We start from the raw sequence: 144,179 nt of genomic DNA on the forward strand, positions 1-144,179 counted from the left end.
AGTAGCTTGTAACCCACTGCTGTCCCCCATGGTGAGATTTATTCAAATGTACAGCTATAGAACTGTCTTCTTTCTTTTCAGTAATGTCTCACATGTTATAACAGCCTAGTTTTGAAAAATGTGTTACTCTTCCCCACATAAATTATGTTACAAGTGCAGCTAAAAGCATTCTCTATATGCCAACCTCTTGAATGTACAGACTTCAACATGTTTTCCAGACATTCCCCTCAGCAAGAATGACAGCACTAAATTAGCATTTACAGATTGCAATCACCAGCGTATGCTACTGATTTGCCACTGACAGCACCTGTCTGGTGAAAAGACCAAACATAACAGGCTAACCTGTGGCCATTATGAGGATAGCCCTACAGTTGAGAGCTATGCAGAGACAGAACTTTGTCAGTCTGAAACCCATGCAGAAGTAGTATGTGCAGACAAACCCTGTTAAACTAGCATTATTCCAAACATATAACAGCAATACTTACATTCTGCCCCTAAGTCTTGAACCTTCTCCACCATTTAGTTGGCTTGTCTCCACATGTCTTTGTTAGAGTTAGTAACTCACTCAACTCCAGGATGTCTTCCTCACAAATAAGGGAAAGGGCCAACGCCCACTTGGAGTAGTCAATTATAGGAGTGTGTTACCATGACATTGGCTATTGGAAGAACTACACAGCTGCTCTGCATGCAATTAGCAAGAGGGGAACACTAATAGGTTCACAGGCCATCACCTGGTCATGAGCATCACCTACAAAAGCCAGTCACCTATTCAAACCAGCTCTATCCATGTAGTGCAGAGAGAGAGAGAGAGAGAGAGAGAGAGAGAGAGAGAGAGAGAGAGAAACAAATAAAACATAAACTGGAAAAGAGAAGAAAAAAAAGGTAAGTGGAACATGTAAGCATGTAATTGAATGCAGTACTTGTTCTGTAATAATGGGAAATATGCTTTGAAAGAATATATGTCCCAACAAGACCTGCTGTACTAATGTCCTGCTGAATAGCTGCTATGGCCATAGCATCTGGCCTTCTCTGCAGAGAGATCACAGCCATACCTCTCAACAGACTGTCCAGATTTTCCCTTCATAGTTTTTGTCTGTTCCTCCTGAAATCTGTACTTATAGCTGAGGATTGAAGTCATCAAGTAATGACAAACACTTGAGTTTAAGACTCCACATCCTTAAGAATATTTACGGTAATGCAAAAGGTATCGTGCTACACACTTCGTAAGTTTGTAACAGGAATATTTAAAGTCTGGCCCTATTAATCCCACTATCATTGTAGGCTTTGTCCAGATGTGATGCTCTAAGAGGTTGCGAGGTAGGATCACAGCTCAGGAGCCTGACTCACCCCGGGAAAGGACAGCTTACATATGACAACCACTGGGGTGTCTGTCAAACAGTTGTGACTGTGCCACTGCTAGGCCAGTTAATGGGATGTTGTCCAAATCCATGTTACCTGTGAACATGAGTATGACACCTGTTTGTCTTGTAAAGCTAAGAGACCTATACAGGGCATGTGCATAGTAAAGTACTGTTGCAGACATGTGTTGAACGGCATGTGATATATTGAATTAATAACATTCAACTGTATAGTGTTCTGCTGGACAATAAGCACATTTGTGACTGATATTTGTAGTCACATACACATATACCTGTGTTATGTCAGCCAAACCATTGGCAAATCTGTGAGCAATGATAATTTAACATAATAGCCTACTTGTGACTGTTGGACATCTTCCAGGTTATCACAGTGATGTCAAAGCCTACTGTGCAATCAACTTACTAATATATGGTGCAGCTATATTAATGCAGTATCAGTACTGATGTCCCTTTTGTCACCCATGTATGTGTGCCATTGTACAGATGTACTGTTATAACAGGTTGAGAAGTACGATTGAGCAGCAAGACTGTAAATACAGTGTGCCATACTAACATAGAACAGAAATGTATACCAAGTATCCCCTGAGCACATGTATTTATGCGTATGTTCAGCTGGAAGGCACAAAACTAATCACATGGTTTCAAGCAATCAGGTACATAGGTTGTGCATGTTGCACATATGTGTAATATCAGTGTCGGTGCACACAACAGACATAAATGTGTACAGCTACCGGTTGTTGCATTGCCCTGACACTGATATGGGAACTAGAGTAGGCATGATTTTCAGGTAGTAATCAGAGAAGTGTCCAACTGTGTTATGACCCACTGTCCATGCCTACCACTACCAGCTATATTAACACCTATATACAGTGGATATCGCACATGTATACACCCCTGTTGAAATGCCAGGCTTGTGTGCTGTATGTGCTGTATGATAATCAGACCACAGAAAATCATTTTGTAATGTTTATCAGCTTGAATGTGACCCCTAACCTGTACACTTCCATTGAAAAAAATTCAAAGGTGTTTCTAGGAAGGTGAGCAACTATTGCCAAGTGAAGATGTGCCATGATGTTAGAGTCCAAACCAAGTTGTATGAAGGCTGTAACCATCTCAAGAGGTGCATACACAACATATCAGTTTAAGGGTGTGCACACTCATTCTACTGGCTTATTGTACTGATTAGTATTTTCATATGTTTTCACAGACCAGATTATTATGTTTACAATTGAATAGTACAGACTATAGATCACATTAAAGGTGAGAATTGTTTTGAAATGAGTTATTGTGGTGTCATGTTTCAATTGCACAAATACCAGGCAATATAGCAGGAGTGTGTAGCCTTTATATCCACTGTAGTTATACGGACTCAGCAGTACCTGACCTGTAAAACCAGCCTCCACCAAGGTAAAGTAATCTGCTTTGGTGGACAGCAGCAATGCACAAACTATATATTGGCTGTACAGGGACACATAGGTGCAGGCAACAAATTGGAAACAAGTCCACCTCTATCAGAGCAAGCATGTAATTTCACAGGTGATTTCCTGTAAGCCTGACTATGACTACAAATCAGACATATCCACACCACCAAGGAGAATTGCAACAGTGTCTCCATATATGTTGTCAGTCTTAGAGGAAACAACACAATTCACCCTGTACTGGGGATAAAGCACACATCATACACGCATGCCATGGATATAAGCAACCTGCATCAGACAGGTTACGTGGGCACATCACCACCCTGTCCACCCCAGTTGTATAGGGGGATATGCACATGAACCACACTCCTCCCCTCAGCTATGATGAGCATGTACATACTGCCTACTGATAGCAGCAACAGCAAATCTCCATGGGTCATAATAACATCACTGTCTGCCTCCTAATTGAACTCAGGCATGTGCTCACTGCTCCATCACACACTAAAGTCAAACACAGACCTGCCACCATCTACACACCATCCACATTGAAGATGGCCACTCTCAATCTTCTGCACAAAAATGAATGCAGAATAGAGGATTATGTAATCAAGTGTCCAACATTGGGGGGAATAAGATAGCTCAGGGCCAGGAGTGTTAATGTAAGCTTCTATAACCATGATACATTAGAAGGTTATGGTGTAATTTGGATTATTTGCAAGTAATATCCACTGTTGATGTGCAATCTGACAACTGTATGAGGTCCTGTGACCTTTTTTCTGTTTGTGTCTTCCAGGTAACATGCAGGGGGCTCACCTACCAGCATTCTCTGTTGGAGAAACTGACATCATTACTCAATATGTGATTGAACATTATGCCCTGATATCTGGATGGGGAGCAGAAGATGTGCAGGAGAGGACCAACCTGTGGAACCCTCTGGCCCACAGGGTAAATGATGCCAGCCTGCACAGCAGAACGTATGAGCAAGTGCAGCATCAGGCCACTGACCTCATCCACCATGCCCGTCAATGGGTTGCTGCTGTAGCGAGGGACCGGCTAGCCACAGATGTGGGCCCAGCCATCCAGCCCCCACTGACACCCAATGAGGAGCTCTTCACAAACCTTGGGCCACCCACCCAATGCACAAGCCATGAAGCTGAGGAAAGCATTGCAGAGGTGGGTTGCACACACACACACACACACACACACACACACACACACACACTGGACAAGGAGCGTGCTGGTAAGGGCTCAGTGGGGATTAGCACACTAATGTATCAGACATACATGTATCTGTATTGTATCCACATCCATGTGTTAGGTCCAATTGCAGTTGTGGATGGGGTTTTCTAATGCACAGAGGTGCACATCTATGATGAGGACAGAACATCATGTAGTTTTGGGGTTAGTACTGTAAATGTGCAGACATGCTGCACCCATCCTTTACCAAGGCCATATGTGAGTCTGCTGACAATACTTTCCTCTCACAACTACCTAGGACCCTCTGGTCTGCATATAGGACAGTAGCCTGAAGATGGTGAGTATGACATTTTTCTGTTGTTGCCTGGTAATACCCCAGACATGTGAAGTGTATGCAATTTACTATGCAGACAACTATCAGTTATACCTTAACTACTTTATGTAATAGATATATTGCTTTATGTGCATGTTCACTTGTGGTGAGGTTAACTGCATTGCATCACAGTGGTCACCACTGGGGCCTATCTGACATGAGTCTAACATTCCTGTAGCATACCTCACAACTTGTCAGTGCCAAGACATCTGGACAAAGGCCAGCAAAATGGGCTAGACAAACAGCCTAAGGTGTGTGACACATTGGTGGTATACAGTGGATATCAATTGTGTGCACACCCCTCTTAAGATGGAAGGTGTTCCTGTTACATACAAATTAGGACCATAGTATGTCAGTCCACACCTCTTCCAACCTTTAATGTGACCCATAACATGAACAGTTCACTTGTAAAACCAAGTATTTGGACTCATTTATTGCACCTACAAGGCTGGCCACCTGTTAGGGTTGCAGATGTTGTATCAGCATGATGTTTCAGTCAAATATGATACCTCACGCTGCCATATGTGTCAATACACTCACTGTGGCCTATTTGGTGATAATATCACATACATGGGCATTGTTAAGGAAAACACAGACCACTTCCAACCACATATAGGTTGCAAACATCTGTATATTCTAAACACATCTGTACAGAGGACTGTACAATGGTTTAAACTGCTGCATGTGAGGCACATGCTGTTACCACACTATATAAAGTTTTGGCAGTGGGAGGTGGTCAGCAGCCATGTATGGTACACACATCAAAGTGGTATAAGCCACACAATATATGAGCCTCAAACACACACACACACACACAGTTACCAGCATTGGGATTAGAACTCCTGCTTATCCAGGCATTTTTACTATAGTGCTACACAGTTATCAGATGTGTCACATAGCTTATACATTTCCCCCTAGATCAAAGGTGCTTCTAAGGTGGATGACATCAACAGGACTACTAGATTTGAGTGAGGGGAAGTGTAGAGGTTAGTACACAAGTCAAAAATGGTATATCCACACACTACATGATTCTCACACAAACACACACACACACATATCCAAACAGTTGCCAGTAGGGAGATTAGAACTCCTGCCGATGTCGTTATTTCTACTATAGTGCTATACAGTTATCAAACATGCTGCAGAGCTTAAACTTTTCCATCTAATCCAAAGGTACTTCTAAGGTGGATAACAACAACAGGACTATTAGACTGGAGTAAGGGGAAGTATAAAGGGTAGTACACAAGTCAAAAATGGTGTAACCCACACACTACATGATTTTCACACAAAAACATCCAAACAGTTGCCAGTAGGGAAGCTAGAACTCTTGTCTATCTAGTTATTTCTACTTTAGTGCTACACAGTTATCAGATGCACCACAGAGTTTAGACATTTCTATTTACTCCAAAGGTACTTTAAGGTGGATGACATCAACAGGACTACTAGATTGGAGTGAGGGGAAGTGTAAAGTGTAGTACACAGGTCAGAAATTATGTAACCCACATACTACATGATTCTCACACAAAAACATCCAAACAGTTGCCAGTAGGGAGGTAAGAATTCTTGTCTATCTAGTCATTTCAATTTTAGTGCTACAAAGTTATTAGATGTGCTACAGAGCTTACACATATCCACCTACTCCAAAGGTACTTTTCAGGTGAATGGCATCAACAGGACTACTAGATTGGTGTAAGGGGAAGTGTAAAGGGTAGTACACAGGTCAAAAATGGTGTAACCCACATACTACACGATTCTCATACAAACACATCCAAACAATTGCTAGTATGGAGATTATAACTCCTGCCTATCTAGTTATTTCTACTATAGTGCTACACAGTTATCAGATGCACCACAAAGCTTATACATTTTCACTTTGTCCAAGTGTACATCTAAGGTGGATGACATAAACAGGACTACTAGCTTGGGGTGAGGGGAAGTGTGAAGGGTAGTACACAACTCGAAAATGATATAAGCCAAGCAGTACATGATTCTCACACACACTTTCCAGTATTGGGATTAGAACTCCTGCCTATTTACTTATGTCTACTACAGTGTTGCACAGTTGCTGCACATGCTACAGAGCTTAGTAAACATTCACATGGCCAAAGCTGCTAACTGCACAGATGAGGTAAAGAATTGTAGGTGGCAGAAAGTCTGCCTTCAGTTCCACCCTTACATCATGCTAGTTCTTTCTGTCTTGCACTTCAAATAGCATTATGGCCTGGAACTTCATCAGGTTACCATGTCAAGAAGTGTAGCAAACCTGGGAGCCGTCAGCAGTACTCATTCATCACAGAAGTAGCCCCAGTACTTACTAGTTATGTCCACCCCTCCTGGCATGATTGAAGGGCAATTCTTTGTGCTTTCACCCATTATGCTGGTGCGCTTGTCCATTCTGAGGCATTGTTGCAACTTGCCTCATGCACACAGACAACCCTCCCCCTCTAAACTCCAAACACTCAGACCTGTGAGAGTTACCTGCATATCACCAGATGTAGACATATGCACTCTCCAGCAAAGACTGGACTAGCAGGCCAAGAGGACAAGATCAACACCCGCACCACACCATGTGGAACACCTAGCTCACCATGACACCCACTTTGACAGCTATGACATACAGTGAAAAGACATGCACCCACCTTCACAGAGGCACTCAATGAACATTTACCCAAACAGTAGACATCTATCTGGATGCAGTCACTCAAAGCACTTGCTGGAGTGGAGGACATTAACATGTCTGCTGTAATGGAAATGTGTCTCACAGCAGCAGACATCAGCCCTGCAGTATCAAGCTATAATGCATTCCACAGATGTCAGCCCCCAAACATGGACCACACCACACCTCCACAGGTGGTGTTATCTCCATATTAATTATGGATGGGAATGCCTCCAGACTACTATTGAAGCATAATGCATTGGAGATACTTCCAGTACAACTGCCTGTGGTAATAGTGCAATCCTGCTATGGGTCCATATCTATGTCCCTAGACTGTCAATGCACATTTCTCAACACCCTGCCACCTATGATGGTCCAACGCAACAATGACATAGTATGAGACTTCAGCTACCACTACACCACGTGGGGAAATTAGCAAAGTGCCAGTACAGTGGCCCAACACTTCCTGGGATTTATAATTTCCAATGTGCTGGACCGGCTCATATTGACCCACAGTAGAGGATGCAACAACCTTGATCTGCGTAGACAACTTAAATATGGGACTGTTGCTCATCCACAGAGTTCAACCCCTGCATGGTGACATCCACACATGCTGTAATCAACATGGAACTCAACATGTCAGCCACACCCTCCACAAAGATAACCACCTTGTAAAACCTGTCCAAAGCTGACTTTGCAGAAAAACAGGGGTGGATGACTTCACTTCACCCATGGCAATGGGAAATAGTTGCATGACTGTGGAATCATACACATATGCAATGCACAAACAGGAACATGAATGCATGGTACTAGCCAGATCCAACAGAACCCAGACACTGTCCTCTAAACACTGGGAGATAATGTGATGGTCCCCTGCCATTACTGAAGTGTACAACAGAAGGAGGACACTGTTGCAGAAAAAGGTGGTGTCCCATGAGTGTTGAAGTCCCTTATTAGCCTCAAACACAATATGGGATCCCCCATGGAATCCCCTACAGGCATCTATGAAGGCAGACATGCAGCAGACATAGACAACAATCACAACAGCCTTCGATAGGTACATCAACAACCTCCACAGCATTAAACACAAGTGCTGTGAGTTACTACACAATGCTAATACCTATCCTCAGACAATAGATACTGGCCACAGTCTTGGCAACACATTCATTGACAGCTTTACCCCTCTCTCCCCCCACAAATGGAGTGTGAATGTGTTCTTACATGCTGTGTACTGTTCCTGTTCTAGGCATCTGTGTGTCACCAGGATGTGGCCCTGCAGCAAGACCAAGGGGTAAGGCAGTGTGGTAAAACACCCACCATGTCATAGGCAGGGTACAGCTGTATCTGCATGGATTTCCCAGGTCTGTAACACAGTGATTGCATATGCCTCACAGATTATAGGGCTGAGGGTTGTACATAGATATATGTTGATTTACAACATCTGTTGTAAAATGGAGAATGATACATGTTGTGGTTTGGGCACACCTCTGATTGCTAATAACCACAGCCACAGGGGATATTCATCAATCCAACACACTGAGATTACTATTCACACACACACACACACACACACACACACACACACACACACACACACACACACACACACACACACACACACCAGTACTGAGATCCATAGGTTCATTGCTTCATAAGTGTATAGTAGGTTAATGGGCCTGAAGGTTCTACAAGGCTAACCCAAGGGAATACCCTGGCATCAGGCCACATGGCAATAGTCCCCATTGTGGCTCAGGAGTATAGTCACTGTAGTGGCCCCCAGGGGTGGGTATCGTATTCCCCATCCACTCATCCAGATATCTATTTTGGCTGACCAGTGATGTGCACTGCTGCACATGTATGTGATTTATATTCCATAACATGGATAGTGTCTGGGTTGTGCACCTGTCCCGCATGCATGTACTTTGAAGTGTGGAAGTGTGCTTGAGGTCTCTGGAGCATGTTGTGTGGACAGGTTGCTATCTTCAGATGTAGCATTCCTGACTTGTTTGGTGAGACATGGCTGGGTAACTGAGGTAGTGATTGCACCTATATAGACAGTATGATGGGGGGATTCATTGGAGTTATTGGTGTCTGTCCATACAGGGTATGTGTATAAGGCATGGCATTCCCTTTGTGGGATATGTTTGCAGACTCTACAGTTGTTGCAGGTGTCCAGTGGGGAACATGGTAAAAGGGCCACTGTACACATTGATTGTGCTACCAATATGATGGTACAGGGTGACCATGTCCTTTTACTTGCTGGATAACACACACTTAGTCAGGAGCTGTTACACATCAAAGTACTTTCTCATGTCAGTGGCACTGTTGTGATCAACAGGCAGCTGACTGTCAACCTGTGTTCCCCATTCAGTTATAACAATATTACTGTTCAGTGGACTACCACCAATGTATTACTTCATGTGAGCCATGGTGTTCCCAAAGGTAATGGCGGAACATCTCTTGGCACTGAGGTTATGTCCAGGGTTCTGACAACAGTCATAGGTGTCAAGTGGCCTTTGTGCATGATGTCAAGATCACATGGATTGGGAATAATACCACCCACCTTACTGTTGCATGCAAACATTTTCAGCCAGGGTGCCTTTGTGTTCTCTTGCACCTCAGAAGGGTAGATTCCAATCATGAGAGGGCATGGGTCTATACCCTGTGTGACACCAGTCATGTCTGGTCATTGGATTGACATGGAGTCCACTGCAATCACACCATGGGTACTATCTGTGAGGCATTTTGCAGGAGAACTACTGATATAGTGGTTCCTGCCTAGCCAAGTGTTTTGTGTAGGATTCATGGGTGGAGTATGATCTCTGAGTATTATAAGGGTTACCTATATTGTTAACTATTCCATACTATTACATAGTCATTGCACATGGCACTGCACATTTAGGGTGTGGATTGTCTAAATCAACCTCTATGGTGTTTGACAACTGTTGGCCCTGTAATGTCGACATTGGGACATATACTAGGTTATCAATATAATAAGTTAGCAAAATCCACCCTGTAATGAATCCTGTTATTACACAATCATACTCCCACCTCCACATGATACTGATGACAGACAGAGTCACACATGCTTGCCAATACTGAGTTTCGGCCCCCTACCTATCTGTAGTATTGCTACTACAGTGTTACACATTTATCACGTGAAACAGAGCTTATAGGATGGATGATGTCCCAAGGTACTTCTAAGGTGAGGAACCTCAACAGCCCTTGTAAATACTGGCTTTAGTTGATGTAGTGATTGAGAGATTTCATACATTTTTTTTACCCTACATACACACTTACATTTGCCAGGTGTGTGGCTCAAACCTCTATCTAAATATAAGAAAAAGAAAAATAATCTGGTTCCACACAGCAGTGAAAATCAATATGTCCTTTATTGTAGTAGGTAAGTGCTTTCTCGGAATAACATCCACTTCATCAGACCAACAAAGATAGAATAGCAGTTACATTTTTAAACACTAAAATCAGATAAATGTGCATCATAACTAAAAGCCATGTGATAAAATACATCTGTAGAATATATAGATTAAAAAAAATTTATAAAACAAACTAAATGAACAATATGTACTTAAAACTGGTAACAAATACAATAGTAAAAAATAATAAAAGATGGACTATTGAAACATATATGATAAAATATTAAAAGAGAGATCAATGCTTTAATGGCCGTGCTTTAAGGAAATGTTTCAGGGAAACTCTGTTGTTTAAACCAGGAGTTTTATCAGTTTGAAAGTGCAAAATCCATTTCTGTTCACTAGATTCTGTTCTATTATTTATGTCACCTCCTATCTTGGTACTATGCAGAATCTCTAGTACCATACAGCTAAATTTATGTTCTTTACCCTCTTTAGCTACATGTAGTGATAGTGCGCTGGTTTCTTTAACATTCCTGATATCCCTAAGGTGTTCAAGTATTCTATCCTTAAACACCCTGTTTGTTTTCCCTATGTAAAATGAGAAGCAGGTAGTACAATAGCAAAAATAGACAACATTTTTTGTTTGACAATCTGCATAAAAAGTAGTATCTGCACCTTATTTTTTGGAGAATTGTCCAAAGGTATTTTTGACGGTGGGTGACATCAGCAGAAGTGTTAAGGAGGGGAACAGGAAGTTTAGTGAGTGTGAATGGCCTCAAAATCATGTCTTTACAAAGCACACACAATCTCTCACACAAACATTTGCATAGTTGCCAGGACCAGGATTAAAACTCCTACCTACCTAGCTTGCGACACTGTAAGATTACACAGCTAATGCAAGTGCCATGGATCTTACTTTTTGGAGAGGTGTCCAAAGGTATCTTTGAAGGTGAATGACATCAGCAGCAGTACTAAAGGAGGAGTAAGGGAAGTGTAGTGAGTGTGAATGGCCTCAAAATCATGTTTCTACAAAGGCACACATACTCTCTCTCACACAAACACAAACATTTTCACAGTTGCTAGGACTGGGATTAGAACTCCTACCTAACTAGTTGTTACACTATAATCTTATGCAGTAATTGCAAGCACCACAGAGCCTATAGGACTGCAAACTGCCCAAAGGGTTATTTCAAGGTGACTGACATCAGCAGGCATACTAAAATAGGATAATGGATAGTGTAATGAGTATGAATGGCCTCAAACTCATTCATCTAGAAACACACACAGATACACACTCACACACAACTTTACATTTGACAGGACTGAGATTACAAATGCTACATGAATAAACAGTTATCACAAGCACCACTGGGACTATAGGGCTGAGGGCTAACCAAAGGAATTTCTACAGTGAATGATATCAGCACATCATGTGATATAGGCCAATGGGATGTGTACTTTGTGGGAAAAGCCTCATAATGTGATTCTCTCTGTTGCTGTCTGTCTCTCTCGTCCCCACATCTCTGTGTACAATTTGATTTGCATGCACAGACATCTGTCAATGACAGATAACTATAGTCCACTGTGTTGTCAGACATGGGCTTCATTTCTCTAAATGTAGGAGCATGCCCAGTATGACCTTTTATATTGAGCATGTGCATCCATTCCAGGGAGAGTTGGACTCCAGTTCAGGGTTTTGTGCGCTACAGTTACACCTAGCAACCTGTTTCTGCAGGATATCCGTAGATAGGTTGCCAATATGGAGACACAATGGGCGTAACATACGGGGGATACTGTCACTATTGTCTGCGTTTGTGTAACATGGTTGGCTGTAGCATAGATTTTCTGACATATGCACTGTTTTACAATGTGATGTATCATGTCATCAACTACTAACATATATCATTCGTTGTTCACAGTTATTTATCAGGGAAATACAAGATGAATGATGCTGAAACCAATAGTCTGAGGCATATAGACTACACATTCTGGCACACTCCTGCCATTGTGGAGGGGTAGCTACAGATAATAGACTGCTAGTTCTGTGTTAATGGTCCAGCACCTTGGTAGTATGCTGGCTGGAGATCCCCTTGTTGTGCTTTTCTCCACTTAACAGAATGACCTTATATTGCTGTGGCCATACCTCTCAGCTGTACAGATGCACTCAAGTTATCCAGAGGCAGGACTCATATATCTGGTCAGTTTACCTTCACATTGTGGTTTACAAACAGTTTTGTGGCTATTCATTGATGGGTTTCAGTTAGGGGGTAGTGTGAGCAGACATTAGAGTTTTAGACTTTACACAGTTTATGACATCCATGCTTCTACACACCCCTCTGTTATTCTGTCCTCTTCCTAACATTATGAATGCAATATCTCCGAGGTATCCCTATAGTTGGGCCTTTATCCTAGTAGTAGCTATAGCGTGATCCACAGGTCTTGCAGTAGGACATGGGGAGGCATGCTACTGACATTTGTCAGCATGGCCTTGCATTTGTTTTCTGTTTACTGTGGTAGGTTGCTAGTAAGGACCCACTGACATTCCATACATTGGCACTATGGGTGAGGCATGGGCGTTTGCCAGAGGACTGTAGGCTATTTGAGAGTGCTGCAGACCATCTGTAGCAGGCCAGTGCATTCTGTTAGTTATACATTCCCAGGCTGCAAGCCAGTGGATTACCCTGGGGTGACAGTCGTAAGTGGTTGAGGTGTTCCTGTTCATACTGATCCACGAATCTGGATGTGGTCAGGTTGCTGCTTACAGCTAGGGACACACCTGCACTGGACACCTATTCAGCATGCAGAATCATGTATGTATTCCCATACAAAAATGGGTTCATGCTGTACTCATTCCCTATAGCAAGGATATGACCTGTGATAAACTTGTGGCTGATGGTGTGGTGAGCTGGATGCATGTGCGATATGGAAGCGACTGGCACCTACTCACAGATATACGTGGGACATTCCCCTTATGTTGCCTTGTGTGTGAACATGGGCAGCCTGTCATTACTTAATAACTGTGGCTTTTGTGGTCTGCCATTGATTGGCCAGACTACCAGTATTCTATACTAGAGGGACGACTAATGTGGTGCTAATCTCTATGTATAATTCCAAAGTTATATGCAGTTAACAGTTATTTTATATGCACTCTGTAGGTTACTTCCACCTGTGTACTGTTTCTATGTGTGGGCCACCATTCATGGCATGTCCAGCTTTCCAACAGTGACAGATATTTACATCTGGACAGTGAGTATGTACAACTGCTGACATGGGTGTAGCTGAGAAGCAGTGTCGTTGGCACTGCAGTTGATGGAACTTGGCCCTGTTGATCACTGTACTGTACCTAGGCCACTGAGACACAACCATCCAGGCCCACATGCTGACCACTTCCAGGCAATATTAAACACACAATAAACGTACCACATTGACCCCTGCATATTGTACACATGCAACCATGTAGCTTGGGACAGCTCTGGCAATCTGTGTTCCAGTGATATTACACCTCAAACTTACATGTTATTGCATTTCTACATGGGATTGTTGGGAGGGGGGGTTTGCCCAACTGAGGACTTTAAACATGCGTGTGAGACCCACATGATATCTCCAGTTGGTCTTTGGAAGGTAGCTGTGGCTAGCAATCTTAAGCCTGCACATACCTTGGTATCCAATGGGATGGGTTCCCCCTCTGTTAGTTCTGTGTATGAGGCATGGCTGGCACAGCTCAATTATTTGCTGTAGAATGTCCCTGTTCACCCTATAGAGCTCTACTATCTCCAGCTCATGTAGGCCCTGGTAGGTTACCCTGGGTCTGTACACTCTTCTCCTCCTCCTCATTGTGGGTCAGTTGTCAGCATTTTCCTCCTCACCACCCTCAGTCTCTGGCACATATTGATGGATTAAAGCAGCAGCAGCCTCTAACATTTCTAGTTAGTTTTTCCAGTTAAAAATCCCCTGTCTGTGCACACCGGTGGTGTAGAGTTTGTGGGAAAAAACAGTCTGAAAGGTGTTTGCATAGTTTATAGTAGTGTGCTGGGCTGCTGCATGTGTAATTGGATGATTCTAATACATTCCACCTGCCAGCTATGCTAGTTCTCCTTGATTGCCTTCCTACTTGTGTTTCCCCTTCCCAGTTCCTCCCTATTCAAGTCCCGAGGCATGCCACGCATACCCAGTTCTGAGATGTAAACAGTGTTGTCATTTCCTCTTTTTTTTCTTTTTTGTTTTGTTTAAGACCCAGTGCGTGTCGCTCACACCCGTTTAGGCTATGTGCACACTGCTCAGGCACATCTAAGACACCCCCTTCCTTAGCTGTGCTTAGCTAAGGGCAAACACAGGCCAGAAAGCTCCAATGAGCTTACAGCAAGCATGGCACACTCCCTTATGAAGTCATTCAGCTCTTACATTTGCACTGTTGTATTGCTGCACCTACACAGTTAGGTGCAAGCTGACACTTTGAAGAAATATGTGATTCAGTACAACTCCCTTCATTTGCATACCTCAGTGTGTAGGTTATTACTTACTGCACTAAAAAGGACCATTTCCCCTTGACAACCAGTGCTCCCTGGTATTGTTTACATTCTGCATGTCATTGACTATAATGGCAAAATGCAGAATTAACTTAAAATTGAGTTTTCACATTTTTTTTCATTTTTGGCACAATCATGTTTGCGCGCCCTATGCTTAAACAGCCGAGATCAGCAAAACAAATAATAATCACTTTTTAATGTCAATGGCCTTATATTTGGCCATTGGCATGTCTAGTGTACATAATACATGCTTTTTCACGAGCTGCCATGCCTCTGTTTTGTCAGTTGCAGAAATGCAGAAGTTATTTTCTGAGTACATTTCTGCATTGACACTGTTCTAGCATGGAGACCTGGCAGCTTGGTGAGTCACTAAATCACCTCATTTGCATGGTTTTCACAAGCAAATGAAGTAATTTGCATATTTGCCATTTTTCCTTGCTAGAACAGTGTAGGACGGCTCGTGTATGTGAAAACGGCACTATCCTGAATCGCTTGGCAGCCATTTTCCATGCAGGAGCTCCTACACTGTTTCTGCATGGAAAATACAGCTTCCTGAATCCCGGGGTTTATGTGTTCAAATGTAGATGCTTAAGAAATATCTCCCAAGTGAAACATCCCAAAAAGTCAACTCCCACAATGTTTTGAGATACTTTCATCTCTGATGTGAGTCTATATTTGGGTGACCTGTGTTCCACTCTTACTGGGTTCTTTCTCTTTTCCTTGATGTGCATTCACGGAGTGATTACTTACACACACACACACACACACACACACACACACACACACACACACACACAAAAAACGAACACACACAAACACAGTGACAGACAGGCCAAGAGGGCCAGCACTGCAAACTGCCGACCCATTTCATCATGTAAATGTAAAGGAAAGAGTAATTCCTTCCAAATTGCCCTGATCCTTCCCTTGGAACACAAGTAGTAGTCTCTCAGGTTTCCACTAGAGATATCATATCACTAAATGTGACCCCCTCAATGCACACAAACTCCTCCTACTTCCTGGGAGGGTGAATGGGGCATGTCTCAGACTTTTCCTCCTCCCTGCCAGGTTCTCCAGTGCAAGGAACACTAATAGTGCCCAGGTCATATGGACTGCAGTAAAGACTCCATCCCTCTGTACCATGAAGACAGACTAACTCATTATTGCAATTCACATAGTGCCAGTGCTCAAATTAGCAGACTTTCTATCAGTAGAAAACTTTTGTTACTATTTTAAACTCTTATGCCATAACTATATCGCAATCCAATATCTAGTTTTTAATTCCTAATTTTAAGTGGAAGATTTCTAAAGAAAACACAGTGCAGTACTATCTTATATTTTTAAACAGAGCTATCTGATTTAAGAATCAGTAGTTTTTATTGTGCAAGAAATAATGTCGGTAAAATTATAATAAACAATTGCATAAGCTACATTCAGAGATTTTTGTTCATTCACCTTAGTGGGTAAGCTGAAGCATTTTCAACACTGACAATATTTCTGGGCCCAACTATCAATGGCAAGACTTAATTATAATATCATTTAGTCCAGAATGCAAAACAAAAACATACAAATTCTTGCATGGTGGAATAAATAATGTACTATAATCTTCATGCCACTCGCTAAATTCATAGGAAACCTTCTGCCTCCAGAAGGGCAAACAATGTCAGGCTCTAGATGCGTTTATGGGTGCTGATCTACTTGTCAAGATTTAACTTAAATGAAGCAATAGTATCACTCTGTTTCATATATAATGGAATATTGTTTCAAAATAGGGGAAAACTGAGAAATGCATTTGTCCCTCCAATGTATCTTATTTATCTGTTGATGGAAATTCAAGTTTTTTAATTTCAGTATTTGGGTCCTTAGTAGTCAAATGAATTTCCAGTCAAAGAGGTTTGACCATTTGGGATTCAATCAAATGACATAGACCCAGTTTACTAAATAGCTGTAATATTCTGGCAAATCTAGGAGGACTAGAACACTAATTGAAGTCAGAGTTTTCAGTATTAGACTGCATATCCTTTAGACATGTGTATACCTTTGTGTCCTTTCTTGTAATAGTAGCTTGCTTTCCTTTAGTGTAATAGGTCATGGGTTTCACACCAACTGGTTACTGTATGTTGTGCTTTTTTTTTCTTCTTTATAGTTATATATTGTATTATATAACCTGAGGTCATGGGAGCTTTCAAAGTGGATACGAATATTATTTAAACAAAGAATACATTTGTGGGTACCTTGCCCCATCCCCTTTATTATTTGCATTATACTAGAATTTGAGAAGCATATATGATATCCTTGTCCAAAATCAAGTACTTAAGAGGATTATATAGTTTTAGCAAGCATACTGCTTCAGTTACTATGATGTATCACACAGTATCTGATGTCCTTGAGCAAGCAGGTCTTGGGTTTGATTCTCAAGATTAGAGCCAATTTTCTTCTTTTCCCCTCCTTCCTCTGTTCTCTGGTTGTTGTGGTTGAGGCTTTAACTTTAAAGAATATATGTTTTTTTTCTTAAATTAATATAATATGAATAAAGTCAGCATAAAAATAGTTGACAAAAAGGGTCTTACCCATACAACATCAACAAAATAAATTTTAAAGCAGTGAAGGGTATATGCCCTTTCTCAACTGTAGTGTGACTTTGAAATTGCTATATTTAATTAGCTGTGGGTGTGGTAATGACTAGCTGGGGATGCAGGAGGGCTTGCCCCACCCCCTGCAAAAACATTGGCTTTAGAGCTTGTTTTAATTGTTCCATGATGGAACAATCAGAGGATTCCAACACTGCACTTGTATGGCTGCTTTATAATCTTTTTGGTAAATACTCAGAAAGAAGTGATTCAATGATTAAATGAAATGTATATAACCAACTCCCAACATTGCAGAAAACATTTCACCTTTGGTACACTTGTAGACCAATATTAACTCAGCCCTCTACAAACTATATGCTATTGAATAAAGTGATAAATATTCAAGGTCACATTGCACAAGGTAAGGATTCACATCCATCTGAGTGTTTAGTAAATGTTCTTTGAATGTGCTCAAGCTTATCTAGCTGTGAAATACCCAGCACATAAAAATGAACCATATTAATTTTATCATACAGAAAATACTAGCAGCAAATAACTTTATGATAACAACTATGTCCCTAGATGCAAATGTCCTGAAAACAATTTTTAGCAAATCATATAATTTCTTAACAACGCAGTTAAGATAGCAATAAATTAACAATTATTCCTAAATCACTAACTTGTTTAACTAAACAGAGTTAACCAAAGCATAAGGATAACTGTTATTTGTGATGACAAAATGAATAGGTGAACATATGCTATTATCGAATTCCAACTCTTCTGTTGTACCCATGTAGTTAACTTATCCAAATAGCTTTGCAAACACTGATGGTCTACTACATTGTTATTATACCTAGAGCCTTAAAATTTTCAACAAATTTACTTAAACAGATGGGTTTAGATATCAGTCACTCATAACTAATCTAAACAGAAAGGGTCCAAAAATTGACCCCTGAGGAACACCATGTTTGATGGGCTCATAGTCTGAGAATTTGTTCTTAATCTTAACTCTGCTTTTCTGACCTACCAACCAGTTTATAAACAATCCCTTTACAAAAACATTTATGTCTGTCCTATCCAATATGTCAATGAAAACTAAATATGGGACAGAATAAAATGCCTTAGCCAGATCCAAATAGAGCATATTGATAACTAAGCCTTAGTTCAAAATGTTTACTATATAATCATAGAAGTTAAACAAATTAGATCAAATAGCTCATCAAGGTATATGTCTACATATATATATATATATATATATATAAATATATATATAAATATATATATACATATATATATATATATATATATATATATATATATCACTAGAAAACTCAAAATATTCTTAAAGGATAAAGTTAGTGTGCACACTAACACATGTCAAACTAATTGGTCTATAATCACCAATAGTATAACCAAGGCGATTTTTATGTATTGGAACAACAATGATCTCCTAACAAATTTTCTGATCAAATCCTTCAGTTAAAGTTCCTTTTAAAAGCAATAGATCAGACAAAGGTATAAACAATTACCTATACCTACAAAAAAGAGCAATTCAATCTAGCTGGCCCAGCCATGATATTCTTTCCTTACAATATAAGGGTAGTTTTATATGTTCTTCCATTAATGGTGCACAGCTACTTGCTAAATTTGGTACAAAATGAAAATGAATGGCAGTTGAGGGAGATCTAGCAAAGATACCATCAACAAATTAGTCAAAACTCGCAGGGTCAGTTATATGCTTAAAACCATCTTGTAAGTGTTTAAACAAGATCTTTTTATTATCCAATACACTAGATACCAACTACTCATGGCAGCTTTCAAAGTGGATAAGAATATTATTTAAACAAAGTATACATTTGTGGGTACCTTGCCCCATCCCCTTTATTATTTGCATTATACTAGAATTTGATAGGCATATATGATATCCTTGTCCAAAATCAAGTACTTAAGAGGATTACATAGTTTTAGCAAGCATACTGCTTCAGTTACTATGGTGTATCACACAGTATCTGATGTCCTTGAGCAAGCAGGTCTTGGGTTTGATTCTCAAGATTGGAGCCAGTTTTCTTCTTTCCCCCTCCTTCCTCTGTTCTCTGGTTGTTGTGGTTGAGGCTTTAACTTTAAAGAATATATGTTTTTTTTCTTAAATTAATATAATATGAATAAGGTCAGCATAAAAATAGTTGACAAAAAGGGTCTTACGCATACAATATCAACAAAATCAATTTTAAAGCAGTGAAGGGTATATGCCCTTTCTCAGCTCTAGTGTGACTTTGAAATTGCTATATTTAATTAGCTGTGGGTGTGGTAATGACTAGCTGGGTATGCAGGAGGGCTTGCCCCACCCCCTGCAAAAACATTGGCTTTAGAGCTTGTTTTAATTGTTCCATGATGGAACAATCAGAGGATTCCAACACTGCACTTGTATGGCTGCTTTATAATCTTTTTGTAAATACTCAGAAAGAAGTGATTCAATGATTAAATGAAATGTATACAACCAACTCCCAACATTGCAGAAAACATTTCACCTTTGGTACACTTGTAGACCAGTATTAACTCAGCCCTCTATAAACTATATGCTATTGAATAAAGTGATGAATATTCAAGTCACATCCATCTGAGTGTTTAGTAAATGTTCTTTGAATGTGCTCAAGCTTATCTAGCTGTGAAATACCGAGCACATAAAAATGAACCATATTAATTTTATCATACAGAAAATACTAGTAGCAAATAACTTTATCATAACAACTCTGTCCCTAGATGCAAATGTCCTGAAAACAATTTTTAGCAAATCATATAATTTCTTAACAACACAGTTAAGATAGCAATAAATTAACAATTACTCCTAAATCACTAACTTGTTTAACTAAACAGAGTTAACCAAAGCATAAGGATGACTGTTATTTGTGAGGACAAAATGAATAGGTGAACATATGCTATTATTGAATTCCAACTCTTCTGTTGTATCCATGTAGTTAACTTATCCAAATAGCTTTGCAAACACTGATGGTCTACTACAATTTTATTATACCTACAGCCTTAAAATTTTCAACAAATTTACTTAATCAGATGGGTTTAGATATCAGTCACTCATAATTAATCCAAACAGCAAGGGTCCACAAATTGACCCCTGAGGAACACCATGTTTGATGGGCTCATAGTCTGAGAATTTGTTCTTAATCTTAACTCTGCTTTTCTGACCTACCAACCAGTTTATAAACAATCCCTTTACAAAAACATTTATGTCTGTCCTATCCAATATGTCAATGAAAACTAAATATGGGACAGAATAAAATGCCTTAGCCAGAGCCTTAGTTCAACATGCTTACTATATATTCATAGAAGTTAAACAAATTAGATCGAATAGCTCTTCAAGGTATATGCCTTCATATATATATATATATATATATATATATATATATATATATATATATATCACTAGAAAACTCAACATATTCTTAAAGGATAAAGTTAGTGTGCACACTAACACATGTCAAACTAATTGGTCTATAATCACCAATAGTATAACCAAGGCGATTTTTATGTATTGGAACAACAATGATCTCCTAACAAATTTTCTGATCAAATCCTTCAGTTAAAGTTCCTTTTAAAAGCAATAGATCAGACAAAGGTATAAACAATTACCTATACCTACAAAAAAGAGCAATTCAATCTAGCTGGCCCAGCCATGATATTCTTTTTATTACAATATAAGGGTAGTTTTATATGTTCTTCCATTAATGGTGCACAGCTACTTGCTAAATTTGGTACAAAATGAAAATGAATGGCAGTTGAGGGAGATCTAGCAAAGATACCATCAACAAATTAGTCAAAACTCACAGGGTCAGTTATATGCTTAAAACCATCTTGTAAGTGTTTAAACAAGATCTTTTTATTATCCAATACACTAGATACCAACTACTCATGGCAGCTTTCAAAGTGGATAAGAATATTATTTAAACAAAGTATACATTTGTGGGTATCTTGCCCCATCCCCTTTATTATTTGCATTATACTAGAATTTGATAGGCATATATGATATCCTTGTCCAAAATCAAGTACTTAAGAGGATTACATAGTTTTAGCAAGCATACTGCTTCAGTTACTATGGTGTATCACACAGTATCTGATGTCCTTGAGCAAGCAGGTCTTGGGTTTGATTCTCAAGATTGGAGCCAGTTTTCTTCTTTCCCCCTCCTTCCTCTGTTCTCTGGTTGTTGTGGTTGAGGCTTTAACTTTAAAGAATATATGTTTTTTTTCTTAAATTAATATAATATGAATAAGGTCAGCATAAAAATAGTTGACAAAAAGGGTCTTACGCATACAATATCAACAAAATCAATTTTAAAGCAGTGAAGGGTATATGCCCTTTCTCAGCTCTAGTGTGACTTTGAAATTGCTATATTTAATTAGCTGTGGGTGTGGTAATGACTAGCTGGGTATGCAGGAGGGCTTGCCCCACCCCCTGCAAAAACATTGGCTTTAGAGCTTGTTTTAATTGTTCCATGATGGAACAATCAGAGGATTCCAACACTGCACTTGTATGGCTGCTTTATAATCTTTTTGTAAATACTCAGAAAGAAGTGATTCAATGATTAAATGAAATGTATACAACCAACTCCCAACATTGCAGAAAACATTTCACCTTTGGTACACTTGTAGACCAGTATTAACTCAGCCCTCTATAAACTATATGCTATTGAATAAAGTGATGAATATTCAAGTCACATCCATCTGAGTGTTTAGTAAATGTTCTTTGAATGTGCTCAAGCTTATCTAGCTGTGAAATACCGAGCACATAAAATGAACCATATTAATTTTATCATACAGAAAATACTAGTAGCAAATAACTTTATCATAACAACTCTGTCCCTAGATGCAAATGTCCTGAAAACAATTTTTAGCAAATCATATAATTTCTTAACAACACAGTTAAGATAGCAATAAATTAACAATTACTCCTAAATCACTAACTTGTTTAACTAAACAGAGTTAACCAAAGCATAAGGATGACTGTTATTTGTGAGGACAAAATGAATAGGTGAACATATGCTATTATTGAATTCCAACTCTTCTGTTGTATCCATGTAGTTAACTTATCCAAATAGCTTTGCAAACACTGATGGTCTACTACAATTTTATTATACCTACAGCCTTAAAATTTTCAACAAATTTACTTAAACAGATGGGTTTAGATATCAGTCACTCATAATTAATCCAAACAGCAAGGGTCCACAAATTGACCCCTGAGGAACACCATGTTTGATGGGCTCATAGTCTGAGAATTTGTTCTTAATCTTAACTCTGCTTTTCTGACCTACCAACCAGTTTATAAACAATCCCTTTACAAAAACATTTATGTCTGTCCTATCCAATATGTCAATGAAAACTAAATATGGGACAGAATAAAATGCCTTAGCCAGAGCCTTAGTTCAACATGCTTACTATATATTCATAGAAGTTAAACAAATTAGATCGAATAGCTCTTCAAGGTATATGTCTTCATATATATATATATATATATATATATATATATATATATATATATATATATCACTAGAAAACTCAACATATTCTTAAAGGATAAAGTTAGTGTGCACACTAACACATGTCAAACTAATTGGTCTATAATCACCAATAGTATAACCAAGGCGATTTTTATGTATTGGAACAACAATGATCTCCTAACAAATTTTCTGATCAAATCCTTCAGTTAAAGTTCCTTTTAAAAGCAATAGATCAGACAAAGGTATAAACAATTACCTATACCTACAGAAAAGAGCAATTCAATCTAGCTGGCCCAGCCATGAAGTTCTTTGTATTACAATATAAGGATAGTTTTATATGTTCTTCCATTAATGGTGCACAGCTACTTGCTAAATTTGGTACAAAATGAAAATGAATGGCAGTTGAGGGAGATCTAGCAAAGATACCATCAACAAATTAGTCAAAACTCGCAGGGTCAGTTATATGCTTAAAACCATCTTGTAAGTGTTTAAACAAGATCTTTTTATTATCCAATACACTAGATACCAACTTTATTTTATAGCCAATCCTATGTTCATCCTATGTTCATTAACTAGTCTTATGAAATATTTCTTAAAGTGATTATAAACATACCTATTTGTCACAAATGGCTGAGTCCTAGAGTGCATAAATATATTTTTTTTCTTTTTAATTCTAAATGATTAATGTTTTCTGTTCCACAATTCAGATCTTAAATGTTTCCTTTCTACAGAAATACTTTCTGGAAAAAAAAGTCAATTATGTCTGTGTAACTATAAAAACAGTTTTACCTTTCACCTCAGAATTCCAATCCCATTGCAATATTTTAGTTTTAATAGCTGCCAAATCTGATATATCAAATTTTTAACCTGCACCCTTTCATTGACTATTGGTAAATTAAAATGGAAAATTTCAAAAATGACACTGAAATGGTCTGAATTCCCCAATTGCAGAGGTGTACTACAATAATGAGATTTTACTTTGTGAGGGAACCAGACTACATCCAGTACTTTACTTGCCCTAATATTCTCAATTGCAATCTATTAAAATCCCAGTGAGAAACTCTCAGGAATATCTTATTTTGTACTTTACTAGATGGTAGAAGTATTGACCAGCCACAATGAAAAGTTTAAATATATTTAATAATAAATAAGAAAAAAAAATGTGAAAATACTAAATATCTATTTACAATAAACACCAGAGTTTCAACCATAGGAAATATTATAATAAAACCAGTGAACAGATTCACACAGATACAGAAAAACAGTACTTAACTAATCTTACTATATTTTCCTGACTAATCTAAAGAGTTGCTATTTCCTGGTCAGTTGCTAGAGCAAGGCAAGATGAAGTAGGTGAGTGATCCTTTGATGTCAGGTTCCAAAGACAGACTGCCATGGGACTTCAGTCTCAGCTAGTATTAAACATTAATTTAGTGATGGATTCCAGAATGACATCACATACTTCTGGTCATCTGACTTCTGGGTCCCATGTAACCCCCTATTGCTAGAATCTGGCAGGATGTAGCACCTATGTGTCAATAATGCACACACAGGGCCTTGCTAAGCTCTGCTGCAGCTTCTGGAAGTCATAAAATGATAAAACACTTCCACTCTTCCTAAAGGAGCTAATAAACCATATTTCTTACAGACATTTCATCTCTGACTTCATTAAAAACTGTGAGATAACATATTTATGACCTAAGCTAAGTAATTTAATTTCTTCCTACTTTCCAAAGTTAGCTGGAGCTGAGCTTAATCTCTTCTCTTCCAGTATCCTCTGTTAACATATATATTTAATTCAGTCACAATACATTCAGGACCCACCATTGGTACATTTTTAATGCAAGCAGCTTTACAAATAAATTTTTCAACACAAGCATCTCTACAAATCAGTTTGATATATGAATGGCATATAATTCTTTACAAAACTCTAGCTAGCTGTGCTGGCATATGTTACACATCCACTGCCCTACTTCTGGCATAGCTGGAAACACCTCACGTCATCACAATTGTCATTATTTATTAAGTGTATTTCACCATCTTTCCTACAAAATTCACCAGTTTTAGGAAGGATTAAGTGGAGGTATGGTAATGTATGGTAATGGATCTGAGATGGAGCTTCTTCCTGCAGTTAAGAGTGGATTCCTGAGGATCACAACACAATTGAATAGTGTGTTGTACGATTTAAATGTAATGAATATATGGCAAGTATACCTCCTGGAGGAAGAAGATTATACATTGCATGCCTCTAAAAGAAAAATAGCCAGTAGACTGGATATGTGGTTTATATGCAGTGCAATGACTTCCACAGGTCAAAGAAGCTAATAGAGTGTAAGGCTGTTTATCTGATCACAGGCTAGTAAAAATCAAATACATATTCATCCCCAGAAACACAACAGATGCACTGTGCAGATTTGGTCCTTTGCTTTAAAAGATGTAAGGGTTTGTAGTGTACCTAAGTGAATTGATAGGGATATGGTGACTGTCTTCCAATGTTAGAAATCAGGATCCATTCCTAGCATGGCCATATTTCAAGATAGTCATTAGGCAGGAAATAGGTCAGTACAGGAACAACTACAATGAAGTAAGCGGAACTACCAAAAAACTAGAAAAGACCCAAGAAGAACAGGAAAAACTGTAGTCAATGCCACCAGTCACTCAGAGTTTTGGCTGTCGAAAATGAATAATGCGTTCAAAGTCCATACGTCTTAGTGTACTTAGTAGTAATCCTCAGTGTCAAGACCAAACAGCAAAAAAACAAAGTAAGGAAGTCGAAATTGCTTTAGTTTAATAGACCACAACAAATAAAAACGAGCTTGTTTTTATTTGTTGTGGTCTATTAAACTAAAGCAATTTCAATTACAATGAACTAAGAATGGAAAAGTTTGTAAGTTAATGGTAGTTATTAAATATAGGGAAAAGGAGCAGAGTGCAAGAATGAATGGTAAGGAAAGTTAGTCAATAGAATTAAAACACTAAAAGTGAATACATAAAAACCTGCACCAAGAAATAACAGAAAGGTGGGACACATGAAATTACTATGCTGGGCAAAAAGATGCACCTCCCAGAAATTACAGGACAAAATGTGAGGAACAAGTCAATTAAGGAGTCACACAGCAGATAGATACATAGGTTAATTATCTGTAAAGTAAGGGTAGAGCTATGAACTCATTTTCTATTTAAGGGGTAAAATAAAACATTTCAAAGCTTTACTAGAAATGCTCACCCTGACTCTGCCACAACTTGCTGTGAGGGAAAGGTTAGTTTGTTTTTGCTTTCTTGTACTTTGTATTACTTTATTGCCTTCTTCTACTTTGTATATTGTGATTTGTTTCTTTATACTGTGTTTTACTTGATTTTGCTTTTAATTGTATTTTAAAACTAGGAAAGAGACCACAGCTGTGCCTCTTGTGAGTCACACAGGATTTTGTCCCACACTCCCACCATATTTACCAGAGACCACTCTGTCTCTGGAACAGGCTCCCCATCCATGTGAAACAGAGTTCCTACCTAACCAAATTGAAGTGTAACTTGGACAATTGAATGGGGAACAGGAAATTCATCCCTGGCTTAGCACCTATGTCTCTAATGGGTGCTGGCAACCTATAAATGATTCATATTCCAGGTCCCTGCTTGTAAATATTTTATTTCCCAAGCTCCTGCTTACACATATCAAGGGTACAAGAACTTGTCAAAGATTTGTGATGCATGACTAGGATTAAAATGGCCCTTGTGATTGTTAGCTTAGTAAACACCCATGAATTTATAACCTATGAATCTATAGAAGGGGATTAAGTATTTATGCAATGAGAAGTGTATCAAATGAAGTAATCACAGACACCCAGGGAATTAAAAGGATCTTACAAAACTGCTTCTAAGAAGTGACAACATAGACAGCTTCTCACATGTAGACAATGTTACAAACTTCCTAGAAGCCCATGATATTTCCTCTTTAACTCATTACATCCAAGTGACGCCTTCAGGTTCATATGCAGTTACCTCCTACTGATGCCTTTAGGTGCCATATATTGTTTGTTCATGTTTGTATCAATAATTCCAAAGCCAAGCTATGTACAAGTTTTTTAAAAGATTTTATCTTAAAGCTTACACAATGGCAGACTAAATTGCATTAAATATTTGACTTCTGTCTAGTGCAGATAATTTGATATTAACTGTTGTTTTATGACATTAATTTATACAGATAAGGTTTTCACATTTTTCTAAATATCTCAACAACCAAGTAACAAACAGAACTCCTTAGTCTCATATGACAGCTCTCAACTAGATGAATAAAAGGGTCTATAGTATGTTGCCGAAAGGTGTTTACAGCAAATACGACAACATCAACCCTGAAACAGCGAAAACCCACTAACACAAATGGTCAGGTCACTGATTTTTTTTCCGCAAGGAAAAAAATCGGCAGAGCAGCCAAACACAACACACCACCTAAATCACTACAAAGTGGGAGGTTTCACCCCCAACACCCTCCAATGTAGGGGGGTTGTGCTCCCCACACACCCCTAAAATATATTCCAACTCCGAGATTGCACTACAGTGGGGTAAAGGGCAATTTCATGGTGACGGCCAAGTGATTCTTTCCCTGGGAAAAAAATTGCTGACCTGACCATGCGTTTTCACTGTTTAAGGGTCGATGTTGCCATATTCACTGTAAACAGCTTTGGCAACATAATATAGACCCTCCTACAATGCTGCTGACGGTATGTATGTAACTTGAGAGGTTGCTGAGATATTTTCTTTACAAAATATTACAAACATAACAGTTATTGTGTTTACTGTGACTTATAAAATTCAGTTTAAGACATAGAACCTAAAGAATACTGTCACTATAAAAATTATTTGTGATGAAAAGTTTGCCATTTATACTTCTTTCATAACCCCTATGGTTCCAGAGATATGAACATTTACATTTGTTTGAAATGTTGTGGATATAATTTGATTCTGTCAAAAAGCTTAGGATCTGCCCATTGGAAGTTAAAGTGCAAACTTCCAGAGCTAAATTGGAGTGAATGAGTTAAGGCAGGAAGGGATGAAGGTTTTTGCAAACTTTTAAATGTACCTGAAATAGAAGCTGCCATTCAGGATTTGCCAAGAGGGAAAGCCCCAGGGTTAGATGGGTACACATTTGGGTTTTTCAAACAATTGAAACATCACGTAAGTGGTCCCCTCATCTACTTTAATAATCAGTATGCAACCTGGAGCAGTTTCCTGAAGAGTTGACCAGTGGAGAAGTGATTATGCTACCTAAATCAGCTGGAGATTCCCCTCAAATCCAAATAACTATAGACTGATTTGCTTACTCCAGGTAGACCACAAAATTGGAGCTTAGGTCCTAGCTAATCAGTCACACAGGATTATCCCAGAACTGGTAAGTACAAATCACCTGGGGTTTATAAAAGATGGGAATGGGGAACTTGACCTGGTTCTGTTGTGGATCCACACACAAAGATTTCGAAAGGACTCAACATCCTTGGTGGCAGCCTTCCTGTTAGATTTCCAGAAAGCTTCCAGTTCAGTTTAATGAAACTTTTTATGGGTCGGTATGCAACTTATGGACTTTCCTAGGGATTTCATTAGCAAATGTAAATAACTATATGCAAACATGTCAGCACAGACATATACTAATCAGACTCTTTTGCACAGAGCTGACATTAAATGCAGGACAAGACAAGGCTGCCATTGTTGCCAGACTTGCTTGCATTGCCAGTTGTTACCACTGACTGTACATCACAGCACTGCCACAAAAGTGGGGCATTATTTTCTCCCACTTAAAACTTGGAACTGTAAACATCTAGATATGAAAGATTGGTCCACTGCCTGGTGTATTCTATTTTATGTATTGAATCAAAATTAATATGTTTAAATATGCTATTATCATCTATCAAGTGTCAGGGAAGCACATAGTATAGTATTTTGGATGGTAGAACTGTCAGTCATAACTGCCAAATAATTATCAAATAAGAACACCTTCAATAGTACCTATTATGTTTTCATATGTTAATCAGTAGAATATAATATACCTCTGCATTTTGTCTATATTCCTTTTTCTGTTTTCTGTTTCTAGTTTGTTTAATGAGTATTTGAATTATTTGGAAACTAATAGCAAATGCTATATGTTAAAACAATGGCTTTAGAAGTATTTCATTTTTGTCAACCATTTTTGGTTTAGAAGATTTTTATCAACTATTTTCATGTCAGTTTTATTCATATTAGATTATCGTAAGTGTGTGTGTGTGTGTGTGTGTGTGTGTGTGTGTGTGTGTGTGTGTGTGTGTGTGTGTGTGTGTGTGTGTGTGTATGCGTGTGTGTGTGGGTGTGTGTATCTCTCTCTCTCTTTATATATATATATATATATATATATATATATATATATATATATATATATATATACATGTATAGGTATATAAGTCGAGTATCTAGTGTTATAGCAATGAGTTGGTGTGTTACTGGCATGGGGTATGTCATAAACTTGCTTTCAAGGTATCCATATCTATATGTCTACATACATACACACACACACACACACACACACACATATATATATATATATATATATATATATATATATATATATATATATGCATTGGTATTTGCAAGAAAATCTAGTGATCTGGTAACCTATTAGAATAAGTCATTCATTGTTCAGGTGCTTGGTTAACCAAGCTTTTGGCATTTCCCTTACTCTGTGTATGGCTGGCTTTCTTTTTAGTAAGATGTCTCTGGAGACCATGTAAAACAGGTGACCCTGTCCAAAGAATTTTCAGTTGAAAGACCTTAACAACATGAAGACATCTCCCAGAGTCACGCTCAGAAAAGCAGAAAATTCTATAGTTAATAGAGAAAGAACCAGCTATCAAGGAGGCAAGTTGTAAATCATAATTGGACCAGTAGAACAGCATAAAATATTACAGCCCTCTGCCACTTCTTCAGGTAATGACTCTCAGCTGAACAATCAAAGTCTAGAGTCAAGTGGAAGATGAACATCTGAAAGGACTTACAGAGGATTTCAATTAGGGCAGGTCCTGGCTTTTGGAATTTGTCATGGAGAAAGGTTTTTCGGTGAACCTGATGTCCCGCCTGGAAAATGGAGAAGGAAGCTCTGGAGTCATTTGCCTCAGGGGCTTAACATTCTCCCAGTTACTTATTACCAGCACACAGGCAGTTAATGTTGACATAGGTCATGTACATTCTTCAGCTGTACCTGACAATCATGGCTCACACCCCCTCTTTGTTTGCTGGTGTTGTGTATTTCATAGCCTTAATCCTAGAAAGAGATTCTCCAAGTGTTATCATCATTAAATTGTTGGTTAATACCATTTCAAGTCTATAGGTTAATAGGAGGTTTGGCCTTTGATATGACCAGAAATTTGGTAAATTCAAGACAATCAATGTTGTTGTTGTCTTTCGTCTTTTCCCGGTTAGGGGTCGCCACAGCGGAACTCCGGTCTGCTAATGATTGGCAGTAGATTTTCACGAACGCCAAGGTACCAGCTTGAAGTTCAACCTTCAATGAAGGCACGCCCATCAATAAGCCCTTAAAATAGAAGTAACATCATGTGGAGTCATGGCTAGGGGTCATGACTGACATACCAAAGGTGCCTTCCTAGAGTGGAGAGGAGAGGAGCAACCAGGACAGAAGCCCAAGTTTTGTTGGGCTTTTAATAGTGGTAAATACATATGACCTTCATGCCAATGTGTTCATACTTATTCGCAATGTGGTGGTGGGTATTCACTTGCTAAATGTTGGTGCTAAGATGGGTTCAATATTTGTAGGCCCAATAATCCTCCTGATGTGAAGCTATGGGACTCTTCAGCAAACCATTCAACAAGATGAAGGTCTTTGATTTGAGGCTTCTGAGGTTAAACACCTTTTGTGGATTCAAGTAAGTATCCACGTAACTACTCAGCTGTCAAGTTTCATATTTTAGCTCACTTATTAAAAGACTATCCCAACCAACAAGTTACCTAAGAGTTGCCATAGGGATTTAACTCAGGATTTTTTTTTAAATCCGAAGCATCCACAAGAGGAGTCATTACTAAAATGTATGTCAAACTTCAACATGTGGAAGGAGTGGTTGTATTAGTATGGACATCTTCACTGAATCTGCTGCCTAAGAAGAGAGATAGGGAAGATAATTTAATTCAGTTCCTTCCATTTCCTGAAGAGTCGTGCATGACTGACTGCATCAGTCAAAGTGTGGCCAAGGTACAGTACTCTTCCTTAGGTGATGTGATACAGATAATCTGGCAGTTTAATGGCATATAGTTTGCAGAGCTGAATATGGAGTCAGTCTTTTTCTTGCTCCCAGTTTGGGAACAAGATTAACCAAAGCTTGGAATATATCTGGTGATTGTTTTTTTTTATTTGGATGTGTTCTGTGGGCTGTGTAATGGCATGTGCTACCTTAAAAAAGTTCAGGATAGTATTTCAGGGGAGGTCTCCCAGAAGTTGGCAGTGCACTAACAGAACAACTTTCTTGTTGTGGGCTAAAGGTAGCAAGAGATGCAGGAAGGCTTGGATAGGTTCATGAAGCTTTGTCAGCAACGGATCATTCCAATATACATAAAAAATGGATGGTCCGGAGTGATAGCCTCCTCATTTTGACTGCTACCTGCCAAACGGGACAGCTTGAGGATAATACTGAAGGACTATTAACATCAGGGTTAGAGCAGTGATGCCATTTTTGGACAGCCTAAGTTTTACATACTGAGCTGTGGCTCTTGGGACAGCTTTTATTAGATCACTAGCTAATATCCTATATGGTGGTTGCCAAAAACATTATAATGTTAGGGCATCAAGATTTGAGGAAGCAGATATCTGCCTGTACTATATTTTTCTAATGATTTTAATGGGTTGTCTTTCTGGCAAGATGACTGGATAACTATGGATGCTTTGAATTTATTTATGGATGAAACAATAGGGCATAGAATGGGGACCTATTTTAAGGGCAATGGGTTTCCATGTCTTGGCCATCTTTTTGGTCCCAGAGGGAAAAAAAAGGACATTGCACTTCTGGACCTCATGCATATTTGGATGTCAACAGTGGTCTGTCATGATGAGTTGTTCTACAAGAAAGTTTTTTTTTCAGTAAACCAGGCCATGGTAAAAGTTCTGACTAAAAAATGCTCTAGCTCTATTTGGTTTAAGCTCTTCTTAAGGTTACTGGTCCCCAACAGCATACTTATTAATTTAATTTTTTTTCTGATGAATACATCTACAATGCTTATAATGTACTTGCTGAGAGCCTCTCATTTGCAGGTCTGCAGATTTTTTTTCAGTTGACCCCAGAAACACAAGACACACACAGATATATTAAAGAGTGACTGTGGATGATTGGTGAGGAGTAGTCAACTTCCTCTGGTGCAATTCCAGGGCCCCAGTATGAAAATGACATATTGGTTAGCTCTTTGTACCTTTTGGTCTTTCTGGATGAGCCTCCCCCTCCACAAGAATGGAAAAACTTTGGCTGATGCAGCTGATAGAGTGTTATTTAACTTCCATTGGGCTAAGAAAGAGTCACTCAGAATAGTCAGGGTGCATTTAGCAGCTCTATTTTTACTGGTTAGAGTTGCTAGCTTATGGGGTGTTACTAAACAGTGGCTGATTGGCAGTTTGCTGAAAAGCTTGGAGAGGTTCCAGGGAGTGTTAACTGATGTGAAGCAACCCACTGGGAAAAATCTGTTGCAATCTAATTTGGTTGGCATTCATTTGGTTGCAAGTGACTATATTATCTACATTATGCGGGTTGCATCATTCATTTGGCTATATGAGGAAGCATTCCTCATATGCAAAGTTCTGATATCCTTGAAGCTTTGTCATGTGTTCCCATAATGGATTACTTTGTCTTGTTTTGGGTTGCTAGGTCCAAAACTGACCAAACCAGATTGGGCCATCAAGTAATTTTGAGCAGAATCTCAACCCCTTTAAGCCACCCTACTCTTAGGTGGCTTTCCTTTTTCAGTGCATCTGACAGTTTAGTCTTTGCCGTTCTGAGTAGGCCACATATGAGACCCAAAGACTTAGATACTTTCTTGCACAAAGCTTTACATGACCTAATCCAACCCAGCTCTGGCTTCTTATCCCATCCCTTTCACATGGGTCGAGCCGCAGACTTAGCCAGGGAGGCTAATCTATAGATATAGTAAAAAGGATGGGAAGGTGATAAATAAGAGCTTTTCTGAGTTATATTAGATAGGTCTACACTTTAATTTGAGGGTGGGAGGTTTGTCTGATATACCATCTGGTTATTACTTTTTTAATTCCAAGTCATTGACAGGTTTTGATTTTGTGGCATTAATTTGTTTGGCATGCAAGCAACAAAGCAAATGTTCAAGTGGAGATTTGCAGCTGGGATTACAACACTGCATCAGGGATGTTACCTGGAAAGGGTTTGGTGATATGATTTGGGATTAGATGTCATCATTGGTGAAGAACTATTGTCTGAGTTAAGTTAGCCACGGGTTGTTATAACCAAACTTATGGAGTAATGATGTAAGTAAGGTTTTGAAGCATAAGCTCTTGTCTAGGATAATGAAAGACTCAGTGATGTTTCAACATTTGCATAGTGGTGCTCTAGCAGCTTGGGCATTGGTGATACATAGGCTGTCTTGGGGTTTGTGTGGCACACTTTTAGTCTGGTTGTTAGGGACTGCAAGGCCAGGAAAGGTGGTGACATGCTGATCATATCTCTAGCCTGGTAATAGGTCATGGCACTGATGAGATACCACTTGGCTGGAATGGAACAGGCCAGTTCAGAGTGGGCTGTCTTTCATGTGGCCTTGTCTTGAGGTCTATTTAGCTGACTGAGGCCTATGAGTGGTGGTGTTTATACTGATTTATGAATTATGTTGTAAAATGTATGCTTAACATTTAGATTCAGTCATCATAAGTGCTACATTTGTTAAAATAAACTGGTTGTATTGCCTTTGAGACATCAAATATTACTGGTGCATGTATTTCAGAATGTTGTCAGTAAATGAAAGAGTGCAATAAAGTAACTTGCATGTCTGTTATATTTAAATTTTGCAGAATTAGGTATAATTACATAAATAATTAAATGTATAAATCAAATAAAAATTTATTAAGCCTCTATAATATAACAAAAAGAACAAGACTTAGCTAATGTCAAGTGCACATCTGCATCTACGCTGCATCTTGTAAAACAGGAACACCAACATGCCTCACTCGTAGAAGTTTGGAGAAATGTTAGTAAATCTACAAATATTAAACAGTAAGCACTCTCGTTATTGTAATAAGGGATGCACACTTTTACTATAACGTAATTCCGCATGCTCAGGTTGCAAGCACTGAGTAAGATAATGAATCCCTGTCGGTAGCAACTATACGTTGGAAACTATTACAAGAATGCAAGCATGCACCAAATAGATTGTTTATAGCTCAAGTATCATTGCACAAGACTTCATGCATCTGATGACAAATGCACACTGTGCCACCTAAGGAGGTATTTTCATTAATATCAGTGATATATAGAAGAGAGATCAATGCAAGCACTTGATGGACTCACTTCACTGTGCTGTTAAGCATGTTCAATGCAGGATGAACAAAAATAGCAGACAATAAGAGAGCGAATAGGGAATGAATCTAACAATTTTTAAATTTATGTTCTTAAAGCCAATTGAGATTCATTTAATTAAGGTATTTTTAGTGTATTCCACTTTATTTCATGCAGCAATTGCAATTAAAAATATGTTTTTAATCTAGGAAAGAAAGAGTTTAGATTGTTTCACTGTTGCCTGATTTATATAGCGATCTGAAGATTTATAGATGGTGCATCATTTGCCTTTGCTGTTTGTCTTGTAAATACAAATAACTGAAACTGGAGCTTGCAGTTAGAATGAGTATTGAATATTATTTATAATATGTCATATTACATTGTGTCCCACATGCTGTTTTCAGATAAGATCATAACTGTTGTGTTAAAGAAAGGTCTGACACATGAATTGCTCTTTGCACAAGGCAGTGTGACTGTCATCCTACATCATCTTAAAGTAATATCCCAAGATTGCATAAATTTTATCTTTGAGATTGTCTTTGTTCTATTTATCCAGTTATATAAATGGACAGAAACTTGTATGGAAATGTAGGGTCTTTATCTCTGTTTACAGTACTGGATATGGCCAGGTGTTTCTGGATATCTCAATTACATCAAAGTACGTGTATGGACTGGGGATTCCAGAACCCCATTTCTTTTCAAGAAGAACTAATTTATACTTACATAAACAAAGTTGCTTGCTTGTATATATGCATGTGTACACACCTGTGCACCCCCCCACACACACATACACACGCACACAAAATAATAAAAAAAACATTTTTGCAGGGAGTAAGTCAGACCATTATAACACTGCACCTCATCAATTCATTATATATTAACTCCACTCAAGCACCAACATATGAGAGGAAAATCTGTTCCACGAACACATCTGCAGCACTTTGATACAACAAAAAGTAAACTTAGTTGCATTTGCAGCTCATGTCAATACACGCTAACAAGAAACAAGTACACATGCTCAAAATCAAAATCTTAATACTCATAGCTATAAAAAAGCTGTCCATTTCAGAGAACAAAAATCATAATGAACATATTAAAATTGGCAAAATGCGTCTTGATATTGATTTTCTGTAGAAGTTGTTCCAGCTAAAGTGAACTAGAGAAAGCTGCATTCTGTGCACCATGTGGAACTTTGTTTGTAAAGACTGGTACAGACAGTGAAGCATTGTTTTCTTTGTGAATCATTTCAGTTAAAATTCTAAGAAGCTTCAATTAGATGAAAGAGTCTGATGAATGATTCAATTAGACAAATCCCAGAAAAAAATATTTTAAGGGCCAAGTGCCCACATCATCTTAATTCTCCATACTAATGGCACTTTTATTATCTGCTAAGAAAAGAGAAAAGTAAATGCAAATGGAGTTACTGTTGGTACACAAACAGAAACTACAGACTTAGTGACTTCCGATGAGAAGAAGCAATCGGGGTGATCAACATTAGGAATATGAACTCAAAAAGTTTAAAACTCATCCATTTTACACTTGTAAAAGTTTAGGATTATGAAAATATTCTGAGAGCCTGCTTTGAACTCCTTAATCATGCACATATGACTAGAGCTATTTTGCTTTCAGAGCTGTAGTCATGTCTGTACAGAATACCTCATCAAGTTATTATTTATTCTTAAACTGCATAAGTGAACTGATCCAATGCAGAGACATTTCAGCCATGACCTCTGCTGAAGTTACAAATTAAATATCCATGGACTGTTTACCATAGGGAGATGTGGAAGAAAATAGTAGTACTCTCAGAATGTACACACAGATTTGTAAGAACATGAAATTTCATACAGGTATGTAATGGAATGTGATTTGAGTCCCAGATCCTGGAGCTGTGAGCTTGAAACCTTAAGTACTTGGGCACACTATATTGTCCTATACTGTCTAGGACTCTTTCTATCAAATGAGGTAATGCTTCCTGTTTTTTGCTCTGTTGGGCTGTGGTAAGGCATTCAGCACTGTTGAATCACAGTGTTCTGGCACAGATGAATTTTTGACTGAGGAGTGCATGCTAACCCTTGAATTTTTGACTGCAGTGTGCCTGTTAACCATTCATTTACCTTTATTTGAATTGGGTATTCTGATTCCCTCCCACATTGCTGACATATAGTGGTAAGGTATCTGCTGATTCTAAATTAGCATTATCTGTGTTTGAATGAAGGTTTAATAGAGTATATTTTCTTGCCTGAGATGGGTGGTAGGATGCACGTTGTGGGACAGAAGAAGAAATAAGGACATAAGAGCAGAAAGCAAAGTAGCTCCAATTGCAGAAAAGATCAAAGAGAACAGATTACAGTGGTTTGGACACGTGCAGAAAATCAGAAGACAATCTAGTGCTGAAGATTTGGGACAGACAGGAAGAAGGTAAGAGGAAGCGAGGACATCCAGCAAAGAGGTGGATGGATAGTGTAAAAGAAGATCTGCAACAGTGAGACATGAGTGTTGAAGAAGGCAGGAGTGTGGCACTGAATCGAGAGAGTTGGTGACAGTTAACACGATACCCCGACCCCACGCCGAAAAATGGGAAAAAGGGGTCTGATGATGATGATGATGATTCTCTTTGATAGACTGATATACCATTGGGCCACTGCCTTGTGCCCATTGCTACAAAGCATAAATATTAACAAGATCCCTAGACATCTGAGTGGTACAACATCATAAGAAATAGTATAATACACTTTTATATTTAATATGAAACTTGTGCAATTCTGGTTTTCACAATTATTATCCTCAGTATTACAGCAGTGACTGCTCATTTTATCATATTCATGCTGGTTTGCAACAGCTGAAACTCATTTAAATAATTGGTTTGTATTTTGCTTACTTCTTTGCTATGAAAGCTCTATCAATTTACCTGTAAAGAGGACTAGACCAAAAGGTCTACAATGTTTTCACTTCATCAGTGATGTGTATGTTTTCTAGGGTTTCTGTTTCTGACCCATACAGTTTCGATATTTATCTTCAGCAACTGGTGAGTTGATAGAGAATGATTCAGTAGCTCATAAGTAAACTGTTCATTGACATCACATTTACAGGTCTCCTGTACATCTTCATAGTTTTAGAAAACATGATATTTCTGTTGATTATTTCAGATTCATATCTATATTTATATATATCTATAAATATCTAAGGTGCAGGGTTAGGATTAGTATTTAGGGCAAGGGCATGTTTACTCTAACCCTTAGGCTAATTCTACTCCAACCCTAATGTCACTTTGCCTCCCACCAGCCTTATTAATACATGTTAACCACAACCTGCCCCAGCCCTAACCTTAGGGTTACCTTATCTACCTAAAGTTACCTTATAAAAACTTTTCACTGTATCAATTTAAGCAAAAGCTCACATGCTGCATCATAATTATTGATTCATTATGTGTTCATAGTTTTATCTTCTTTACTGTTGTGCTTTTTAGCAAATGTATGTTAGTAAATATTTTCCAACAAGTAGAGAAAAAACAACAACATTTATGAAAATGAATATTCAAATACATACATCCCAAAGTAGTCTCTGTACTACTTGAAGATATTTCCACTGGCATCCCTCCTTCATCTTACAACACAAATCCCTGGTTCATATATCACTAAATAGAGTGTCTATGTCTTCTTCTCACCCACATATATAATCTATGTTCCACCCAAAACATCATGCCACAGATTTGCAAAACTACCCTAATTAAACCCCTCTCAAAGCAAACCGACCCTAAAGACACCTCTTACTTCCATCCATTATCCACCTCCAGGTCTGGGCAAAAATCTTGAAAAGACAGTCTACACCCGACTCTTTCTCTGTCAACTGCAGTACTACCTGATGTCCTCCAAACAACATGGATTCTGGCTTGAATGAAGTACTGTGACAGAACTTTGGTCCCTAACTAATGACATCCTGCACAACTCTGAGAGCAGGTTCCTTATAGTTGCCCTTTTTATAGACAACACAAAGGCATTTGACTTCATTGACCATTACCTTCTGAAAACACACAGACTAACCTGGTATCAATCTAGATGGCGCTCCATGGTTTAACATCTTTTTCACACTGACAGGCACTTGGCAATGAAAAATACGATCCTCCTTATCAGAATCTACACCCATTACCAAAGGTATACTAGGATGTTCTATTCTTGCCCCCTCCTCTTCTCCATAGTCATTAACAAACCTCCTTGTGACCTCCCCCATCTTCCACTTATTCTGTATGCTGATGACATGATTATTTACTGATCAGGATACTCTCATACTAGCATTCAATGCCAGCAATAGTCAGGCTTACATGAGCTCCACCAAGGGCTCATAAATCATAAACTACTTTTAACCCCCACAAGGACCAAAACCATGCTTTTTTGGAACTCCACAGAGAATCACAAAACACCTAACTCTTTAACTATCTTTGACTTATACAACCAATACACAGAGACAGTTTACATCTTTATATACCAAGGACTATAACTTAATCAGTCACGAAACTTCCATTTCTACATAGGCAAAGTGAGACTTAAAACAAACTTTCTCCACTTCTGGGCCAAAAACATCTCCCATTTTCTATCCCAAACAGCAAGAGCAACCATTGGCAAAGAAATTGTCCTTTCTCAGCTTGAATATGGGCTCTCAGGTTTTGCTTCTACCTCTAAGAAAAATATTGTCACACCTCAGGCAAACTCATACAGCATCTGCTGAGTCATTACACACTCACCTACCTGTAAGCATCACTGTATCACCATCTATAAGCCAAATAGCTGCCTGTAAAACAAAGATCTAACCTACTTTTAGGATCCCAACTGTACAAACTGCTCCAGCTCTACACATTTACTCATCTTGCAGCTAGACTCCTACAACCTGAGATGCTACTCACAAGCCACACCGACTCTCATTACCCCTAGAACCAAACTCCACAGCACTGCACATGCTCTGTCACACCGACTCTCATTACCCCTAGAACCAAACTCCACAGCACTGCAAATGCTCTGTCACACCATCTCTCATTACCCCTAGAACCAAACTCCACAGCACTGTACATGCTCTGTCACACCAACTCTCATTACCCCTAGAACCAAACTCCACAGCACTGCACATGCTCTGTCACACCAACTCTCATTACCCCTAGAACCAAACTCCACAACACTGCACGTGCTCTGTCACACTAACTCTCATTACCCCTAGAACCAAACTCCACAGCACTGCACATGCTCTGTCACACTAACTCTCATTACCCCTAGAACCAAACTCCACAGCACTGCACATGCTCTGTCACACCATCTCTCATTACCCCTAGAACCAAACTCCATGGCACTGCACATGCTCTGTCACACCTACTCTCATTACCCCTAGAACCAAACTCCACAGCACTGCACCTGCTTTCTCATCTTGGGCAGCTACTTTCTGGCAAGGTTTTCCCATTGACATTAAGGAAATCAAAACTTATTCCAAATTAAGAATGCAATTCAAAATGTACTTCTTCATTCAAGGCAAATGCTCCTGCTTCAGCACAGGACATATCACATATTATATTTCCTTTCTAAGTCTCTTCTCTCTCAAGAATGACTGAAAACGAACCCACTATAGAAACTAATGTATATGTTGTACATTACAATCTCTTTGGTTGTACATTGCACTGTGCTTGTTCACAGCAATGTATATACACAGGTATTTCTATGTAGTTAGTCTGAATTACTGTATTGTTGCTTAAATGTCTTCATTTTTTGTTTGTGAAATATTTTGTATTTCACCTGGGATGAGTCTGAAAGTGATCAGTACTGATGAGTGCACTACCCTGGGGAACAAATATAACTAAAATAAATCGCACCGGCATTAATAACATGTCATAATAAACTGTGCAAGTGTTCCACACATATAAAATATTAATGTTATAGAGTTAGCTGCAATACATTATCAGTAATATTACAGCTTACAACCTCTAATAACACTTAGGACTTCAGTTTTCCCAAAACAACAATAAGCTGAAGCAAAGTGTATCGAAGGATAACTACAATAACTATAGCAGTCAACTTTAGTTTCTTAATTGGTTCCACAAATCCTGATAGCTTTTGATAATACTACAAAACATTTGTGTTTATCCCATTCATTTAAGCGCTTGCTTAATAAAGGATTTCAGGAGCTTTGGAGAGAGGATTCAGCTGTTAATGCAGTACTTTATCATGAAAATGTTAACCAGATAATTATGCTGTTTTCTATACTTAATGTTGTAGAAGGAATGTTCAAAATGTAATTAAACCAGCTGCAGTCAACATGCAGTATTTTTTTTCTTTATTGACTGGCTTAGTTTGGAAACACTACTAGAATATCAATAGTCATTCCTGGCAAAAAGGAGCAATAGGGTGAAAGGGGAATCAGAAAAGGAACATGCCTGTGTAGGGTAAAATATGGATTATGTAAGACCATATACTGTTTGTAGTACGATTGGTGAATGGAATACATCTATATGCTCTCCACCACACTTTTTCCCAATCTAGTTCAATGCCATATCTATGTAGTTGTTCATTCCATAAACTAGGGAATTTGAGAGATGAAAATGTAGGGAAGTTTATAAATGAGTTATAAATGAAAGGTAAAGTGTGCTTCCTTTTAGGATAAGAAGACCAAGAGTTAATAACACAGAATGTTTGACAGACATTAAGATCATTACAACTATTCTAGCTAAAACATATTGTTCTAATACTAGACTTTTAGTTTTAAAATTCCATCCTGATTTTATGAATGCATGTCAAGCACATGATAATGTGCAGCCCAGCAACCTACTAACCATATTAATCTCCATGGTTACTCACAATTAATAACAACTACAACTAGAATCCATAAACCAAATAAGAAAGAAACAATTTTTGACTGGATTCTAATTAATAACCCCCCCAGCAACTATACTCCAGGAACACTTCCTGACAGTATTAGTGATCACATACTTACATATGTTATCAGACAAAAATTGAATATTCCTAATATGCATAAACTAAGAAGATGCCGCTCAAAAAGATTTTTCAACCCTGATAACTTCCTTGCTGAATTACAGGCATGTGACTGGTCACCTTTATCACACCTTGAACTTAATGAAGCAGTTACCTATTTTAACACTAAGTTTCTGCAAATCCTTGATTATCATGCTCCATTACGCTCTACTAGGATAAGAGCCAAAACTGCCCCTTGGCTAACAAAGCAAACAAAAGAAAAAATGATCCTTAGAAATAAAATCTGGGCTAAATGGAGAGCTACCAAATCTCCATCTGATCATCTCCTCTATAAACAGTTAAGAAATACTACCAAGAAAGATACTCTTAGAGACAAAAAGGAATTTTATCTTCATCTTCTAAAAACTACTCAAAATACCCCTCAAAAATTTTGGTCAGGTGTTAATAAACTTCTTAAACCAGGACATTCTCCTACTCCTATCCCTTTAGGATTTAACCTTAACAGCTCTACTCAGATCCCAGATGCCTTTAATAACTACTTTACAGAAGCCATTCTAACCCTAGCCAACTCATTACCGACACCTACTGCATCCTCACAAAATATCTCTCCAGCCTCTACTAAAGCCTTTCAAATCCAACCTGTCTCATCATCTATCATATATAAGCTTCTCTTAAAACTAAAACCTTGCACCCCATCTGCTGACCAACTCCCATCCGAATACTTACAAATTGCTGCAAAAGCTATTTATCACCCAATATCTATTCTGATAAATAGGACCATCTCTGAAAGGAAAATCCCTTCAATTTGGAAAATATCTCACATACTTCCCCTTCATAAAGGGGGGCCCTTCTTCTGAACTATCCAACTATCGCCCCATTGCCTTACTGTCCCCATTAGCTAAGATAATGGAAAGGTGCATACACAAACAATTTCTTAACTACCTTCTTCAAAACAAACTTCTAGCTGACTGTCAACATGGTTTCAGGCCTCACCATAGCACTACAACTGCCCTTCTGTCCTTTGCTGACTCCATCAATAATAATCGAAATAATAATCGTTTCTCTTCTGCACTATTCATAGACCTATCAAAAGCTTTTGATATGGTTAACCATAACGTACTTCTTGAAAAACTTAACCTCCTCTCTCTAAGCTCACATTCTTTACAGTGGTTTAGAAGCTATCTCGAAAACAGGCAACAAGCAGTGCTTTGGGAGAACAACCTATCATCCTTACTCCCAGTAAATGTTGCTGTTCCACAAGGATCTATCCTTGGACCCCTTCTTTTCTCAGTATTTATTAATGACCTTTATTTGAATGTGCCACAAGCGACCTGCATCCAATATGCAGATGACTCGACGTTGATCTGCTCTGCTACAAATGTTTCCTCTCTCCAGTCCATCACCCAAACAGCCTTTCATAACGTTGAAAAATGGTTTATGCAGCACTGCCTCCTCCTTAACCCCAAAAAAACAAAGCTTCTTCTCTTTACTCCTACTAATAAATCTCCTACACCATTCTTTACTATCTCCTCAAATAATTCTACCTGTATTAACCCCGACAATACCACTCAACTATTAGGTGTAACCATTGACAACCATCTTAACTTTGATGACCAAATTAACACTACTATTAAATCTGTTAATAAAAAAATTGGGACACTCTACAGAATTAAACCCTTCCTTAACCGAGCAGCTAGAAAAACCATTGCACAGACCCACCTGCTTTCCACCCTTTTTAATGCTTCAGCTATATATACCACACTATCTAAAAATAACATCAACAAACTCTCTACCTGCTATGATAGTATAGCTAGATTCATTAATGCTACTCCCCTTAGAACTCACCACTGTCACAACCTTAAACAACTAAATTGGCTAGAACTAAATAACCACCTACTCTACCAACAATTACTTATCATTCATAAGACCCTTCATTTCCCTGATAATACTCCGAGCCTGGCTAAACTTATTCCTCCTTATAAGAACCTAGCCACACTTCGTTCTGCCAATAAGTTCCTAGTATCCATAACTAAATCATACAATAAAGCTGTGGATGCGTTATTTTCAAATTCCATAGGTAAACACTGGAATCTACTCCCTCAAGAAATAGCTACTCTAGAGTCCACCTCTCTGTTCAAAAGACAAATCAAAGAACATCTTACATCTCAATGGCTATGTCCTTGTACCAATCCTGACTGAAAGTAAGTCTCAACATGCCTAATTTTTCTTCCTGTCCCCTTACTGAGCTCCTACCTGACACCTTCTAGCATTGAGAGTTGAATCTTAAGGTATGCCTTCTATTATTTTAACTTTAGTATTTAGTTTTTATTTTTTTGTAGAACTTGACTTACAAGTATTTAAATGTTATTGCTATTCTCTCTTGTACCTTGTATAATTCTATGAAGAAAAATTTTTTTTATTGTTAAAAATCACTGTGATTTTATCTGTACTGGAGCTTTTCTCCCCGGGCCTCTGCTGTAAACAGATATATGTCCAGTTAGACTAGCCCGGTCCACAAATGTAAAATAAATAAAATAAATAAATAATAATAACATTGTGTTAGAATTAAGTTTGCATCACAATTCAGTGGAATTCAGCGAGAAAGCAGTTTTTCCCCTTGATGTATATAATACATTGGAAAGAATTCATCTCCCACACTTGTTAAAAAAACTTGTTAGAAAAAATACATTTATTAATAGTTATTTGTTCAATAATAGTAATCAGCCCATGTATATGAAAAAGAATATTCCCCGGGGACAAATAATTCAGATGTCCAGGCTAGTCTCCCAGAATGAGGTGTTCAACCAAGAAATTCAAATGATTATTAGCATATTTATTGACAGGTGATATAAAAGACAAATTCTTTAGGACATGGTAATGGAAGTTACATGTAAACATAACTCTAGGTTCCCACCTATTTTAAAATAAGGGCTTGAAGAGGGTCTGCATGAAGCAGAAAAGGATAGTATGAAAAATGCATTTTATTTAGATATGACAGTTCATTCGGGTTCCATTAAAGAAGTGTTGGTAGACAACTTGAAAATTTTCTTTGGAAATAATAAAAATGCCAATGTTTTAGGTCATAAACTCAAGTATGTTTACAAAAACCTCTGGTTACTTGAAGCTCATTTTGCAAAATCATAGTACTTTAATTATGGTACCTTATACTGCAAAAATATCATGGGACACATAAGTGCAAAAGCTGTAATGTCTGCAGATTCATTTTTAAAAGGCTGCTTATTGTTTTGGAACACATGGATTAAACAATTGTTGCTAAGTACCATTTTAACTGTAAGTCCAAGGGGGTTGTTTCTGTTCTCATTTTTTCATCATGCCTTGCTTTTCCGTGAGGATGACAACTAAAACTATATCTTAGTGGATTAAAATGTGTATGACATAAAAAGGAAATATGAAAAATGCATTATTCAGGCATATTATTAATTGTAAAAATCGCAAAAAGTTTTTTTTGTTCTTGACTGAGAATTTCAAGATATGACAGGAGCTGATTTCAGGAGTAGTCTGATGATTAAGGAAATCAACTACAATTATGCCTTCAGGCAAACTATTTTATTTATTTGTTTTATTTATTGATAATTGGTGACCAGGAAAGTTCGACTGGGTCAGAAACCTATTTTCAGAGGAGGCCAGGGAGAAAAGCTTCAACAAATATAGTCTTATATTCAATTTAAAGACATCCATACAATTTGCAGACATTGTACAATTTCAGTAATATAGATTGGTGACATTTCCTGGACAAAATGAATCCATTAATATTAATTGTTTTCTAAAAAGTAGGAAATTGGTCAAATTCAAAACTCAGTTCACCTATGTATTCATTTATTTATGTGTTTTAACATTATTAGAGGGACACTTATGTGGATTATATAAGTATTGCTTCTTTAGGACTGCAAGCAGTGATCATATGATCTTACTGGGTTTGTGATTTTACTATGTCACTTAATGGATGTGGTGTGTTTTATGCATTCTGATGAAGTTCTTGTTTATACTCTGGATTAAAGCACTAAAGTAAAGTTTGGATTATATCACTAAGTCTATGGTTGACATTTTTTTTTTTAACTCAATGAGAATGTAGTTTTTGCCCTTGATGCATACAATGCATATGAAAGGATTCATCTCCCTTCTTGTTAAAACTCTTGCAAAACTATAACTTCCCTCCTGTTCCCCATTTTAGTTGAGAAATTATATAACCCAATGTCTGCAATTTTTCTATTCATGACCTCATAATGTCTCCCTTTCAAATCAATTTAGGCAACAGACTAGGTTGCGCTACGTGACTATTTTATCTTATCTCTCATGTGTTTTCAATAGTATCTGTTTCATTTCAACTTTGGAGCTTTAGAAGAAGAAAGCCATAGTCAACTTCAATTTTTTTGTCTGGTCATCTTGACCATACTTTCTTTCTCTATCAATGTTTCCTCCCATTCCCCCTCCCTGACAAATGTACTACACCTGTGACCCTGAAGTAGAGGATCTAATCACTGTTCAAAAGGCATGCACTCCCACTTCTTATTTTTTCATGTCTTGAGGGGGTCAAAGTTATCATCTGCCAGATGCTTCTATAATTTCTACAGCCTGCTTATGTATGTCATCACATATTTAAGCATTATAGTAACTGGTATAAAGTCTGTTGTTACATCGCATAGAGTGTGCACTGGTATCAAGTGCTACGGTTTTAGGTTCCCCTTTGTTTTTCAAAGTCCTTTATAAATGCCCATTCTCTTTTAGGGCTTGTATTTTCTGTACATATTACTACTCTTGTATTTTATTTTATAAATAACTTATATTTGTTTGGTGTTTATGCACTAACCTGTGGCATATCCAGATTGCATTTCACTGTTGTTGATAGGTTTTTGATTGTTCACCGTCTCGTAGTTTCTACCCACTCCGTTCATCCTTCGGGCTCACTCCACTCTCATCCCTGTTCCCTATTTCCACCCACTCCCACTATCTCTAGTTTTATATCCTCTTTGCCACATTTTCTTACAAATCATCTGATCAAATCTATCTCCATCCACTTTCACTTAATACTAGTTCCCCTTTTTTCACTTTTAACTTTTCGCCTCCCAGTTACAGTGCATACATTATTTACCTTCATAAAATAATTCCACTTCTGGATATTTCCATTTACTCCCATATTTTACTTACCTTCTTTTATTCAGCCATTCACTATAGTCATACATCCTATAGCTTCACTTATCACATCAAACATGACTACTGATAATAAACCTCCTAATGCAAACAAAACTAAGTATTTTCTGCTGTCTAATAGAGTAACTAACCAACTACTTCTTCTTATAGCCACTCTCATTGTATTAACATTTGCATCTTGTATATCCTCCTATCATTCTATTATCAACATTCTTTCCCCCTTCCACACAACCTCATATTCCCATCAACCACCATCCAGTCCAACAAATTTCTCCATATGCAGTTCCATTTTTAATAACTCAACATTAAATCAAGCAAAGATTTCTCTACATTCTCATCCCAACTTACCAAGTTTATCACAGACATATGATAAAAATGTACATAAGTTCCTAAAATTAGTGTTATACATAGCCTCAAAGCTAACCCTTAGTGGGGACATACATGCAAACCCAGGCCCAGCTACTATATCTGTCAACTCAGTCTCACAAAATTGTACACAGTGTAAAAATGGACAGACTCCTATCATTCCTAACAGAGATAAAACAGATATTCTAATAATAAATATTAATATAAGGAGTGTAAACAACAAAGTCCACGGCTTACATGCCAATCCCTCCCTTTATTTCCCTGGTATTGTACATCTCACTGAAACCTGAATACATCCTACTACCTCCAGCAATGAAATACTTCCCCCAGGTTTTAACATCACATTTACTGAGAAAAAAAATAAAAGAGGTGGTGGTGTAGCCTTACTCTTCAAAAATCATCTCTCAATAGAAACAGTAGATGAAAAATTTTCAAACCTAACTAACGCTGAAGCAGTATTTGTCAAACTGAATGTCAACTCCAGGAAACATATATACATAATAGGCATCTATATCCCACCAGGAGACAATATCCATATACTTGAAAAATTATTTCAGTGGTGTAACAAAACCCTACCCCAGGAAATTATGAGTGACGTCAATATAGATTGGTTAGACGGTAACTCCCCTAATCCCAAAAATTGTATTAACCTACATGGATTCACTCAACTTATTCAAGCACCCACTAGAATTAATAAACCATCTATGAAACACTCCACTCTAGACTGGATACTAACAAACACACCAACCCTTTATCACCACTTCGGTTGTCTCCCAACTATTCTTAGTGATCATTTTCCTACATACTTAATCAGGAAACATAAAAACCCAACTAAACTACCCTCTCTTTTACAATTACAAAATAAAAAACACCTAAACCCCAATAAACGTATAGACATACTTAAACAGAGCAATTGGACACCTTTGAAATACCTACCACTATAGGGTGCTGTTGATTATTTCAATTCCACCTGCCTCTCCATACTGAACTCTGTAGCTCCCAGTAGATTTATATGTGTCAAATCCAATCATGCCCCATGGTTAAAAAAGGAAACAGTAACACTCCTCAAAATCAGAGATAAGGCATGGGTTAACTGGACTTAAACAAAGTCCCAACCTGCTCTCCAATCCTACAAGGAACTTAGAAATAAAGCAAAGAGACAGATTAAACAAGACAATATTTATTTATTTATATTTATTTATTTATTTATTGACATTTGTTAACCGGGTTAGCCCAGTTGAGCCAGAAGCCCATTTTCAGTGGAGACCCGAGGAGAAAAGCTCTAATACATGTCTTGATAATGAATTCAATAAAAACATGTCATCCAACATAATAATACATAGTAGCTATAGTGAAAAAATACATAAAAAGTGATGTTATGAACAAGACAAGCAAAGACTGGAGTAAATAACGCAACGTCTGAGTTTGCAATTTACAAGAAGTAAGTGTAACTGAGAGAAATACAGCACTGATTTACTTAAGGGAGAAACATCTCTAGACTGACAGCAGACTCAAAATGAAGATTGTGCCATAAGTAATCAAAATTAATAACACAACGTCTGAGTTTGCAATTTACAAGAAATAAGTGTAACTGAGAGAAATACAGCACTGATTTACTTAAGGGAGAAACATCTCTAGACTGACAGCAGACTAAAAATGAAGATTGTGTCATAAGTAATCAAAATTATGATTGAGTCGTTAGTAATCCAAGGACAGTGTAGGAGGAGAAGAGCCGAGTTAAAAGTGCAAATTGAGATTTTGTACTAGTATAGTGCAGTGGAATGAACCAAGTTTACATAGTGTGTAAATGTACAGTATATAGAGGGAAGCTAGGATGTAAATATCATTGAGTAGAGAGAGTAAATCAGAGACAAAAGGGTAAAAGGAAGAGACAGAAGTATTGTATAGGCATGAGGGTAGACTGATGCGAGACTGGGTAGACAGTTCATAGGTTCATAGATTAGTACTAAGCTAACTGCCCTTGTGAGACATTTTAAGCCTAGCCAATTATCCCTTGTGAGACTCAAACCCTGCACCTTGTGTTTGTAAGGTAAACACCTTAACCATTAGGCCACCCTCCCACCAGTTGTGTGACATAAGGTTGGGAAGGGATGGGGGGTTTTGTTAGGATCCTGACATGGACAGATCCATGAATCTAGAAATAGTAGTTTTAGTTGCTTTTTGAAATGGTTACTGTTAGTGGTAGTTCTAATGTCAGTGGGTATTCTATTCCAGGCTATGGAGACATTATGGGTATACAAAGATTTCCCTATGCTTTTGTTAGGCTTATGAATGACAAGCAATTTTTGATTGGAGCTTCTGAGAGATCTGGAGGGGGTATAGAAGTAAAGAGACCAGTGATGAGAGGGAGGGGCAGGCTGTGGGTTTATATAGGATGGAGTGAGTGATTTAGAGTTGTTCTAAAAGTAGTTTCTTTGGGGTATTCAGGCTAATGGAGTTGTTTCAATGATATACAATGGTGAAATCTGTAGGGTAGGCTAGTAGCAAATTAGCCAGTTTATTGTAGGTTTGCTCTAGTTGGGTGATTAAGGTGATCTGTAGGTTTGTGAGAATGGGAGCAGCATAGAGAATGTCAGGTAGGAGGTAAGCTCTTGCTAGGGATAGCTTAGTTTCTGGGGCAAGTAGGTTTGTGAGAATGGGAGCAGCATAGAGAATGTCAGGTAGGAGGTAAGCTCTTGCTAGGGATAGCTTAGTTTCTGGGGCAAGGAATTTTTTGTTGCGATATAGTAGTCCCAATTTTTGATGCGTCTTCTTTATGGTCTGGTGGACATGGTGGTCAAATTTAAGCTGGTCATCTATAATGGTGCCAAGGAGTTTTGTAGTAGGATCAGCTGTGATAATAGTATTATCAAGAGAGGAGATAGAGAAGGTAAGTTTATGAATTGAGAGTGCATTAGGAAGGAAGAGTAAACATTTTGTTTTCTTAGGGTTTAGGATAAGCTGGTTATCACTGTGCCATTTTTCAATGGAATAGAAGGTGTTTTGAGTATGGGAAAGGAGCTGAGATAAGTCATTTGAGGATGTGATAAGTGTAGAGTCATCGAAATACTGGAAAAAGTAGAGTGGTTGCAGGCAGAATAAAGGTTGTTGGTAAAGACAGTGAATAGAAAGGGGCCTAGGATAGAGCCCTGTGGAACCCCTGTATTTACAGGTAGGAAGGGGGAGCAAGAAGTAACCCATCACACAGACTGTAGTCTGTTAGAAAGGTAGCTGGAGAACCACTGTACTGAGGAATGAGAGAGGTTAAGATCAATCAGTTGTGAAAGAAGTTTAGTGTGGGATACTGTATCAAAAGCTTTGGATAGATTATGGAAAAGACATGATATAAGTTGGTTATTGTCTCTGGCCTGTGCAACAGCCTGTGTGAAAGAGAGGAGAGCAGTAGCAGTACTATGGTTGGGCCAGAAACCATGTTGTGTGGGGGTTAAGAGGTTTTCCTGTGTAAGGTAGTTAAGCAGTTGAGAGTGGACACACTTTTCTAGAATTTTGAAAGAGGAGATAGGATGGCAATTGGGCGGAAAATAAACTACTGCTCAGAAATCAAAACCAAGTACCATAAAAACTCACCAAAATTCTGGTCTGCAATAAATAATATTCTTCAACCAGGCAAAATCAGTGCACCCCCCCCCACCCCGCCCCCACAAATATCTCAGAAATCATCACTACTCAGTTTAATAAATACTTTACTGAAACCATTTTAGCAAACAAACTCCCCCTCCTTTCAAAATTACAGTTACATCTCCCATCATTAAGCCAATCTTCACCCTATAACCTGTAGCAACAAATACCATCAAAAAATTACTGAAGAGACTCAAAGCCACAACTCTAGCAATAGTCAATCTTCCTGCTGAATACCTAAATCTAGCAGCAGATGGCATAGCCTATCCTGTATCAATATTAATCACTCGGTCCATAACAGAACAGCAGGTCCCTCCCATTTGGAAAAAGTCCAAAATAATACCCTTACATAAAGGTGGCTCCTCAACTGAGTTTAGTAATTATTGACCAATTGCAATATTATCCCCACTGTCTAAAATTCTCGAGAGGATCATTCATATGCAAGTTACTAATTATCTTACTTCCAATAATCTCCTAACTAGCACCCAACACGGCTTTTGATCATTCCATAGTACAACTACTGCACTAATGTCATTTACTAATATTGTCAATAGTCACAGGAATAATAATAAGTTTGTATCGTCTATCTTTTTTGACCTATCAAAAGCCTTTGATATGGCTTTACATACAAAATTATTGCATTTTCTCTCTGAACTAAACTTTTCTAACTCTACTATTGCTTGGTTCCAAGACTACCTAACTGGACGCCAGCAAGCAGTCTCTTAGCAACAGTCCTTATCTCCCCTTTTATCTGTAACCCTTGGAGTTCCTCAAGGCTCTGTCTTAGGACCACTTCTTTTTTTAATATTTACCAATAACTTCCACTTGTCAATCCCCCCAGGCCTCCCTCATACAATATGCAGATGACTCAACGTAATATGTTCTACTCCCTCCCTACCTGAACTTCTGACTCTAACTCAAAAAACCTTTAACTCATTAAAATCATGGCTCACTAATAATCAACAAATCTCAAACCCCAATAAAACAAAACTTTTAGTATTCCGACCTAATAACTGTTTTCTCCAGTTCCACATTTCAGATCTTCTCACTAAATAACAGTAGCATATTTCCATCCTCTCACACCAAACTTCTAGGAGAAGAAATTGACTGCAAACTTAAAGTCGACATACACATTTCCCAAACTATAAAAACGTACATAAAAAACCCTGTACACTTTATAGGAACAAACACTATTTAACAAAGAATACCAGGATTGCCATTGCCCATACCCATCTAATTTCCACCCTGCTGTATGTAGCTCCCATTCTAACAAACCTAAAGAAATCAGAGATACAAAAACATGAATCCTGTTACAATAAAATTGCCAGATATGCTATGAACTACCCAGCCAAATCCCAAAATTGTATTTCTCTCAAACAACTTAAATGGCTAGAATTTCCCCATCTTCTTCAGTACAGTCAGTTAACTATGGCCTATAAAATTATCTTAAACCCTGAAAAAATACCCACCCTAAAAACCCTACTACGACCATATGCCACTAACAGATCATTACACCCCTCCAATAAACACCATATTCAGATCAATGTCTCCAAAAATCAGGCAGGTAATTCTGTCTTCTCAAATCACATAGGAAAAATCTGGAATACACTACTGACAAATATTATTACCTCCACATCACCAGCTCAATTTAAAACTACTCTAAAACTTCATCTTCTATCCAGGTGGTTGTGTCCCTGTTCTACCCATGATTAATTCTGCCATAAATATCCCAGGCCTGTTATTATTTCAGTTTAACCAAAAGTCCCTTTACTTTCTCTGCTTTCATTGACTATTCCTACCATCTACATTATCTATACTTTCCTCTCTATCTTATTCCTGAGACTAATAAAGCAATACTTCATCTTGATTTTTATTGTTACTTGAGTATTGCACTACTGTTATTTTTTGTGTATTTATTGTATTTCTTCTTCTTTGTGGAGCTTTTCTCCCTGGGCCTGTGTGGAAAAAGGACATCTGTCCAGTCAGACTATTCCGGTAAACAAATGTAAAATAAATAATCTTCTTCTTTTGACTTTTCCCAGTTAGGGGTCACCACAGTGGATCATCTGTCCACTCATGATTGGCAGTGGAGTTTTACAGTGTTGAATTGCCAGCCCAGTGCCCAGCCTTCCACAGAAGGTGCACACACACGCACACACACACACACACACACACACACACACGCACACACATGCACTCACACCTAGGGCCGATTTAGAGTGTCCAATCTACCTACAGCATGTCTTTGGAGAAAACCAGAGCACCTGGAGGAAACCCACATGACCACAGGGAGGACATGCAGACTCCACACAGAAGGCACCCCAGCCAAGGATCGAACCGGACAGCCTCTTGCTGTGAGGTGGCAATGCTAACCACTGCATCACTGCGGCCATCCAAATGTAAAATAAATAATAATAATAATAAAAATACATCCTCTAAAGGTGGGTGAACAGTCATCAGCTGCTGATGTCCATGCTTTGGTAACTGGCTTGTCCAGGACCAAAGTTTGCTAAGTGAATCTGGTTTCATTGGGCTGCAGTCACGCAGTGACATCAACACCGGGATTTGGTGAGCCAGCTCCATATTTGCTGTTATCCTTTCTAAGCTATATTAACATTTGGCTTAAATAATGCATTATTGTTAATGCCCTAAACAACAGTGTTTTACATTCTGGAGTTTTTTTCTTTATAGATCAGTTTTCTCGGTGTACATTTAGATCTCTGTGCATTTTTCCCAGTCTCTACACTAAGGGACTTCCCAGCTGGGGCTGATCATTGCAGGAACATGGCTACCCTCTAATTACTTCTTTCTTCCAATCCTGCATTCAAGCAGGTTCAGCTGGGAATTTAACCTCTCTGGGTCAAGGTTACAAATAGACCCCTTCAACTACAAGTAATGATGAGGTGTGGGGGAAAGGTAGATCAGGATTCCCATTGCTGCATGTAAAGGTTTGCTTTATCTTAATTGTTGCTGCCTTGCTCTATCCTCTTATGTGATAGCCTCCTATTGCACAGCCTACAGCATGTAATAAGGCATGGTCTTTGTGATGTACCCACCCTGGAATGAATGATATCAACATCTCTAAACATAGGAAGATACTTAACCTGACTTTTGCTCAAAGTCCCAGCCCCCAACAGTAACATGGCAGTAGTGCACCCTCACCATCGTGTCATCTCTAATGCTCCAACCAAAGAGAATTGAGCAGGCAAAGCCTTGTCATTCCTCCCCTCCTCCTCCACCACCAGCCTCATCAGGCACCTGAGCTGCTAAATGAACTTGCATCACTTTGATCTTAGTCCAGGTTCTATCCCTTTGTGTCAAAGGACCAGGTAGATCTCCATACAAAACTCCTTCTTACAACATGTCATCTTTGGTCAGGGAAATCATTCTATCACAAACTTTTGGACCTTATTAATTAATCCACTGATGTAATATTTATTTCATTACCACTACATCTTAACGTCACAGATTTTTTTCCCATTCAAATAGTGAGAGTACCTCATATTGGTGTAACCATAATATAGAAGATTTCTGTGACTACATAGCTACCACTGACAATACCATGCAGCAGTATATAACATGTAGCTGCTAATACATTGCATTTAAGTACATAAATAAATGTGTATACATGCACACTTGTGTACAACTGCTTGCAGTAGTATAGTGGCACATCTCAGTATATTACAAAATTAACTTTGATCTCATATGTGTGTATGCACAGACTGGACAAGCATTCCATGTGGTGCATATATCATGTAAGGCATGCACTAATTCTGCTCACAGTTTTATATGCCTGCTTGTTAGACCAACAGAGCCTATGAATGCATATGTCTCAGTTTTGAATATTTTTACTGTCACTTAGCAAAAACACGGGAACTGAAACTACCTTCCCTGTGCATGTGGAAACTCATACAAATTGCCTTGAGACTTCTGGATTTGTTTTGCATTGTCCCAGTAGCAAGTGTTACTGACCTTGCAAGTTAGGTGATCATGATGTAGTGCTTATAAAGGTCAGTGACCATTAACCATTTAAACTAGCAGATGAGTTTGGATGCATTCAGATATTGCAAGGGAGTTCAGTGATACTAAGGGTTCATTGCAAATCATGCTGTTATTGCAGTACTTGGGGCTTGATTATTTTGCAGGTGGATGCAATGACAGAATGTTGTTAGCAATCTGACAAAAAGTTGGCAATTTGATAACATGTCTACAAACCGCACCAGCCCTACTATGGCCATTGATGTGTGTCAGCTGTTGCTGTGTCATAAGAGAGCACTGTAGTGGAGATTGTGGCCAAGCTTATAGCAACTCATGGTTACCTTGACATAACAAGTGGCCTGCCACAGCCTTTCTAAACATGGGCATGCTATAGAGAGGGGCAGACAGCTCACTGGCGCAGGAGATACATAATTAGATACTGTCTTGTGGCAACCATGCTGAAGTCTGCTTCTGCTTCTCAGAAAAGTAGCTCTACAAAACATGTGCACCTTCTGCTGTGGTAAATGATTTTACAAGTTCTCTCAGTGATAATATCAAAAGGCATAGTTTCCATTAAAAAGTAATATTCTACGTGCAGGTCACCATGTCCCATGAGCTGTCAGACTGACATTCCTGTTTGTGTCTGGTACCGCTAATGACTGGATCTTTTGTCAGTCACTGTTGTACTCTGATCTGAACATGACCATCAACATGACAATAACCACAGATGCGTCCCAGTGGGTGAAATGTGACATTTCCTTCCAATTATTTATTTGTTGATGTCTGTGTTGTATTCACTAAGCCTACAACAGCTGGTCTTGAGGCTGTGCGGTATGCTTCTTCAGACACATTACCATATACCACACACCACCAGATTACCATGTATGATCCCAGGACAATACACCTGTGTAAACACACCTGCCACTTACTTGTGGGTATACCGAAGCCTGGCATTATCCCTCTGCATATATACAATCTGTCTGTCTGTTCCCTTGACATGTTAGTGAGATTGGCACAGTGCAAAGCATATGCCTGTCTCAAATGAAATGGAATTTCTTTATGCAAAGTGTACACGTGATGCATTGCTGTATGGGACAACTCACACATCCTTTCTAATCCACACCATAGGCACAGCCAAAGTAATGCATATTCTCTATGTCAAATAATCATTTTTTGTCTGCATGACTACATTGTCTGTGTGCTTGCAAGTTATTGGCAACTGATCAGTCCACAGCTCACTACTGTACTACCCATTATATGTCAAAGATATATGAACCATTCTTTGTTTTATCTTCCATTTCTACTTCTTTTGGTGTAAACCTAAAGTCTTTATCTACCCTGCAGGTTTCATAGGTTCATAGGTTCATAGGTGAGCCTTTGTTTACCCTGCAACTTTTATAGGTTCATAGGTGTGTACTAGGTAATGGCATTGAAGACTTTACAAGCCTAGCCCAAAAAAATTGCTCAGGCACTGTGCCACCCGATGTTAGTTCACAGTGGCCATATCCAGTAGGACAATTGGAATGTTCCCTGGAGTGAACTTCCTGTTACCCACCACTTGTCAAGATTTCTCTTGAAGAAGACCAGCGAGGTGCTCTGCTTGACATGAATGGAAAGCTTATTCCAGAATATGAGCAGTCTTTGTGAGATGAACCTGTTCCTCCAGCATGTTCTGTTAATTGTGGTAATGAGGTTGTGATCTCCGAAGCGTATGGCATGGGCAGGGGGGGGGGGGTTGGGATTTCTTTAGGTGTAGCATTTCAAGTAGGGCTGGGTCGGACATGGCTTTGTAAGTCAAGTAGAGATCACCTCTAAGTAGACAATAAGAGACTGAGAACAGCTGAAGTTTACCTTCCTATGTTCCCTTGCAATGACAAGGTCATCTCAGATTTCAGAATGGTAGCCTCCTTATTCTCCTCCTTCCTCTTGCAGTTGCCTTTCCTCAAAGTTATTAGGTGTCCAACATTCCTTTGACAGTGAGCGATGGGAAAAGCATTTGCTGTTGGCTTATCTACAGCTGCAGTGTGTTTCACTACACGATCAGTAGTTAACAGAAACATGAATAGTATGCTAACCTCATGCTGTCATAGGTTCATAGGTTCATAGGTTCATACTAGGCTATCTGCCCTAGGACATTTATAAGCCTAGCCAGAGTTGTGTGGCTTTCACCACCCCTTAGGTTGAAGAATACTATACCCATTAGTTTGCCGTGCCTCTGTCCAGCAGTGATACAGAGATGATCCCCGGGGTAAACCTACGAGCTCCCATCCACTGGTCAAGATTCCTCTTGAACAGAGCCAGCAAGGTGCTCTGTCTCACATGGACCGAGATTCTGTTCCACAGCATAGGGAGTCTCTGGGTGATGAATCTGTCCCTCCAGCACGTCCTATTTATATCCGTGTTGAGGTTTAAGTCTCTTGCTCTTGTGGCTCTGGTGGATTTGGATTTTTTGAGGTGGAGCATGTCCATTAATTCCAGGTTGGACATGGCCTTGTATGTCAGGCCCAGGTCACCTCTGAGCAGACGGTATGTGACTGAATAGAGCTGGAGTTTCTTCAGTCGGGAAGCATATGGCATATTTTTGAGCCCCTTTATCCTTTTGGTGAGGAACTTTTGGGGTCTTTCCAATTGCTGCAGGTGTCGGGTAAGATACATTCCGAATGGGGCATTGTACTCAATCATTGGTCTGATAAGTGAAGAGTACAGGGGAACAATGACCTCCCTTGATCTGGATGTGAATCCCTTCATAATCAGGTGGGCAATGTAGAAGGTCCTCCTAACCACTTTGGCAATGTGAGTGTCAAAAGAAAGGTTACTGTCAACTTGGGTCCCCAGGTCCCTGATAACCTCTTCTGTGCTTAATGGATTGCCACCTATGTGGTAACTTGGGGCTACCTTGTTTTTACCAAAGGGTATGACTATACATTTTTTGGCGTTTAGCTTAAGGCCATGGCTCTAGCACCAGTTATCTGTTTCTATGAGACCTCTCTGAAGGATATCTGTGTCTGATGGATTTTCAACTATGGCGCCCAGCTTGCAGTCATCTGCAAACTTTGTCAGCCACAATCCTCCTATGTTTGCCTGCACTTCTGAAAAGTAGATGCCGAACAAGAGGGGGCCCAGGACTGAGCCCTGTGGGACACCGCTTGTGACCGGCTTGGAGTCTGACATGGCACCAGCAACTCTAACCCTGTGGGTTCTGTCCTTGAGCCAGTTTGCAACCCACCTTGTGACATATGGGTTTACATTTAAGCTGGTGAGCTTTTCTATGATACCCGAGTGGGGTATTGTGTCAAAAGCTTTTGCAAGGTCAAGGTAGGCTGTGTGAACTGCCTTACTCTCATCAATGGCCTTGGTGACTGTTTCAAAAAAGTTGACCAAGTTCAAGAGGCATGATCTGCCCTTGACAAAGCCGAATTGGGTAGGATCCAATGTCTGTAGGTCCCCTATGTCTTTATTTATGAGTTCCATTATGATCCTCTCCATAGCTTTGCAGACCAGGCTTGTTAAGCTCATGGGGCGGTAATTACCAGGGTCCATAGAAGCACCGCCTTTGTGGAGTGGGACCACAGTAGCTGTACGCCACTCTTTGGGTACGTATCCTGTGGTAAGGCTAAGATTAAACAGCAGCCTTATGTGTGGGTTTAGTTCCTCATTGAGTTTGTGTAGCACACAGCCGGGGACACCATCCGGTCCCATTGATGCTGTGTTTTTAGCTTTAGAGAGAGCAGCTCTCACCTGGGCATTTGAGATGATTGGGAGGCTACACTCTGCTGGGATAGATATTTCTCCTTTTGGGGAGGGAGGGGAGAAATTTTCACTGAACCTGTCTGCCAGTATGTTTGCAATGTCTGTGGGTTCAGTGATTTTTGTATCATTTTGGACTAATTCTGAGCATATCTGGGAGTTTCCACCCAGATTTCTAACATAGCTAAAGAAGGCCTTATGATTGTCTTTTGAGTCCTTGGCGATTTTTCTTTCAAAGTTGGCCTTGGATGATTTTATGAGTGATCGTAGTTTTTTACTAGTATTGATCAGAGATGTCTTCCCTTTTAGGGATTTTGCTTTGTCTTGTAGTAGCTTTCTCCTCTTGTTGTAAAGTTTGTTTATGGCTGGGGTCCACCAGATCGGGTGCTTGCCTTTGGTGGAAAGGGTCTTGATTTTATTTGGGATTGCTTGATCCATGCAATCCTGGAGGTGCTCGTAGAAAGCATTTGTAAGGGATTCAGCAGCGTGGGTTGTGGTTTCCAATGGCTCAGGGGCCTTGAAGGATACCACACCAGTCTTAAGAAGTGTGAAGTTGGCTTTTGAGAAGTTCTTCACTGTGGTCTTTTTTGTTGGGGGTGGGGGCGAGATGTGGATCTCCAGTGAGATTAGTTTATGGTCTGATCTCACCAATGAGGGATATACTTCCGGTGTGGAGCATTTTGTCCCCATGTTTGTGATGATCAGGTCTAGTATATTTTCACCTCTTGTGGGAATGGTGACAGGTTGTTCCATAGCATTTGAGTTTATGAACTCCAGGAACCTTTGGGCTAGGGTATTGGGGCTTGAGTAATGTTCCCAGTCTATGTTTGGGTAGTTGAAGTCACCCAATATGATGGTGTTTGGAGAGACATTTATACTCTCCAGTGTCTTCAGGAAGGCTGTGTGGGGTTCCTGAGTTTGAGAGGGTGGCCTGTAACATGCTACAAACTGTAGAGTAGTTTTGCCTATGGTTAATTGCACCTGAATGGTCTCTGATGCTTCGTGAGTTGCCACCAGCCTAGAGGTGTGGGTATCCTTGATGAATATGGATACACCCCCTCCTTTTGTGGTACGGTCTGGGTTTTGGAGCCGGAACGCATGATATGAGGTAAAACCTGATAGTGCCGGGGTGCTCTCAGGAGCCTTGAACCAGGTTTCAGTCACAGCACAGACATCGATGTTCTCCATACTGAGGAGGGCTTCGAGGGCGTGTATCTTGAGATTTAGACTTCTGGCATTGAGCAGCATTACCCTTAGTTTTTTTCCATTATTGTTTTCTAGGGCGGTGGGTTTAGAATTTGAGCCTTGTCTAAAAAAGGCACTATGGGGGAGGGAAGAGCCTTTGCCAATATCCGGAAACCCAGGGGTGACAGGTGCAAGCCGTCCCTTGCGAAGCAGCATGGCTTGTCAAGCATGTCATTCCAGGCAGACAGACATTGGATCCCCTTAGAATGACACCAGAAATGAAGCCAATTATTAAAACTGATCATTTTGTCTCTGTATTGTGGCATCATTCTTGGTGAAGGTAGGATACTGCTCAGAGTCAGGGTCATACCAGCCTGGGCTACATAATCTGAGAGCTCCTTTATGTCTCTTTTCATGTAGTCCAGGGAGGTACGTCTCAGGTCATTCACACCGGCATGGACAATGACTGAGTCATACTTGTACTTGCTGTGGAGTGACCTGAGTGCTTGTGTTATGTGGCAGATTCTAGCGCCCGACAGGCAGCTTACTGTGACCCTCTCCTTGTTCAGTCTGGTGAGTGGGACGTCAGTGTGTCTGACTATGGAGTCACCTATGACAAGTGTATCTGGCATTATGTTTGGCCTTAAGGACTGTGACTGATTTGCACATTGACTTTGTGATCTATGTGTTGCTATTATGTGTAGGATGGTATGCTATTTAAGCTTATTGGCTGCACTCAATACTCTCGTTTCAAGTACACTTTAATCTCTTCAGTAAACTGATAGTTATTGACTGCATCTCATATTCAAAGATGTACTATTTATCAGATTTTTGATTAAATTTTCTTTGTATTAATTATCTCAGCTGCTTCACTATGAAATCTAAACAATAAAAAGTAGATTAAATAAGATAAATCATTATTCTCCTACATACATTTTCCATTTTAAAATGGCCTTTCAACATTCAGTATCAAGACTATCCTGAATCATAAATCATCTGTATAAGAACAACTTTATGTGGTATTCTTTGTATGTGATTATTAATGTATTGATTTTTATACAAGTGGATTAGCTCATAGATACATACATACATACATGCAGATATTTCAAGCACTGGCATTACTCCCGTTCTAGCTTGTCAGTATACCAAAACACTTGTTTGCATAATAAATTTCCAAGCTGTTCTTAAAAATAGCTAAACTAATGCTTGCTTAAATGTAATTTGGTAGTTTGCTCCATGCATCAGCTGTTCTCTCAGTCAACCAGTTAGTACACTTCTCATTCCTATAGAATCTTCTACATAGGTTATCTGATGATTCTCTAGTGCTTTTTGATAACCCCAAACATTCCCAGAGATAGTTGTCACTAAATGCCCTATACACCTGAATAAGATCGCCTCTTAGATATCTATAAGTGACACTGTACAAGTTGAGATATTTTAGTCTTTCATAATAACTTAAATGTTCATGTTCATGGATGCCCTTGGTAAATGTCCACTGTACTCTTTCCAGTTAACTCATACTTGTTTTCTAATATGGTTTCCATATTGTTATTCCATACTCAAGTTTGGGTCTAGTGTCACTAACAAACAATGGCTTCATTAGTTCTGATTTCATAGACTTTATAAATTGTTTTATACAATATTTCTTATAGATCTATAACTATAATTAACAAATTGGTTGATATGATTAGAAAAAAAACTCAAAACTGGATCTACCCACATACCCAGGTCTTTCTACATAGGTTGTGCAGGGCTTGGAATAAGCATCCTCATTGGTCCTTTTGAATCTTTTTAAAGTGTTTTCAAGTTTTTGTCTTCTGGTATATAGTCCCTGCATTTGAGCAGGTTTCTGATTGTTGTACCAAGCTGAACTGACTTGGGCTACCAGACACAACTCTGAGCTAAGATACCAGGTGACCAGAGACTTCTGAACTTCCAAAAAACATAAGTTGCCATTTTTTTTTTTTTTTTTTTTTTGCTTATTTATACTATTTGCTGCACTTTTTATTGCATGCTGCTTACATTTATAGTGTATTTTTATACTGTGTACTAAACTACACTGTTGCACTGCAATTGTCTGCATTACTTTGCCTGTTAAACCAAATGTTACTGCTGTTTTCACTGTTTACAAAGCTTTTTGCTATTTTCACTGTTAAGTATTCCCTGATATTTTTCACTGCTTTAAAGTTATCTGTTCTGCTTGTTCTGGTTTTCCCGCCAATCAGTGTTTAAATAACTGATATGTTAGCTGTTTAAAACATTCTTTAGAGGCTCCTTGCTGATTTTCTGCTATTTCGAGTTATTTTTTAGTGTATCACTGCTATTTTTCTACTGTGTTAAACAATCTCTTGTATTTCCCTCTGAAACTAGGGTAGTTAGTAGCTGTAGCATAGTCCAGATACAGGTTGGCTGCATCTGGGTTTGTTTGTAGTGGTTGTTTGTTCTGAACACATTTTCCAGGGCATCTTGGATTTGAAGGGGCCTAGCTGCACTTTAGTGAGACGATTGTGTTGATTGGACCCTGTCTGGTAAAGGGAGTTCAGTCTAAGGCCTGGAATAAGCATCCTCATTGGTCCTTTTGAATCGTTTTAAAGTTTTTTTTTCAAGTTTTTAGCTTCTGGTTTTTAGGCCCTGCATTTAAGCAGGCTTCTGCTTGTTTGCGAGTTGCACGGCACCATGCGCTGCCGTGCAATTGTGCACCAAAGCTGGACAGTTAAATTCAAAACTTTTTCCCTTAGTACTACTGTATATAACTAGTGTACCCTCATCCTTAGTGCTTTCCCACTCAGAAAAATACTGCTAGTGAGATGTAATCTATTAACCACCGCAAAATAAATAAATAAATAAAACCCTAGGCAGAAATATCCAACTAGTGAGCTCTTCCTTGAATGGTTCTGAAAAGCCACCCTCTAGTGACAACAGTCTTCAACCTAGCATTATGGACAGTTGAACTATACTTGTTTCTCCTGCCAACCTTGTTGACTTGTGTCTCTTGTGGCAGTGTAATAATTGTATAATGTACACCGACAACCATCTACTAATATCTTACTCTAGTACAGAGTGCGAGAGATGTATATCCACAAAAAATCTTGCTCTCTCACACTCAAAACAGTAACGCAGAAGAGGTTGTCAGCTCACCCACCACTACATATGCACATAGTACCATTACTCATAAACAGTACGCATCAAACACAAAAATCTATATATGCGCTTATGTGGAGGTTCTCTACAAAAACTTATCTTAAGTCCAGAGACCTCCAAAGCACAAGACTGCTACAACTACACAGTCCCCACAGCACCCATGACACATAGCAACACCAGTGTCTCACCCACCAAGCCCATAAGGCAAAACACTCAAAAACAAATTTTGTTGTTATTGGAAACTCAGTAGTGAGACAGATGGATATCCCATTCACCAGGTTGGACAAGGAGAAAGTCACAGTCAGCTGCGTGTCCAGTGGTAGCATTCATCAGATCACACATTCACTCAGGTGTCTCAACAACAGATACCATTATGACTCTGCCATGGCTCATGTTGGTGTGGATGACCTGAGATGTACCTCACTGGACTATATGAAGAGAAACATAGTTGAGCTCTCTGAGTATGTGTCCCAGGCAGGTATGTCCTTAGCCTTGAGCAGCATACTACCCTCACCTAGAATGATGCTACAGTATAAAAAAATTATTGATTTAAATAATTGACTTAGTTTTTGGTGTCATTCAAAGGGGATCCAGTTCCTGTCAGCCTGGGATGCCATGGTCGACAAGCCACACTGCTTTGCCAGAGACAGTTTGGACTTGACACCTCCAGGATTTTGGCTGCTGGCAAAGGCTCTTGCCTCCCCCATAGTGCCTTTTTTAGGCAAGGACTCGAAAACAACATTACCAACATGAAATTAGCCAACCAGAAAAAAATAAGAATCATGTTGCTAAATGCTAGGAGCATAAACCAAAGACTGCACTCCCTGGAAGCACTATTATCACTAAAAAATGTAGACATTTGTGCAGTCACAGAAACTTGTTTCAAGGCCTCAGAGAGTACACCAGCCTTGCAAGACTATAATGCCTTCTACACATTTAGACCACAACATGAATATGTGAAAACCAAAGGAGGTGGTGTTTCTATCTATATTAGAGAGAAATTCACCCCCCATCTAGTTAGACTGGAAAACTCCATGGAGTTGCTCCAAGTCAAGAATATAGTGGGTAAGACCCCCATTCAAGTCATATCTAGTTATAGATCCCCCTCCATGGTTCACAACACTTATGAAGACTACTTGACCATACTGGAGACAATCCTAATTTTACTGAACACTGTGGTTATGAGGGATATCAATTATACCACCATTAACTGGGAAACCTATGCTAGCGCCAACTCACTAGTGCAAAAGTTCCTTGACTTTGTTAGTTCAAATAACCCAGAACAAATTGTTCATATCCCAATAAGAGGAATAAAAGCCCTGTGCATTCACTTGCATAAATGTATAAACGTGGCTGTGCCAGAAAGAATAAAAGCTAGAGATGCAAGTAAAAACAAGCTGCCATGGTGGACATCCAACATTGACAAACTTTACAATAAATGCAAAAAGTTGCTGTCCAAGAAAACAAAGACAAGACCTCAACAATGGAAAAGCACAATCCTCAGCCTCAACAGGCAAATAAGACAACTTGTCAAATCTTCTAAGGGCCCCTTTGAGAGACATTTATCAAGTACAGCCAACAAAAACCATATGGCCTTTTACAACTACATACATAGCCTAAAAGGTAGGACCAAAGCGTGTGCAGAACTAGTCACCAATGGTATCACACACCCTGATCCCACAGAGATAACAAGCCTGCTAGTGTATAGGTTTGGTGAAAATTTCAATCCCTTATCCCCACCTAATTTATCACAAACCTTCCCTCAAACTCTCCCCCCACCCTACATCAAATCTTCTGAGTGCTCCTTGAGAGAAATTTAACAAGTACAGCCGAGGATAGCCATAAGCCCCTTTACAGCTACATACATAGTCTAAAAGGTAGGACCCAAGCATGTGCAGAACTAGTGGCCAATGGTATCACATACACTGACCCCACAGAGACAGCAAACCTGCTAGTGGATAGGTTTGGTGAACATTTCACTTCCTTTTCCTCTCCTTACTTATCACAAACCTTCCTCAAAACTTCCCCCCTCCCTACATATATAAAGAGCAGCTCCTCAAATCCTTGTCCAAGGCAAAAAACACAGCCTCCATGGGACTAGACAACATCCCAGGCTGTGTTCTAAACAGGCTAAAACATGAATTAGCATTACCATTAAGTACCTTTTTCAATCATAACTTAACCACAGGCGTTGTCCCTGCAAAATGGAGAGCAGCAATAGTTATTCCCCTCCACAAAGCTGGCCTAGCAACAGACCCAGGGAATTACAGACCCATACGCCTGACCAGCCTTATCTGTAAGGCCATAGGAAGTATCATTATGGACCTCATAAATAAAGACATAGGCAACTTCCAAACCCTAGATCCTACCCAATTCGGCTTCACCAAGGTCAAATCCTGCCTGTTAAATCTGGTGGACTTCTTTGAAAATCTGACCAGGGACATCAATGAGGGAAAACCTCTGTACAGAGCATACCTTAACTTAGAAAAGGCTTTCAACACAATCCCACATTCAGACATTACTGATAAACTTAGCAAACTGAATGTAAATATCCCTTTGTTGTAAAATGGGTTACAAACTGGCTCACAATCTGGACACACACTATCAAAGTGGGTGACTCCACATCAGTCAGCAGACCCATTATCAGTGGGCTGCCACAGGGCTTAGTGCTGCACCCCCTATTATTTGGTATATACTTCTCAGAAGTTCAGATCAAAACTAAGGAGTTGTAGCTGACCAAGTTTATAGATGACTGCAAACTAGATGCAATCATTGAATCCCCAAATGATGTTAGTATACTCCAGGAGGGTCTCACACAGACCATTGACTGGTGTATTAGTCATGGTCTTAAAATGAATGCAAAGAAATGGACCATCATTCCCTTTGGTGCAAACAATGTCCCTTCACACTATCAAATCAACAACAATACCCTAAGTATCCACAAAGTGGTAAGGGACCTGGGATCACAAGTTGACTGCAACTTTTACTTCAGCCACCATTTGTCTACTGTAGTAAGGAAGGCTTTTTGTGTAGCACACTTGATTAGTAAAGGCATAACCTTGAGAAAAAAACAGGTTATAACCCTTCTATACTTGGCACTCATCCTACCTATAATTGAGTATAATGTCCCATTCGGCATGTACTGTACAAAGCAGCTGCAGCAACTGGAGTCACTTCAAAGGTTTCTAACAAAGTAGATCAAGGGTCTCCAGCATGTGCCTTAAACAGCCAGACTAAAGTCCCTGTCATTATACTCCGTGTTGTATAGACTTCTTAGGGAAGACTTATGTCTGGCCTACACAGCAATCCAAGATCCAAACCTAATAAACTTGCTGCATATCAGTAAATCAAACAGGACTAGGGCTACCCGTATCAGGAACCTAAATTAGGCCTGCGACTTAAATAGGACATGCTGGAGGGACAGATTTATCTGCCAATGACTGTCACATCTTTGGAACAGGCCACAAGTTTGTGTGAAACAGTGGCATGCCTATGACACTGTTCAAGAGGAACCTGGATGAGTGGATGGGGTACTGTAAATTCTTACCGGGTTTAGAAACCACAACCTTCTTGGACATGGGCAGTCATCACTAAATGCAGTCATGGGTATTGACTAGCATTTTCATGGTATTATATTGGGATGAAATGGCTTGGCTTAAAATGATCTCCGGGTCGATAGCTTAGTAATCTGTTATGATCCTTTGATCCTTAAATGAGTTTACAGTTTCAATCACTGTGTGCAATTTATGTCTCCCAAATTTCATATTCTTAGTTTTTAATGTATTTACCAACATATTATTCTCCTGTCCCCAGAGGTCAATTTAGTCAAGGTTTTTTGCAAACATGCCTTATCTGTAACCCAATTTCAGGTCATCTGCATATAGAATGTAGAACACCTCTGAAAGATACAATCCAAACAAGTATGGACATAGGACAGAGCCTTGCGGGACACCCTGACTGTAACCAATAATTTCACCTCTCCAACTGCTAAATTGATACTTGCCATATCCTATTTGTAAGACATTCGGCTATCCATCTTATCAAGAGTACATCGATACCTAGTTGTTCTAGTTTATAGATCAGTGTTTTGTGTACAGCCCTGTCAAATACTGAAATTAAATCTATATAAATTATATCAGAGCACAAATTTTCATTCATAGTTGTTATCATATTGCTATAGAACATCATATTACAGGTGGGAATAGTTCTATTTTCAACATAAGCATGCTGATATATGGTTTCAAGTCCTAACCTATCCAATTCTGACAATAACTTATCCAGTATTACCTTCTCCATTATTTTTCCACAACATGAAAGTAGATCTAAGAGTCTATATGACTCTAAGTTTGTCCTACTCCCCTTTCTCTTAAAGAGAGGGTTAATAAGCTCATGTCTCCAATCTTGAGGAATCTCTCCATATTTAAATGACCTGGAAAATAAGAGATATAATGGTACTGTAAGTTTTTGCGGAAGTGTTCTCAGGTCATTATTAATAATTACATCTCCTCCTGTGCTTTGTTTGGATCCAGTTTGTACAGTTCTTTTTTCAATATAATCTAATTTGAATCCAGTATCTGAGGTTACCTGGACATCACTATGACAACTTATCACCCCTGTTTGTGCAGCCAAACTGTTTTTCATAAGATTTTGTAAATATATTTATAATCTGTTGCGTCTGAGATTAAATTTTAGAATCTGCATGCAGTTTATCAGTTTGTATGTCTTTACTCCTTCCACCTCTTATGTATCTAGAAAAAGGTTTCCTATTATGCAGAATATCATACATTTTCTTTGCATTTTTCTCAATTTTGTCTCCCACTATGCATAATTTGTTTGTCCAACTTGTTTTCAAAGTTGTAGTTTGACTTCTCTTCCATTTTTTTATATTTTTTGTCTCTTACCTTAATCAGGTGTCTTGTACTTAGGGAAATATATTCCCCTGATGCTGTATGCATTGATCCTAATGTTAAACATTTTTTTGCACTCAGTTTCTCTTTCAAAACTTTCCACATTCCTTCTGCAGTTTTCCACTGAACACATTACTATAATTAGTTTTGCATACTGACTGTTTTGCTTCCATATGATCTGTTATTAATCTTCTGTGCATTGGTTTACATTTCAGTTTGGCAGAATTATCTAGCAACAAATTAACCTTTATAACCCCACGATCACTGTACATCAATAGTAGTAAAACTTGACATAAAGTAACAGTAATTTATTTAGGAACACAAACAACCCCCTGGATTCTCTATGCCTTGCACAGCATGCAAGATCAGTGCAGGAGCTCTAGCAGGCAATGTCTGCCGTGTGATCCAGGAACAGCCAGCAGAGGCATGCACGAGCACTCCTGCACTAATCCTGCACAGACTAAGCCCCTGTATGCAAATCTCCCCATTCGCAGGAGGAACCCATGCAAATGAGGTGAATTTGCAATCCAGGAAGCTTGCAACTGGCCGTGAAGGACTACTGCAATCTGCAGAAATGTACTCGGTTAGTAATCGAGTACATTTCTGCAAAATCCAAAACAGAGCTGTGACAGCTCCAAATAAAGGCTGCATATCAGTTAGAAAGTATGCCAATGGCCAAGTATAAGGCCACTGGCATTGCCAACAGCCCCCCAAAAAAATCAACTTTTATTTTTTTTAGCCGATCACGGCTGTTTAAGAGTAGGGCAGTGGCGAGCAAACAGAATTGGGGGGGGGGGGTAACAAAATAAACCTAAATTAAGCATTTTAACTAAAATCGCTATTCTGCCATGCAAGTCAATGGCAGGCAGGACAACATGGCCAGTGAGTAGTGGTTGCTAAGGGGGGAGGCTCAGTGTGAGACATGTAACTATGCATTAGCAGGCAATCCTATGCAAATGAGGGGAATGATTGTGAATCCCAGTTTTCCCTAGCATGCTAGTCAGGTCCGAACAGAGTAAGAGTAGGAATAGCTTGGTGCAAGCCTAGGAGTTAGATGATATCATGGGGGGGGGTGTCAGGCATACTGTAAGTAGATTGGAGCCCTGTGGCCTAGGTTTGTTCCTAGTTTAGCACAGCTAAGCTAGTGGGTGTGTCTGAATCTGCCTAGCACTCTTTAAATTGCCTAAGCATGTGTGCATGCCATGCACTGAGTTTTAAAGGTTTTAAAAGAAAGTTAAACCAGGAAATACCAGCACTGTGCACATTTGAGCACTCTGTTTGTGCGGCATGCCCCTGGGCTTAAAGAGGAAGGCAATGGGAAGGGAAAACACCAGTAGGAAGGTAACCAAGGAGAACTAGCATAGCTGGCAGGTGAAATTATCAGAATCAGCCAATTACACAGGCAGCAGACCAGCCCAGCCCAGAACACTACTATAAACTATGCAAACACCTTCCCCTCTGGTTCTTCCCACACTCTACAACACCAGTCTAAACAAGTGGGGAACTTTTAACAAGCAGCAAAATGATAGGTGCTGCAATAGCTATCATACAATAACATGTGGAAGAGGCTGAGGGTGGTGAGAATGTGAATGCTGTCGACCAACCCACAGTGAGTAGACAGAGAATAATGCACAGACCCAGGGTAACTTACCAGAGGCTAGATGAGCTGGAGATAGTAGAGCACTATAGGGTGGAGAGGGACCTCTTACAGCAAATTGTTGAGTTGTGCCAGCCATACCTGACACACAGAACTAACAGAGGGGAACTCATCCCACTGGATACCAAGGTATGTGTAGGTCTAAGAATTCTAGCTACAGGTATGTTCCAAAGGCCAACTGGGGATATAATGGGGATCTCACAGGCATCAGCTTCCAGGGTACTCCACCAGTTCCTGGATGCCATGTCAGCACATGTCGGTGAGAAACATATATTTCCCCAACACCAGTGAGGCATTGGCCAGCAATATACAACTGTTCCACCAAATAGCAGAATATCCCGAGGTAGTGGGTGCTATAGACTGCACGCACATATGCATCAAACCATCACCCAGTGAGCGGGGTAGGGTCTACATCAACTGCAACGGCTTCCCCTCCATCAACTGTCAGGTCATGTGCGATGCCCAGGGCATAATAATGAATGTGTGTGCTGGCTGCTCTGGAAGCTATCATGATTCCCACATCTGACATCTGACACAGCTGTACCAGAGATTTGCCAATGGGGAAATCCCTCATGGTCACCTAGTGTGGGATCCTGGATACGCACTGGAGCCATGGCTGATGACACCCATCAGAAATGCACACACACCCGAACTAGAACTCCATAATTAGACACACGCACAGGCCAGAATTATAGTAGAGCATGTGTCGTGGTTCTGGTGCCTGGACACATCTGGTGGAGCCTTGCAGTACTCACCAACTACATGTACCCAAATTGTCCACGTATTTGCGATGCTACACAATATGATCCTGCGGAAACAGCTGCAGCAGGAACAGCACGGGGCAGGGCCATACAGCCCCCCACCATTGCCAAGACATGTACAGGCACAGAGTGACTCGGAGCAGGAACAACCTGAGCCTACCCCAGTAGGCAGATGGAGGCGTGCTCAGTATGCCTTGGCCTTGGCAAAGAGGCAACGCATAGCACATACACTGACACAGGAGGGACCCAGGGAATAACACATCTCTCTGACTCGCACATGCAGTAAAAGGGATGCCAAAATTACACTACCTGTCCTTAACCATATGTAGGGAATGTACTATGTGCATCCGACATAAGCAGCCCTGCAGCACCACCCTCAGTACTGGGACACCCACAAGGTAAGTGACTCAAACATGCCAGTCAGGGGGGTTCACATACTCAACAACAATCACAGGCAGCAGGACAGGTGTAGACAAACACAAACAAAGGCTGTGCTATGGCCTCTGAATGAGGCGTATGGGTAACCTCTCCCCCCCAGGCCTACACAGACAGACTACAGCAGGTCAAGCAGTGGGATGTCAGTTCTGAAGGGTAGGAAGTCAGAAACTAATATGTAGGTAAATAAAAGCTAAGATCTATAGTACACTGGTATGCCTCTAGTCAGCATGATAGGTAAGACTACAGAATGAAATGGAGCACCTGACATACCAGTACAGTCATAGCAAATGTGTACAAGTGTCAGGTGTGCCCTCCCATCCTACGTAGGCATGTAGTAACAATCAGGTGTGCCCTCCCAATCCTGTGTAGAAATGTGAAAATAGTCAGGTGTGCCCCCCTTCCTACGTAGAAATGTAGTAACAGTCAGGTGTGCCCCCCCAAATCCAGTGTAGAAATGTAGAAATACACAGGTGTGCCCCCATCCTATGAAGAAATTAAATAACAGTCAGGTGTGCCCCCCAATCCTGCGTAGAAATGTAGAAATAGTCAGGTGTGCCCCCCATCCAATGTAGAATGTAGTAACAGTCAATGCCAAATGATTGACGGATAACCTGCAGAAACAGTATGCTACCTGTAGGTGTACAACACATAGGTCAGCACTGCAGTACCGACTACCTGGACTTGATCCACACATTTAATACAGACGGGTATACTGGGCATGCTTACACACTTGAACACATGAAGGCCATGTTTGCAAACACCAGTGGACCAGACATATCTGGCAGTTGCAGATGTTAGTGCAGACACTCCTCAGTATGCACCACGTATGCTTTGCACACACAGTGGACAGGAATACAGACATTTATCTAAGGACAACCCATTATAATAAGCCAAAGGTAGATGTAAGTAGATGTATGGAAGAGGGTGACTGTGACAATGCGCCATCCAGGCCTGTTCCACCCAGCACACAGCCAAAGGGCCACAGCCACATGAGGTTCAGATGTCACTCACTGTAGATACTAGCCACCGGTATCTGTCAGCATTACAGACTATGTGGTGCACGCTCTAGCAAGGAAGTAGTCATCTAGCAGCTGTATACACGTACCTGTGGAATATGCCCTGTGTGTGCCCGCATGTGGTGTGTCAACCTCCAGATGAATGGGTTATGGCCTATGCACACAAATTGCCCTCCCTATAGCCCTACTATGACACGCCTGCTGAGGTCATCCACTGTGAAATACACCTTTGGGAGAGATGTAGCCCAATAATCTCTGTGGCATGTCCCATAACTGCGTACTGCTGTAGTGTGATACACTAATTAGGCAGGAGTTCCAATCCAGGACATGGCAACTGTGTGTGTGTGTGTGTGTGTGTGTGTGTGTGTGTGTGTGTGTGTGTGTGTGTGTGTGTGTGTGTGTGTGTGTGTCTGTGTAGAGAGCAATGCTTTTTAGGGTAGTCACACTCCCTACAACTCAAATGCTCTACTTTGGTAAGGCTTGTGATGTCATCTATCTAGAAATACACCTCTGGGAAGGTTGTAGCCCAGTAATCTCCATAGCACGTCCTATAATTGCGTACTGCTGTAGTGTGATAAATTAGTTAGGTAGGAGTTCCAATCCCAGACATAGCAACTGTATTTGTGTGTGTGTGTGTGTGTGTGTGTGTGTGTGTGTGTGTCTGTCTGTCTCTGTTTGTGTAGAGAGCAATGCTTTTTAGGGTAGTCGCACTCCCTACAACTCAAATGCTCTACTTTGGTAAGGCTGCTGATGTCATCCACCTAGAAATACACCTCTGGGATGGTTGCAGCCCCACAATCTCCGTAGTGCATCCTATAACTGCATACTGCTGTAGTGTGATAAAGTAGTTAGGTAGAAATTCTAATCCCAGACTTGGCAAGTGTATGTGTGTGTCTGTCTGACTCTGTCTGTGTAGAGAGCAATGCTTTTTAGGGTAGTCACACTCCCTACAGTTCAAATGCTCTACTTTGGCAAGGCTGCTGATGTCATCCACCTAGAAATACACCTCTGGAAGGTTATAGGCCAGTAATCTCTGTAGCACATCCTATAACTCCTATAACTGTGTATTGCTGTAGTGTGACAAGATATTTAGGTAGGAGCTTTAATTCCAGACCTGGCAATTGTGTGTGTGTGTGTGTGTGCATGTGTGTGCGTGTGTGTGCGTGTGTGCGTGTGTGTGTGTGTGTGTGTGTGTGTGTGTGTGTGTGTGTGTGTGTGTGTGTGTGTGTGTGTGTGTGTGTGTGTGTAGAGAGCAATGCATTTTAGGCTAGTCACACTCACTACAATTCAAATGCCCTACTTTGGCAATCCTGCTGATGTCATTCACTGTGGAATACACCCTTGGGGAAGGAGAACCCCAGTAATCCCTGTGGTGCATCCTATAACAGCATCATGCTGTAGTGTGATTTAGAATGCTGGTAGGGGTTCTTTCCCCACACATGGCACTGGTGGATGTTTTGTGTGTGTTTCTATGCTTGTGTAGGGAGCAATGTATTTTAGGCTAGGCACACTGACTACAATTCAAATGTCCTACTTTGGCAATCCTGCTGATGTCATTCACTATGAAATACACTTTTGGGAAGGAGAGCTCCAGTGATCTCCATGGTGCGTCCTATAACAGCATAATGCTGTAATGTGATATAGAACTCTGGTAGGTGTTCTATCCCAACACATGGCACTGGTGGATGTTTTGTGTGTGTTTCTATGTTTGTGTAGGGGACAATGCATTTTAGGCTAGTCACACTCACTACAATTCAAATGCCCTACTTTGGCAATCCTACTGATGTCATTCACTGTGAAATAAACCCTTGGGGAAGGAGAACTCCAGTAGTATCCATGGTGTGTCCTATAACAGTATCATGCTGTAGTGTGATATAGAACTCTGTTAGGGGTTCTATCTCAACACATAACACTGGTGGATGCTTTGTCTGTGTTTCTATGTTTGTGTAGGGGAGCAATGCATTTTAGGCTAGTCACACTCACTACAATTCAAATGCTCTACTTAGGTATTCCTGCTGATGTCATTCACTGTGAAATACACCTTTGGGGAAGGAGAGCCACAGTAATCACTGTGGTACTTCCTATAATGGCATAGTTTTATAGATTACTATACTAGTTAGATAGAAGTTCTAATCCCACACATGACATGTGTGTGTGTGTGTGTGTGTGTGTGTGTGTGTGTGTTTGTCATTTGTATCCTGTGTGGCAGTGGTTGTGAGTGTGTAACAACTGGACTCAATGTGGAGCAGGTTTTGCAAACTCCTTATATGGTGGGCCAAGTATATATCACAATGTCCACCTTACAGGGATAACAGCTGTGAAATAGCCAAGGGGCTGGGGTGCAAATCCATACCCCTAAATGTGACATCAATGCCAGCTGAACAATGTTAGCAAGCCTTGTATTACCCAGGGTACACTCTCAAACCATGTCTTATATACACACAGACGCACACACACTTGCCTAGGTAACAGCCACTATGTTGGCAGTACCCTGCATATTGCCCCCTGATAGTAATGATGGTGTGATTGCAGTGGGCTACAGAGGGCATGGCATCCTGTCCATTAGTCCAATAGGCGTGTGCATGCCGACAGTGCATCTCCCCCATGTTTCCCACTGGACACCTGCAATACCTGTGGTGTCATGAAATGTAATCCACAAAGGACATAACATTGCTGAAACAAAGCCCTGTGTTGACAAATGCTACTGACACCAGGAAATACCGATATCATGCTATCAATGTAGGTGCAGAGCCAACCTGCTGTCCATGAACAGTTCCCGCCACATGAGGCCAGGACTGGCACATCTGATGATAACGATCAGTATACACAACATAGGCCAGACACCCCAGGTACAGTTCTACATGTCACTGTACATGCATATGGGAGGTGTGCACATCCCAGACACTGTCCATATCATGGACTAAGGAACACATACATGGCAAGCAATGCACAGTGTTGGCTACATGCAATAATCACCCAGGTGACTGGATGGTGAATACAACACCCACCTGTGTGGGCAACTCCAGACACTATAGCCCTAAGCCACAATACAGACCATTGTCATGTGGCATGATGCCAAGGTATACCCATCACCTAGCCTTGTATAGCCATCTGGCAACCTCAACCATGGCACACCCGTGAAGCAATGCACACATTCATGATAGTACTGGCACCCGTGTTTGTGTGGGTGGTGTATGATGCGTATGACCACATTCACACTCACTACAACCACCATTGACATACTGAAGCATGCTGTCTGAGGTCAGATGCGTCCACATACCCTTTGTACATATAACCTCCGTATGACCCCTGTGGTGCATGTGATACCTGCACAGTACTGTGTTGTGGCAATCTCACTAGTGATGAGTTGTATTCCTGGCCCTGCCAAGTGTGGCAATGTGTGTGCATCCCTGTGATAGTGTGGCTGTGCTGACGCTGGCACCTTTTCATGCGGGCAGGCACTGGTACTACACCTACCACATAGGTACCATATCCCTGTTGCAGATTTCACTCACCATCACATATACGTTCTGAGAGCTCCCCAACATGGAACCTATGTGGTGCATCCAATAACTGCATGGGCATGTGATAGCACTGCATAGTCGTTGGGGGTTTTATACCCTGTACTGGTAGGTGTGTGACACAAACATGCATAAGTTTTACTCTCCCACCCCTCCCTAGCTTTTCTGTGCCTCTGTCTGCCTCTTTTACTCCCTCTCTGGTGGATGTGGAGACTTACACCTGCTTTACTTAGGCAGCAGCATGTGTATTTTAAGTGATGCTCAGGATCAGCTGATGGTCTCTGCACATATTGCCACCCTCCTCTAGCTGATTGCATGTGGAACAGCTGTGGTAACATTCCCATAGGCAATTTTCTGGAAACACACCAATAACTAGGAACATCATGTTGTAGATGGGACTTTCATTCACTGTGAGCAGGAATATGATCTGTTGTTTGGCAAACAGCATCTCAGATGGATTGGGGTGTACCTCTAACAACATACACTGTGGAGACAGGCCAACACACAGGAGGGGGATGTGCCTGACCTGACTACAGACTGTAAGTGCTGCTATACTGCATTTGGAGTAATGTTGGTTTAACAGAGTGTGTGTGGATATGGCTGTCCGACATATTTACATACCTGCCATGTCAGTGCTATGTTAATGAGGGAACACCTATCTGTAGGGCAATCTGCAGACTGGCCAGTGTGTGGTGTCTTTTGTTTCAGGTGTTACCCACTGAGCACCTATCCATGAACTGCAGAAGGTAGTGTGAAGATTGCAGTCTGTAGATGGTGACAGCCGTGAGAGTTACTGACTTTAGATCCCTCATAGGACATATGGTGCAACAAACCCTGTTACAACAGTAAATGCATGAGGTTATCACAGCAACATGTCAATACTGGCCCTGAGTATGTGCCTCCAGCCACAACCCTGACAACTTTTATACATATGTCATGCGGTAAGGGCTGCATATGTACTGTACACCATAATTAGTGACATCATATCTGGTAACAACCCAGGGAGATATCAGATTGCTACACATGTAATGTATAGTAGGGGTTACATTTGATGACATAACCAGGAAATTCTGTGGTTGTGTGTACAGTACTGATGTCTGTGTTCTTATGGTGATTGTCAGCAGTGTGCGTATTGTTAATATGTAATAATTTAATAAAAACTCATAATGAATTTCCCAGATACAAATATGAATATACTCAAATTTTTACGAGTATTGAGGCCACTATGGCTAAATTGTTGACAACAAAAAAGAAAAAAATAAGCACAGACTTACATGACTATTCTAACAACAAAGCATATCCTAGGCCTCCTTTTAATACATCTAATGGTCTAAAGCAGCCCTTGGGCTAGGACATCAATGATTCTGAAACATCAAACTAAAACACTAGCGAAGATCCTTCTACTAGTAACGATCAAATGCAGCCTTTGAGGCGTAATGAAAGACTCAACACCATTAAGAACAATATTAGGAACAATAATACTGTCCCTAATAATACCCAACACAGGGTGTTTAACAACAACACTAACGGTACAACCACATCTAACCAGCAGGGGTTTCAGATGAACCCCAGCGGCCAACAGAGCAATCGGCAATCGAACAGGAAACAACCACAAACAAGGAACAAACGGAGACAACGGAGGAGATAGTGTATGAACCTGACTGTGGTTTGAATCCTCGTATATACAAAAGTCCCGAGGGTGACTTCAGTATTTTTAATTACACAGAGTTGAATATCACTCAGGACATGGTAGACTTCTTTTCGAAGGGGTTGACTTTTGTACCTAGTAAGAGAATAGACTTGGTGAAAACCACCATTGACTTAAAACATTTTGTCCGAAAACTAAATCTTGACATATTAATGGGTGAAAATACATCTCTAGTTAGTTCCATAAGGGTTTCCAGCATTTTCAACCCACCACTACATCCAAGTCTCAATCTCTTTGAAAGAGTTTGTGACATGGACTTAAGGGCTATTACTAACAGTAGTAAGCATCAGACTAATGTCAAGATGAATGTCAGTACATCTGAATATGATTTTATCCACTTATTAAATGAATGTAACATTTGTGTGATGAAGCCAGACAAGGGTGGGGGGCTGGTCTTTATGGATCACAGTGTATATCTTGAATGCCTTGAAAAACATCTAGGTACTGCTGTTTAGAGTCAAGTTTCTAGTAACGAAGTCAACACAGCATATAGGAGGATCAAAAGTTATCTAGAAGATTTATTTATAGAAGGGTACATAGAGATAGATTTGCACCAATATTTATCAATGATAGCACCCAGAATACCAGCCCTCTTTGGCACACCCAAACTTCATAAATCAATCACTAACCCACCATTCAGACCTATTGTTGATGGGCGGGGATCAGCGACTTATGCTTGTGCCAAATACATAGATAGCATTTTAAAACCTTTGATTGAATCAGAACCCCAAATATGCAAAGATTCATGGGGCTTCTTAAGTAATATAAGTAGGATTGACTACCAAGCAGATGTATGTTTTTTGACTATTGACATAAAAGATTTGTATACTGTCATACCCCAAGGGTTGGGGGTTGAGTGGATTAGAGATTTTTTGTTATTCAAAAACGTTGATGAAAACACTATATACTTAGTCCAAACCTTACTGGAAATAGTCCTATCTAACAACTTTATGATTTTTGAAGGACACTTATTTACAAAATTCTGGAGTGGCCATGGGCTCACCGTGCGAAGGTAGTTTTGCTAATGCCATTATGGACCATTGGGAAAACACACGGCTTTTCACACATCCCCTATTTCAAAAGAATGTTGCCTGGTACACGAGGTACCAGGATGACATGTTTATTATTTGGAAAGGGCTTAAAAGTTTAGTACCATCATTTATTGCAAGTATTACTCATATGACCAACTTTTTAGAGTTTACTTTTAACTTGGATGAAAACTTTATTAATTTTCTTGACATCCATCTAGTGAAAGATAGAGTTAATTTCAAGTATAAAAGTAGCACTTATAGGAAACCAACCTATTCAAATGCTTTTTTACATTTTTTTAGCAGCCACCATTACCATCAAAAGAAAGCTGTCGTCAAAGGACAAATGGTAAGGGCGGCTAGAATGATTACAGAGGATTCTGAATTTGTAAAATAATGTGATAACTTGCAGAGTATGTTTATAAATAGGGGTTACCCTAAAAATCTAGTAGCTAACATTAAGATGGAGGTCATTAGCAAACGTAACATTGGTAATTTTAAACCATTGTTGTGTGGTCAAGATGAGCCTCTCAGTAATTCAACTTTAGAACAAACTGACACTTTACTGCCTACAGATAAAGGTAGATATAGGATTAGTTTTCTTTGTACTTATTCTTTGGACTACCTGATGGTTAGGCACATTTTAAACAAAAATTGGAACATCATTATTGAAGACCAAGCTCTAGATAGGAAGCTTGGACCTAAACCCAAAATTACATATAGAAGAAATTGTAATTTAAAGGCTTTGCTAGAAAGAAAGAAGAAACCCTATGTCAATAGATCTAGAGGCATGTTCAAGTGTGGTGCCTGCCCACAATATAAATATATTTTAGTAACTAATAAAGTTACAATTAAGGACAGGCTCTACAATTTAAACATGCAATACAATTGTGAGACCAAGTGTGTGACCTATGCCGCCTTATGTGATCATTGCAATGCTTTTTATATTGGCAAAACAGAAAGGAAAATGAAACAACGTATCTATGAACACTGTTACGCCATTAGTAAAAACGACATGAACAATGCTCTGGCAAAACACACTTTTGAGTGCCCCGACCACCATTTTAAGTTTGTTATGTTACAGCAAAGACAACGTGAAATAAGAGGGGGCCCTTGGCAGCTATTACTAGAGATAGATGAGTTGGAATGGCAAATAAGAACGGGTGCACATACTTTTCCAGGTCTTAATGAACACTTGTCTATTAAATGCATTCTTAAACTGTTGGCGTTAAGAAGACAAAATGACATTACATATAATAATGTTTGTTTTTTATATACATATATTTATATACACCTATACTGTTTCCCTATGTAATGAGGTTTTAGTATATGAGTCGCTATGCTTCTATTCCTTATAGACACCCTTAGTCAAGGCCACCTTAACTATATTTGAATATTGGGTGTAGTGGTGGCTGGTGAGGGTATTTTAGTATTATATTAGAGCAGTATACGTATATATTTTAAATTCATTTTATGTTTTCTGCTGAACTTGAACGAGTTATCTCTATGTGTGGGTTAGCTGTGTATGTGGCATTTTTATGTGTTGTTTTTTTACCTGTGGGCTTTTTAAATTTGGTTGAGAAAAATAGGTTTATATTATCACACTATGCAAATTAATTATTCAATTTACTTCTGCGAAGAATGTATAAATATTGTGTTAATTGATTTTATTTTTTTCTGAAGAAGGTGGGGTATGGTCCTCACCAAAAGCACTTATTAAATTGTGTTTAACTAGTGTTTACTAGTTGCGTACCTGCTCTCATTATGTTTCCTACTTACTGAGAGGTTTTTAACAGTTTTGTGTTTGTTTTTTGGTTTTCAATTTGTGTATTGTTATTATGTACCTTGGCCTGTGTATAGACTATGGTAGATGTCATTGTTCTTGGTCCTGTTCTATCTGATGTTGCATGCTGCTCCACTGTATGTTACCCTATTGGCTTACATGTTTGTAGGGCCATACAGGCATATGTCCGAAACCACAGACAGGCAGCGGACCACACTGTGTAGTGGCCCAGTATATGTAGGTTTAGTGTGTGGGTGGCACATATGAGGTTGGTGTTGAACAGATAGCCCATATACTGTAATAATACGCTAGCATGCCATATGTAGCTGTAGCTGTGTTCACATTGATTGTGGTGATGCACTTAAATGCAGGTGTATGTTCCTCTGTGCTGTGGCATGCCTGTAGAGCCTGCTATGCCATACAGACAGTTCTGTTTGTTAGTGTGCTTGTGATGGTGTCAGTTGTGCCTTGTTATGTAACAGTTACATCCCAGTGTGTCAACTGAGTACTTTACCCCATAGGGATTGTCTACAGAGTGTAGTTAGAAGCTGCTGAACTATACACCTGCATTACTTACCGTTGGTTGTTTGGTATTCTGTTGCGCAGTTTGTCTTTACTATTGTACTACTTGATGGCCTTGGCCTGGACAGCAACATTTGTTAACATTTCCAGACTACTGCATTACTATACCTGTTTCACAGTTGCATTACTCAGTTTATATGGATGTCCATGTCTAAACAGCTATATGACATGGCATATACAACTGTAATAGTACACAAATAAAGCTTTCCCATTTATGTACACCTGTGTGTGGTGTTATGGCCTTTGATATCTCTGTGGGTATATGTTGCAGGCAATGAATGTCATTTGTAAGGGTGGCTCATACAGTCTCCAGTTGGTAAGGTGCTAACTGTAGGAATAGTGGCTATTCCATATTGTGTGCACGTACTACATATGTAACTGAATGTACATATCTCTGTGTGTGTATATGTAGTTAAATATATATCTATATATATGTAAACATATATATGTATAGCTGTATCTGCATATATGTGTCTGTTTATATGTATCCTAGGGATGCCCATGCCATGTCTGGTCCTTGTTATGGGATCTGCAACACTTGGTATTGTATTGCAGAGGGGACGTGTTTGGCTTTTGGGGGTATACCTATTCATACAAGACATATATTGTTTGGGCCCTCTCAAGCCCTTTAACATTGCATGTGGACATATATGTTTTTGTTATTTCCCCATTGTTATCTATGGATATATTTATGTATATATATATATATATATATATATATATATATATATATATATATATCTGCTGACATATATATAAAACCTGCCGTATACATTTAGACATATAGCTGTAGACATGCATATCTATAGATGTAGGCATTTGCATGTATATATGTTCATATATGTTTATATATATGTATATATTTCCATACATTATATATCTATCTACATATATAGATATGTTGTATCTGTTTAGATATTAATATATATACACACACACACATACATCTAAATGTTGGAATACATTCTCTGTACTGTTGAATAACTGGGCTGGGTCATATGTTTTTGAAAACATCAGGGTTATGTGCATCTGACATGGCTTAGTGGTAAATTACTTTGGCTATGATGTGCAGGGTCCTGGGTTTGAGCTTTGTTACTGGGCAGAACACGGGCCGTTGGGTACAAAGTGATTATGGCACTTTAAAGCAGTTGTAAGCAGGTTTGTGTGGAGGTAAGTACTGCTAACTTCCAGTTACAGTTTCTTATGCTCTATTAGCTTCTGAATTGCTTAACTTGTGTAGACATTGCTTACCCCCATGCAAACAGGATTTAAACTGCTTACCCCCGCTCTACTATCTTTAAAAGAAAAGAAAAAAGGGGCACAAAGAGGGAAAGAGAAGGGTGTAGGGAAGATCCATAGCTGCCCATTTCTTCTACAGCAACAGCTGTACATATACACTGTATTTGGAGGTAGACATGGAAACTCAAATCCCTGGGAGTGGGTGAGGACAGCAATAATACTTTGTGATGCCAATTACACCGGATTACATGTGTCCAGTGGACACGTGTGTGAAATGGACAGCTATGTATGGGGCAAGATTTTCTGTGGGAACAGATTGCCCTTTTTTTTTCAGGCGAGAGTGGGATGTTGGGGAGGGGTAGTAGGTATATTTGGGAAGGTAGGTTTGGTAGTTTAACGAACAAGACAAACAAGACACATACAGGGGTGGTATATGACATGTGGGGGGTAAACATTTTGATGGGGAGGGGTGTTGGGATATCGAAAGCCCACAAGCTCCCTAGTGGCAACAGTGGGACAGAGGTCCCCATCCATGGGCAGTCACCACTGTACCTTCACAGCCCCAAAGGTGGCTGTGCTGGGGGCTGATTCGCAGAGCCAAACTAACTCTCTAATCTTGACACACGGCCCTCAAGCTGGTGTAGAAGATCACCAAACTGCTGGTCAATCTCTCTACACACCACAGCCCCAACCTGGCGATGGGTGACAGGTGCCTGTCCGCAACCACTCCCAGGGGGGCGGGCAGCCCCATCCTCTGAGGCGGTTCCACCTGAAGGTGGTGCAGGACCAATGGACAGGGAGGTCCTGGGTTGGGCCCCAGACATGCTGGTGCTCTGCGCCACAGCCAGCTGAGGTGTGACAGGTTGGTCCGCTGGGACCGGCCTTCCCAAGTATGCTATAGTGTTTAGATTTCATCATCATATGTGGGTTAGTAATAGTCAACACATGCCAGGGTTAGGTATAACAGCAGGCATAGGTATTCCCATTAAACCAGACACCAGATACGGAACAGGTGCATGGCAAACAAAACACATGCATATATGGGACCACAGTGGTAATAAGAACAGCATGCAGGTACATTGATGGCACCATGCTACCAATTTTGGAATAATTCAATACAGCACATGCATGGGACCCATTAACATATTTATCAAACAATTGGACATTATCAGAGTCATTACATACCAGGTGGGGTGGGTATGTTGATCATTGTTGGAGATATAGTGGGGGGGAGAGAAAGATGTCAATTAACTAGTATATTCCTGTAGTCCACATTACTATTCTATTCAGTGCTGTTATCTGTACCAAACAAGTATTACTACACTACCCTATAGCCTTAGTTTGGACAGTGATATGGCTGTCATCATCATTACACATGAAGCAGTTTTACCTGCAGTATACACCTCTTACCTTGTATACCTGTGGAGGGACTGTTTGTTAACACTAACTGTTTCTACACATACTCCGGGATTCCGGGTTGATGTTTTACACATAGCTATCCAACTCTTTCTGCAGAGACTCTGGCCATGTGTTGACCACATGCTGGTGTGCCGGGACATATCTAGAATATTGCTCTTTTCCACCTTTAGTGACCTGACACACACATATACATGCTTTCCTACACAGTTATATTATGTAGCACAGTGTGGGTGACAGTGATCAGTGATACTTTATTATTCAGAGAAACTGCAACACTCACAATTCCCTACAATACCAGAGTGAACAGTACCAGTACAGGTTATAATGGTCTGTATTCCTCAGCACAGTGTTCGTATCCAACGTACCTGTGGGAGCAATGTTTGTTAGCACTACCTGACTGTTGCCACACAAGGTTCCAGATTACACATTAGTATTATACACATGCATCTCACTCTGTTAATGTATACACTCTGGTCACAGCTTGGGAGTGTAGATAGGACATACTTGAAATATTACTCTCCTAACAGTTTTTGGGGTTGCTACAGTGACAGGTGTATTCTCATATATGTTTGACAATCACTTGTATTCCCTGTTTGCTTGCTAAACATCTGGGATCATCCCACAGACTTTCCAGGGGGACAGGCAGCAGATATGGGCACATATACTGGACATTCTGGCATCATCTGTACAGTTGTGGGGTATGATTCTGTATGTGGCTTAATTCCACTCCCAGGATTCAGATTATGGCTGTGTCTGCTACAACTTAAACACTGTCCATCACAGTTGTGTCTGCTATATAGATATTGCTGTATATCTCCTATTAATCCCCTGTGGTTTTGCATTCTGACCTTGTATTGCAACACTTTTATACAGATTTCCTAGACAGTTATATGTTGTAGGACAGTGTAGGCAACAGTGATGTATAATACCCCATTATTCAGAGCAGCTGCATATCATTCTTGTATTTCTGGGCGCAATGTTTATATCTGATAGTCCTGTGGGGGAATGTTTATTAGAACTACCTGAATGTTCCCACACACAGTACCAGATTCCACATTACTATTGTGCACATACATCTTACTCTGTTACTGTACACACTCTGACCACAGCTTGACAAGTTGGGGTGTAAATGGGACATATGTGGCTTCTTACTCACATAAGGTATTGGGAAGTTGCTAGCGTGCCAGCTTTGTATTCACAGATGTGTGTCAATCAGTCATATTTCCTGTTGGCTGCCTATACATCAGGGATCATCCCACTGATTTCCCAGGGGACCAGGTTGATAGGCATCAGATATGGGCCACTTTACTGGACATATCTGTACAGTTGTGGGGTATGATTCTGTATGCAGACTACTACCACTGGCAGGATTCGAACTGTGGCTGTGTGTGCTAAAAAATCAACAGTTCTCATCTCAGTTGCATGTGCTACTCAGTTTTTGTTGTCTGCATTTTCCCTGTTTACAGTCTATGTGTCTCTCAGTTGTACTAAATGGCCTCTGTCATATATGGGCACTCCTACACATTCAAATTATGGTGCACAGTAGGGGTAACAGTGTGCTTATTACGATAGTGCTATTACATGATTGCAAATCTACATTACCATATAATACCAGAATATAGACATTCAGTCCAGCAGTTAAACATGTTTTATCAGGCTATGACAATTTTATTGACATACAAACAATATGAGACTCTTCCTGACACATTAGCTAGTGTATGCAGTACTTGCCTTGAACAATACAGGTATTATACAGGCAATTAATTTACTACAGCTTTTAGTTTTATTTCCTGTGACAGTAAATGCATGAGTATTACTGACCTGCCTTGCATCGCAACCTCACCAGGCGACTGATGTGGGCCTCCTGGTTCGTGGCCTGCTCCATTGCAGCAGTGCGGGACATAAGAGAAATATTTAGCTATACATATCCATGATATACCTGAGCTGGCAATTATTACTCACATACTGGGGTGATATTTACACATGAGTGGAACATCCCTTGCCGCTCTAGCCTCTTGGAGACACTCCTCCAAGAGGTCCCCCTTATGCCGCTTCATGTCAGCATAGTGGTGCCTGACCTGCTCGCCAGTTTTGGGTATGCCAGTGGCACTGGTGAGGTTATGAGCAAGATGGTCCCAGGCCTCCGCCTTATATTGGGAGCCCTGGTACTGGCCCTGCAGCAGTCTCTGATCATGGTCTTTGACAAGGAGTCCTGCCATGACCTTGGACTCCTGGATGCACCTGTGCTGCGCCCGAAAGTGCACACCTTCTGCCCTTACTGCCATAGTGCCTGCAAGAGGAAGCTACAACCAGTTATGAGATGTATTCCCACCTCTTGGGTTTAAGTAGGGCCGATTTCCCGCACTTTATGATTGGACGGTTTTGAAAAGGCTAAGCTATGGGAAAATCTGCTTGCCTACGGTTGGCATTGTTTAAAGGGGTATACCACTGGGCACAATGAGTTAGCTGTCCAACAACACACCAACAGTCAAATTCTACCAACGTTCTTTATTCAACGATCTGGTACCTCGGCCATTCGCCTTCAAAGGATCACATTACAACTTTCAATATGAACTCTATTTATATTCTAACTAATTGGTTAATTAACAATTAGTATAAATGAGTTCCAAAATTTAAAGTGATCTTAGTATCAAAATTTAAAGAACCATAACATATACTTATAATAGTTTATACACATTGTTTATAACCACCTTTTATGTTTTTTTCAAATTTTATATTTTATATTTTCTCTTCATTTAACCTTCAAATACAAATAAATAAATGAAAAATAAGTTAATAATAACATGTACTTATTTTCATTAATATAAACTATTTTCAACAATTAATACACTTTCAATAAATCAACAAGCACATATAAGTTCATTAAATTAATCAAATATATAAAAATTATTATACCAGAATATACTTTCATACAAAATAGAATGTTATTCTCCCATGTAATTTACTATCAAATAAATACACATTAATAAATATAAATTTATTGTATAGTGTTAATTTATCATTCCTAAAATTACTGAAGTTTAAATAACGATATGAACAATATGTGCAAAAAAATACTCTCATAGAGTATAATTAAAGGCCCAGCTCCTGATTGAGACCAAATGGTTTCAAAGTTTTGTATTTTAATATCATCCTTGTTTCCAATTCCAAAAGTTTACCTACTATATCATCTCCCTTACGAATAAAGGGTTTCCCCAATACACTAAACCTCAAGCTATTATTGCAACCATCATGACTCTCCACAAAATGCTTAGCAACAGGACTTGTAACATTAAGATTTCTTATGTCCTTAAGATGTTCTAAGACTCTAGTTTTGATCATCCTTTTAGTTTGTCCTACATACCAAATATCTTTACATGAACAACCTATTATATACACCACACTAGTAGACTTGCAATTAAAGAAATGTGAATACGTGTGGTGTATGTTATTAATAGTGTCAATATTAATAGCTCTATTACATATACTACATGAACCACAACCAAAAGTGCCCTTCCTCCCGGGGGTAAAGTTAATCTGCTGTACAAAATTATTATATTCTTTCCCCTTTTAAAAGAGAAACTCACTTGGTTAGGGAACAATTCACCAATGTTATCATCTTCACAGATTATGTACCAGAATTTTCTAACTATTGAGACTAATATGTTAGAAAAAGGGGAAAATTTAGTTATAAAGAACACTTTCTCAACATTGTTCTTTGCACTAGTTTCCCTTTTTCTAGGATATGATATGATGTTTTCCCTTCTACCAACCAATCTTATGTTTTTTATCACACTATCCCTACATTCTATTAGTTGATTATATTCATATCCTCTTTCCAATAGTCTGTTCAGTACTATATTTAGTTCTTCATCTATATCTTCCTTAACACTGGTATGATCCCGAATTCTTTTAAATTCCCCAAACGGTAGGGCCCTTATTAAATGCTGAGGATGCATAATAGTGGCATGTAAGAACATATTAACTGAGGTTTCCTTCCTAAATGGTTTAAACTCAATTTTATTTTCCTTCTCAAACAAAACTAGATCTAAAAAGTTGATCTTATTTCTCTTAATTTCATAAGAAAATTGTAAATTATGTTCATTTTGGTTAAGTACTTCAAAAAAATCCATAAATTCACAAATATCTCCCCTGCAAATAAAAATCAAATCATCTATAAAGCGTTTATACAGGATTACTTTCTTCTTGAAAAAATTAGTAGAATAAATGTATTTTTTCTCAAAGTAATCCATATAGATGATGGCATATGATGGTGCATATGCTGCACCCATTGCAGTGCCTTTAACTTGCAGGTAATATGTGTTGTTAAAACAAAAATAACTATGAGTTAAGCAAAACTCCAATAGGGTAATAAGAAAATTCGTTCTAGGTCCCTCACCCATCATGTTTTGTATGGATTCCAAACCCCATTTGGTGTTAATATTGGTGTATAGAGACTTAACATCTACAGTGACCCAATAATAACTAGAATTCCATTTCACATTCAACATATTATTAATCAAGTCCTATGAGTTAGCTGCCCTACACATTGCATACACCTCCTAAGCTGCCCTGTGCAATGCTTAGCATTGCTTACATTAGACTTTGCATTATAATTCCTTTTCGGCATTGAGTTATTATTCATTACACCTTATATGTATGCCTGGTATCCATGATTAATGTGTATGTACACTCTATGAGGTCCTTGTGCTTTATTGGAGACTTCAACACTCTATTATAATTACACCTCACTTTTGGGCTTACTGTTGTACTCCAGTTCACATATTTATGTTACGTAGTGGGTTAAGGCACATATGTCTGTATACTGATTCCTTTCACAAGTTCAGTTTGGTTTACTATGGTGAGGATTTGTTTGCTGATACCTCATTCTTCTGTACTTCTGTGATGGCTTAGTGGTTAACTACTATGACTATGGTGTATAGGGTCCTGGGTACGAGACGTGCATGGCTGTTTATTTTGTTGATGGGCAGAACAAGGGCCGTTGGATACAGAGTGATTAAGGCACTTTTGAGCATTTGTAAGTGGATTTGCATGATGGCAAGCAATGCTAAACTCCAGTTACATATGCTTACAGAGAGTTAGCTTTACAATTACTTAACTAGTGTAGGCATTGCTTACTGCCACGCAAATGGGCTTATGCCCACTTACTAGTGCTTAAATATACTTACTATCGGATTTAAAATAAAAAATAAAGGGTTTCTTCATTTTATTTATATATACTGTTGCTATTGTACACAAGGGGGACTGTTGGTGAGGATATGCAGTTACCTGTGAGCAGTCTCGCTCATTTCATACCCCTTTCTGCTGTCCTTCATTGTGGGGGCATGTATATCCTGAGAGCTCTGCTGTCAGACATGCCCCCTGCACTCTCACACACTCCGTGTAAGCCTAGGAGCTCAGGCAGCGTGCCTCATTACTATGCATGGTACGCTGCCGTCCTTCTTCTAAACAGCCACCTCTGTGCAGGAGTAAGCTAATCCTGCACAGAGGAATAGTAAATCTGGGGGAATGCCTAGTATGTTCTGTTCCCTGGCAGTTTTTTTTTTAATCTGAAGCAATTGTTATTACTGAACATACATTGTGAATAATTTCCTTACTAATGTTGCTGAATCAAATTTATTCCAGTCTGTTCTGGTAAATTTAAGTCCCCAGCTAATATTACTCTTCCCTCCTGTGTTTCATGCAAGAAATGTATGAATTCCCCTAGGTCATTTGCACTTGACTTAGGTGGTCTATACACTCCAACAATTGTTATATGTTCCAGGGTTGTCTTTATTGTCGCAGTTATGCAGTCTATAGTATTGGTGTTATCACTGAACATGTAATAATCACAGGTCTCATAACTATCTTTAGTATCATAATACTTCCACCTGATTTTTTGTTAGAATGTCTGTTACAGTAAAAACATTTATACCCTGACTAAACTGGTTTCCAGTCATTGTTCTTTAACCAAGTTTCACAAACAATAACAACATTAATCTAGTGGGAATGTAGTAAATGTTCTGATAAGAAAACTTTATTATTAATGCTCCTAGTGCTAACAACCATCAGAGATGCATCAAATGTTGCTATCTGTGAACTGTTAAATTTTCGACCTGGCAAAAATCCTGCCCAGTGTTTGTCAAATATTGTAAAATATCTGCTGCAAAAATTCTCTTCCCTGATCTTGACAAATGCACCCCATCCTGTCTGAACACATGTGCCCAAAACTAGGCTTGGATGCTGTATACATTTCCATTTTTTAAAACAGGACATTTTTTTCCATGTAGGTATTTACCCAAAACTATTTTCATTCAGCGATCTGACTATCCTTTCTACAGGTGATTTGTGAAAAATAGATTCCCTTCACTATTTTGCAGTAATGAACTGAGATCAAAATGTGTAGAACAAATATATAACATATATATATATATATATATATATATATGTGTGTGTGTGTGTGTGTGTGTGTGTGTGTGTGTGTGTGTGTGTGTGTGTGTGTGTGTGTGCACACACACACACACACACACCCACACACACATCAAAATACACACACGCACGCACACACACACACACACACACACACATATATATATATTCATACATACATGTATATGTGCATGCGTGTGTTTGTATATGTGTGCGCGTGTGTGTGTGTGTCTGTGTATGTGTGTGTATAAATATATATATATATATATATATATATATATATATATATATATATATATAGCATATCTTTATATATATGAAGAGAAAGTGGCATAGAACAAACTTTTAGTACAGCTAAATTCACCAAATATAAAGATTTAGCCCTGGAACTGTGGAACTGTGAAACATGTGCCCTGGGCCCTAGGTTTGCGCGATGCCTATATGATTTAAGGGCAATATTACGATGAGCAGCACTGCTCACTGATTATGTGTGCTACTCATCATGCTTACACATTTATAAATACCTTTTCATGACCAGCAGGATTGTTGGTAGCTGTAAAATGGTGTAGGGAAGTGCAAGAACCCAATGTAAACAAAATAGCTTGCCTGTAAGCAAACCTATTATGCAAGCACACAAGGGCAGCTTATATGAACTATGAGCACATTGATCACAAGAATTAAGATGCAGGGTATGTTAAAGAGGTAGACTATACACAGAAGACAATGTTACTAGTGCAGATATAAGTAAAAAAGGAGGATAAATGGAGAAAATGTACACAGTTAATGCCATCAAATGTAATTATGCCACAAACGAAATGTACTTGCACTGACAGCATCTGTAGCTGGTGATTCTCTCTCAGACTCCTCATCTGTATCTGCTGAAGCTGCTGGCCCTGAGTATGGCTCTGGGAACTGTGGTCTTGGCTCTGTGTATCCTTATTGAGAATGATATTGTAGAACATGAACAGACTGTGAGCATTTTGGAAGAGGTTGCTGGATCAAACTGCACAACATCTCCTGATGTCTCTAGACACCAAAACTTTGACTTCAGCAAGCCAACTATGCATGTTATGATATTTCTAGTTTGAGTGTAGGCATTGTTGTATCCCTGCTGGTGGTTTTATGTGGATTTCTCATGGGTGTTATGAGACCAGGTTCCAGTGCATAACCTGTATCCCCCACTACATGCTCTTATAGAAAAAATGTGTGTACAGCTCACAGGTGTGCCATATGTGTGAATCATGAAAACTTCCAGTGTTACCTACACAGACATTGCAGATGATCCCTTGGACATTATAAACCACCTGACAGTTCATAGAGTGGTATCCTTTCCTGTTAATGTACCTTCTTCCCTACTCACTATCTGTAAATTTTATTTCAATGTACATGCACTCTGACCCCCAACAATGTCATGGAAGTGTGCTATTGCATAAAATTCCTACATGGTTCTGGTTTTCTCCTCTGGGGTGCGTGGGAAACAGATATGCTTCCTTGCACGTGCAACATTATATTTAGAAACTGATGCAATATTCTGGAAGATGAGGCCTGTGTGACACCCCTAATATATCTCCTTTGAGACTCTGGAAAGTATCTTTAGCTAGTATATGTAAGGCTATGCATACCTTTGTTTCCACTGGGATGGATTCTGCATGATTTCCCTGCGGCCTTTGTTGAGGGCAGCACAGGTTGCATATTTCCTCTAGTGTTTCCCTGCCCACCCCTTATGAATTTACAATTTCTGTGGTGTGTAGTCCATTATAAGTTTTATTGGCTGTGTTCCGGCAGCAGCAGCAACAGCTTGAATTAAAGCCTGTTGCACATACAGGTTAATGATGGCAGGAGCAATTCCTAACATATTTTTTTAAGTATAATCATATCTGTAATGTAAAGAGTTTTGGATTTCAGGGCAAATGGCTACATTGAATGCACACAATTGCTTTATAGGATCCTGAATAGCTCCACTATGTTGAATTAGTTGTTTAGCATGTAATTTGGCTACTTATACTTTCATTAGCATATTCTGCCATTTTCCATGGGTTTGGCTCTCAGCACTAAGTGTAGAGCCATTTAATAAATACCAAATAGTGCACTAAAACATGTGCAGCACATACCCTGGACACATTAGATACACTTGGTGTAGCCATTCGTGAATCTGGCCCATGATCTTTATCACTGAGTTACAGTGCTGCCTACACTAAAATTATGTTCTCTAACCTGTCATGCACATAATCTCAAATCTTATATCTACTACAAACATGATATAATCCGTCAGAGAAAGGCTGCCACTAATGTGTCTTCTCGATGTATACACTGTGTGAAAAGAGAAGTCTCAGCCATTTTCCTGACTCCTATAAAAACAATGAAGTGCTGTAAATTTCATTAGCCAGATCCCTGTCTGACTCAGTTAAAGATTACAGTGAGTGGATTTCTAAACTGGATATGAGTCTAGTCTACACAAGTTACAGATTAGTGTAAAAATCATTATAAATTACTGCATCAATACTGATACTGTCATGGCATTTTTCAATCAGGATAGAGATTGTAACTAAGAAAATGCCATACTACTTAATGCTTGAACTGCATGCCTCTCAACCTTTTAAGACAGGAAATCTGGATAAAGCCTAAAATAATGTGGGGACAAAGGTCCAAAAATAGGGATAGATTTTAAATATTGCTTTTATGAACTTTCAAAGTTGCTGGAATAGCAGCACTTGTCTTAGCATGCATTCCTAATGGGAATGAAGTCTGAAGTTCAATGACATTATTTAGTTATTTCAATCCTCAGTGATTTGCCAGAAAACCGCAAATTGTTTGAGGAATAGGACAAAAATATGAGGAAAAAAAGCTAGACAGTTGAGAGGTACGAAGAACTGTATAAAAAGAAAGGTATGAGACAGGAGAAGACTGCAATGGATTAAGCTGTACATGAGGACAATTAATAATCCTTACTGAACTTACTGTTAGATATATTGCATAAATATGCAGTGTGTGTTATTGTTAACAGAACACACAGTCTCATGAATCACACAGCATTCCTTTGTCTGACTAATATGATGAAATAATTGGCATTTTTTTAAAATTTAACTAGAGTCGTGGGGAGAGCTGAAAACGTGCTGTATTATAAGATGTTTCAATAGGCTGGCGGTAACATTTTAAAATGATCATGTCATTGAATATGTTACAGTCTTTGCATGACATGTGCTATTTCTTCTGTAAATGTGAGGTCCTAAAATAGAAGTAGCAGGAGTAATTCAAAACATGTGTACATCTGACTTTAATCATTCTTTGCATGGCAATATAGAACCTATCATCTCAATTAAACCACATTCTTTTTTGTCATAAAACACATCACTAACAGTTTATATTGGCTGTGTTAATAGTTACATCATAAGTTAAGCATAACTTCATCCAGTTAAAAGAGGCTGCATAATTACATCATTTTGATGTACAACATATGGGCTTCTTCTCAAACTTCTTACTCTTAATGGCATTGACAGAGACATAAACTGGCTTATTATTTTATGTATGTATGCATTAATTATTGCTTTATATACACATTAATATATGCAAATATATATAAAGCATGGCAAATACATGTACAAACACAGATGATTCCCTAATAGAAATGGAAAGATCCCGCACCCTTTAACAAAATTCATGCTGTCAAATCTACAGATTATGAGATCATATTCCAGACAGATGTAATTACAACACCATGCTACAAATGGATACACTATGCACTCCTGATTCAGCATGCCATTTCATCATATTATTCATGCCTAAAAAGAGGAGCATTATTAAGGTATCAATAAAGCATATGTGCCATGTTTTAAAACACAGTCATGTCAGAGCCAAATCATATACATGAAAATTAAACAAAGCTTTTCAAATTATTTTAGTGTTTAATCAAATAAAAAGTATTCAACAAAGTTAGCATAGTTATAGTGATTGTTACTAAACATTACTGTGGCCATCAAAGGAGAGTCTAATTATGATGGATGGAGCACTGAATAAAAGCAACAGTGAACAAACCAGACTGCATTACATGTCATGGTAGCATCTGACTGCCAATGAAAACAAACATCCATAAACACAGATGAAGGGAATTCATCCTGAAAGCTTTGTTGTTTTATTGAAAGATTTTGGCATTTTTGCAGTCTGATATTCGTTTGTTTTTACTGTGGAGCTATAACCGTTGACTCCAGTTAACTGGTCTGCGATCCAGTGGTCTTGGTTATAACATCTGACTGTCACAATCTAAACATGGCAGACAAGCTGAATTCAAGAATAACATATGCCATCAGTACTGAGAACTTCCCAGGGTTAGTATATGGTGTGTCTGCATATCAGATGGGGATTAATGTAATTGAAAACTTCTCAAGGCTAGTATATGGTGTTGTGTCTGCATATCAGATGGGGATTAAGGTAATTGAGAACTTCTCAGGGTTAGTATATGGTGTTGTGTCTTAATATCAGATGGGGACAGAGGAACCTGAGAACTTCTCAGGGCTAGTATATGGTGTTGTGTCTACATATCAGATGAGGATTAAGGTAATTGAGAACTTCTCAGGATTAGTATATGGTGTTGTGTCTTAATATCAGATGGGGACGAAGGTACCTGAGAACTTCTCAGGGTTAGTGTATGGTGTTGTGTCTACATATCAGATGGGGAGAAGGTAATTGAGAACTTCTGAGGGTTACTATATGGTTTTGTGTCTGCATATCAGATGGGGACAAAGGTAACTGAGAAATTCTCAGGGTTACTATATGGGGTTGTGTCTACATATCAGATGAGGACAAAGGTAAAGTGCAAGTATTAAAAACAAAATAAGGTCAACACCAGGCAGGAAAGTGGAAGGTACATAGAGGGGGGAGCAGCAACTATGTGAAATGAGCAGAATTATGTATTCAATAAGATAATATACAAACTGTTGATGAATTCTGGGAATGCATTGCTGTGCAGGTTTTAAATAGCATGTAGTCAGCTCTGTTTTGGAACCATCAAAAACATTACATTTTCTCAGGATCCAAACTCAGTCATATATGCTTAATGTCTGAATAAGTGAATGAGGAATTTATTTCATTAAAGTGTGTTTGTTACACCCAGCTATTATGTAAAGATAGCATCAGTCCGCACTGTTAAGGTGACTGCACTGTACAGTAGGGTGTGAGTTCTAATTAAAGGACAGTAGCCATTGTCATTTATGAAAATAAAATAAAAGCACCTGATAATAATTCCACATGGGAAACAAAGATGACAATGATCGGAGATCCCGATACAAGGTGTGTTAGGAGTTCTCAGTGTTAAGTAAGTCATTAGCCACTGCTGGCATTGTGAGTGGTTATCAGTATAGATATGACAATAGCCTCTGTATCTATATAGTCTTTGGTTCTCTTCGACTCTGAAAACAAGCTAGCAGAACAATACTGTGGTCAGCTATGTACTATGAAAATGTGTGTGCAAATAATGTGGCTGACCTGTGCAAGGTTGAAAATGAAAATCAAGATCTGGAAAAGGGTAGGGGGGAGTCTACGGGGCAATGCAAATGCCTTGTTGTAATTATGTATTTATTTATTTCTGTTGACTGCGTTAGTTGCACTAGGCTAGTGTCCTATATTCAGGGGATACCCAAGGTGATATTTACACAGGTGGAGATAATTTGGTAAGGACACTGGAGAAATTCCCTTGAAGTTTTCTGGTTACTGCAAATGAAAGAACAGGAGAGGGAAGATGGCTCAGAGTAGAGAAAATTGCCCCATTAAACAATGTGAGATGCTGTATACAACTATGGAAATGGATACAAAAGATGTACAAGTACAGCTGAGAGTCGATTATCCGAACGTTGATTATCTGAAACGTCAGTTATCAGAACCAGTCTTCCAAAGTTTTCAAGTAGGAAAAATCATAAAGTTTGAATATATAAACATCATACGTATTTGCTTTTGTATGTTTTTTGAGCTTGTAGCCAGCTCATGTGTGAAAAATATTCTTTATTGTCGACTGGGGTCACTGAATGGTTGAAAAGTGTATTCCTGCGTGCAGAAATAGAAAAACAAGATTTTAGAAGTTTTTTTTATCCAGTTAAATTATATGTTTGATTATCCAAACAGTTTGATTATCTGAACTACCCTAGATGCCAATTAGTTCAGATAAATCGACTCTACTGTAATCTAAAAAAAGAGGAGCTTCAACAGTAAAAACATTGATTAAATAGATTAGCAAGGAAAATTACTTGGAGTCACAGCCCATGGAATGGTTTGCTGTTACAGGCTGTGTGGCTGAAGAAATTGTAGAAGACACTGATTCTGTAAAGACGACATAGAAAGAGGAAATGCAGAGGTGCACATTTTTTTTCTCAGAAGCATACATACTACAGTACGTCCTGATGCATATTTGGAAGAGCTGCATTCTGGAGACAGAGAAGGGGCAGGCTTTGAGAGGCAAATGCTATGCTGAAGCACCAATAAAGGCAGTAATTATTGTAGAGTTGTGGCAATATAATGAAATCAATGAAAATGTAACTTTTAACCTAAAAATATTGTGGAAAATTCCGAAATATGGACAAGGAGTTGGGAGAATTTTATGAAAACTGAAGGACTTGTGTGCTTTATGCTTCCATTGTTATTTATGTGCAGTATCATATAGCTATTGCTCATCATAATGGACAATCGAGAAACTGTTTCTTTTGTAAGGATTAAATGAATGTATTTAGTTAAATTACGCCCTAAATGAAGGAGCAAGCAATGTAGTCAGAAAGGTGGCAGATGAACATATTGTAAATCAGTATGTAATAAAGGTCTTGAAGAAGGGCATTGAAACATAGACTGCTCACAAGGCACTGTGGAAGATTTGGAGGCAGGAGAAGTATCGGATAGGGAAGCCCCATAAAAATATGTTATAAATAAAGTTAATGCCATAAGTGTTTCAGATCATTCAGATGTTGCAATCATATAGCTAAAGATTACAGCGACAAGAATGAAGAAGGCAACTAAAAACAGAAGAAAAAGATGCAGGAGATGAAAGGTAATCAGTTTATAAAAATTAGATAAAGGGAAAGACAGCAAACAAAAAGGAATAAAATAAAAAAAAAATGGTTGGCAAATGATTAGATCTTTAAGACATATTAACAATTACTAGTTTGAAAAATGAAGTTTGGAGGCAGTTTTACAAAAACTTATAGGATGTGTTGTTTACTTCTGAAATATTAGCTATTTTAAGAGAAAGTGATAGGAAATGCTATGAGTTTCAAAGGGAGAGTATTATAGAATTTGGGTTCAAACAAATCCTCCTGAGTTTCATCTGTATGCTATATTGTTTTATTGAAAAGAGATATAAGACTTCTAGATGTCACTATAATTAAAATAATATAATTAAAAAAGAGAGACATCTTCAGTAAGAGATGCATGGCATGAAGTTGAGCATATCAGAATTTAAATGACTTCTATGCCATTTATACTAACAGAAAGAAATAATTATATGTTTAAATGGAACCATATTTCTATATTTCACATATATAAATAAAAAACTATGGTTGCATCATGAAAAAAAGAACGAGAAGATAAAAAGGTCACACATGCATCATAGGGGAGCGGCACAAAAAGAGATGAGCTATATTTTATGTTAAGAATATAAATAAGTTATCTAGAGGTATGAGACAGATTGTATTCACTGACCACTTAGCTATGAGGGACCAGATTCCAAAAGAGTTGCTGTTAGAGTAAGTCTGCCCTGATTCCAAGACACTTGCTCTCATGGTAAGTGACTTACTTTGCTGTGAGCGGGGGGGATGCCAAAACACCTGCTGTCAGGCTGCTGTCAGTGTAAGTTGTCACTTATACTCTGAAATCTACCCCGGATTTACTATCTTCCATGCAGGACTAGCTTAGTCCTGTACGGAAGCGGCCATTTAGGAGCAGGACAGTAGCGTGCCATGCATATTAATGAAGGCATGCTGCCTGAGCTCCTAATCTTATACAGAGAATGTAAGAGTGTAGGGGGCATGTCTGAGAGCAGAGCTCTCAAAATATATACACCCCTGCAATGAAGAATAGCAGAAAAGCCAAAGAAATGAGCAAGACTGCTCATAGGTGTCCGCATATCACCAGCAACATTCCCCCACATGTACAACAGCAATAGTAAATATAAATAAAATGAACAAACCCTTTTATTTATTAAGAAACCGATTAAAGCTAACCATAGGTGCACATGTGTGCAAATCACTTAGCTACGGTTAATGCAGCTTAAATGGCTGAAGAGGATAACAAGGAAGATATATGCAAATGAAGCAGTATAGCAGTAGTGTAGTGGGCAGAGCATTCACCTTATGAGCAAGCGTTCCTGGTTTGAGTCCCACTACAGCACATTCCATGTGAAATCAGTTTATGAACATTATTTTGCTGTATAACCTACTAAATAACATATAATTGTGAACTGGAGTACTGCATTAAATGCACATGTGAAGTGTCAGTGTCATAATGTTGCAAAGTCACCAGATAAGCACATGTGCCCCATACAGATGTACATAGGAATCATGAGTACAAATGCAAGGTAAAATGTCTAATGAATGAAAACTCCATACGGCATCCAAATCCCCCACCTTCCCAAGAATCATTAGATATTGCTGTCTAAATCAGTGAAATTGTGAACGGGAGTAAGCACTAGTAAGCAAGTGTAAGCACCAATAAGCAGTAGTAAGCATATTTAAGCACTAGTAAGCGTGTTTAAGCCCATTTGCATGGGGGTAAGGAATGCACACACAGGTTAAGCAATATTAAAGCTAACTCTCTGTAAGCATATTTAACCGGAGGTTAGCAGTGCTTACCCTCGCCCAAATCCACACAAACCCACTTACAACTGCTCAAACGTGCCTTAATCACTCTGTATCCAATGATCCTTGTTCTGCCCATCAACAACATAAACAGCCTTGTAGGTTTTGAACCCTATGCACTATAGTCATAAACAAGTCCTCACTATAGTAAAATCAAACAGAACCTGTGAAAGGAATCAGTATTCAGTCATATATTCCATAACCCACTACATAACATAAATATGTGAACTGGAGAACAGCAGTAAGCCCAGATGTGAGGTGTAATTGTAATAGAGTGTTGAAGTCACCAATAAAGCACAAGGACCCCATACAGTGTACATACACATGAATCATGGATACCAGGCATATATATAAGATGTAATGAATAATAAATTAATGCCAAAAAGAAAATATAATGCAAAGTCTAATGTAAGCAACGCTAAGCATTGCTCAGGCCAGCTTAGGAGGTGTAAGCAATGTGTAGGCCAGCTAATTCAATGTGCCCAGTGTTATACCCCTTTAAACAATGCCACCCTTAAGTAAGCAGGTTTGCCCATAGCCTAGCCTTTTTAAAACCGGCCAATCACAGAAAAGTGTGGAAAATCGGCCCTACTTAAACCCAACAGGTGGGTATACATCTCATAACTGGTTGTAGCTTCCCCTTGCAGGCACAATGGCAGAAAGGGGAGAAGGTATGCGCTTCTGGGCACAGCGCTGGTGCATCCAGGAGTCCAGAGTCATGGCAGGACTCCTTGTCAAAGACCATGAGCAGAAACTGCTGCAGGGCCAGTACCAGGGTTCCCAATATAAGGCAGAAAACTGGGACCATCTCACCCGTGGCCTCACCAGTGCCACTGGCATACCCCAAACTGGTGAGCAGGTCAGGCATCACTATGCCTACCTGAAGTGGCATAAGGGGGACCTCTTGCAGCAGTGGATCCAAGAGGCTAGAACAGCAGGGGCTGTCCCAGCAGTGTGTAAGTATCACTCCACTATGTGTGTAATAATTGCCAGCTCATGTATATCATGGATATGTATGGATAAATATTCCTTTTATATCGTCCACAGCTGCAAGTGAGTGGGCCGTGAACCAGGAGGTCCAAGGAAGTCGTCTGGAGAGGTTGCAATGTGAGGCAGGCCAGTAATACTCTTGCATGTACTGTCATAGGAAATAAATCTAAAAGTATTAGTAAATTAACTGCCTGTATAAAACCTGTATTGTATAAGGCAAGTATTGCATACACTGGAAAATATAGCAGGAAGAGTCTCATATAGATTGTATGTAAATAAAAGCGTAATAGCCTGACAATAAAGGTCTAACTGCTGGACTGCATGTGTATACTCTGGTATCATATGGTAATGTAGTAATAGTACTGTTGTATTAAGCACTGTTATCCACACTGTGCACCATAAATAGAAGGTGTAGGAATGCCTGCATACAGAATCATACCCCACAACTGTACAGATAAGACCAGAATGTCCAAAATATTGTCCCATATCTGCTGCCTCTCCTGCTGTCCTCCTGGGAAGTCTGTGGGATGATCCCAGATGTTTAGGCAGTAAACAGGGAATACAACTGATTGTCACACATCTATGAGAACAAACCTGTTACTCTAGCAACTCCCAAAACTGTTATGAGAGTAATAAGCCAAGTATGTCTTATCTACACCCCCATGTTGTCAAGCTGTGTACAGAAGCAGAGTGAGATGTATGTGCATAATACTAATGTGTAATCTGGAACTTTTTGTGTGGCAACATTCAGGTAGTGCTAACAAACACTGCTGTCACAGGTACGTTGGATATGAACACTGTGCCAAGAAATAAAAACCTTGATACCCAGTTTTGGTACTGTTTACTTTGGTATTAATGGAATTGTGAGTGTTGCAGTTGCTCTGAATAATAACATATCGCTGATCACTGTCAACCACACTGTGCTGCATAATATAACTGTGTAGGAAAGCATGTTTATGTGTGTGGTAAGTCACTAAAGTTTGAAGAGGGCAATAGTCTAGCTATGTCCCGGTACACCTGCATGTGGTCAAGACATGGCCAGAGTCTGTGCAGAAAGAGATGGATAGCTATGTGCACAACATCAACCCAGAATCTGGGAGTATGTGCAGAAACTGTTAGTCTTAACAAATATTTCCTCCACAGGTATACCAGGTAAGAGCTGTATACCTCAGGTAAAACCAGTTCATGTATAACGATGATGACAGCCATATCATTGTCCAAAGTAAGGCTATAGGTTAGCGTAGTAATACTTGTTAGGTACAGATAACAGCACTGACTAGGAAAGTAATGTGGACTACAGGTATATACTAGTTGTTAATTGACATCTCTCTCTCCCCACCACCATATCTCCAACAATAAACTACATACCCAGCTCAACTGGTATGTAATGACGCCACTGTTCTGATGATGTCCTATTGGTTGATAAATATTTAAATTTGTTTCCATGCATGTGCTATATTGAATTATTCCAACATTGATGGCATGGTGCCATCAATGTACCTGCATGTTGTTGTTATTACCACCCTGGTCCCATATATACATGTGTTCCGTTTGCTATGCAACTGTTCTATATCTGGTGTCTGGGTTAATGGGAATATCTATGCATGCTGTTATACCTAACCCTGGAATGTGTTGACTATTACTAACCCACATATGATATTAAAATCTAAACACTATAGCACATTTGAGAAGGCCAGTCCCAGTGGATCCACCTGTCCCACCTCAGCTGGCCGTGGCACCGGGCACCAGCATGTCTAGGGCCCAACTCGGGACCTCCTCATCCGTTGGTCCTGCACCACCTTCGGGTGGAAATGCATCGGGAATAGGGCTTGCACCCCCTGGAAGCAGGTGGGAAAGGAACCTGTCACCCTTCGCCAGGTCCGGATCATGGTGCATAGTGAGCTCAACCAGCAGTTTGATCTGCTATGCCAGCTCGAGGGCCATGTGTGACAACTAGAGGGTCGGCCTGGCTCTGCGACTCAGCCCCTAGCACAACCACCTTTGGGGTTGTGAAGGTGCAGTGGTGACTGCCCATGTGCGGGGACCTCAGTCTCACTGTTTCCACTAGGGGGCTCATGGGATTCTGATTTCCCAACAGCCCTCCCAATCAAGGTGTTTACCCCCCCACATGTGTCATATACCACACCTGTATGCATCTTGTTTGTCTTGTCTGTTAACCTACCCAACCTACCTCCCTAAATATACCTCCTATCCATTCCCAACATCCCACTCTCACCAGAAAAAAAGGGAAATCTGTTCCCAAAAAAAAAAAAACTCACCCCATTCATAGCTGTCCATTTCACACACATGTCCACTGGACACATATAATCTAGTCTAATTGGCATCACAACTTATTATTGTTGTCTTCACCCCTCTCCCAGGGGTTTGAGTATCCAAATCTACCTGCAAATTCAGTGTATATGCACAACCATTGCTGTAGACGAAATGGGCAGCTAAGGACCTTCCCTACACCCTTCCTGCAAATCTCTAGCTATTTTCCCTACTGTCTTTCCCTCTTTGTGCCTCTTTTTCACCACTTTCCTATCAACCCTTTTTTCTTTTCTTTTAAAGAAATTAGCATGGGGGTAAGCAGGAGTAAGCACTTTTAAGCAGTAGTAAGTGGGTTTAAGCCTGTTTGCGTGGGGGTAAGCAATGCCTACACAGGTTAAGCATTTTAGAAGCTAACTGAGAATAAGAAATTGTAACCAGAAGTTAGCACTGCTTACTTCCGCGCCAACCAGTGCAAACCCGCTTACAACTGCTTAAAAGTGCCTTAATCACTCTGTATCCAATAACCCTTGTTCTGCCCAGCAACAAAATACACAGCCTCTGCAAGGGTCGAGCCCAGGATCCTGCACACCATAGCGAATTACCACTAAGCCATGTCAGATATACATAACCATGATGTTTTCACAAACATATCATCCAGCCCAGTCATTCAACAGTACAGGGAATGTATTCCAACATGTAGATGTATGTGTGTGTGTATATATATTAATATCTAAATAGATATAACATATCTATATATATAGAAATATATAGAAATATATACATATATATATATATATATATATATATTTAAAAATATAAACATATATACATACATGTGCATACATCTATAGATACATATGTCTACATCTATATGTGTGTATATATATATATATATATATATATATATATATATATATATATATATATATATATATATATATATATATAGGTATATACAGACATACATCTGTAGATAACAGTGGGAACATAACAAAAACATATATGTCCACATGCACCGTTAATGGGGTTGAGATGCCCCAAACAACATACGTCTTGTACGAATAGGTATTCCTCCCCATAGCCAGACACATTTGTCTTGCAATACACTACCAACTGCTGCAGATTTCATAACCAGGATCTAACACGACATGGGTGCAAGATGTTAACAGTACTCCATCCCACCTGTATGATGTCAGACTGGTATTAGTAACATATCATGCAGCACAGTCTGGATCCCATAGGGAATGTACAATGTGGAAGCAATCAACATTCCTAGGATACGTACACACAGACACATATATGCAGATACATATATATATATATATATATATATATATATATATATATATATATATACATATATATATATATATATATATATATGTAACTACACATACACATGCAGAGATATGTATAGTAAGATACATATGTAGGAGGTGCACACAATATGGAACAGCTACTATGCCTACAGTTAACACCTTACCAACTAGACACTGTATGAGCCACCCATACAAATGACAATCATTGCCTGCAACATATACCCACAGAGAGATCAAAAGATATAACACCACACACGTTTACATACATAGGAAAGCTTTATTTGTGTATTATTACAGTTGTATATGCCATGTCATATAGCTGTTTAGACACTGACATCCATATAAACAGAATAATGCAACTGTGAAGCAGTTATACTAATACAGTAGTCTGGAAAGGTTTACAAATGTTGTTGTCCAGACTGTGGCCTTCAAATAGTACAATAGTAAAGACAGACTGGGACACTGGATACCATACAATCAACAGTAAGTAATATAGATGTAAAGTTCAGCAGCCTCTATCTACACTCTGTACACAATCCCTAGGGGGTAAAGACCTCAGTTGACACAATGGAATGTAACTGTTACATAACAAGGCATAACTGACTCCATCACAAGTACACTGACAAACAGAACCGAATGTATGGCAGAAAGCAGTAGGCCTGCATTTACCCAAGGAGGATTGTATGGTAATGTACATCCAGATACCTTAAGGCAGCTTACCCCTGATACCTCCACATGTTGTAACAGCCTAGGTTAGTTATGGTGCATCCCCCCTAGACTCAATAATACAGGGCCATATACCACTGTTACATACACTGGCCTCTGGAGTGCATAAGGGCACACATGTATTGTGAAGGTGAAGCCCACACATATATGGCCCCAACCCCACTGTATGTGTGGGGGACACAACAGCTGTGTACTGATGGCAGGAATGGCAGCATGACATACTGCCAGCCCACTACAGAACAACCCCTGACAGCAGTCATATGTGCAAAGCCTGGTATGCAGGTGGAGGACAGTGGCTGGAAGACAGGCCCATATGTGGAAAACAGTTGTCATACACTAAGGAAGTCACTAGTGTTACAGGACAGTCTGCAACATACCCTTAGTCAGGAATATGAAGTTCGAAACATAAATGGATCTAGCCATGTACTGATAGCACTCAACACACACACTGCCAGTGAAATATCTGACACAATAACTGTGTGGTGGACAGACAAAACATGATAGGCACACCTCTGGCCATCAAGAGGATAGGCCCACAGTTGAGAGCTATGCAGACAGACTGCATTCCAAGTTAAACTAGTATGTACACACAAACCCTGCAACACCAGTGCTATACAATGCATTCAACAACTCTACTTACACTCTGTCTTTAGTTCTGGAACCTCCTATAAATATGTAGCTGGCCTGAGTGTGCAGGTTCTCCTGTAAGAGGTATTGCTACCTGCTGTCTGTAACAATGATGTCCACACACCGGAAGGATGTCCATCACACAGGAAAGGTAAAGGGACCACACCCACATGATGTATGGATTTATAGTAGGTGGTTGTCATGACAGTGGTAATTGGAAGTACTACACAGCAAGCTGCATGCAGGTAGCAATTGTAGGACACTGAGTGGTGCAGAGGCCATCACCTGATCATGTGCATCACCTACAAAATCCATGCTGCAATCTATTCAAAGCAGCTCAATCCATTTACTGGAGAGAGACAGAGAGAGAGAGAGAGAGAGAGAGAGAGGGAGTGAAAGTGGAAGTGGCAGTGCAAGCCAAAGCCACAAAAAATAAATAAATAAATATATATATATAGATATATATATATATATATATATATATATATATATATATATATATATATATATATATGTGTGTATATATATTTACATACAGCAAACTATCCAGGACAGACATCATTCCCACAACAGGTATACGAAGTATATATGCATGTAATTGAATGTAGTACTTGGTCCATAATAATGGGATAGATGATGTTGAATGATTTATATGTGCCATCAGGTGTTGTTGCAATCATGTTCAACTGAACAGCTGCTATGGACAATAGTGTCTGTCCCTGTGGGTACTGGGCCATCGCCATCAAATGTAAGCCATCATAGTGTGTGTTGTGTAATGGAAAGTATGTATATTACGTGTCCAATAGCTGGTAGTGGAAGTAATGCCATTATGATGGACATGTGGGATCCACAGCCCACCCCTTGCAGGATACTTAGGTTAATCTGTAATGTAGCATGCAGGAATGCCATAGGTGTGTAATTGTGTTACCTGCAATCTGGTCCTACATATACTCCCCCTAATGTCAGGCTGTGTCCATATGTGGCACCTGTCTGTGTTGTAGCAAGTCAGAACAGTGCAGCTGTGCAGGAAGGTGGTGTAAGATTGTGGACCTGATGTCTGAATGTAACCCACATATAGGTATGCATATGTGTACGTATGTACATAAGATATATATATATATATATATATATATATATATATATATATATATATATATATATATATATATATATATATATATATATACATATATCTACATGTATGTCCACAAATATACAGATACCCATGTGTAGACATATATATGAACACATATATACATCACATATATCTACTCACATATAGATATATACCTATATGCACATGTCTACATATATACAAACACACACACAAACATATATGTATGTAAATACATGTCCCCTATATTACTACCACAGAGCTGCATGCTATGTGTGAGGAAACAACACACATAGCAATACACAAAGATATCTACAGCTGGCAGTGTGTGCAACATGGACAGGTATGTCACATGTTAACCCCTTGTTGGGACCACATTTCTCTCGTATGTGAAGTATGGAATGGGAATCTGGGGAAATATGGCAGGTATAGTTGTGGAGATGGTCAGAGTTGGTAGATATAGAAGACAGTCTACAGGGGTGGTATGTGACACATGTGGTGGGTAAACACCCTGGATGGTGTATGTGGTCTGTGACGTGGACGCCCCATGGGCCCAATATGAAAAGAATGGGAACAATCCTCCCACCCACTGCTACTCACAACAGCAGTCCACATCCTGAAGGTGCCTGGCCTGGAGGCTGAGCAGGAGGAGCATGTCAGCCCTGTGAATGTGTACTGGGTGCCTCAGATTTATGTAGCACATCCCACGTGTCTATGGAGCCCGTTATGGAACAGACCCTGGACCTGACCTCAGGAGATAGGAACATGTCTGTGTGTGCCCCCGGGGGGGCAACATCCCCTGGGTTGGTTCCACCTGACGGTATTGCTGGACCAGTACATGAGGAGGCCCCAGGGTGGGACACTCATGTGATGTGGCCAGGTAACACGGGCAGATGGGTTTGGAGACGTGGTTCTGCTGGGCAATAGTACATATACATGCTATTGTGTCACTGTTATAGAACATATATTGGTAGTAATAGTCTACACAATCCCGGAACATGTCCAACAGCATACATAGATATCCCCAATAACACAGAATATCAGATGTGCTGCAATCACAAAGCAGCCATACCACAGGCATATATGGAAGCATAGTAGCCCTGACAATGGCATGCAAATGAATAGTCTGTAACAGGCCAGCAATGATAGTGTCCACATAGGGAATATGGCTACAAACACATAGCAGAAAGTGTGGTACAATACAATATCTGTCCCACTGGTAGTTATGTTGTAGCCATACCTAATGAGTTGTGTGTACAGTTTGTTGTCGCTGATATGGTGGGGGGGGGGTTGACAGAGATGTGTATTAAGAACTGTGGTAATCTTGCTGTATGAGTTGCTCAGACCTGCTTTCATCTTTATGTCTTTCAGCCAAGATGTCACATGCATGTCTGTCAACTTATCAGCTGCCGAAAATGAAGTGCTGATCATGTGTTTAATCCACCACTACCCTGTGCTGTTTGGCCGGGCTGCCCATGACCAGCAGGAGCAGACTGCCCTGTGGAATGACCTACTCCACAGGGTCAATGATGTCGGACTGCACAACCGCAGTTATGAGCAGGTCCGGCATCATTGTACTGACCTGCTTCACAATGCCCTTAGCCATGCTGCTGCAGTCTAGGGGGAATCACCTTGCCACAGGCTGGGGCCATCCTTTCCATCCCCCCCTGACAAGTGTGGAGGAGCTACTGGCCAGCCTATTGGCACCTGCCCATCCAGCCAGCCACAACCCACCAGACACCTTTGTGGAGGTGGATGCCACCCACACACTGGCCAAGGAGCGTGCAGGTAAGACCACAGGGCACATCAGTAGACCACTGTTGTGTATACATCCGCATCAGTACAGGTAGAGCATGCATATCTGACATGTCATAGGCATATTGTGCTGCTGCATAGTAGTGATAAACAGATGTCCATATGTGGTAGTATTGTGGAAACATGCCATTGATGTATTGTAATACTGCACCCACAGGTGTGGCCACTGACACTGCATCTCTCACCCTCTTATATAGGTCCCTCTGGGATACCACCAAGGCAGCAGCCTGTAGCCGGTGAGTATGGTTTATGTAGATGCTTGCCAACACACCGGGCATGTAATGGTGATGATATACTCCATGCACACATCTAACACACCTACCCAGAATGCATGCTGTACATGTGCACGTATTGAGGCTGCAAAATGCATGGCATCACAGGGGTGACCATGATGGGGTATTGGAAGAGTATGTCAAACACCTGCATGATAACTAACATCCTGTCATTCTGGAATGTGTCCACAGGGAGTAAAGTAATGGTGGGAGACATGGCCTACAGTAGGGACATGTTTGGAACAGCACCCATATACAGTGCAACACCAGTGTATATACCTGTAGGACAATGGCAACTGCTGCAAAGATACACTATGGCATAAGGCATTACACTACTCCACATTATCAGCTGGGACTAGGCTAGAACATAGTTCAGTGTATGGGACACTGCAAAGTGACACACATGTGTAAGGCTTACTTGTCATACATCTGCAAAAAGGCCAAAGGAGGGGGGTGCCAGCATGACACACCAGTGCACTGCAGCAGGGATCCTAAGGATGTTAACAATGGCAGTATCTGCAAATAGTCAGGTGCAGGACCTGTGGCAGACATAACCCTACCTCCACAGCAATAGAGACAGCAGTGTGTGAACACCAAGGGATTTGCACATGAGTAGACCTTGCAATCATGCAGAATAGGGGACATGTGTAGGGCAGACTGAACATACACTGGCAATTGCAAATGGCCCACACTGGTATACCCCTGTCAGGAGAAGTGACTGCTGTACACACAAGATGTGCATCAAACTGTCATAGCATACATATGCCCACACAGAGTGTATGCATTGTGGTCAGCATCCACACACCTAACACATTCCATAGACACTGCATGTGAAAGTACAGGACATATCTCACATATCAGGCACATGTATTGTTAAGATATGCAGTGATGTGGTCCCAATGCAGATCTCGTATGGGTACATTATATCTGGAAGGGTGTGTACACCCCCCATAGCCACAGTATACTCTGATGGTTGTTAGTGTAAGAGTATTGGATTGGTCATACATGGTCTGCTAATTTTGAAAGCTATAAATCAGGCATCAGGCATTCACAAATGACATCTGTCCACATATCATCCCAGGTATGTGTTGCTGGAAAATATAGGGGCTGTGAGCATTAAAGCTGACATAACTGACACAGTAGTACACATTCTGCAATGGGTTGTACACCTGTGAGGTGTGGTGCACAGTACATGGCAGGGTGCAGAACAGGTGCACAGAAATACCATGTTCATGTGCGCAGTGGTATCCAGGGGAAGGGACTTCATCTAGTAACACAGCACATGCATCACACACATGTATACTGTTGCCAGCATGGATTGACTATAGCTGCACTGCATGCTGTCAGGTACCATATGTTCTCCATGTTGACAGATGGGTAATAGGAGGACTGTGTGTACTATCACTGTGCAACCTTACCTGTGTGTGTGTGTGTGTGTGTGTGTGTGTGTGTGTGTGTGTGTGTGTGTGTGTGTGTGTGTGTGTGTGTGTGTGTGTGTGTGTGTGTGCATCCTGGTGGTTAGTTAGTTTGTCTGTAGGATCACTCTGGTTAAGTGGAGGGTGGTTGATGCATGTAGGATGCGTGTGTGCATGTGTGTGTTTGTGTGGGTGGCCAAGTATGCACATGTGAGATTGTGGGGTTTTCATACAGCAGTACCTCCCTTTGGGACCATGCAGTACATGGACATGGACTGCCACATTACACACCAGGAATACCTGTCATGTGTGTAATTACAGGGCAGCTGATAGTATAGTATGGTCTGTAGCATGGAACAGGCATCGAGAGGGAAGGTAGACACCAGGTATACCCTTAATATCGCATTCAGCAGGGAGGTCACCTACATCCCACGTATGCAGCTATACAGATGCATTGGGGAAGTACTAGTCAGCACTAGGGAATGTCACCAAATATTACAGTTGTCACATGATAGGCTGAATGAGCAGCATATCTGGCATGTACTGAGCATTACATACACATGCCACACCTGTGCATGATATTATGGATAGAACATAGTAGCCCACAAATATAGGGGCCATGATCATGATGTCTGGACATACAGAGGGTGCATACCCAATGACAGCCATGAGGCCATGTAAAACCACTACACACAGGTTAGGCAGGTAATGTAGTAACATGTCTTGTGGTGTGACTGCTTTTGTAGGCATTTAGATGACTGATATGTTAAGGAGTGGTATCAATGTGTGCATGTTAACAAGTGTGATGCAGGATGGGGTACCACATGGACATATACGTGGGACTGTCTGTAAAGCCATGGACAGGTAAGTATTATGGACGTGTGTGTGTGTGTGTGTGTGTGTGTGTGTGTGTGTGTGTGTGTATGTGTGTACTGTTAGGCAATACTGCACAGGTTTTAAAGTGCATTTATTGTTTTCCCCCACAGGTGGCGAGGTGGGTCAGAGTCCCTCCTGCATGCAGTCTGATGTTGGTGTCCATACAGATACCAAAGATGATGATAGTACTGTTGAGGCACAGGTGGGATTGTCAGGGGCTGACACTGCACCAATATTTGACATCCTCCTTTTAGCCACCCCACCCCCGCACACAGTTTCAGTGCCTATACATACCCCATCACCAGTGGCCATAGTGGAGGGACAGCTGGCGTTTTGTGGCAGTGCGCAGGAAAGTGTGGTGACCATGCCTACTGTGTCTGGTTGTAGCAGGCATAGCCAGATGTCCGGCAGGCCATCACATAGGCGGATGTCCCAGGGTGCTCATGGTAGGGCTGCTGGACATCATACTCTGGGCAGAGGTGAAATAGCTGGTACCAGCAGGCACATGTTTCAGGCTGTCATGGCAGCGCAGGCATGTACGGAATGTTACACCAGACAGGGCCTGAGGCTGCAGAGGGCTGCTCTTGCATCTGTAAGTGACAACATCTGTGAACTGTCTGGTGCCATTCATGCTTATACCGAGCTCATGGATAGACGGCATGGTGAGATGATGGCCCCCATCGGCCGTGGTGTGTCTGTGCTTCAATGTGTGATGGGAATGCAGCGACGGACGCTTGGACGTGGCCAGCAAAACCAGCAGCTGGCAGTCAACGTGGACATGCTAGGACACCAAGGGGCTCCTGTAGTGGCAGTACCAGCCCCAGCAGTGCAGGGGTGCTGTTCACACTACATCACAGCAGGCCACATGCATGTGGTCCTGGCCATTCCCAAGAGGAGCCTGGTACCAGCGGACATTTGTCATTAGCAGGTTAGAGTAGCACATTGAGGCCTCTACTTGGACGTGCCCATGGAACCCCTGGCAGGCACAGTCCATGTGTCCATGGCCAGAGGCAGTGTACTGCACACCCTGCCAGGTATGGTCTGCAGCTGTCCATAAACACCTGTGTAGGGTAGCCACATGGCAGAACTGTGTGCATGTATACCCACACACTATACAAACACACCTAGGGCAACCCCATATCTGCACACACCACAGCACCATGCCCAGCTCAATGCAGTACACCCCTCATCCACACATTTGGTGTCAAATGTATGGCCCACCCTTGGTCTCTGGCAAACTAAAATCACACCCTGTGCATTTGATGATACCTGTGCCACATCCCTGTCATCCATACCATCAATGCAGGGACAGGCTAATATGGTTCTGATGCACACTGTGACTGTATTACAGTGTACCGCAGTACTGCAGTGCAACATGTTGTAAGGAGTAACATATAATGCAACATATATGGCAGGTAGTGTAGCCATCCAGCAATGATGCATTATGGCTGTTAGTAACACTGATCAGTTGTGGTCTCCATAATATTATCCATTTGTGTTGTAGGTGTACATGTGTCAGCATGAGGATGGTGTGCAGTTATATTCCACAACGGGGTGTGGCACTGTGGTGACACCACAGCTGTGACATATCTGGGGTACAGTTGAACACATATCACAGGTTACTAAAATGGTTATTGTGTGTGCCACATGGACAGGTGACCCGCTGAGGTGTGTATACCCTGAAACCTGATGTAAACCCATCCACATACATGCACACTGTTACCTGGCAACACTGGGACTACACCCCTACCGAGCTATGTAGTGATACTGAAGTGTGTGGCTGACATTGCATGTACCGCACAGCGTTTAGGGTGAGGTGTGTCCCAGGTTACATGAAGAACATCCCCAGACATGTACAGTATGCTAATGGGGATGTAATGGGTGTATATGGACAATACATAGTGTGACATATCTTCATATATACATTAACAGACTATCGCTACTAACTAACTTGACCATGTGCCAATGTGTTACAGGCAGGCTGCACATAGCACATGCATAACTAGCCTTGATTGTGGTATCAGTTACCTGTATGGTTGATGGTGAGAGTGGTAACCATAACGTGGTACATGGGACATATACTGGGTGTACATTGGTGTAATGGCAGTGTACAGAGCACCCATATCCCCCAGTGGATATTGTACTCCCAGAAACCCATGATGACACTCTGCCATATCCACCATCACACATTGGCCGCAACTGCAATACAACACATAGTATACCCCAACAGTGTTACTACAGGGATATGCATCTAATGCACATGCCACATGCATAGTAGGGTGTTGCATTGTCATGCCTCACCTATGGGCAGCAACAGCACTATCTGTACTACTGTGTGACAATGGGTATTGTAATAAGAATATGTGGTCTCAGAATGCTGTACCCTACAGATATACGGACATGCACAACTACACACACATGCCAGAACACAATGGGTATCCCATGCCTATCAACCCATTTATAAAACATTGTAGTGCTGGTACTGCAAGGCTCATATAACCAGTATGGGGGGAAGCTTGACAGGGTACATGTATTATCCCATACGGCAGCAGCCACAACTGACTATGGCAATGGGTGTTGCATTGGTTGTGAAGGCCCTCATGGAATTCCCAAGTGTAGGTGTGCTAACACACAGACACTGCTATACACAGTCATGCACACATACACATGTGTCACTACAGGAGTGCATCACTGCAGGTGGTCATAGCTGTGTACCTAGCTATTGTCCAAGGAGGGATGGGTTGTGTAGGCATTGTGGGCACAGTGGTATCCTGCCACCTGCCAGGTGGCAGCAGGCAGTCTATCAACAGTCACTACTGTGGTGACTCTCTGGGTGAGAATGACATGCATCAGCCAATCCTCCAGGTGCCTCCTGCACATGGCCACTGAGGTCATCAAATTGACATGTATGCAACATACATTACAAGACATGGTTAATGCCTGTGATGGAGACCTGTACCCATGCATGTTGTGTTGACTGTGGTAGTGCAGTGGTGCTATCCATGGCATGTGGTGCATACAGGGTGATATCTTCTATATGTGCCAGTTCTTACACAGCTGGGCAGACATGTCAGTGTCAGTCAAGCTTAGGTTGCATGTACATATCCCAGCTGGATGCCTGCCATCTGCACATCTGTACAGGGACTGACAGTCATCAGCTTGGCAAGTAGCTATGCAGTAGAATGAGTGTGTTGACAGACGTTTTACAACAATATGTATGCCATAACTACATGTCAGAAGCCCTCACTAACATGTGCTGTACAGACGGTAGTCTACAGTTACATTCAGCATGTTGGATTATTACCCAGTAAGGGGTATATACTGTGACACAGCTCACACACCTCGGATACAACAGGGAGGCCTCAGTGTCCAGCTATGCCTGCAGGTGTGCCTGTTGTCAGTACTAAATTTAGTACTCTGCTATTGCCTGGGTAAGCACTGTCAACAGTAGTACTGCCAAGATACACTACATGCCAGTGTGACAGCATGCACCCTGCACTAATACCCCTGTATGTTACACATTCACATGGATAACAGTGCTGTACAGGCCACATATATATGTCTGTATCCTACAAATGACACTCACACCCCTTGCTACTGTAATGACAGCATGTAGGTGCATGTATTGTACATGCATTACATACACTTAATACAGATGAGAGGACCCTGTTATGTTGTCAGAGTGGGTGGTGTGACCTGGTTACCAGGCCTAAGTCATGCTTAGCAAGTATCAACATTGCTGCAATATAACTGCTGAGCTGATTTGCACACTGGAAAGTGATGCCTACACTGTGTAAGAGCCCGTACATTTATCCATAGCTTAGCACCACTTAGCTTCACGCAAACCCATGTAATTCCACTAAAAGCTGCTCAAAACTGCCTTAACCACTCTGTATCCAGCAGCGCTTGTTCTGCCCAGCAACAAAATGAACAACCCTTGCTGTCTTGAACCCAGGATGCTATACACTACAGTCACAACACCTAACGACTATGCCATGACCACTGTTAAGACAGCTATTGTTTTACGAATACAGCTGTCAATACACGTATTGTGTATCATTGAAAACTTGTCTTTACTTCCTAAATTGTGTAATCCTTTTTAGTGATATGACTGTTGCATCACATATGTTGTTTTATCATAATGTACACATAGCAGATACATACGGTGAGATACATCTGGGAGGGTATGCACAAACGTGAGGTTTACACATGACAGGAATATGGTTATATACATATAATAGGTCTATATATGTCTACATGTACATACACATGTATACTCATACATATGTTTTTATACACATTTGTATAGTGCAACATATATATGGCCATGTGTACATCTCTTCTCCTCCGTAGGTTATGCATTCACACACCCCTGTCTGTCCTAACACATAACTGTTGGTACAGAGGTGCCATGGCCACATACAACCCACTAGATATTGACATACATCTGTACAGCATCCCACTGCTCTGTCTGATATACATGACTGTTATGGTGGCAGCAGTACATCTGGCAAGTATCTGGACATGACATCCCACAGGGTAAGTACACTAAGCTGTTAGGCATGTAACAAAGCACTGTGCAGGCCACAGGCAGACTGGCTCAACAATGACCAACATTTCCTATGGGGGAATGCACATGTACCTGAATATAAAGCAGGCTCTACAGGCATGTCACAACACACAGTAACATACACCTGTGTGAAAGTGCATAACCCCAACCAGTGTGAACACAGCCGCAGCCACATATGGTAAGCTAGAATAATATTACAGTATATGGACTATCTGCTCAACACCATCCTCATATGTGCCACTCACACACTAATCCTACATATACTGGGTTGCTACATAATGTGGTCCAATGCCTGTCTGTGGTATGGGACATGTGTGCATATGGCCCTACAAACATGTAAGCTGATAGGGTAACATACAGTGGAGCAGCATTTGACATCAGATAGAACAGGACCAAGAACAATGAGATCTACCACAGTCTGTACACAGGCCAATGTACATATTAACAATACACACACTGTCGACAATCACCATAAGTACACAGACCTCAGCACTGTACACACAATGACAGAATGCCCAGGTTATGTCATCAAATATAACCCCTACTATACATAACATGTGTAGCAGTCTGATATCTCACTGGCTTATCAGATATGGTGTCACTAATTATGGTGTCTAGCACATATGCACCTCTTTCTGCATGACATATATACAAGGGTTGACAGAGTTGTGGCTGGAGGCACATACACAGGGCCAATATTGACATATTGCTGTGATAACCTCATACATTTACTGTTGTAACAGGGTTTGTTGCAACATATGTCTGATGAGGGATATGAAGTCAGTAACTCTCATGGCTGTCACCATTTACAGACTGCAATCCACACACTACCTTCTGCAGTTCACAGATAGGTGTTCTGTGGGTAACACATGAAACAAAAGGCACCACACACTCCCCAGTCTGCAGATGACCCTACAGATGGGGCTTCCTCATAAACATAGCACTGACATGGCAGGTATTAAAACATGAAGGACAGCCATATCCACATACACCCTGTTAAACCAACATTACTCCAAATGCAGTATAGCAGCACTTACAGTCTGTATTCAGGTCAGACACATCCCCCTCCTGTGTGTTGGCCCTTTTCCACAGTGTATGTTGTTAGAGGTAAATCCCCAGTCCAGCTGAGATACTGTTTGCCAAATAACAGATCAAGTTTTTGCTCACAGTGAATGAAAAGGCCCAACACCAACATGATGTTCCCAGATAATGGAGTGTGTTTACATGCAATTACTATGGGAATGTTACCACAGCTGTTCCACATGCAATCAGCTAGAGGAGGGCTGCAATTCGTGCAGAGGCCATCAGCTGATCATGAGCATCACTTAAAATACACATGCTGCTGCCTAAGAAAAGCAGGTGTAAGTCTCCACATCCTCCAGAGAGGAAGCGAGAGAGGCAGACAGAGGCAAAGAAAAGTCAGGGAGGGGTGGGAGAGCAAAACTTAAGCATGTTTGTGCACACACCTACCAGTACAGGGTATCAAACCCCTGATAACTATATAGTGCTATCACATGTCTATGCAGTTATTGGATGTGCCACATAGGTTACATGTTAAGGAGCCCTCATAACATATATGTGATGGTGAGTGGCATCTGTGACAGGGATATGGTAGCTATACGGTAGGTGTAGTACACGTGCCTGTCCGCATGAACAGGTGTCAGCATCAACAGAGCCACACTCTCATAGGGACGCACACACATTGACACACTTGGCAGGGCCAGGAATACAACTCAACACTAGTGAGATTGCCACAACACATTACTGTGCAGGTATCACATGCACCACAGGGGTCATACAGAGGTTATATGGGCAAAGGGTATGTGGAGGTGTCTGACATCAGACAGCATGCTTCAGTATGCCAATGGGGGTTGTAGTAAGTGTGACTGTGGTCATACGCATCATACAGCACACACAGACACAGGGCGACATTACTGACATGCATGGGTGCATTGTTTTATGGGTGTGTAGTGGTCGACTGTGCCAGACGGCTATACAAAGCTAGGTGATGGGTATACCATGGCATCAGCCCACATGACAATGGTCTGCATTGTGGCTCAGGGGTATAGGGTCTGGATTTGCCCACACAGGTGGGTATTGTACTTACCATCCATTCACTTGGGTGACTATTGTGTGTGGCCAATGCTGTGCATTGCTTGCCATGTATGTGTTCCTTAGTCCATGACATGGACGGTGTCTGGGATGTGCACACCTCCCACATGTATGTACAGTGGCATGTGGAACTGTACCTGGGGTGTATGGTCCATGTTGTGCACACAGATTGTTATCATCAGATGTGCCAGCTATGGTCTCATGTGGTGGGAACTGTTAATGGACAGCAGGTTAACCCTGCACCTACACTGATAGCATGATACTGGTATTCCCTGGTGTCAGTGGCATATGTCCATACAGGGCATGTTTTTCAGGCATGTTATGCCCTTTGTGGGTCACATTTGATGGCATCACAGGTGTTGCAGGTGTGCAGTGGGGAACATGGGGAAGGTGCCCTGTCGGCATGTATGTGCCTATTGGACTGATGGACAGAGTGCCATTCCCTCTGTAGCCCACTGCAATCACACCATGGTTACTATCAGTCGGCAGTATGCAAGGTACTACCAACATAACGGCTGTTGCCTAGGCAATTATGTGTGTGTGTGTATGAGACATGGGTTGAGATTGTTCTCTGGATAATATAAGGGTTGACTTTGTTCGCCTGGCCTTGATGTCACATGTAGAGGTATGGATTCACACCACAGCCTCTTGGCTATTTCATATCTGTTATCCCTGTAGGGTGGAAATTGTGATATGTACTAGGGCCACCATATAAGAAATTAGCAAAACCCACTCCACATTGAGTCCAGTTGTTACACACTCACAACCACATCCACACAAGATATGAATGACAAACACCGAAACACACACACCTGTCATATCTGGGATTAGAACTCCTACATAATTAGTTTATTACACTACACAGTTAAAGGAAACTCCACTGGGATTACTGTAGTACTCCATCCCCAAAACTGTATTTCACAGTGAATGACATCAGCAGGATTGCCAAAGTAGGGCATATGAATTGTAGTGAGTGTGACTAGCCTAAAATGCATTGCTCACTACACAGACATAGAAACACAAATAAAACATCCTCATCTGCCATGTGTGGGAATAGAACCCCTACCAGAGTTCTATATTACAGTACAGCACAAAGCTGTTATAGGACGCACCACAGAGATTACTCAAGTACTTCTTTCTGAAAGATGTATTTCACAGTGAATGACATCAGCAGAATTGCCAAAGTATTGCATTTGAATTGTAGTGATTGTGACTAGCCTAAAATGCATTGCTCCCTACACAGACATAGAAACACACACAAAAACATCCACACTTGACATGTGTGGGACTACAACCCTTAACAGAGTTCTGTATCACACTACAGCATGAAGTTGTTATAGGACACACCACAGGGATTACTGGTGTATGTCTTCCCCAAAAGTGTATTTCACAGTGAATGACATCAGCAGGATTGCCAAAGTAGGGCATTTGAATTGTAGTAAGTGTGACTAGCCTAAAATGCATTGCTCCCTACACAAACATAGAAACACATCCAAAACTACCATGTGTGGGAATAGAACCCCTGCCAAAGCTTTATATCACACTACAGCATGAAGCTGTTATAGGACAGGCCATGGGGATTATGGGAGTACATTTTCCCCAAAGGTGTATTCCACAGTGAATGACATCAGCAGGATTGCCAAAGTAGGGCATTTGAATTGTAGTGAGTGTGACTAGCCTAAAATGTATTGCTTCCTATACAGACATAGAAACACACAGAAAAGCATCCACAACTGACTGCCATGTGTGGGAATAGAACCCCTACCAGGGCTGTATATTACACTACAGCATGAAGCTGTTATAGGGCACACCACAGGGATTACTGCAGTACTTCTTCCCAAAGGTGTATTTCACAGTGAATGACATCAGCAGGATTGTCAAAGTATGTTATTTGAATTGTAGTGAGTGTGACTATCTTGAAATGCATTGCTCCCTACACAAACATAGAAAACACACAAAAACCTGCACAACTGCCATGTGTGGGAATAGAACCCCTACCAGAGTTCTATATCACACTATAGCATGAAGCTATTATAGGAAAGGCCACAGGGATTACTGGAATACTCGTTCACCAAAGGTGTATTTCACAGTGAATGACATCAGCAGGATTGCCAAAGTAGGGCATTTGAATTGTAGTGAGTGTGACTAGCCTAAAATGCATTGCTCCCTACACAGACATAGAAACACACACAGTTGCCATGCTTGGGATAAGAACTCCTACTTAATTAGTTTATCACACTACAGCAGTACACAGTTACAGGAAACACCATGGAGATTACTGGGCTACAGCTTTCCAAAAGGTGTATTTCACAGTGAATGACATCAGCAGCTTTGCCAAAGTAGGGCATTTCAATTGCAGTGAGTGTGACTAGCCTAAAATGCATTGCTCTCTACCCAGTTAGACACACACACACACACACACATAGTTGCCATGTCTGAGACTAGAACTCCTACCTAACTAGTTTATCACACTATAGCAGTATGCAGTTATAGGATGTGCCATGGAGATTATGAGAGTACACATTTCCCAAAGGTGTATTTAATAGTGAATGACATCAGCAGCTTTGCCAAAGTAGGGCATGTGATATGTAGTGAGTGTGACTAGCCTAAAAAGCATTGTTCTCTACACAGACAGCGACACACACAGTTGCCATGGCTGGGATAAGAACTCCTATCTAACTAGTTTATCACACTACAACAGTACACAGTTATAGGACATGCAATGGAGATTACTGGGCTACAGCTTTCCAAAAGGTGCATTTCACAGTGAATGACATCAGTAGCCTTGCCAAAGTAGGACAATTGAATTATAGTGAGTGTGACTAGCCTAAAAAGCATTGCTCTCTACCAGACAGACACGTACACATTTGCCATGTCTGAGATTAGAGCTCCTACCTAACCAGTTTATAACACTACAGCAGTATGTAGTTAGAAGGCATGCCATGGAGGTTACTAGACTGCACCTTTACCAAGGGTGTATTTCAAAGTGGATGACATCAGCAGGCTTGTCATAGTAGGGCTATTGGGAGGGCAGTGTGTGTGCATGGGCCATAACCCATTCATCTTGTGGTTGAGACACCACATGTGGACACACTCAGGGTTATATTTCACAGGTACATGTATACAGATGCTAGATGACTACTTCCTTGTACAGTCATGTTGTACAGCTAGCACTTGCACCACATATTCTGTCATGCTGACACATACCAGTGGCTAATTTCTACAGTGAGTGATATTTACAACTCATGTAGTTGTAGCCATTTGGCTGTGTGCTGGGTGGGACAGGCCTCATAATGGATGGCTCCTTGTCACAGTCACTCTCTTCCACACATCTATGTATGTCTACTTTTGGCTTATTATAGTATGTTGTCCTTGGATATGTGACTGTATTCCTAATCATTGTGTGTGCAAGGCATGACTGTTGTATACTGAGGAGTGTATGCACTAACATCTGCAAATGCCAGATATGTATGGTCCACTGTTGTTTGCAGACATGGGTTTCATTTGTTTAACTGTGTGAGCATGCCCAGTATGACCTTTCAGTATGTTGTTGTCTGACATTGCCTTCATTTCTCTAAGTGTGTGAGCATGCCCAGTATGGCCTTCTGTATTGAATGTGTGGATCAATTCCAGGTAGTTTGTACTCAAGTGCAGACCTTTGTGTTGTACACCTAGAGATAGCAAACTGTTTCTGCAGGGTATCCCTTAATCATTTAGCAATATGGGGACAAACTGTGCAGGGGATGATGTGTACTGTAGGTAATTGTGTCTGTGCTTCTTCAGCTGCATGGTGCTGCTGTTAGCAGAGATATTCAGACATGTGTGCTGTTATACACTGTGATTTTTTTTGTCCTCATATCCTGACAGCTGGACATTCTTGCTCACAGTGATGTCTTGGGGGATATGGGTGACTGCAGCTGTGTCCAGTATTGTGGACAGCCACCTACGTATTCATGGTAAGTTATGCAATTATGGAGGGGGAGCTGCAGACACTTGCTGCTGGATCTGTGTATCCAGTTCAGCACCTTGGTACAGTGCTGGCAGAGATTCCCATACTTGTACACCCATCAACATGACAGTATGGCGTTATCCTGCTGTGGGAATGCCTCACAGCTGTATAGATTCACACAGGTTACCCAGAGGCAGGGGCCATGGGTCAGAACATTACCCCTATTGTGGTGTACAGGCAGGTGTGTAGCCACCCATTTATGTGTTTGTAGCCAGGGATAGTGTGTGCACACAGCTTGGTGTTAGACCCTGCATATTCCATGCTGCCCATGCTCCTACCCCCCTCTGTTATTCTAACCTTTTCCATACATTATGCATACATTCTCTGATACTTTCCCTAAGGGTATCATCCCATCACAGGTGTGTGTTAGTGTTGGTCCACAGTTCATGCAGTGGGGCATGGTGGACATGTTACTGTGGTTTGTCCACATGGCCTTGCATATGGCTAATGTGGAGTGTGTTATGTTGTTATTTGGGTGTCCATGACATAACATGAATTGGCAGTACATGTGAGACACAGGCCTTTGGCAAAGGCCTGTAGGCCATTAGGTGTTGCTGCAGGCCAGATGTGGCAAGCCATTGCATTCTGTCAGTCCTACAGTCTCAGACCACCATAAAGCATATTCCCCTGGGGTGACAGGGTAGGTGTGATTGGTGTTCATGCCAATACCTTCTATGAGTCTTGAGCAGGTGATGTTGATGCTGGCAGAGTTCTACCTAGAGCTAGGGACACACCTGCATGGGACACCTGCACTGCAAGCTGCATTCTTCCGCTATTGCCATATACAGGTGTGGTCATATTGTACCCATTCCTCACAGCAGGGATGTGACCAGAGAGGTACCTCTGGATGGTGTTTGCATGAGCTGGGTGCGTGTGTGCTATGGACACTTCTTGCATCTGACACACAAGATATGCATGCGGTATTCCAGTTCTGCTGGCATGTGCAGGTACATCAGCTGTTTCCAAATACATCAGTCCTACCTCCTTTGCGATCTGCACGTCTTCGGGCAGACATCACCGGTATCCCCTACTACAGGACCAGTTAATCTGATGCATACCTGTATGTACAATTCCAAGGGTGTCTCCATTTCACAGTGACACAATATATACTGTATGTCTGGGGTACTTTCCCCTGTGTACTGCTTGTATATCTAGCCCAGCAGCCATGTCATGTCAGTCTTTCAGATGGTGACACATATTACCACCATACAGTTACAATGGCTTACTGCTAGCATGTGTTATACTGGTGGGAATTGTCTTTGGCACTGCAGTTGTGAGGGCTTGTCCCTGTCATCAGCAGTAGTGGGCAATAGCTACTAGGTCTTCCCTCGACATGCATACATACTGACCACTCTCACACAATATGAAAAACACACCAACCTAACACACACAGACCTGCATATTGTGCAAATGCTACAACCTATCCTGCTACCTTGGCCACCTCTGGGCATCTGTGCTCCACTGGTATTATACCTACTCATGTATGTTACTACATTTCTGCACAGGACTGGGGGGCACACCTGACTGTTACTACATTTCTACATAGGATTGTAGGGGGGACACCTGACTGTTTCTACACTTCTACACAGGATTGGGGGACATACCTGACTGTTACTACATTCCTACGTAGGACTGGGGGGCTATACACCAGACTGTTTCTACATTTCTACACATGATTGGGGGGGGACGACACCTGACTGTTTCTACATGTCTACATAGGATGGGGGGAGGCACACCTAGCACTTGTACACATTTGCTATGACTGCACTGGTATGTCAGGTACTCCATTTCATTCTGTATTCTAACCTATCATGCTGACTACAGGCATATCAGTGTACTACAGGCCGTAGCTTTGGTTGACCTTTATATTAGTGTCTGACTTCCTACCTTTTAGAACTAACATCCCACTGCCTGACCTGCTGTAATCTGTCTGTGTAGGCCTTGTGGGGAAGTTACCCATAGGCATCATTCAAAGGTGATAGCACAGCCTCTGTTTGTGTTTGTCTACACCTGTCCTGCTGGCTAGATTGTTGTTGGCTATGTGAACCTCCCTGACTGGCATGTGTGAGTCATATGGACACACATGTCGCCCAGTACATTTCCTGCAGTGGGTTTTGTTGCCCAGTGTAGTACTGACTACTATGGTGATTCCAGTATTTGTTACAGATGTCATGGTTCCACTATGGGTGTCTATTATCTGCTGGCATACCATTCAGCCACCAGATTCCCTTGCATGCTCACATCCATACCACAGATACAGGTAATGACACAGTCTACTCCATTCGGCAATTGGTAGGTAGGTAGATTGACTTACCTTGTGGGTGTGCCAGTATTGAGGATGGTGCTGGAGGGATGCCTATTTTGGATGCACATAGTACACTCCCTATACATGGTTGAGCACAGTTAGTGACATGTTTGGCATCCCTTTTACTGCATGTGCGAGTCAGAGAGAGGTGGCATTCCCTAGGTCCCTACTGTATCAGTGTATGTGTTATGCATTGCCTCTTTGCCAAGGCCAGGGCATACTGGGCATGCCTCCATCTGCCTACTGGGGCAGGCTCAGGTTGTTCCTCCTCTGAGTCACTCTTTGTTTGTGCAGGCCTTGGCGTTGGTGGGGGGCTGTGTGGCCCTGCCCTATGCTGTTCCTGCTGCAGCTGTTTCTGCAGTATCATATTGTGTAGCATGACACATACCATAACAATTTGAGTACATGTAGCTGGTGAGTAATGCAAAGCTCCACCGGATGTGTCCAGGCACCGGAACCGTGACTTCAGCATCCCAAACAAATGCTCTATTATAAGTCTGGTCTGTGCGTGTGCCTCATTATGGCATTCTTGTTCGAGGGTGTGTGAATTTCTGATGGGTGTTATCAGTCACAGCTCCAGTACATAACCAGCACGCCCCACTAGGTTACTGTCAGGGATTTTCCCATTGGCAAATCTTGGGTACAACTGCATCAGATGCCAGAGGTGGGAATCATGATAGCTTTCAGGGCAGCCAGCACACACATTCATTATAATGCCCCTTGGCATCGCACACAACCTGGCAGTTGATGGAAGGTGAAGCCATTGCGTTTGATGTAGACCCTATCCTGATCACCGGGTGGTGCTTTGATGTGTATGCACGTGCAGTCTATAGCACCCACTACCTCATGATATTCTGCTATTTGGTGGAAGAGATGCATATTGCTGGTTAGCACCTCACGGGTGTTGAGGAAATATACGTGCTTACCGGCATGTGGTGACATGGCATCCATGAACTGGTGGAATACTCTGGATGCTGATGCCTGTGAGATCCCATGATATCCACAGTTGAGCTTTGGGAGGTACCTGTGGCTAGTATTCCTAGGCCTACACATATCTTGGTATGCACTGGGATGGGTTCCCCTCTGACAGTTTGGTGTGTCAGGCGTGGCCGGCACAACTCAACAATTTGCTGTAGGAGGTCCCTGTCCGCCCTATAGCACTCCACTATCTCCAGCTCATGTAGCCCCTGGTAGGTTACCCTGGGCCTGTACACTCTTCTCCGTCTCCTCACTGTGGGTTGGTCAACAGCATTCACATCCTCACCACCCTCAGCCTCTTCTACATGCTGTTGTATGATGCCTGCTGCAGCCCCTATCATTTTGTTTTTTTTTGTTTGTTAAACGTTCTTCACTTGTATACACTGGTGGTGTAGAGTATGGGAAAAACCAGAGGGGAAGGTGTTTGCATAATTTATAGTAGTGTTCTAGGCTGAGCTGGGCTGCTGCCTGTGTAATTGGCTGATTCTGATACATTTCACCTGCCAGCTATGCTAGTTCGCCTTTATTAACTTCCTACTATTGTTTTCCCTTCCCATTGCCTTCCTGTTTATGGGGTGTGCTGTGCAAACACAGTGCTCAAATGTACACAGAGCTGCTATTTCCTGGTTTACTTTTTTTTTTCTTTAAAACCTGGTGCACGGTGCACACACCCACTTAGGCAAGGTAAAGAGTGCTAGGCAGCCTCAGACATACCCCCTTGCCTAGATGTGCTAAGCTAGGAGCAAACCTGAGCCACAGGGCTAAAATCCGCTTACACCCCCCCTATGATGCCAGCTAACTTCTAGGCTTGCACCAAGCTTTTCCTGCTCTTACACTGTTGGGAGCTGACTAGCATGCAGGAGAAATCTGGGATTCACTATCATTACCCTCATTTGCATAGAATTTCCTGCTAATGCATAGTTACTTGTCCCACACTGAGCCTTCCCCCTTAGCAACCACTATTCACTGGCCATATTATCTTCTGCTTGCCATTGACTATAATAGCAGAATAGTGATTTTAGTTAGAATGCTTATTTTAGGTTTATTTTCTTATTTCCCCCCGATCCCATTTGCGTGCCGCTGCCCTATGTTTAAACAGCTGAGATTGGCTAAAAAAAATTAACATTTTTTTTTAACTGTTTTCTATGTCAATGGCTTTATACTTGGCCATTGGCATTCTTTCTGAATGATATCCACCCTTTATTTGGAGCTGTCATGGCTACGTTTTGCAATTTGCAGAAATGTACTCCGTTACTGGCGGAGTACATTTCTGCAGATTACACTAGTCCTGCATGGCCGGTTTCCAGCTTCCTGGATTGCAAATTCACCTCATTTGCATGTATTTCTCCTGCAAATGGGGTAATTTGCATACAGGGGCTTAGTCCATGCAGGACTTGTGCAGGAGTGCTCATGCACGCCCTACAGGTTATTCTTGGATTGCACTGCAGACATATTGCCAGCTGGAGCTCCTGCACTAATCTTGCATGACATGCAAGGCTTGCAGAATCTGGGGGCTAGTATTTTGGAATTGGGCCTATAGAGTATGCTTGGATGGAAGGTAGAATGTTTCAGAGGAAGAGGAAGATGATATTTTTAAAGACATTAAAATCCAAATGATACTGAAAATATTGCGGCAAGACCACCACGGAATGTTATATTTTCATTAGTGTTAAGGGATAAACTAAAACTAGAATATGTATAATTTCCATGAAAATGAAAACACGTGCAAAATATAAATATTTATTGAACAAAGTGCATCAGGACTTGGGTAAGAATTGGATGGGTACTGAAAAAATGAATAAAAATGAATAAAAGAAACACTGAAAAGATGAAAATGTGGATAGCATGGTGGTATGCTGTAAAAAGTAAAAATGTAAAGCCACTATGAAGTAACAGTAAGATGCAAAAAGAATAATATAGGAAACATTTAATAGCTAAAAATAATGTGGTTAAACTTAAACACTGAAATACAGAAAGTGTTAGATAACTATTTACGGAGATAATCTTTATCAAACAGATGGTAAATGAGCGCTCTAAGCAGCTAAGTAAAGTTAAACTCTATGATTTATTAACAGTCTTGTAGTCTTCATATGAAGTTTACAAGGTTTAAGTACATTAGCGCGATGAGCAGCAGCTGTCAATGAACAGGTATGCTGCTCGTTGTGCTTACACGTTAATAAGCAACATTTCATGGCCAGCAGAAGTGTTGGCGGCCATTAAATGGTGGAGGGAAGCATGAGCACACAATGTAAACAAAATGGCTTGACGGCAAGCAAACTTTTTATGCAAGCATGCACAGCCAGCTTAGGTGGTGTTAGGGTAAGTTAATTACAAGAATTAAGCTGCAGGGGATGTTAAATGGGGAACATTTTCACAGAATATAGTGATAATAGTGCAGACATAAACAAGAGGGGAGGATAAATGGAGAAAATATACACAGTCAATGCAGTCAATGTGATCATGTCACAATGAAACATTTTAAACATAAATACTTCATATTGATGTAATAATAATTACTCTTGTTCATAATTCTTGATCCATGCACATAGCAAAAAAATGGACAAGCTAGCAAAGAATGTGATAGGGACACAAAGCAATATTGTAACAAAGAGGGGTAAATGTGATATTAATTTGATAACATGCTGACCTGAGATAACAGCAAGGACAGTGGATATAGTAGGGGCTATTCACATAGACTGCAATTATTGAATATGACAGATATATATATATATATATATATATATATATATATATATATATATATATATATATATATATATATATACATATATATAAATAAATATATACACAAGGAAAATTCAAGGTCTTCAGCATCTGTCCTATGTGGATCATCTGAAATCACTGTCCCTTTATTCTGTTTCATACAGACTACTCATACGCAACCTCTGCCTTGCATATAAGGCAATCTCTGACCCTGCTTTATTGGAAATGCTGCATATCCGCAAGTCAAATGATACACAGGTTACTCACTCTAAAGCCCTTAACCTGGTATGTGGCATTAATAGAACCTGCTGTTGGGACAGATCTGTCTCCCATAGGTTACCACACCTTTGGAACAGACTCCCACTTCATGTCAAACAGATCACCTCATTGGCCGTCTTCAAATGCAATCTGGACAATTGGATGTGTAACCATAAATTCACCCCAGGGGTTCCACCTCTGTCCTGCTTGGACAGGGCAATGGGTGCTGATCATGGAAATAAGGGTAGAACTTGGCCAGGCTTCTAAGGGCCCTAGGTCCATTAGCCTAGTATCTTCCTATGATCCCATGATCCTATTTGTTGTCATTCGTCAACCATAGAAAGGGGGTATATTACCCAAAAAATATGTATTAGACAATCATGCATTGTATATTCATGTACATCTTAAATAGTAATATAATAGCCAAAATATGCAAGTGACAAATGACACCACAGATCTGATGACATTTCAGTAGTTTAAGGTCTCTAGTTATAAATGGAGTACATCTACTGTGTGATTATACTTAGAAGACATTACAACAAACACAGCCATAACAGCATGTAAATAGCACAAGCACAGAAGAAAGTGTCCTAACACAGCCCCAGACACACTTTATGATGATTTTGCAACATGTCATACATACAGTAAGAAATGTCATTATGTATATCCACATGTCTTAGGGAGCTATACAGTGTGAAGAGAAGAATTACAGTAATACAGAAAAATGCAATAGCAAGCATTATTATTTGGAAATTAAGTAATGTCTGTGGACTGTCACTGCCATACTCAACATTTGCATCTTGCCAGATTTGAACACATGCCAGGACATATATCAGAAAGCTATTTACTAAGCTATGATGCCACAGAAATAGGCATACTGTGTGTGCCATGATGAACACTCTTGAAGGACTTATAGCACTTTCCTATTGCAATGAGTATGGATTTCCTACCTTGAAGGGTGATGGCTTAAAAATGATGCCTTCTGACTATGCCATAAATACTTCCTTTGCCTAAGTCACTCCTGCCTGACACAGTTACCTGACAGACAGATGTTACCAGATTCAAACCCCTGCCTATCATACTACACACTCTGCAGAGCTGTATATTGACTGTGTCTGCCACATGACATAGCAATAGAGCTTTTCACAAATAACTGAACTAAATATATGAAGTAAAAAGGGATATTTGGTGATAATTTGTACAACATTATTTGTCAGATTGATGACAGGGAGATAACTGTGCTAACGTTTACTTAATTGTGAGCAGTGCAATATCAAGGTTTCTTGGCCAGGAAAGCTGTTCCTGCTGTTTCACACGTACACACACACACACACACACACACACACACACACACACACACACACACACACCCATAAAACACACACACACACAAACTCTGTCTAAGAACTGTACCACACTCTATCTGAGTAGCTACGCTTATGATGCAGGAGCACTCACACCATGATATTTGCAGAACAGCTGTTTCACTGCCAGGAAATTACAAAGTAAGTTTATATGTCTCTCTCCAATTGATAATAATAATTTCATGCAGTGTTGTTTGTGTAATGTCAGGACATTCATATACTGTTGCCTTTTGCTGGAGTTGAACATTAACTTATGAAAGTCCACTGACTAATGACATGACATACACCACAGTGAAAGCCTTAACACAACGGTGAGACTCCACATATTTAAAGTAATTACAACATATGTTTGTGTTGCAATTAATCAATACATTTGTATGAGATAAAAGGGATGGAGAAGCTTCTCCACTACAATTGTACACACTGTCATTTGTGCATAACAGAATAAAGACACACAGTGCTTATAGCCACACAATGTGGGTTTTGAACACTTGACTATGTGACAACAGAAGCTACATGATATTGTGAAAAATAAACATGTCACAGTGCAAGTATGTTAAAATTGTGAGATATTTGGGTATTGGAAGCCATGACATCATGTTATTGCTGCAACTGATTTGTGCCTGTAATTTCTTTAAAATACTGTTACTTCTTTTCTACTTTTCACACAACAATGCCCACTGCTAGGTATGTCCAAACACACATGCTGCATAAACAATTGTCACTGTGATGTGAGAATGCCAGTCATGCACAATATGTGGATAATCATGGATTTGAACACATGCCTTACCAAGGCAACATTATACAGAATATTGTTTCATTTCATCATGCTAGAGGAAAAGCTTTAGTATTTCTCCTAGAAAAGCCAAATTTTATCCAATAGCATAATCACTACCCAATAAAGCATTTCTATGTGAAAAATGAACAGATATTTGCATTATAGGCATCCCCAGCTGTCCATGTACATAGCAGATAGCTGTGCGAAAACATCATTACCTACAAGTGCATTCATAGTCATACTGACACAAATGACTCTAAGGAGTAAAGTTGTGACAGGCACATTTGAATGGATGACATCACTATCGTTTAATACAATGATGTTCTTCTAAAAAGGAAAGAAGGTGCTTGAAAACACAGTAAGAATACATAGCAACACATCATATGTGCATTAAATGACTTCTGAATGCAGTACAACAGACAAACACAGTCACAGCAGTCAGTCACTGCTGGATTCAAACCTACTATTTACACAGCTTAGAGAACACAGTGTCAATTTCCAGTGCCACAGGATAAGTCACACTACACGTGATACAGTTAATTTTTGAAAACATGATGTAACCATTATGTTTCCAAAACTGGGTATTGGCTGTGGATAATAGAAATTTAGGCAGCCCTCCACAATATTGAAACCTACTTAACAGCCCATCAACTTAAACTTAACCCCAATAAAACCATAGCGTATGGTCTTCTATAATACCTCAACAACAACCAACCAACCACCTATCTATATTTCTTCCTCCAATGGCACAGAAATAGAACTCGTTGAACATGCAAAACTTCTTGGTGTCACAATTGATAGTGGACTTAAGTTTGACGAACACCTTGCACTAACAATTAAAAAGGTTCATGTCAAACTGGGCTAAATCATATCTGACTGACTATGGCAGACTCACAACAGCTAGAACCCATCTCTTATCTTCCCTGCATTAATGTTCACAAATACTTCCCAATCTTTGCAAATCTGAACTGAATAGCCTTGAATCTTGCTATAGCAAAATAGCCAAATTTGCCACTAATCAGTCTTAAAGATCTCACCAGTGCACTGCCTTTCTCCAGCTGAACTGGTTAGAGTTCTCTCACCTGCTTACTCTGACTCATCTACTAACTGACTATACAGTCTTATACAAACCTTACAACTGCCCGGACTCTATCTGACCTTATCCAACCCTAAACTAACCTAAAATCTCTTAGGTCTGCTGATAAAGTATTGTTGAAGGTTAACAAAACCTAAAGCTCTCAGGGTGTCTCCTTATACTTATATATCATTGCCAAACACTGGAATTCTCTACCTCAGTATATTCTGCCCATCAGTCATACACATTCATTTAAACAGTCCCTAAAGGAATATTTCACCAAACATAGGCTTTGCTCATGTTCTCCAGCAGGCTAAGTAATTTAACTCCATTACTGTCTAACTTCCTTGTCTCCACCACCCATTGTCAATATTTCCTGTAAACTGAGTCTTCTTAGCTTCAGTGTGTGATATTTTTATACTAAAAAAAAAAATATATATATATATATATATATATATATATATATATATATATAGTTTCACTTCAGAATCCTGAAATATCACAATCCTGAACTTCATAATCCAGAACCCAAAATCCTGAAAATTCAAAATCTTGAAAACTCAATATTCTGAATCACAAAATACTGAAAATATACATGACACAAAGAATGACAATATTCCAGTACAAGGACACAGAGAGACACATACATGACAAACTATAACACTTTTCACCAACTATGGGCAGGGGGGCAAGTCCCCCTGCACCCCCCACATCCCCTGCTAATTAAACATATAAACTCTAAGATTGCACTCCACAGAAACAAAATGGCAAACATACCATCACATGCGTTCACGACTGCCTATTGTAACCTTAGTAACATCCTTTTAACTTGCTATACTACAACATAACTCATGATAGTGTAGTGAAGTGCAGTCTTGGAGTTAATATATTTAAGTAGCAGGGGGTGTAATGTAATCCGGTTTGTGTTCTCTATAGTCAGTATATGTATTCTGTGTGTTTTCAGTCTTTTGGGATTCAGGATTTTGAGTTTTCAGGATTTTGAATTTTCAGGATTTTGGGCTTCCAGATTATGAAGCTTTCTGAAATTCAGGATTGTGATATTTCAGGATTCTGAAGTGAAACTATATATATATATATATATATATATATATATATATATATATATAAATATATATAAATATATATATATATATATATATATATATATATATATATGTGTGTGTTTTGTCTGTATGAATAGTATAAGCTTATTGTACTACCATTGTTATATGGTTTTAGATACGTCAAGGAACTTGCATTTGAACTCCTATTGTATTTGTCATATGTACAAATGTATAATTATGTAATCCTCCTTGGATCTTTTCTTCCCAGGTCTCCAATGAAAATGATCCTCTGGCCCAGTTAGACACTACCAGTTATCAAATGTAAATAAATAAATAAATAAATAATATAGGGTATACCTCTGTCAGTGGAAGTAAATCTCTTAAGTAGAAGTTTACATGAGGGGTGTTGTCATGGAGCCAGTTGCATATGACAGTACACACAGTCTTAATATTTAAGCAGTGGTGGATTTGAAGCCACCTATCTATTTAGTTACATGACCTAGAGAAAACAGTAGCAATAGCAAGTGTCACAGAAGAAGTATGATTTTTATAGCGAGATATTGCACTCATGAAAGGTGTGTTGCGGAAAAGATATCTGTGGTAAAAGTGAGATAAGGGAATCTTTTCACAGGTTAAATTATTCCCATGAGTTGAAGTAGACACAACATATCAGTTCTGGAAGCTTTACCTACATGACATTGAAGCCACACACACACACACACACACACACACACACACACACACACACACACACACACACACACACATGCACTACTGTTAGATATGAACCTCCTTCCTATCTAGTTATGAAATCTATAGAACACAGTGTTAGTTGCAGCCATCAAAGGAGAAATCTGACTTTTATACTGTAAGACTAGACACATGAAAGGATGACCTCATCAGTATGTTATGGTAAAAGTGGGATAAGGGGATGGGGAGTCCTCTCCCTGATTAAATTCTTCTCATGAGTGGAATTTAATGCAGCACATCTGCTTAGAAAGCTATATTTATCTGACATTGAAGCCACTCCCACAAGTTCATCACTATGAGATTTCAGCCTCCTACCTACATTGTTCCATGAGTTATAGAACAAAATATTAGTTGCGAGCACCACAAGAGAAGTCTGATTTTTATAGTGACAGACTGTGCTTATAAAAGGGCAACCTCATCAGTGTGTTGCATAGAATATGTTTGTGGTAAAATTGGGATAAGAGGAGTCCTCTTCAAGAATAAATTATTTTCCTGAGTGGAATTTGATAGAGCATGTCTGGTAAGAAAGCTATACCTACCTGACACAAAAGCCACACATATGCATACAATTCCCCACTATGAGACTTGAACCACCTACTTATCTAGCTACTCATTGTATAGAACACAATATTAGCACCAACTGCCACAGGAGAAACTTATAAGGGGATAGGGAGTGCACTTATGAAAGGATGACCTCATCAGTATGTTGGAAAGAGGATGTTTGTGTTAAAAGGTGAGATAAACTCCAGAGGAAATGGTGTCCACAGCTATTTAATTTCTCTGAAGTAGAAGTAAATTCAGGACATCTGCTGTTGAGGCTTACCTTGCCTGTCACTAGAACTATCCACACACACACACACACACACACACACACACACACACACACACACACACACACACACACACACACACACACACAAGTTTACCACTGTCAGATGTGAACCACCTACTTAACTAGTTATGACATCTACAGTACATAGTACAAGTCACGAGTGCCATAGGACAAGTCTGATTCTTAAGGGCTGAGAGTGATCTTTTGACAGAATGACCTTATCAGTGTGTTGCAGAGAGGTTGTTTGCTCTACAAGTGGGATAAAATACAGAGGAAGCTAAGTGCATAGTTAAAATGTTCTCCTGAGTTTAAAGGGACATATTTATCTGTCACTAGAACCACATGTCCACAAGTTCACTGCTGTCAGATTCAAATCACTAATTACACAATCTAAAGAACATAGTGTGAGTCACAAGTGCCTCATGAAAAGTCTGACTTTACGAAATTGAAAAAACACATTTGTATGTATTAAAACTTCATTGTTTGGAACATCAGCTACTGTGCATCACATGCTTTGGGACAAACGCATGTGTCTGCACGGGCCAATGTAATTGCACTGTGTTTGACCCATGTTACTACATACTTGTCTGCAATATCTATATAGTGTCATTAATGTGCATTACATGTCTGTGAGAGACATGTACCTCTTTCACAGTATGGGGTGTAAATGCCAACCATAACTGTAAAACAATAGATTGCAAAGCGAGCATTTATGATAGTCCATACTGAGATGACTGCATGCAAACAGTTACTATTTATTGTGTTACTGCCAATTGTCTTGGCTCATACTTGCACAGTGACATTGGCAATACAGACAGTTCTTAAACATGACTGCACTTCTGAATAACAGTGATGGATTATATGTGAAAAGGTTACACCACTGTAACAAAGTTGCATGATTAACTGATGGAATGCAGACATATGTTAGCAGACTGAATTAGCTGAGTCAACATATCCCTGAAAAACAGACACCTTGGTTTCATAATTCCATCAACCTATACAGGTGTTGTACAACTACTTACTTAATTTTTGATTTTTTTTTACCTCTCTCCATGAAATGCACTGCTGGCAAGCTAATTTGTGTGCCTGATGACAAAGTATTAGTGCACGTGTAATCATATCTTGAAGTGTTCCACCTGGAATGAGCATTAGCAGTAGTCTATGGTGTTCCACTCCAACCTTCTCCCAAATAAGCAGTGTACACATACAACAATGTCAGAAGCTGACAGAATACAGAAGATATGTGTGTTGTTGCTTTGTTTCAGGTGTCATGATTTACACATTTGTCATGACAGCTGCAGTTCTTCAGTCCTTGCATGTATGATACAGATGCATTATTTTAACACCAGGGTCCAAACATGGTATTGCTGGTGGATGCATGGCTTATGGAAATAATTTGGAATCAAAGAGGTTTATTTGATGAAAGTGAAGGGGTGGGAAGAGGGGCACAGTTGGTCACAGGAATACACATACAGACATGCTAAGTGATTAGTTTACAGTTCATTTCTGCACATATCTGTGTTGTCTTACTCTTTGGTTTATGATCATACTTATTCAGACAAGATCTATACAAGACAGTGCTTCCAAAAAGGAACAAGTATATTAAAACAGAAGCAGGATAATGGTGTCTTAAGAAAATGTGTATACAACACTTACAGGAGTCATACAAAACATTCATAAGCACTTTGGAATACATCTGGATTGGAACCTTGACACTATTGCAAACCAGTTCTATAGATCTGTGTATTAGCTACTCACACCACATATGAAATCTTATATAACACAGTTCAAATATGACAAAAGACTGAAGAAAAAGAGAATGTATGTAGGACTCTTCACTGCCCTCATGACAGTTGTAAAATCCCATAACATGTACATACATCCATTAGCCTAATAAATATGAAACAGCAAACAGTGATGCTACAGAAGTGGAAACAGTCAGACAGAAACACACAATGTTATATTTTTCTGGAGCATTTTTCAACATCCTTGGCATGTGTTAATGTTATGTTTTTCCTGATAAGTAATCTGTCATGTTATGTGTATCCAAGTGTTTCCAACAGGGAGAAAGTAGGGGTAGGAAAGTATAACCATTTGTGAGATATAAGCAGGATAATGGTACTTTACAAAGGTACATAGAAAACACTTCAACTCAACTCATAATAGTAATATAAATAAAACTTTAAATATGACTTTCAAATATTTCTGCATTTTAACCCTTGACACTATGCCAAAAGCATTTTACAGAAATATAAATTATGTCAATACACTGCACAGAAAATGTTACTTTGCACCCTTAGTTTTATTGGCTTGAATGGATAATCACAAACTAAGGATGCAAGGGGGGAATGTAGGTATCCGACTTTATCACAGTAATGACAATTTTAACATTACAGAAATTTTACATTACAGCCCACAGCATAACAAATGATCTAGTGTTCAACAGAGACATATGTTAAGGTGTTACATGTTATAATTTACAAATGTCATGAGGCAAGAATATTTGGGCAGCATGCTTTCTAAGAATATTTGCAATCGGATATATTATGTGGTATACATTCAACTCTTCAGCCTGTTCAACATAAGATTAACATGCCTGTACATAACACAGTGGGTCTAAGCACAGTAGCGAGAAGGTAACTATTGACAGTCACTCAACACTGGTGAGTGACGTCAATGTCTGCACAGATTCTGAGGTCAAAAAGTGCAGGGTTCTTGATGGGCCTTTTCTGGCCATGTGTGTTGTATGTGATTCTATTTTTCAACCAGATTAGATGTGTGAAAAAGGGGTTTATATGACAATGATGAAAAAGGAGGGGGGAAGCAGAGTGTAGGGCACATGGAAAAGAATGAAGGAATTTGCAGGAAGGTCGTGGTGGGAGACCACCATAGCTATCCACGTCTTCACAGCATAAATGTAAAATGGTATATGCAATTTCATGACTTTGCAGAGTTACCACACAAGGCATGAGTGACAAAACATAATAATATTAAAATGTTGTATAGCCAATTTAACCAAATCAGTTGTGCCAAGATAACACACAGACAAAGTTGAGAGCTATGTGTGGGGCATGTTTGATTCTGTGGGACAGATGCCCATTTTTTCAGAGAGATGAATGCTTTGGGAAGGTACTTAGAAATGAGAAGGTCATGTAGGCAGGGTAGGTTAGGTAGCAGAAGCAGACATACAGGACCTGCAAGACAGACAGAGATGGTGATGGACACAAAAGAATGGGGAACACCATGATTGGGGGTAGGTATGGGATAATGGAGGAACATTCATGCCCAACTTGAGAACAGTGAGAATCTACTCCTCACCTTCAGAACTGTCATCACTGTCTCCTGTCTCATTTGCCTTCTTGGCAATATGATGGCAGACCATTTTACCCCTGCTGATTCAGGCAATGAGGCCCCTCTCCATTATGGTCTCCACCAGCCCTGTCAGCTTCTGGTGGATGACAATATTGTCACCTCTTCTACTAGTGCTCCTAGAGGGCACCACTGCACCAGCAGACAGGACAGAGCTACATGGCACAAGAGAAGTAAGTAGGGCAGGAGTTGTGGAGACAACACTGACAGGTTGTGTTCCAGATATTCTGGGAGTCTGTTCAGCCTGTGGTGGTGCCACTGCCGCCACCACTGGAAGTATGCAGGACTATACTGCTGTGGTCATTACGATTCCTCTTCCTGATAGTCATATTTTTGCAGCATTTTATTCTTATTAATATACATAATGTAGATGTATGTGTAACTGGAAGTAATTTGATTTCTTTGCATTAACATCTCTCAGTTTTTACTAAATGTTTCATATAACATAAGTTTGATCAATTTTTATTTTATTTCTCTCTTTATTGTGTTGATTACCTGTTACCATAAGTGATCCTGCCAGTGGCACTGTGGAACTCCTACTGCATAATGTCAGAGTATCAGTAGCCTCTGATGATGGCAGTGATGAGAGGCACAGTCTGGGGCTGCAGACAGGCAGTCTGACACTATGGTTTTGCCTTTAACATCTCCTGCCCCTACTTTGGATGCAGTCAATATGCCTACACATACCCATGGCAGAGAGATCTCAGACATACTGCAGGTTGAAGGTGAACAGTTGAACAGGAGAGTGTGATGATTCCAGTTGTGGAACTTGTTGAATTTCCCCATAGTCATTGTAAGGATGAAGTGCCACATAGGTGGTTTCATAGAGGTGCTCAGAGAAGGCGTGCTACTACCATCATCCTGATGTTGGTATGTCAATAGATGCCAGACAATGTATGAGTAGAGTAATCATGGAGGCACAGAAATTTTCCACCAGGGCCTCATAGCAAACAGTGTGAGTACTTAATGTTGTACAATCTAATGTGTGGGACCGCCTGAACTGGGTGAATGACTCCTTGAACAGGATAACACACTGGATCAGATCAGACAGTGTGTGTAATGGAATGTCTGCTGGGGGAGGGTCAGCATCAACTTGGCTAGACAGCTGATACATTATCCGGTGTTACCTGATGTGACTGTGCCAAATCCTACTCCTGCAATGGCATTACTTAAACTGTTCTCTCAATTGTCCAAATCCAGACATGGTAGGCCAACATTGTTTTAGTCCATGACATAGTTGTGATGGGTGCTCATCCAGCAGACATCACTCATGCTCAGATAGCACCCAAAATTCTAGCCAGGGCCCTGGAACTAGCAGTGCAACTCCTAGCAGAGGTAGTTCTTGTGGTTGGGGGCAACAACACTGCACTGACTATTCTACCACTCACTGCTCACACCTGCCTGAAATGCCAGGATGTACTGCTAGCACAGTGCTTGACTGTATTCATGCAGATGCATATACCTTCAACAAATACTTGCCAATACCACCCCACACACATGCACATGCACACACACACACACACACACACACACACACACTCACACACACACACACACACACACACACACACACACACACACACACACACACACACACACACACACACACACACACACACACACACACACACACACACACACACACACACACACACACACACACACACACACACACAAGTTATCTAAGCAGTACCGATGACTGCTATACTTGCCTTCCTATTGGCCCTGACAATTGGATACTTAAGGAATGCAGTTTTGTTTTACTTGTCAACACTCACTTCTTTTGTGCCAGGCTTGCCCTCCTGCAACCCCCCCCTTAACTTGTGCAAGTGATGATGACTGTGCCCTACCCTTCGTACATGTCTTTAGGACTCGGGGTTGCATATATGTCTGATGCACAGTGAGGATAGCTAATGCTTGCTTACTCAGAAGCTTGCTTTAATGTAAATGTATTGCAGAAGAAATGCTTTTATTCATTATTCATAATCAGTTTCAAATGATTGTTTATGTAATTGTTGACCCTCGTATTTTTGTTGGTATTCTTAGTAATGCAATTAAAGTAGATGTTTAGTTATTGCTTATTGTTATACTTGTACAAATGATGCTAACATTCACCTGCTTACTAGTTTATATACAGTGTTCAAATTAAATGCTTGATATATAGTATTGGGCGAAATCCATAGCTGTAAAATAATGATAAAAATAGTTAAGAATTAGGAAACCCCCAAGTGGCATTACGGAGGATGGGACATACAAATTTACTAAATGGAGTGAAACATTGCAATTATTAATAGTAGTAATAAGATATATAGTAAATCCTATTTTTATATATAACAAAGAGGATAGATTGGTAACAACAGATATTTGAAAAATATAATATAATTTGTTTCAAACTTATCTAACAACATTTTTACAAAATAATGCATTCAGAGAAAGAGTAACAGGGCTTATTCCTTCATTTTATAAAACGTAGAGCAATTATTGCATTAAGTAATGGAAGAGAAGATCTTATGTTAAGGTTGTTAAATAGGAAAACAAAATCAATAGTGTCCTCTAATGCAGCACTGAGCAATGTAGGAAATTAATGGAAAGACAGTGATATGAAATATTAAAAGGAATTTAATAATAAGCATTCCTCAGCAACTTAGTTTAAATATATTAGTTAAGTATGTTTTGTTTGTTGCATATACCATGAAAATATTACATGATAATTAAAAAGAAAATGGTTTTGGACCCAAGTGCAGAGAAAACTAACAGTATGGAAGAAAAAAATATAAATATGTTAATATTTATTTTAATGAAAAATGAAATTAATGTCTTAAGAATAAAATACATGCAGAGGATGGCAAGAAATGGAAAAAGCAATGTAACAATAGATACTGTACAATGGAGACTACTATAATTGTGTGAGAGAAATTTTGCAATATTTTTATGACAACTTACGCTTACCTAATACAGTATGAATGACATTGACAATTATTTATTAAGGGTGCATGAGGCCTGATATTTCTTTTAGGTGGGATTGGTATCAGTTTTCTATTCTTTATTTTGCAGATAGAGGATAAACACTATAAAGTAGGGCATTATATGACATACAGAATGAATTAGTAATTTAATTAATGAAGAGGAAACGTGTTTACTAGAAAATACATTAGCAGAAAGCATTTGGAGGTATGAGATAATTTGACAATTGAAGAAAACATAAAGTATATACTGTTACATTTGCCTTTTAAGGGGTTAAATACGTAGAAAGCATGGAAATAAGATATGCAATAAGATAGTGTAGCAGTCTTGCTTAGTATAAGTTTTATGCATTACACATGGTGATATCTGAAAAGCTTTGAAGAATATAATTGCAAGAATGAAACATTAACAGCAGTTAACATTTTTGTTAAAGAAATATAAAGCACACAAACTAAGTAAAATATGTAAACATTTTGAATAGAAGAAAAAAATACAAATTATTGCTTAGTATAAATTTATAGCCTTCTGAATGATGACATCAAGAAAAAGATTTATTGCAAAAATTAAACAGTTCTGACAGTGAATTGTTTTTTGGAAAATGTTCTCTGAGCAACTTCCAGTTAAAGGAAGTATGAAGTATAACAAATTAGATTAAAACAGATAGCTGCCATGTAGTAGAAGAAAAAATACAAAAGTACTTATGCAATATAAAAAATATGTGTTGGATTAAAAAAATCAAAGCATTTTAAAATAACTTGATTTTGTTCAATTTACATATATTTTATTCTGCAGTTTGCAAAAAACACAAGTTCAGAAATGGTGCAAAATGTTGACACATTAATGATGTGGTACATTTGGAGGGAATGGTTGGTAATAGTGATGCTGTATATTATGAAATGAAAATAGGAATAATTTAGTTAAAATAATTATCTTGAAATTATATGTCTAAGTAAGTAAGATAAGAAAAATATAAAGAAAGTTTGAAAAAGTAAATAGTTCTTATGCTGTTTATTTCCTTTCATCTTTCTTTTGTTTCTGTATACTTTAAAAGTTCTGTGGTTGTTTTTTTTTTAAAAATGTGTAAGATATTTCAAAACTTTAGTATCCAGTTAAGAGGCTACAAACTCAGGAGAGTGGAATCTCAATTTAATACTTTATTCAAAGTACAAAACTTCCCATAATGCTGCACTGCAAGTTCCTGTAATGTCAGCACTAAAACATGAATTGAACCATCTGTTGTGAGCATAGAAGTCAGATCCTTCTGACCTTACCTGCATCAGAGATGAGTGTGTTACCTGTTGATCCACTAACACTGTTAGCCAATCATTTCTCTCTTATCACTATTACAGTGGTATGACAATGCAGATTTGTGTTGCCCTCAAGTCTGCACAAGAATCAGATAATAAGGTATATGCATCATTATGTTATGTAATGCCACTTAGCAGCCTCAGGAACTGGCAAAACAACTGCATGAGAAGTAGGTTTGATAAACTGCTTGTTGATCCTGGGGTGTGTCTTGAGTAGTGTAATGGTCTGGAATATTGGTTCAGAATACCATACAATGTGAACATGAAGAACTGTACGAATGCAAGGAGATCAATATTACTGAGGAAGCTCTGTGAGCCAGATTCAGATCATAGTCAAATAGGGTCCTAGACAGTGTAATGGATTTGGGACCCCCTATGCTTCCTTGGCCCAAGCATCCCTCCAACATCCCCGCGCAGCAGCCACTCTAGTATCCCATTATTGCCTCTCTCCCCAGTTACCATAAAACACTGTCCAAACTTGCTCAGTGTGCAAACCATTCTCTCTACAATGATTGCAGATATTTAGATTCATTTAAAACTTTTACTTTAGTTTGTATAATGCAAACATTGATAGCCATTAGCTAAACAAAACAATACAGCCTCATAATGAAAACAGACTTAGCATTATCAACAGTAAGCTTCTCTGTCTTTGAAACTCACATTCATTGAAATTGCATTAAAACTCACATTCACAGAAAGTCATCTGGCCAGTGGTGGATTAAGTGTACCTTTGGACTATTTTCAAACCATGCACCCCCTGCACATGTTTTTTTTATGACCAGGCATAAATGCATGTGTTCTTTGAGTCACCTTCCTGATTGTATTAAATTATATTCTTTGTTTAATATATCATAATTTCTTGAAGTGCATTTTAAATTTATAGTTTTAAACATATTCCATCCATAAAAGGCCACTCAAGGTTTTGCCATTATAATCCACTAATAACAGTCAACATGCACAATTTCTGCAGAAGTAAAAGTCACCTGAATAATTCCACATTAAGGAGAAATGTAACTAATGAAGAGGTTGCTGATGGCAAACAATTTTAAATTTCAGTGCTTCATCTACATATTCAGTGCTTGCTGCCCTTGAAGAATAAAATTGCCTAGGTTACTTAAAGAAAACAAAAACAAACAAAAAATGGTGTTCTGGTGATATGCAACAGGGAATGGAAAGCAAAGAGAGATCAGGTTCATAGTCAGAAGGGATCTCATCCAAAGGAGGACACACTCATGAGTGTGGCACTCCACTTTTATGCTGCACAGTAGTGTCAGTAATAATCTACTAGGTGTGGAAGAGAACCCATCACCTTATGGACCAAAGATAATTATGCTACCTGTTGCATCACTGACAATGAACAATCCAACAATGAAATTCTATGATTGACATTAATAGACTGGAATTCTCAGGTATTTACAAAAACAAACAAAAAGAAAAAAAATAAGTTAAAGGAGACCTGACATTTAGTGTAGAGGTTTAAGGCACTTGCCAGTTATCAAGGCTCAGGGATTGACTCTGAGCAAAGTCAACTTTCAGTCCTGGATCTGATAGATTTCCTTTGCTTGCAACCCTTGGCTTTGGCTGTAAATCAAATCTCCTGCAGTTATATTATGACATTATCCTAACAGTGAGGTTTCTTGGGCTTGTTCTTCTCCTGCAAGGTCCTAAAGTCCTCCTGTGTTTACAAAAGTCTTCAAATTTTTTTACATTTTTTTTTATCAGTCCTCATGGCCTCCCCAGCCAACATTTGCCAAGGTAACTGCCTAGGTCAGATAGTGCTGGATCCAGCTCTGCTGTGAACATATATGTGCGTGTGTGCATGTGCATGTGTGTGTGCATGTGCGTGTGTGTGTGTGTGTGTGTGTGTGTGTGTGTGTGTGTGTGTGTGTGTGTGTGTGTGTGTGTGTGTGTGTGTGTGCGTGTTTGCATCCTTGTGTTTCAGAGAGGAAGGAAATGAGGGACCAAAAGCTGATTTTCAGCAAAGGAAGTTATATGAGATTAGAGTTGCAGTCAAAATCAGTGGCAAATTGAGCAGGTGAGGAAGAAACTGAGACTGAAGATGTGTCCTTGAAGCCTTCATTACATAGAATTGCTACTCAGACCAAAAGTAGTTTATGTTGCTAATACTGGGACATCAGATGGGCATGCATGTGAATGAGAAGGGGGCTGGGAGTTGCAAAAGTATTAATGACAACAAGTAAAGTGTTCAACTCACTTCCAAAACCTTGCCATGACCGAACATAAAACGATTTACATTTAATGATACCAGAAGCTCAACATTGTACAGAAGATCATAAAGTACATTTGTGCCATTAAATATACTAAGCATTGCACTGACAAATCAATGTACAGAACTTGCATGCGACAGTCACATTAACATATTAAACTGAAAATAAGTAATGAGTAATACAGAAAATCTAGTCCCATAGAAACAATGCTGAATTCTAATTTGAAATACGTTACATCTCCAAATATAGGAATAAAGTCACCAAACTCCAAAAATGTAAAGTGAAGGAATGAACACAACCATGTAAAAAAAGTCTTCAAATGAGTTAATTTAGAGGCTTGGCACTGGAGGAATAGGGCAGGTGGTAGTAGAACAGTTAATAGGGCAATTAAGGAGACAGTGGCTATGACTTGTAAGTGAGGAAGGACCACTATTTCTACAGCTGAAAAAGAAGTCCTTAACACTTCAACAGACGATATAATGTATGCAATTATGTGTCATTCCCTACAATTGCTAGTGGACATTACAGCTGTAGGCAAGGTATTAGGGACTAAAAAGTCCCTGGTCTCTATCAGGGATAGTAGTACCACTCCTTTTACCTAACTCTCACAAATGAGGGAAATAAATGGACTGGCGGGCTCTCACCCCATAGCATCATATAGAGACTGATGATCAGAGATGTGATCAGGAGGCAAAAATAAATAAACAGCTGATTCATTAACAGCTACACCTAGTAAAGCTGTTTTCTTGGTGCAACGATACCATGCTATTTGGTTCTTATTACATAGCTCTACATGGCATGTAGGGATGCCAAATGACTCAGATAGCATAAGGATCCTAAGTGCATGCTAATTAAACAATTCAATATGGCAGAGCTATTCAGGAAGCTATAAAGCAATCATGTACACTCACTGTAACCTTTTGTCCTGTACACCAAAACTATTTGTTATACAGCATGATTACACTTATAAAAAAACATGTTAGGGGTTGCTACTGCTATTTCTATGCTGTATGTGATAGGCTTTAAACCAGGATGCTGTTGCTGCCAGAGCTCAGGAAAGAAGAAAAAGGTTGTTTAGACCTCATCTGACTTATCATGGACTACATGACACAGAAATTGCTGAGAGATACAGGATGGAAAGGGAAAGACTGGATGAAATATGTAAGCTCTTCCACCCTCAGCGAAATTGTGGAGAACCCATCCTAATGGAAACAAAGGTATGTTTAGTATTCCATATACTAGCTACTGGTACTTTCCAGAGACCCAAAAAGGATATATTAGGGGCATCACATGGATCAGCCTCAAGAATATTGCATTAGTTTTTAAATGCAATGCTACCATATGTAAGGGATCACATCTGTTTCCCATGCACCACACAGAAGAGAGCAAGAACTGTGCAGGACTTCTATGAGCAACACATTTATCTGAAATGTGGAGGGCTATATATTTTACACACATAGAAATAAAAGCCATACGTAGGGAGCAGAAATGGAGGCACTTACATAGAAAAGGTTTCCAATTTAGAAACTGTCAGGTAGTCTGTAATGTTCAAGGGATTATCTGCAGTGTCTGTGCAGGTGACCCAGGCAGCTTTCATGACTTACACATATGGCACGTCTGTGAGCTATACACTGGGTTTGCTAGGAGTGACATGCTTCAAAGGCATCTACTAGGTGATGCAGGTCATGCACTGAAGCCCTTGTTCATGATACAATGAGACCCATGCTCAAACCAGGAATATCATAGATATGTGCTTGGATTGTTCAAATCAGGGTTTCAGTGTCTTGACATATCGGGAGGTGCACTGCAGTATGACCCAGGCACCTCTGCTGAAATACTTACAGTCTGTGCCATGTTACACAATGTAATTCTCAGGAAACAGCTTCAACAAGAACAGCAAGAGACAGGAACACAGTTTCAAGGACTAGCGGCAGGAGCAGCAGCAGCAGATACAGATAAGGAGTGTGAAGGAGAATCACACTTTGCAGACAGTGCTGGCAGAAGGAGACATGCATAGTATCCCCTGACTCTGG

Source organism: Protopterus annectens, chromosome 2.part0, assembly GCF_019279795.1.
Source record: "Protopterus annectens isolate FY-2018-M chromosome 2.part0, PAN1.0, whole genome shotgun sequence".
NCBI classification, from domain to species: domain Eukaryota; kingdom Metazoa; phylum Chordata; order Ceratodontiformes; family Protopteridae; genus Protopterus; species Protopterus annectens.